Source organism: Balaenoptera musculus, chromosome 13 (genome assembly GCF_009873245.2).
Source record: "Balaenoptera musculus isolate JJ_BM4_2016_0621 chromosome 13, mBalMus1.pri.v3, whole genome shotgun sequence".
NCBI classification, from domain to species: Eukaryota; Metazoa; Chordata; class Mammalia; order Artiodactyla; family Balaenopteridae; genus Balaenoptera; species Balaenoptera musculus.
This window is the reverse complement of record NC_045797.1, coordinates 25,146,756-25,290,934: the sequence shown is the minus strand read 5'-3', so window position 1 is coordinate 25,290,934 and position 144,179 is coordinate 25,146,756. Positions and strand designations below refer to the sequence as shown.

At 39.8% G+C, this 144,179-nt stretch overlaps 1 protein-coding gene and 1 long non-coding RNA gene across 12 annotated transcripts; one reads left to right on the top strand and one right to left on the bottom strand.

Moving 5' to 3' along the window:
- Positions 1-40,773: 40,773 nt before the first annotated feature.
- EVA1A (eva-1 homolog A, regulator of programmed cell death) lies at positions 40,774-123,883 on the bottom strand. 11 transcript variants are annotated; one of them, XM_036873007.1, is made up of 6 exons: positions 116,106-116,545; positions 112,221-112,277; positions 108,974-109,128; positions 62,365-62,483; positions 60,983-61,154; positions 40,774-42,344 (listed from the first exon to the last, which is right to left on the bottom strand). In XM_036873007.1, the coding sequence occupies exons 5-6, from the start codon at positions 61,026-61,028 to the stop codon at positions 41,971-41,973; spliced, it is 420 nt and encodes a 139-aa protein (XP_036728902.1). In that variant the 5' UTR covers positions 61,029-61,154; positions 62,365-62,483; positions 108,974-109,128; positions 112,221-112,277; positions 116,106-116,545; the 3' UTR covers positions 40,774-41,970. The 11 variants fall into 11 exon arrangements, with proteins under 11 accessions (XP_036728902.1, XP_036728909.1, XP_036728903.1 ...); XM_036873014.1 differs by lacking the exons at positions 62,365-62,483; positions 108,974-109,128; positions 112,221-112,277; positions 116,106-116,545 and adding exons at positions 76,573-76,695; positions 78,462-78,494; positions 123,637-123,883; XM_036873008.1 differs by lacking the exons at positions 108,974-109,128; positions 112,221-112,277; positions 116,106-116,545 and adding exons at positions 76,573-76,695; positions 123,637-123,883.
- On the top strand, positions 123,015-133,381 carry LOC118905949. The gene is made up of 3 exons (XR_005022384.1): positions 123,015-123,175; positions 127,848-127,969; positions 132,637-133,381. It is a non-coding gene; the product is annotated as an uncharacterized LOC118905949 (long non-coding RNA).
- Positions 133,382-144,179: the final 10,798 nt, after the last annotated feature.

Here is a 144,179-nt window from a genome sequence, read left to right as displayed (position 1 = left end):
ACAATGCATGTGTACTGAGCACATACTAAGGAATGGCATTGAGTTAGGAATATTGAAAAGACTTTTTTTTTTTTACCTCATAAAACTTAGAATCTAGTGGATGAGACAGACAATAAGATATTATCTGTCAAATATCCTTTAAGTACTCAATGCATAAGAGAGGTTAAACACAATTAACAAATTGCCTGCCTCTCCATTTGCCATATGTCAAGGTTGATCCTAGGGGCTCTGTTTCACATCCAACCAGGAAACACCAGCATTCTTGCATTCTTCACACATTCAATGTTAGGCAAAAGGGAAGAGTTGGGCATCCTGCATGTCAAGGAGATCTTTAGCAACACCTGCTGCCTTCCTGGTCTCCAGAGAAGTATTGCATATGGTCCCCATCACCTAGAAGGAACCAATGATTGAGAGCTCCAGGCATCTTGGGAAAAGGGACATTGTGGGTTATTGCACCCACATGCAAGTTGGTTCAGGAAGTTCAAAAACTACTCACATACCTGGAGAGAACCTCCAAAAGTAGCTTTGGATTTTCATGCTTTTATATTCATACTGTTCATAGATAATTTTGAATTGTAGGGTCTATTCTAGTATGGACCCAAATTTCTGAGAAATCCTCAGGTATTGCATGTACTGGTATTTTTTCCAAGCCCTGGAACACTAGTAAGAACTCACTCCAGGGCTTCCCTGGTGGTGCAGTGGTTGGGAATCTGCCTGCCGGTGCAGGGGACACGGGTTCGAACCCTGGTCTGGGAGGATCCCACGTGCCGTGGAGCAGCTGGGCCCGTGAGCCACAATTACTGAGCCTGCGCGTCTGGAGCCTGTGCTCCGCAACGAGAGAGGCCGCGATAGTGAGAGGCCCGCGCACTGCAATGAAGAGTGGCCCCCACTTGCCGCAACTGGAGAAAGCCCTCGCACAGAAACGAAGACCCAACACAGCCATAAATAAATAAATAAATAAAATTAAAAAAAAAACAAAAAACAACTTAGGTTTAAAAAAAAAAAAAACTCACTCCAAATTGCAGGGATTTTTAAATTAATTTTTATTGGAGTATGGTTGCCTTACAATGTTGTGTTATTTTCTATTGTACAGCAAAATGAATCAGCTACACATATACATATATCCCCTTTTGGATTTCCTTCCCATTTAGGTCACCACAGTACATTAAGTAGAGTTCCCTGTGCTATACAGAATGTTCTCATTAGTTGTCTATTTTATACATAGTATCAATGGCGTATATGTGTCAATCTCAATCTCCCAATTCCCAAATTTCAGTTTTAATCTGTGTTTTACATTCAGTTTTAATGACTTAAAGAGGTGTTTTCCAAACTGTTTTACGGACCCATAGTTCCAAGGTGTAGTAATTGGTGATCTCAAATTGGACATAATTTGAGAAATGGTGTATTAAGAGATATTGGTCTATTTAGTGAATAGTTTCTAGAGTAAGGACGTCATTTTGAACTCTAAGAGCTGTATCTGCAACAAATGACTGGTCGCCAAGGTTACCACTGTGTGCAAATTACAGAAAACATAATAGGGAGATGGATTGTTAGTCGGAGGAAGGAAATTTCATTTGAATTAAGAGGCAGGTGGAGATAAATATTCTGTTTGGCAAGGAAGTCACAGGGCTTATATGGCTGACATAAAACACATCTTTAATAATTTTAAGAACTTTCTTCCCTTTTGTTTTTCTACCAATTGCGGCATCATTAGATTTCAGAGAGACACCTGGATAGAGGCCATTCAAAACCTGAGGTTAGCTAATGCAACTATGTCTCATCTCCCAGGTCCTTCAATCATTTACCTTCCCTTGACTTTCAGCCACATTCCACTCTACAGTTCTTCCTTCCCTGATTACAATTGAGTTCTTCCTTGGGTGCCTTTTCCAATTACTCTCTAAAACCAAAAATGTGCAATCAGCTACACTAAATTTCTCTCACAACTTTACCTCTACCTCTTGCCCAGCTTGCCTATAGGCACTCACTATATTTTGGGAGACTTTATGGTGAAGCCTAAAATTCTACAACCCAAGGAGCACAGGGCTGATAGATGTATTGGCTTCCTATTACAGCTGTGACACATTACTATTAAAAACTTGGTGGCTTAAAACAACAAAAATGTATTATCTTACAGTTCTGGAGTTGAGAAGTCCAAAATGAGTCTTATGGGGCTAAAATCAAAATGTTGACAGGGCTGGCTGTATCTGAAGACTCCAGGGGAGAATCTGTTTCCTTGCCAAGAGGAAGGCTCATTGAAACCTCTACTTCTGTCATCACATATCCTGTCTGACTTTGACCCTTCTGCCTCCCTATTATACTGACCCTTGTGATTACATTGTCCATCCCCAGATAACCTAGAATAATATCCTATCTCAATATCCTTAATTTAATCACATCTGTAAAATCCTTCTTGCCATGTAAAGTAACATAGTCACATATTCCAATGATTTGGATGTTGATACCTTAGGATTAGGGTTAGGGTCAACCTACCACAGTTGGGGAGGAGAAAGAGTTCTGCATTACTCATATTCTCTACTGATATTTCAAGACCATTACTCTACAACAGGTGTAAGCAAAGTTTTTCCATAAAGGGCCAGATAGTAAATATTTTAGGCTTTGTGGGCCAAGGGGCAAAATTGAAGATATTACATAGGTGCTTACATTTAAAATGTAACTATTTTAAGTTGTAAAACCAACCATTCTTAGCTTGCAAGTGGTAGGTATATAAACAGGTGATGGGCTGTATTTGGCCCATGGGTTGTAGTTTGCCAAATCCTGCTCTACAATCTCTTATAAAATACTTTCTTAGATGCTAATGCCATTCAGCTAATCGCCTCTACTTTACTTGATTTTTTACTTACAGATATCCTGGTCACTATTCAATACACATTGATGAACCACCCACTTGGAGAAGTATCCAAATAGGTAGGAACAGTCTCTTGAGTCCTGGATATGCAAAAGTCTAATTCCACAAAGTAACAGCAACATCATAAAGAGAAAATATATTCCTGTTTATGCATCTCCCCTATCAAAAGTTTCTGATTCAGAAATGCATTCTTGGGACTTCCCTTGTGGTCCAGTGGTTAAGACTCCATGCTCCCAATGCAGGGGACCTGGGTTTGATCCCTGGTCAGGGAACTAGATCCTGCATGCCGCAACTAAGACCCAGCACAGCCAAACAAAAAAATAAATATTTTCTAAAAATCCATTTTTCACATTCAAGGAACTCACTTGGAAATACCTGATATTGCACTGAGTGGCAACAGTTTTTCCATTCCAAAGACATATATAAGACTTGGTGTAGTAACACGGTATAAGTTACTGTCCATGAAAAGACCAGAGACTATGGATAAAAACACAAACTTTCTGGCATTCAAACAAAAAATTTTAGCTCATCACCTGGTCTTTTAAAAATATTTTTACTGAAGTATAGTTGATGTACAATATTATATGTTACAGGTGTATAATATAGTGACTCACAATTTTTAAAAGTTATACTCCATTTACAGTTATTATAAAATATTGGCTAAATTACCTGTGTTGTGCAATATATCCTGGTAGCTTATCTTATACATAGTACTTTCTATCTCTGAGTCCCTTATCCCTTATTGCCCTTCCCTCCTTCCCTCTCCCCACTGGTAACCACTAGTTTGTTCTCTATAAATATGTCTGCTTCTCTTTTGTTACATTCACTAGTTTATTGTATTTTTTAGATTCCACATATAAACACCACCTTTTCTTTTTGACTATGTGAGCTAGTTGCACCTTTCTGAGTCTGGATGGACTCCCAAGTATGGGACCTGAACTGCGGTCCAGAGAAATCTTTCTTCTTAGAAACTCAGAGGTTTCTTGTACTCTTGAAATTGGAGCTGGAAGTGTGAATCATTTTTAATTTCATTGTCTCCACTGTTAGGCTCAGATATCTGCCTACTGCCAAAGGACAAAAACAAAAAGGAACACATGGCAAGGAAAAGAGACTTTCATATGACAGTTTTCTCTCTCAGTGACTAAATGATGGTTTTTCCTATAGAACAGAGATTTTATTTTTTTTAAAAAATTTATTTTATTGAAGTATAGTGGATTTACAATGTTGTGTTAATTTCTACTATACAGCAAAGTGATTCAGTTGTACATATATTTATATATACTTTTTTCATATTCTTTTTCATTATGGTTTATCACAGGATACTGAATATAGTTCCTTGTGCTATACAATAGGAACTTGTTGTTTATCCATTCTATGTATAATAGTTTGCAGCTGCTAATCCCAAACTCCCAATCCATCCCTCTGTCACCTTATGCCCCCTTGGCAACCACGAGTCTTTTCTCTATGTCTGTGAGTCTGTTTCTGTTTTGTAGATAAGCTCTTTTGTGTCATATTTTAGATTCCACATATAAATGATATCATATGGTATTTGTCTTTCTCTTTCTGACTTACTTAACTTAGTGTGATAATCTTTAAGTCCATCCATGTTGCTGCAAATGGCATGATTTCATTCTTTTTATGGCTGAGTAGTATTCCATTGTATATATATACCACATCTTTTTTATCCATTCTTCTCTCAGTGGACATTTAGGTCATTTCCATGTCTTGGCTGTTGTAAATAGTGCCACAATGAACACTGGGGTGCCTGCATTTTTTAGAATTATAGTTTTCTAAAATGGAGATTTTAAAATGCATCTAAAGGTCAAATGCCTTAGATCAAGTGAGACCAAGATGATCTTGAGAGCAGGAATAATAAAGGATATCTGATGTGACTATTTTAGAGGCACACTCCCAAAGTAAAATTTCCCTTTACTTTTTCAACTCTGAGGGGCTAGAAAATTGGTAATCAACTTAAGAAAAATCATTGTAATTTCAAGAAGGAACACTCATTCTTTACAAATTTGTAAGAATTTTGTAAGACTCTCAGTGCTGAATTGAACTTAGAAAGTGCAGTGAAAGCCTGACCACTTCTGAGATAATATAGAAGATGGGAGAGATTAAAGTTGAAAGAGAAAAGGAAATGGTTAACTGTAAAGGAAAAAAATAAATGAAGACAGATAAAGCAGACCTTCATAAACTTAAGAAAATCATCTTTGTCACAAACAAGGCTTTGAGGCTCTATAGATCAGCACACTGCAATAAGCCCTATTTCCCATTCCCTGAGACTGTGTATTGCTTTATTAATACAAAACTATTAAAGAAGAAGCTACTATTAGACAGATCTTGCATGCAACACTGAGTATACCAAGGTGGTTAAGGTATGATACAGCTGTCAGTGGCTCAAAGATTAGGCACAGACAACAACAAGTGCAGAAAAATCACATACAGTGTGAGTGCACAGGGAAGAGTGGGGACACCAAGGAATATTTGACTCTCGTTTGAAAAGGGAAGGCATATACTCTTATCCTAGGGTGAAAGAGCAATTTATATCTTTAAAACTTAAAAAAAATCATGAATTTTCAAATCTACAATTGTAGTTTAGTGATAAAATGAGGTCATGATGCAGATTTTCAAGAAGACATTGCAGGCTGATACTTCTGGTACTGTATTTTTCTGTTAAATCCAATATTTAAGGCAAAGAAATAATGTATCCTAATCTATAAAGACCAATTTGGCTGTCAAACAATTAGAATATTGATACCCTTTTTCTGACCACAATTTTCAAGATGAGTCGATTTTGTGTCAATTTGTGCAATCTCAACATAGGTGAGAAGACGAGGAAAGACATAAGGAATGAGGCTAATTTTGCTCTGACCAAAGCTGATTAGAAGAGCAAGTTTAGCTGCTTTTGTCAGCTGCCATATTGCTTAAAATAATGCTGAAGCAGTACTCTGTAATGACCTATATGGAAAAATAATCTTAAAGAAGAATGGATATATGAATATAAATAACTGATTCACTTTTCTGTACAGCAGAAACTAACACAACATTGTAATTCAACTATACTCCAAAAAAATTAAAAAAAAAATAATGCTGAAGCTTTTGCAAAAGCTATGACAATAGGCAGGTATCTTTGCCTGACCCATTACTTCAACAAAGTGAATACAAGAAATGTATAAATATAAATAAAATATTAGGATAAAAGGGAAGAAGTATTATGAGATACATGTAAATAAATTTCAAAATATTTAGCATAAAGAGAGGAAAAACAAGGAACAAGTTAACTTTGAATCTAACAAGAATTATTGTGAAGGGAGCTAGATGGATATTCTTGATGATCAAAAAAGTTACTCCAGTTGAAGCATAAGAACTTTAAAGTATCCTTTCATAATAAAAACTAGCAACAAATACATAATATAGGCCAAATATGACAAGCCCACAGCTAATATCATACTCGAGAGAAAATGGTTGAAAACTTTTCCTCTAAGATCAGGAACAAGATAAGGGTTCCCACTTTCACTTCTATTTAACATAGTACTAGAAGTCCTAGCCAAATAGGGGAATGGCTAAATACACTTTAATGTATCACTTGAAATTATCCTGCCATTAAAAGATTTAGTTCTGTAAATTTTGGTTCACAAAATAATGTTCAAAATTACATGAAGAAAGAATCTGTAGCGTCATAGATGAGACTAAAAGGTAAAGATTATCCCTCGCCATCCCAGGTCACTGAATTTTCACCTCTCCTAACCTCTTCTAGTATTTGTCTGTCTCATCTAGGATTTGATGACATGCTGCTTTATATCTCTAGCTAGCTGTTTTAATGTATATATCTTGCCTCCTTAGTCCCTTAATGTTTTATATTTTCTCTTCACAATATTAAGGCTTACTCTTTGTGCATAGTAGGCAGACAGGAAATCTTTTTTGATTGATAGGTTGTTTCCCTGAATGAAACTTGTTAATAGGTCACAGGACTGAGGCTTTGGTATTTGTCAGTAAAACCGTTTCCTATTCCTGTCCCATTGTCCACTGAGGGGTACAGTTACTCCATTCAATTATTCAAGCATTTTGCTGAAAATTTGGAGAGTCTATTTCTTACAGAATATAGCAACAATGTAAAGTCATTACCACTAATAAATAACAGAACATTTGTGTCTGTTTTCCAGTAGCAAACAGAGTTTAAGTTAGTATTCATGTCATTCAAGATTAGGTAAATCTCCACAGACAAGGAAAATTATTCCATGGCTTATGGGATCAGATCAAAACAACAGTCATTTTCTCCACCAATGATTCCTATTAAATGAATTGCATGCTGAAAATTTCTAGTAATGAGTTGGGTTTAATAAATTATGTACTCTTCATAACTTTTTAATGTACATCCTTCCAAGATTGCCCTGTCCCCAGAAGGGAATTTATCAAATGGCTTCTGCATATCAGAAATAAAAGCAAAATGGAAAAGAAAATAAAAGTCCTAGCCAGAGAAATTAGATAAGAAGTAGAAATAAAAGACATCCAAATATGAAAGGAAGAAAGAAGTAAAATTGTCTGTTTGCAGATCTCATGAGCTTATTTTAAAAAAGAGTCTACCAAAAATTTTTAAAACTAATAAACAAATTCAGTAAATTTGCAAGATCAAAAATCAGTTGTATTTCTATACATTAATAACAAACTATCTGAAGAAGAAAGGAATAAAATTATCCTATTTACATCAAAGGGGAGAAAATATTTAAGAATAACTTTAATCAAGGAGATGAGAGATCTGTACATGGAAAACTATAAGACTTTAATGAAAGAAACTGAAGAAGACACAAATAAATGGAGTGATAGCTCATGTTCATGGATTGGAAGAATTAATATTTTTAAAATGTTCATACTACCTGAAGCCATCTAAAGACTCAATGCAATCCCTATCAAAATTCTGTTAGCATTTTTCACAGAAATAGAAAAAATACTCCTAAAATTCATATGAAACCACAAAAGACTCCAAATAGCTAAAGCAAACTTGAGCAAGAAGAAAAAAACTGGAGGCATAACACCTCCTGGTTTCAAACTAGATTACAAAGCTATACTAATCAAAACTGTATAATACTGGCACAGAAACAGGCACATGGACCAATGGAACAGAATCAAGAGCCCAGAAATAAATACATGCACATACAACAATAATTGACACAGGAGACAAGAATACTCAATAGGGAAAGGATACTCTCTTGAATAAATAGTGTTGGGAAAATTAGTCACATGCAGAAGAATGAAACTGGACCCCAATCTTACATCACACACAAAAATTAACTCAAAATGGATGACTAAAGTCTTAAATATAAGACCTTAAATGGTAAAACTCCTAGAAGAAAACTCAGGGGAAAAGCTCCTTAACATTTGTCTTGGAAATGATTATTTTTTATGTGAAACATAAAGCACAAAAAACAAAAACAAATGTAAACAAGTAGACTACATCAAACTAAAAGGCTACTTCACAGAAAAAAAAATCTACAAAATAAAAAGGCAGCCTATGGAATGGAAGAAAATATGTATATACCATATATCTGTTAATGGGCTAATTTCCAAAACATCTAAGGAACACATACAATTCAACAGCAAAAAAAAAAACAGCAAAAAACAAACAAACAAACCAAAAAAACTGATTTAAAATAGCTAAAAAAAAAACTAAACTAAATGGACATTTTTTTCCAAAGAAGATATACAAATGGCCAACATGAAAAAATGCTCAACATCACTAGTCATCAGGACAATGTAAATCAAAACCACAATGAGATATCACCTCACACATGTTAGGATGGCTAACATCATAAAGATAAGATATACAAAATATTGAGGAGGATATGAAGAAAAAGGAGCCTTTATGCACTGTTAGTAGGAATGTAAATTGATACAGCTACTATGCCTTCTGCCTACCAGATACCAATTTCATCCCACCCAACTATTTGTGAAAACTAAAATGTCTTCCTGATATTGCCAATATCTCTTGTAAGAAAACTGCCTCCTGTGGTTGGGGACCAGTGGGCTACGTGAGTCTGAAAATTATCCAGTACTGGAGAGACACATTGCACATCATCAGCATGTAGGAGGTAATTAGAGACATTGCAATCTGAGATTCCTTGAGGATGTGGAATGAGAAGATCAGTGGGTCAAGGTTAGAAACACAGATCCATGTTGAAGGGGATAAGGAAAAGAGAGAAAGCTAAAAAAGAAAAAGCATAAGAGATAATAGGGAAACCAAGAAAGACAGGAAAGAGTGGTGCACAGTGGTTATTGCTAATCTCTGTCCAGCATTACTTTCACTCACTTCTTAGCCAGACCCACCCCATTGACCACAATGACTGATCTGTGGATGGACCAGTCACAGTCAGGCCAAGCAGTCTTTCCCTGTGATTTTAATTTTGAACCTTGAAGCAAGATGTTTCTTTCCTTTTGTGTCCTTATATTTGAGTGATGTAAATCAAGAAATGCCAAAGAGAGATCAAGATGGCAGAGAGGTAGGAAGCAGAGTTCATCTCCTTCCATAGAAACATTGAAAATACATCTACAGGTGGAACGATTCACACAGAACAGCTACTGAGTGCCAACAAAAGACTTCAGACATCTGAAAAGACAAGAAAACACAGGACCAAAGGAAAAAGAAAAAGAAGGAATCAAGACAGGGCCTGCACCCCAGGGAGGGAGCTGTGAAGGAGGACAGGTTCCCACACCTTGGGAAGTCTCCTCTCCAGCAGGGAGATTAGCCTGCAGAGAGGGGGAGCTTTGGAGCCTAAGAGGAGAGAGCAGCAACAGGTTTGTGGAAAGCAAAATGGAGAGTAACTTGCACAGAGGGTCAGGAGGACCACCCTGTGTTCCCCAACCTGAGACACTCCTCTGTTGGTGGAGATGGGGGTCAGGTGCTGAAGCTCTAACTCCAGAGCTTGGGCCCAGGGAGAGGACCAGGGTTAAGTGTGGAAAGAGCCTGAAGAGGTCAGGCTGTGGCAATTGAGGGTGTACTAGGAAGAAACCTGGGCCCACCAGAGAGGCAAGGCACAACACAAGGAGAGGAGCAGGACCACCATAAGAGCTTCTTTCCCTGTGAGTGCTCCCAGGCAACAGGACACAAATTACAGGAGCTCCGGGGTGGGCACGAGTCACTGCTGCCATCTTGGGCTCCAGAGGGAGGCACTGTCCGCATCTTCCAGACTGATGTGCAGACACCAGCCCGCACCCCCCACTGGCTCTGTGGAAGGTCGTGGACAGCTCCTGTGACTAGGAATTCCACCAGTGGGCCACAGGACCCGCCTCTGCTGACCCAGAAAGGTGCAGACAGCTCCAGCCACTAGGAATTCTGCCAGTGAGCCCTTGAGAATCACCAGGGCCATTTGCTGGTATACCCACAGTTAAGGTGGGACCAAGGGCAGTGCCAAAAACAGTGTACCTTGTGAACCTGCAAAATGGACGAAAGGGGACACAACAGAGCTCATTCACAGGTGAATAGCTCAAGAGGAGGAATACTCAGTGGCTTCTCTCCCAGAAGGAGTGCTCCAATCCCAACTACAGATGAGAATCACAGCTATGAAACAGATCTGTGGGTCTCTACTCCAACAACTAGGGATCAGACCCTGCCCCTAACAGGGCAGTGACAACAACAGAGCAAAGGGAGGCCCCACTCAATATCTAGGGCTGGCTCTGGTCACCACAAAACCAATCAAACCCCCTATCAAGGAGATAAAGGCACAAGCCTCTGGACCAACCTCATCCACCAAGGGGCAGACATCTGAAACAAAAGGAATTACTATCCTGCAGCCCGTGGAAAGGAGACCACAAACACAGTAAGTTTCACAAAATGAGATGACAAAGAAATATGTTGAACACAAAGGAACAAGATAAAAACCTACACGAACAACTAAAGGAAGAGGAGATAGGCAATCTACCTAAAAAAGAATTCAGAGTAATGATAATAAAGATGATCCAAGATCTCAGAAATATAATGGAGGCATGGATCGAGAAGATACAAGAAAAGTCCAACAAAGACTTAGAAGAATTAAAGAACAAACAAACAGAGATGAACAAGACAATAACTGAAATGAAAAATACACTAAAAAGAATAAATAGCAGAATAACTGAGGCAGAAGTACAGATAAGTGACCTGGAAGACAGAATTGTGGAAATCTCTGTGCAAAACAGAATTAAAAAAAAAAAAAAGAATGAAGAGAAATGAGGACAATTTCAGAACCACTGGGACACCATTATAGGCAACAACATTCGAATTATATGAGTCCCAGAAGAGGAAGAAAAAGAGAAAGGGTTTGAGAAAATATGCAAATATATGTCGAAAACTTCCCTAACATGGGAAAGGAAGCAGTCACCCAAGTCCAGGAAGTGCAGAGAGCCCCACACAGGATAAACCCAAGGAGGAACACATGGAGACACATGTTAATCAAACTAACAAACATTAAATGCAAAGAAAAAATATTAAAAGCAACAAGGGAAAAGCAACAAATAACATATAAGTGAATCCCCATAAGGCTATCAGCTGATTTTTTCAGCAGAAACTCTGCAGGCCAAGAGGGAGTGGCATAATATATTTAAAGTAATGAAAGGGAAAAAACTACACTGAAGAATACTCTAACAAGCAAGGCTGTGATTCAGATTTGATGGAGAAATCAAAAACTTTACAGACAAGCAAAAGCTATGAGAATTCAGCACCACCAAACCAGCTTTACAACGACTGCTACAGAAACTTCTCTAGGCAGGAAACACAAGAGAAGAGAAAAAAAAGAGGTAGGGAAGAAGAAAGACATACAAAAGGAAACCCAAAATAATTAAGAAAATGGAAATAGGAACATACATATCAATAATTACCTTAAATGTAAATGGATTAAATGCTCCAACCAAAAGACACAAACTGGCTGAATGGATAAAAAAAAAAATGACCCATATATATGCTGTCTGCAAGAGACCCACTTCAGACTTAGGGACACATACAGACTGAAAGTGAGAGGATGGAAAAAGATATTCCACACAAATGGAAATCAAAAGGAATCTGGAGGAACAATACTCATATCAGACAAAATAGACTTTAAAATAAAGACTGTTACAAGAGACAAGGAAAAACACGACATAATGATCAAGTGTTCAATGCAAGAAGAAGATACAGCAATTGTAAATATATATGCACACAACATAGGAGCACCTCAATATATAAGGCAAATGCTAACAGCCATGAAAGGGGAAATTGACAGTAACACAATAATAGTGGGGGACTTTAACATGCCACATACACCAAAGGACAGATCATCCAGACAGAAAATGAATAAGGAAACACAACACTTAAATGATACATAGACCAGGTAAACTTAATTGATATTTATAGAACATTCCATCTGAAAGCAGCAGAATACACTTTCTTCTCAAGTGCACAAAGAACAGTCTCCAGGATAAATCACATCATGGGCCACAAATCAAACCTCAGTAAATTTAAGAAAATTGAAATCATGTCAAGCATCTTTTCTGACCACAATGTTATGAGATTAGAAATCAATTACAGGAAAAAAAAAACCCTGTAAAAAACACAAACACATCGAAGCTAAACAATATGCTACTAAATAACCAATGGATCACTGAAGAAATCAACGAGGAAAAAAAAATACCTAGAGAAAAATGACAAAGAAAAAAATGATGATCCAAAACCTATGGGATGCAGCAAAAGCAGTTATAAGAGGGAAGTTTATGGCAATACAATCTTACCTAAGAAACAAGAAAAATCTCAAATAAACAACCTAACCTTACACCTAAAGCAGAGAAAGAAGAACAAACAAAACCCAAAGTTAGTTGAAGGAAAGAAGTCATAAAGATCAGAGCAGAAATAAATGAAATAGAGATGAAGAAAACAATAACAAAGATCAATGAAAGTAAAAGCTGTTCTTTGAGAAGATAAAGAAAATTGATAAACCTTTAGCCAGACTCATGAAGAAAAACAGGGAAAGGACTCAAATCAATAAAATTAGAAATGAAAAAGGAAAAGTTACAACTGACACCACAGAAATACAAAGGATCATAAGATACTATTACAAGCAACTATATGCCAATAAAATGGACAACCTAGAAGAAATGGACAAATTCTTAGAAAAGTACAAACTTCCAACACTGAACCAGGAAGAAATAGAAGATATGAACAGAACAATCACAAGTACTGAAATCGAAACTGTTATTAAAAAAATTTCCAACAAACAAAAATCCAGAACCAGATGGCTTCACAGGTGAATTCTATCAAAAATTTAGAGAAGAGCTAACACTTGTCCTTCTCAAACTCTTCCAAAAAATTGCAAAGGAAGGAAGACTCCCAAGCTCATTCTGCGAGGTCACCATCACCCTGATACCAAAACCAGACAAAGATATCACAAAAAAGAAAATTACAGGCCAATATCACTGATGAACATAGATGTAAAATCCTCAACAAAATATTAGCACACTGAATCCAACAACACACTAACAGGATCATACACCATGATCAAGTGGGATTTATCCCAGGGAGGCAAGGATTCTTTAATATACATAAATCAATCAACATGATATGCCACATCAACAAATTGAAGAATAAAAATCATAGGATAAGCTCAATAGATGCAGAAAAATCTTTTGACAAAATTCAACACCCATTGATAATAAAAACTCTCCAGAAAATGGGCACAGAGGGAGCCTATCTCAACATACAAAGGCCACATATGACTAACCCACAGCAAAATCATTATCAATGGTGAAAAACTGAAAGCATTTCTCCTAAGATCAGGAATAAGACAAGGATGTCAACTCTCACCACTTTTATTCAACATAGTTTTGGAAGTCCTAGCCATGGTAATCAGAGAAGAAAAAGAAATAAAAGGAATCCAAACTGGAAAACAAGAAGCAAAACTGTCACTGTTTCCAGATGACATGATACTATACATAGAAAATCCTAAAGATTTTCTGAACTCCAGAAAACTGCTGGAGTTCAGCAAAGATTCTGGTAAAGTTTCAGGATACAAAATTAATACACAGAAAGCTCTCGCATTCCTATATGCTAAAAACAAAAGTTCAGAAAGAGAAATCAAGGAAACAAACTCATTTATCATTGCAACAAAAAGAATAAAACACCTAGGAATAAACCTACATAAGGAGGCAAAAACCTGTACTCAGAAAACTATAAGATACTGATGAACAAAATAAAAGATGACACAAACAGGTGGAGAGATATACCATGTACTTGGATTGCAAGAATCAATATTGTTAAAATGACTATACTACCCAAAGCAATCTACAGATTCAATGCAATCCCTATCAAATTACCAAAGGTATTTTTCACAGAATTAGAACAAAACATTTTACGGTTTGTTTGGAAACACAACAGACACCGAATAGCCAAAGTGATCTTGAGAAAGAAAAACAGAGCTTGAGGAATCAGGCTCCCAGACTTCAGACTATACTACAAAGCTACAGTCATCAAAACAGTATGGTACTAGCACATAAACAGAAATATAGATCAATGGAACAACATAGAAAGCCCAGAAATGAACCCATGCACCTATGATCAATTAATATATGACAACAGAGGCAAGACCATAAAATAGAGGAAAGACAGTCTCTTCAATAAATGGTGCTTGGAAAACTGGACAGTCGCTTGTAAAAAAATGAAATTGGAACACTCTTATCACTACACACAAAAATGAACTCAAAATGGATTAAAGACCTAAATGTAAGACTGAATACTGTAAAACTCATGGAGGAAAACATAGGCAGAACACTCTCTGACATAAATTGCAGCAATATATTTTTTGACCCATCTCCCAGAGTAGTAGAAATAAAAACAAAAAGCAAGGAGTGGGACCTAATTAAACTCAAAAGCTTTTGCACAGCAAAGGAAGCCATAATCAAAATGAAAAGGCAACCAACTGAATGGGAGAAAATATTTGCAAGTGATGCGACCAAGAAAGGATTAGTCTCCAAATTTTACAAGCAGCTCATGTGACTCAATACCATAAAAACAAACAACCCAAGCAAAAAAATGGGCAGAAGACCTAAAAAGATATTTCTCCAAAGAAGACATGCAGATGGCCAAGAGGCACATGAAAATATGTTCAACATCACTCATTATTAGAGAAGTGCAAATCAGAACTACAATATCACCTCACATCAGTCAGAATGGCCATCATAAAAAAGTCTACAAACAATAAATGCTGGAAAGGGTATGAAGAAAAGAGAACCCTCCTACACTGTTGGTGGGAATGTAAATTGGTACAGCCACTGTGGAGAACAGTATGGAGGTTCCTTGAAAAACTAAAAGTAGAGCTACCATACGAGCCAGCTCCCACTCCTGGGCATATATCTGGAGAAAACCAAGGTTCAAAAGGATTCATGCACCCTGATGTTCATTGCAGTGCTGTTTACAGTAGCCAAGACTTGGAAACAACCTAAATGTCCATTGACAGATGAATGGATATACATATATACAATGGAATATTACTCAACCATTAATAAGAATGAAGTAATGTTGAATCTTTTTTTTCTTAGGATCATGTTGGCTATTTGGGGCCTTTTGCAGTTTGATAGATATTTTAGGATTTTTTTGATCTGGTTCTGTGAAAAATGACATTGATATTTTAGTACAGTTTGCATTGAATCAGTAGATTTCTTTGGGTATTATGAACATTTTAACAATAGTATTCTTCCACTCCATGAGCACAATATATCTTTCTATTTATGTCATCTTCAAATTCTTTCATAAATGTCTTATAGTTTTCAGAGTACAGGTGATTCAAGTACTTGGTTTAATTTATTACTAGGTATAGAATTCTTTTTGATGCAATTCATAAATGGGATTTTCTTAATTTCTCTTTTTGATAGTTCATTATTAGTGTATATAAACACAACAGATATATATATATATATATATATTGCTTTAGTATCCTGCAAATTTATACTGAATTCATTTATTAGTTCTAATAGTTTTTGGGTGTGTGTGTGGAGTCCTTAGGGTTTTCTCTATAAAGTATCTTGTCCTCTGCAAGTAGTGACTGTTTTAATTTTCCTTTCCAATTTATCTCTTTTTCTTTTCTAATTACTGTGGCTAGGACTTTGAATAATATGTTGAATAAAAGTGACATCAGTGGGCATCCTTGTCTTATTCATGGTCTTAGAAGAAATACTTTCAGCTTTCCACCATTGAGTATCATGTTAGTTGTGGGTTTCTCATATATGACCTTTATTATGTTGAGGTATGTTCCCTCTTACACCCACTTTCTTGATAGTTTTATCATAAATGAATGTTGTATTTTGTCAAATGCTTTTTCTGCATCTATTGAAATGATCGTGTTTTTATCTTTTGTTTTGTTAATGTGGAGTCATGTTGACTGATTTGCAGATTCTGAGCCAGCCTGCATCCTTGGGATAGATCCCACTTGATCATGGTGTATGATCCTTTTAATGTATTATTGAATTCCTTTTGGTAATATTTTATTGAAGATTTTTGTATCTATGTTCTTTAGGGATATTGGCCTGTAATTTTATTTTATTTTTTTTGTAGTGTGTTTATCTGGTTTTGGTTATCATGGTAATGTTGGCCTCATAGAATAAGTTTGGAAGCTTTTTTCCTCTTCAATATTTAGTAATAGTTTGAGAAGGATAAGTATTAAATAATTTAAAATTTTATAAAATTTACCTGTGAAGTCATCTCTGGTCCTGGACTTTGGTTGGTTGAGAGTTTTTTGATTAATGATTCAATTTTATCACTAGTGATAGGTCTGTACAGATTTTTTTCTATTTCTTAGTGATTCAGTCTTGGAAGATTATACATTTCCAGGAATTTATCTATTTCTTCTAAGTTGTCCAATATTGGTGTAGATTTCTTTGTAGTAATCTCTTGTGATCCTTTGTATTTCAGTGGTGTCAGTTATAACTTATCCTATATCTGATTTTATTTATTTGGACCCTCTCTCTTTTTTCTTTATGAGTCTGGATAAAAATTTATCAATTTTGATTACATTTTCTAAGAACCAGTTCTTAGTTTCATTTATCTTTTTTATTGTTTATTTTAGTCTCTATTTCATTTATTTCTACTCTGATGTTTATTATTTCCTTCCTTCTATTAACTTTGGGATTTGTCTGTTATTTTCTTCTAGTTCCTTTAGGTGTAAGGTTAAATTATTTATTTGATGTTTTTCTTGTTTCCTGAGGTAGGCCTATGTTGCTATAGGCCTATATAAAATTCCCTCATAGAACTGCTTTTGCTGTGTCCTATAGAGTTTGGAACATTGTATTTCCATTTTTTATTTGTCTCCAGGGATTTTTTAATTTCCTTTTTTATCTCTTCAGTGGCCCATTTGTTGTTTAGTAGCATGTAGTTTAGCCTCCATGCATTTGTTTTTTGCAGTTTTTTTTCTTCTAATTGATTTCTAGTCTCATAGTGTTGAGGCTGGAAAAGATGTTCAATAAGATTTCAGTCTTCCTAAATTTACTGAGACTTGTTTTGTGATCTAACATGTGATCTATTCTAGAGAATATACCATGTGCACTTGAAAGAAAATTTGTATTCTGCCATTTTGGGGTAGAATGTTCTGTAGATATCTATTTAGTTCATCTGACCAAATGTGTCATTTAAGGCTAGTGTTTCCTTACTGATTTTCTCTCTGGATGATATATCCTTTGATGTAAGTGGGATGTTAAAAACCCCTACCATCATTGTATTACTGTAAATATATCCCTTTATGTCTGTTAATATTTGCTTTATGTTGATGTGCCCCTATGTGGGTGCAAGGAAGAGGCTCTTAAGGGAAGTTTTTGGGAGCTTCCAAAGGCACCTACACTTCCTAATGTCTTCTCAGATGTTTAACTGTTAGCTACTGCTTGTCTGTGGAACCATGGAAGACCAGGGAAACTGCACCAAAAGTATCCTTTCCTTGCTGTCTTCTGAGCTAGGTAGGCTATGAAACTGTGACACACACACACACACACACACACACACACACACAGCCTGTGAGCTGTATAGGACTTTGATCAGTGGTGCACAATTCAGTGCACTATAATGGTACATGTGTGCTACAGTTTCATCTGGTAGAAGAAAATGAGAACAGCAACAGAGAGAAGCAGAGATGAGAGCTGAGAGAGACAAACCTTCTGATAGCATTTGAGCCTCTGGAGCCAGTTACCTCTGAAGCGAGATCCAAGCCTGCCCTTCTCAGTTGTATGAATCAACAAATGTTCTTAAGTTAGATATCTTTCTGTTGCAAATGAAGGTGTCTTAACACAGAAACTGGAACCAAACTGTGAGTGACAGACCTAATGTGTAGAACTGCTTAAGTCAAGATAGGAAAGTTTTCCCTATATTTGACTAAAAATAGGAACTTCACGAACTTGGTAGAAAGGTGTCAGAATATTGGGGTGTGAACTGGGAAAGCCTGATGCCCCAAAGCCTTTCCACACACTTCCACCACTGCAACCCCTGTAGCCTCTGCCTAACATGTTTGTTCCTATCCCTCCTCATTACCAGCTTACACATCTTGGGGGTAAAGGAAGCTCCCCATTGTTATACTTTTTCTAAGAGATGTAGTTGGAGGAAGGATCAAGATGGTGGAGTAAGAAGACATGGAGCTCACCTCCTCCCACAAATACATCAAAAATACATCTACATGTGGAATAATTCTCACTGAAAACTAACTGGAAGCTCACAAATGTACTCCTGTACAACCTAGGCTGTAAGGAAGATACACACATAATCAGTAAGAAAGGAAGAAAAACACTTGAGTTGGAACCTCTGTCCCTAGGAGGGGACTCAGAGGAAAAGGGAGATTACACAGGTGGACATCTGCCCTGGGGAGTGAGCGTTTCAAGCCACGTATTAGGCATCCCAATCCTGGAGTCCTAGGCAAAGGAGATAAGCCCCATTCCCTGGTTGAAGGACCTCTGGGACAAATAAAAGGGCTGGGGGAAGGCAGGATTTTGCTAGTGAGGAGTATGCATGCACTGGCTAGCCCCTGAGGCACGGAAGAGAGAGATCTGCTCTAGTGCTTGCCAGTTTCATATGACCATCTTGCCATGCACCTCACCCAAGCCAAAGGAACCCTTCAGCCTTGCTCACTCCACGCCACAGTGCAACACTGGATCTGGGGCACCCACTATGAGGGAAAAGACTCAACTACAGGACACAGAGGTGACTTGGTCCCAGGATAAAACCTGGATGGGGCAGCAGCAGCCATTGTTGGTGTTTACTCAAGCAGCACCTCAAAAGAAGGCCAGATCTCTGATGGTGGCCACTCCAACACAGCTCACCTCCTAATACATGCCATGAGTCCACGTGGGCCCCTGCCAGCCCTGTGGAGTGGTTTCACAATAAGCCAGGGACATTGGAAGTAGAAGGCAGTGATTGGCTGTGAGGGACAGAGGGGACTGGCACCCGAGGCTGCATCTGAGCAGAGCCACAGGTCCCTACACAAACAACACATCTGACCTCTGTCTGTACATGGGACCCACTTGCTTCAGCACTTCCTTATTCTGGGACAGAGTTCTCAGTGTGGGGAGGGGAAAAACAAACATTTAAAGGGAACAGGACTAGTTTAGGCCCGGCCCTCAGTGTTTCTGCCAGCAACTTGGGATCAGACTCCAACCCTGACAGGGCAGTGATGGTCACTTAGCAGAAAAAGTCCCACATCATAACCAGCACTTGCTTTAGATCCTCTATCTCCAGCCCCACCCCCTACCAAGGTGATAGATGCCAGCACACCCTGAGAAAAAGGTGACTTATTTCACATCAAATCCAGCCCTCCCACCAATGGCATTAGAAGCACACAGTCTGTATAGGGACACTCCCACATAAGACACCACTTCAAGACTGCATAGTTAACTGTTTTACCTAAACTCTTAGAGGCAAGAAAGTTAAGAAAAATGAAAAGGCAGAGGAACTCCTCTCAATTGAAAGAGCAAGAGAAAAACCCTGAAAAAATAAATAATGAAACAGAAATAAACAATTTACCAAATAAACAATTCAAAACATTGGTAATAAAAATGTTAACTGAATTAAGGAAAAGAATTGATGTAAACAGTGAACATTTTAACAAGGAACTAGAAAATATGATAAAGATCCAATCAGAAATGAATACTTCAGTAGCTGAAATAAAAAACACTCTAGAAGAAATGAATGGCAGACTAAGTGATACAGAAAAACACAGAAGTGATCTGGAAGATAGAATAATGGAAATCACTCAATCAGAACAGCAGAAAGAAAACCAAAATTTTTTAAAATGGAAAGCAACTTAAGAGATCTCTGGGATAATATTAAGCATACTAATATTCACATTATAGGATTCCCAGAAGAAGAGAGAGTAAGGGAATCAAAAAAGTATTTAATGAAATTAAGGCTGAAAACATCCCAAACCTAAAGAAGAAAAGATATTCAGGCACAGGAAGCACAGAGGGTCCCAAACAAGATGAACACAAACAGATCCATACCAAGACACATCATAATTAAATGGCAAGAGTTAAAGATAAAGATTCTAAAGGCAGCAAGAGAAAAACAAAGAATCATATACAAGGGAATCCTCATAAGGCTATCAGCTGGTTTCTGTACAAGTCAGAAGGAAGTGAAATGATATATTCAAAGTCTGAAAGGGAAAACCTTGCAACTTAGGATACTCTACCCAGCAAGATTATCATTTAGAATAGAAGGAGAGATAAAGAACTTTCGACACAAGCAGAAACTAAAAGAGCTCATCAATACTAAACCTACCCTAAAAGAAGTGTTGAAGAGTCTTCCCTAAGTGGAAAAGAAGTAAGAATCTATAGGAAAGGGAAAATCCCACTAGAAAAGGGAAATATATAGTAAGGACTGAGGATCAACCACTGAAATAAGCCAGTTTGTAGATTAAAAGACAAAAAAATTGTAAAAGCAATCATAATTATAATAAACAGTTAAGGATTAAGCATGAAGATATAAATCATGGCATCAAAAACACAAAATGTGGGGAAAGGGGTTAAAAATGTACCTTTTTTAGAGTTTGTTTGAACTTAAGTGACTACCAGTTTAAAGCAAGCAGATATAATTATAGGTGAACATATATGAACCCCATGGTAACCACAAATCAAAAACCTATAATAGATAAACAAAAACTAAAAAGAAAGGAGCACAACATACTACCAAAGAAAATTATCAAACCTCAAAGAAGAAGAAAAAAAAAAGAACTACAAAACAACCAGAGAGCAAGTAATAAAATGACAATATGTACCTACCTATCAATATTACTTTAAAGGTCAATGAACTAAATGCTCTGATCAAAAGACATATGCTGGATGACTGGATTAAAAAAAAAAAAGACCCTTCCATATGTGGCCTATAACAGACATTTTAGGACAAAAGACAGAGACAGACTGAAAGTGAGGGTTTGGAAAAAGATATTTCATGCAAACAGAAACAACAAGAAAGCAAGAGAAGCAGTATTCACACCAGAAAAGATAGACTTTAAAACAAACTCTATAATAAAAGGCAAAGAAGGGCATTATATAATGATAAAAGGATAAATACAAGAAGCGGATATAACAGTCTTTAACATATATGTACCGAATATAGGAACACCTGATTACATAAAGCAAATACTAACAGACATAAAGGGAGAAATTGACAATAATACAATAATAGTAGGGGACTTTAACACCTCACTGACATCAGTGGACAGACTATCCAGAAATCTGGACAGAAAATCAATAAGGAGGTACCGAAGATGGCGGAAGAGTAAGACGTGGAGATCACCTTCCTCTCCACAGATACATCAGAAATACATCCACACGTGGAACTGCTCCTATAGAACACCCACTGAACGCTAGCAGAAGACCTCAGACCTCCCAAAAGGCAAGAAACTCCCCACGTACCTGGGTAGGGCAAAAGAAAAAAGAAAAAACAGAAACAAAAGAATAGGGACGGGACCTGCACCAGTGGGAGGGAGCTGTGAAGGAGGAAAAGTTTCCACACACTAGGAAGCCCCTTCACAGGCGGAGACTGTGGGTGGCGGAGGAGGGAAGCTTCAGAGCCACGGAGCAGAGTGCAGCAACAGGGGTGCGGAGGGCAAAGCAGACAGATTCCCGCACAGAGGACCAGTGCTGACCAGCACTCACCAGCCCGAGAGGCTTGTCTGCTCACCCGCCAGGTAGGCAGGGGCTGGGAGCTGAGGCTCGGGCTTCGGAGGTCGGATCCCAGGGAGAGGACTGGGGTTGGGGTCGTGAACACAGCCTGAAGGGGTTAGTGCATCACAGCTAGCCGGGAGGGAGTCCGGGGAAAAGTCTGGAGCTGCCGAAGAGGCAAGAGACTTTTTCTTGCCTCTTTGTTTCCTGGTGCGCCAGGAGAGGGGATTAAGAGTGCTGCTTAAAGGAGCTCCAGAGACAGGCGTGAGCTGCGGCTATTAGCGCGGACCCCAGAGACCGGCATGAAACGCTAAGGCTGCTGCTGCCGCCACCAAGAATCCTGTGTGCAAGCACAGGTCACTCTCCACACCTCCCCTCCAGGAGCCTGTGTAGCCAGCCACTGCCAGGGTCCCGTGACCCAGGGACAACTTCCCCAGGAGAACACATGGTGCGCCTCAGGCTGTTGCAACGTCACGCTGACCTCTGCCACCGCAGGCTCACCCCACATCCGTACCCCTCCCTCCCCGCGCCTGAGTGAGCTAGAGCCCCCGAGTAAGCTGATCCTTTAACCCCATACTGTCTGAGGAAGAACAGACGCCCTCAGGCGACCTACATGCAGAGGCAGGGCCAAAACCAAAGCTGAACCCTGGGAGCAGTGTGAACAAAGAAGAGAATGGGAAATTTCTCCCAGAAGCCTCAGAAGCAGCGGATTGAAGCTCCACAATCAACTTGATGTACCCTGCCTCTGTGGAATACCTGAATAGACAACAAATCATCCCATATTGAGGAGGTGGATTTTGGGAGCAAGATATATTATTTTTTCCCCTTTTACTCTTTTTGTGAGTGTGTATGTGTATGCTTCTGTGTGAGATTTTGTCTGTATAGCTTTGCTTTCACCATTTGTCCTAGGGTTCTGTCTGTCTGGGGTTTTTTTCTTTTATTTTTTTTCTTTATTTTTTTACTTAAAAAAATTTTTTTCTTAATAATTTTTATTTTAATAACTTTATTTTATTTTATCTTACTTTATTTTATTTTATCCTCTTTCTTTCTTAATTTATATTTTTTTCTCCCTTTTATTCTGAGCCGTGTGGAGGAGAGGCTCTTGGTGCTCCAGCTAGGTGGCAGGGCTGTGCCACTGAGGTGGGAGAGCCAACTCCAGGACACTGGTCCACAAGAGACCTCCCAGCTCCATGTAATATCAAACGGCAAAAATCTCCCAGAGATCTCCATCTCAACACCAAGACCCAGCTTCACTCAATGACCAGCAAGCTACAGTGCTGGACACCGTATGCCAAACAACTAGCAAGACAGGAACACAGCCCCATCCATTAGCAAAGAGGCTGCCTAAAATCATAATAAGGCCACAGACACCACAAAACACACCACCAGACGTGGACCTGCCCACCAGAAGGACAAGATGCAGCCTCATCCACCAGAACACAGGCACTAGTCCACTCCACCAGGAAACCTACACAACACACTGAACCAACCTTGGCCACTGGGGACAGACACCAAAAACGATGGGAACTACGAACCTGCAGCCTGCAAATAGGAGACCCTAAACACAGTAAGATAAGCAAAATTAAAAGACAGAAAAACACACAGCAGATGAAGGAGCAAGGTAAAAACCCACCAGACCTAACAAATGAAGAGGAAATAGGCAGTCTACCTGAAAAAGAATTCAGAAAAATGATAGTAAAGATGATCCAAAATCTAGGAAATAGAATAGAGAAAATGCAAGAAACATTTAACAAGAACCTAGAAGAACTAAAGAGGAAACAAGCACTGATGAACAACACAATAAATGAAATTAAAAATACTCTAGATGGCATCAATAGCAGAATAACTGAGGCAGAAGAACGAATAAGTGACCTGGAAGATAAAATAGTGGAAATAATTATTGCAGAGCAGAATAAAGAAAAAAGAATGAAAAGAACTGAGGACAGTCTCAGAAACCTCTGAGACAACATTAAACGCACCAACATTCGAATTATAGGGGTCCCAGAAGAAGAAGAGAAAAAGAAAGGGACTGAGAAAATATTTGAAGAGATTATAGTTGAAAACTTCCTTAATATGGGAAAGGAAATAATTATTCAAGTCCAGGAAGCACAGAGAGTCCCATACACAATAAATCCAAGGAGAAACTCGCCAAGAAACATATTAATCCAAACTATCAAAAAATAAATACAAAGAAAACATATTACAAGCAGCAAGGGAAAACAACAAATAACACACAAGGGAATACCCGTAAGTTTAACAGCTGATCTTTCAGCAGAAACTCTGCAAGCCAGAAGGGAGTGGCAGGACATATTTAAAGTGATGAAGGAGAAAAACCTACAACCAAGATTACTCTACCCAGCAAGGATCTCATTCAGATTTGATGGAGAAATTAAAACCTTTACAGACAAGCAAAAGCTGAGAGAGTTCAGCACCACCAAACCAGCTTTACAACAAATGCTAAAGGAACTTCTCTAGGGAGGAACAACAAGAGAAGAAAAAGACTTACAATAACAAACCCAAAACAATTAAGAAAATGGGAATAGGAACATACATATCGATAATTACCTTAAATGTAAATGGAATAAATGCTCCCACCAAAAGACGCAGACTGACTGAATGGATATAAAAACAAGACCCTTATATATGCTGTTTGCAAGAGACCCACTTCAGACCTAGGGACACATACAGACTAAAAGTGAGGGGATGGAAAAAGATATTCCATGCAAATGGAAATCAAAAGAAAGCTGGAGTAGCAATTCTCATATCAGACAAAATAGACTTTAAAATAAAAACTATTACAAGAGACAAGGAAGGACACTACATAATGATCAAGGGATCGATCCAGGAAGAAGATATAACAATTGTAAATATTTATGCACCCAACATAGGAGCACCTCAATACATAAGGCAAATACTAACAGCCATAAAAGGGGAAATCGACAGTAACTCAATCATAGTAGGGGACTTTAATATCCCACTTTCACCAATGGACAGATCATCCAAAATGAAAATAAATAAGGAATCACAAGCTTTAAATGATACATTAAACAAGATGGACTTAATTGATATTTATAGGACATTCCATCCAAAAACAACAAAATACACATTTTTCTAAAGTGCTCATGGAACATTCTCCAGCATAGTTCATATCTTGGGTGACAAATCTAGCCTTGGTAAATTTAAGAAAATTGAAATCGTATCAAGTATCTTTTCCGACCACAATGCTATGAGACTAGATATCAATTACAGGAAAAGATCGGTAAAAAATACTAACACATGGAGGCTACACAATACACTACTTAATAACGAAGTGATCACTGAAGAAATCAAAGGGGAAATCAAAAACTACCTAGAAACAAATGACAATGGAGATACGATGACCCAAAACCTATGGGACGCAGCAAAAGCAGTGCTAAGAGGGAAGTTTATAGCAATACAAGCCTACCTCAAGAAACAGGAAACATCTCGAATAAACAACCTAACCTTGCACCTAAAGCAATTAGAGAAAGAAGAACAAAAAAACCCCAAAGCCAGCAGAAGGAAAGAAATTATAAAGATCAGGTCAGAAATAAATGAAAAAGAAATGAAGGAAACAATAGCAAAAATCAATGAAACTAAAAGCTGGTTCTTTGAGAAGATAAACAAAATTAATAAACCATTAGCCAGCCTCATCAAGAGAAAAAGGGAGAAGACTCAAATCAATAGAATTAGAAATGAAAAAGGAGAAGTAACCACTGACACTGCAGAAATACAAAAGATCATGAGAGATTACTGCAAGCAGCTCTACGCCAATAAAATGGACAACCTGGAAGAAATGGACAGATTCTTAGAAATGCACAAACTGCCGAGACTGAACCAGGAATAAATAGAAAATATGAACAGACCAATCACAAGCACTGAAATTCAAACTGTGATTAAAAATCTTCCAACAAACAAAAGCCCAGGACCAGATGGCTTCACAGGTGAATTCTAACAAACATTTAGAGAAGAGCTAACACCTATCCTTCTCAAACTCTTCCAAAATATTGCAGAGGGAGGAACACTCCCAAACTCATTCTAGGAGGCCACCATCACCCTGATACCAAAACCAGACAAAGATGTCACAAAGAAAGAAAACTACAGGCCAATATCACTGATGAACATAGATGCAAAAATCCTCAACAAAATACTAGCAAACAGAATCCAACAGCACATTAAAAGGATCATACACCATGATCAAGTGGGGTTTATCCCAGGAATGCAAGGATTCTTCAATATACGCAAATCAATCAATGTGATACACCATATTAACAAATTGAAGGAGAAAAACCATATGATCATCTCAATAGATGCAGAGAAAGCTTTCGACAAAATTCAACACCCATTTATGATAAAAGCCCTGAAGAAAGTAGGCATAGAGGGAACTTTCCTCAACATAATAAAGGCCATATATGACAAACCCACAGCCAACATTGTCCTCAATGCTGAAAAACTGAAACCATTTCCACTAAGATCAGGAACAAGACAAGGTTGCCCACTCTCACCACTATTATTCAACATAGTTTTGGAAGTGTTAGCCACAGCAATCAGAGAAGGCAAAGAAATAAAAGGAATCCAAATCGGAAAAGAAGAAGTACAGCTATCACTGTTTGCGGATGACATGATAGTATACATAGAGAATCCTAAAGATGCTACCAGAAACCTACTAGAGCTAATCAATGAATTTGGTAAAGTAGCAGGATACAAATTTAATACACAGAAATCTCTGGCATTCTTACAAATAAATGATGAAAAATCCGAAAGTGAAATTAAGAAAACACTCCCATTTACCACTTCAACAAAAAGAATAAAACATCTAGGAATAAACCTACCTAAGGAGACAAAAGACCTGTATGCAGAAAATTATAAGACACTGATGAAAGAAATTAAAGATGATACAAATAGATGGAGAGATATACCATGTTCTTGGATTGGAAGAATCAACATTGTGAATTGACTCTACTACCCAAAGCAATCTACAGATTCAATGCAATGCCTATGTAACTACCACTGACATTTTTCACAGAACTAGAACAAAAAATTTCACAATTTGTATGGAAACACAAAAGACCCCGAATAGCCAAAGCAATCTTGAGAACGAAAAATGGAGCTGGGGGAATCAGGCTCCCTGACTTCAGACTATATTACAAAGCTACAGTAATCAAGACAGTTTGGTACTGGCACAAAAACAGAAATATAGATCAGTGGAACAGGATAGAAAGCCCAGAGATAAACCCACACACATATGGTCACCTTATCTTTGATAAAGGAGGCAAGCATATACAGTGAAGAAAAGACAGCCTCTTCAAGAAGTGGTGCTGGGAAAACTGGACAGGTACATGTAAAAGTATGAAATTAGTACACTCCCTAACACCATACCCAAAAATAAACTCAAAATGGATTAAAGACCTAAGTGTAAGGCCAGACACTATCAAACTCTCAGAGGAAAACATAGGCAGAACACTCTATGACATAAATCACAGCAAGATCCTTTTTTACCCAGCTCCTAGAGAAATGGAAGTAAAATCAAAAATAAACAAATGGGACCTAATGAAACTTAAAAGCTTTTTCACAACAAAGGAAACCATAAACAAGACCGAAAGACAACCCTCAGAATGGGAGAAAATATTTGCAAATGAAGCAGCTGACAAAGGATTAATCTCCAAAATTTACAAGCAGGTCACGCAGCTCAATAACAAAAAAACAAACAACCCAATCCAAAAATGGGCAGAAGACCTAAATAGACATTTCTCCAAAGAAGATATACAGATTGCCATCAAACACATGAAAGAATGCTCAACATCATTCATCATTAGAGGAATGCAAATCAAACCTACAATGTTATATCATCTCACACTGGTCAGAATGGCCATCATCAAAAAATCTAGAAACAATAAATGCTGGAGAGGGTGTGGAGAAAAAGGAACACTCTTGCACTGTTGGTGGGAATGTAAATTGATACAGCCACTGTGGAGAACAGTATGGAGGTTCCTTAAAGAACTAAAAATAGAACTACCATACGACCCAGCAGTCCCACTACTGGCCATACACCCTGAGAAAACCATAATTCAAAAACAGTCATGTACCAAAATATTCATTGCAGCTCTATTTCCAATACCCAGGACATGGAAGCAACCTAAGTGTCCATCAACAGATGAATGGATAAAGAAGATGTGGCACATATATACAATGGAATATTACTCAGCCATAAAAAGAAACAAAATGGAGTTATTTGTAGTGAGGTGGATGGAGTTAGAGTGTGTCATACAGAGTGAAGTAAGTCAGAAAGAGAAAAACAAATAGAGTATGCTAACACATATATATGGAATCTAAGGGAAAAAAAAAAGAGGTCATGAAGAACCTAGTGGCAAGACGGGAATAAAGACATAGATCTACTAGAGAATGGACTTGAGGATATGGGGAGGGGGAAGGGTAAGCTGTGACAAAGTGAGAGAGTGGCATGGACATATATACACTACCAAACATAAAATAGATAGCTAGTGGAAAGCAGCCGCATAGCACAGGGAGATCAGCTAGGTGGTTTGTGACCACCTAGAGGGGTGGGATAGGGAGAGTGGGAGGGAGGGAGACGCAAGAGGGAAGAGATTTGGGAACATATGTATATGTATAACTGATTCACTTTGTTATAAAGCAGAAACTGACACACCATTGTAAAGCAATTATACTCCAATAAAGATGTTAAAAAATAAAGAAAGAAAATCAATAAGGAAACAGTGATCTTAAATGACACAATAGACCAACTGGATTTAATAGATATGTACAGGATATTCAATCGAAAAACAGCATAATACATATTCTTTTCAAATGCACACCTTCTCCAGGTTAGATCACATGCTAGGCCACAAAAAAATTTTCAACAAATTTAAAAGGATAGAAATTATATCAAACATTTTTTTGAACCAAAATGGTATAAAACTGGAAATCAATTACAGAAAGAGAAATGGGTAAAAACAAACATGTGGAGACTAAACATGCTACTAAAAAACCAATGGGTCAATGAAAAAATCAAAGAGGAAATCAGAAAATACCTTGAGACAAATGAAAATGGAAACACGACTACCCAAACCTATGAGATGCAGCAAAAGAAGCCCTAAGAGGGAAGTTTATGGCAAAATCTATGGGATGCCACAAAATCAGTTCTAAGAGGGAAGTGTATGGCAATTCAGGCTTTCCTCTAGAAACAAGAAACATCTCAAGTAAACAACCTAACCTATCACTTAAAGGAATTAGAAAAAGGAAAATAAAAAGCCAAAGGGCAAAGTGAGCAGAAGGAAAGAAATAATAAATATCAGAAAGGAAATAGAGATCAAAAAAGAAAAGACCAACGAAACCAAGAGCTGTTTTTTTGAAAAGATAAACAAAGTTGATAAACCTCTAGCCAGTTTCACCAAGAAGAAAAGAGAAGACTCAAAACAATAAGAAATGAAAGAAAAGAAATAATGACTAATACCACAGAGATATAAAAAAATCATAAGAGAATACTAAGAACAGTTATAGGCCAACAAATTGGACAACCTAGAAGAACTGTACAAATTTCTAGAAATATACAACCAGCCAAGACTGAATCAAGAAGAAACAGACAATTGGAACAGACCAATTGCTACTAGTGAAATTGAATTTGTAGTAATTAAAAAAAAAACCTCCCAGCAAACAAACGTCCAGAACCATATGGCTTCATAGAGCAATTCTACCAAACATATAAGGAAGAACTAGTACCTAACCTTCTCAAACTAGTCTGAAAAATTGAAGAGGCCACCAATACCCTGACACCAAACCAGACAAAGACAGTACAAACAAAAAAGAAAAAAAAATTACAAGCCAATATCTTTGATGAATATAGATGCAAAAACCCTCAATAAAATATTAGCAAAGCAAATCCAATAATATATAAAAAGGATCATATACGATGATCAAGTGGGATTTATTCCAGGGATGGAATATTCACAATCAATCAATGTAATACACCACAGTAACAAAAGGAAAGATAAAATCACAGGATCATCTCAATAGATGCAGAGAAAGCATTTGACAAAATTCAACATCAACTCATGATAAAAACTCTCATCAAAGTTGGTATAGCAGGAACACACCTCAACATAATAAAGTCCATTTATGACAAACTCACAGCTAATATCATACTCAGTGGTAAAATGCTGAAAGCCTTTCTTCTAAATTCATGAACAAGATGCCCAGTCTTGCCACTTCTGTTTAACATAGTATTGGCAGTCCTAGCCATAATAATCAGACAAGAAAAAGAAATAAAAGGCATCCAAATTGGAAGGGAAGAAGTAAAACTGTCACTATTTGCAAATGACATAACACTTTATATAGAGCACCCTAAAGTCTCCACCCCAAAACTATTAGAACTAATAAATGAATTCAGCAATGTCGCAGGATACAAGATTAATATACAAAAATCTGTTGCTTTTCTATGCACTAATAATGAACTATCAGAAAGAGAAAGTAAAAAAAAATCCTGTTTAAAATTGCATCCAAGAGAATAAAATACCTAGGAATAAACTCAAACAAGGAGTTTAAAGGCCTATACTCTGAAAACTATAAAACACTGATGAAGGAAATTGAATATGTTACAAGGAAATGAAAGATATCCCATGTTCTTAGATTGGAAGAATTAATAATGTCAAAATTGCCATACTACCCAAAGCAATCCACAGCTACAATGTGATTCCTATCAAAATATCCATGACATTTTCCACAGTATTAGAACAAATAATCCTAAAATTCATGTGGAACCATAAAGACCCCAAATTACCAAAGCAATCTTGAGAAAAAGAACAGAGTTGGAGGTATTATGCTCACAGACTTCAGACTATACTGCATGGTACTGGCACAAAAACAGACATATAGATAAATGGAACAGAATAGAAGGCCCAAGAATAAACCAACACACCTATGGTAAATTAATCTATGACAAAGGGGGCAAGAATATACAATGGAAAAAAGACAGTGGTCTTCAATAAATTGTGAAGGGAAAACTGGACAGCTACATATAAAAGAATAAAATTAGAACACTTCCACACACCACCTACAAAAATAAACTCAAAATAGATTAAATACCTAAATGAAAGACCAGAAACCATAAAACTCCCAGAAGAGAACATAGGCAGAACACTCTTTGACATAAATCATAGTAATATTTTTTGGCTCTGTCTCCTAAGGCAAAATAAATAAAAGCAAAAATAAACAAATAGGACCTAATTAAATTTAAAAGCTTTGGCACAGCAAAGGAAACCATCAAAAAAAAAATGAAAAGACAACCTATGCAATGGGAGAAAATATTTGCAAATGATATGACTGACAAGCAGTTAATATCCAAAATATACAAACAGTTCATACAACTCAATATCAAAAAAACCCAAACAACCCAATCAAAAAATGGGCAGAAAATCTGAATAGATATTTTTCCAAAGAAGACACACAGATAGCTAAAAGGCATGTGAAAAGATGCTGGACATCACTAATTATTTGAGAAATGCAAATCAAAAAATGAGATATCACCTAACACCTATCAGAATGGCTATCATCAAAAAGTCTACAAATAAATTTTGGAGAGAATGGGGAGAAAAGGGAACACTTTTACACTGTTGGTGGACTGTAAATTGGTGCAGCCACTATGGGAAACAGGATGGTGCTTCCTAAATAAACTAAAAATATGACTACCATATGATCCAGCAATTCCATTCCTGGGTATATATCCAGAAAAAAATGAAAACACTAATTCAAAAAGATACATGCCCCACAATGTTCACAGCAGCACTATTAAAATAGCCAAGATATGGAAGCAACCCAAGAGCCCCTCAACAGATGAATGGATAAAGAAAAGAATAATACTCCATTTTTTATACATATATATGTGTATATATATATACATATATATAAAATGGAGTATTATTCAGCCATAAAGGACAATAAAATTCTGCCACTTGCAGCAATGCAGATGGACCTAGAGAATATTATGTTTAGTGAAATAAGTCAGACAAAGACAAATACATGTGAGATAGAACTTATATGTGAAATCTAAAAATAATACATAAATGTGTATATATATACATATGTATATGTTGGAATTACATATGCAAAACAAAAACAGACTCACAGATATAGAAAACAAACCAGTGGTTACTAGAGGGGAGAGAAAAGGGAAGAGTGGCAAATTAGAGGTATGGGGTTAAGAGATACAAACTACTATTTGTAAAGTAGGTAAGCAACAAGTATATACTGTATAGTAAAGGGAATTGCAGCCACTAACTTGCAATAACTTTTAATGGAGTATAATCAGTAAAAATACTGAATCACTATGTTGTACACCTGAAACTAATGTAATAATGTAAACCAAGTATACTTCAGTTTTAAAAAAGAGGCAGAATTGCAACCCTCTTCCCCATCTGTTGGCCCCTGCCTCCGCAGGAACTGGGAGGGGTACATATCTGAGCAAGCTCGCCCCCCCACACAAGCCAAGGCCTGCTTTTGCTGTGCAGACCTCAGCATGCCTGCATGCCACCCCTGCCAGGGCCTCCTGGGAAGTCAGCCTAGGCGCCCCAGCTTGAGATGGGTGTCTGCCAGTGCTGGCAGGGGCTGGGTGCTAAAGTGTGGAGTTAAGAGAGTGGTCCTGGGGAGAGGACAGCTGTTGGCTGCATGGAGACAGCCTGAAGGGATGGGAATGATGAGATTGGCTGCACGGGGACAGCCTGAGGAGACAGAAGTGAGGACCTCCAGGGCTGGGAATGCTCCTGGAGGAAGCGTGGTCTGCCTTGGAAGAGAGGCACCATTGTTGAGTGGCGTGCAAGGGGCAGGGCTGTCATCACAGACTCTCTCCGCACACACCAGCCCCTGCCTCTGTGGGCACTGGGAAGGACCCCCATCAGAGCGAGTACACCCCAGTCTGCTGTCCTCTGCCGCCATGGGCACTAGAGGGGGATCCCAGAAGAGTGAGTGCATGCACCCCAGTCGTGGCTGCCTTGTCCCTCCCCTGCCTGAGTGAGCACATGCCCCCCAGTCTGTCACTGCTTCTTGCCCCTCCCACCTAAGTGAACAAGCATGCCCCAGTCAGTCCTGCCTTCACCCCCTATCACCTGGGAGGCAAACAGATACATGAGGGTGACCCACATGCAGAGGTGGGGTCAAAACTAAAGCTGAGCCCCAGGGACTGTGTGACTAAGGAAGAGGAACTGAAATTTCTCCATGCAGCTGCACAAGCTACGGACTAAACCCTCACAGTTGACTTGAGAAACCCAGCATCTGTGGAGCATCTGAATGTACAAAGAGTGCTCCCACAACTGCGACCTGTCTAGCTTTAGCAGCTGTGGACTTTGGGGACAAGTACATGTGAGAGTTGGGCCAGGACAGAGTCTGAGCTGCCCCCAAAGTGGGTCCAGAGACCTACCTAAAGGTCTTGTAAGGTCTCCTGGGGAGACAAGGGTTGGCTGTGGCTCACTGTAGGGGCAAGGACACTGATAGCAGAGGCCCCAGGAAAATTGTTTTTATTCATTTTTTATTTTATTAAAAATTTTTTTCTTAATTTTTATTTTTCTATTTTTTATTTTATTTTATTTTATTTTTGTTGTCTTGTTTGGGTTTTTTGCTTGCTTTCTTCTTTCTGCTATTTTTTTTTTGATTATTTTTCTTCTGGTTTTATTTCACTTTTTCTTTTTGGTTTTTATCATTTGTTGTCATTTTTGTGTGTTTTTTGTTTTCTTTGCTTTTCTTTTTAGTTTGCTTTCTGTTTTTGTTTTATTTTTATTGGTTTGGTTTTTGAGTTCTTTTCTTTGGTTGTTTTCTTGTTTTTTGTTTTCTTTGATTTTTTCATTTGTTTTTTGTTGTTTTTGCGTTTGTATTTTTGTTTTTGTTTGGTTTTGTTTTTGTTATTTGTCTTGGGTTTTGTTCGTCTCTTTGTTTTATTTTCCTTTTTTTTTTTTTTTTTTTTTGGCCATGCCACTTGACTTACAGCATCCTGGTTCCCAGGTTGTGCCTGAGCCCCCAGGGTGGGAGCGCCAAATCCCAGCCCCAGGGAATATTAGTCAGTGTGGTCTCTCCCAAAGGTCCCCATCTCAGCACCAAGATCTGGATCCACTGAACTGCCTGCAGGCTCCAGTGATGGACACCTCAGGCCAAACAACCAGTAAGACAGGATACAGCCCCACCCATCAGGAGACAGGCTGCCTAAATTCATACTAAACTCACAGACACCCCAAAACACACCCCCTGTCGTGGCCCTGCCCATCAGAGGGACACGACTCAGCTCCACCCACCAGAGCACAGGCACCAGTTCCCCCCACCAGGGGGTATTACACAAGTCCCTGAACCAACCTCAACCACCAGGAAGCAGACACCAGAAGCAAGAGGAACTATGACCCTCCAGCCTGTGGAAAGGAGACCACAAACACAGTAAGTTAGACAAAATGAGATGACAGTGAAATATATTGCAAACGAAGGAGCAAGGTGAAAACACAAAAAAACAAATAAATGAAGAGGAAGTAGACAATCTACCTGAAAAAGAATTCAGAGTAATGATAATAAAGATGATCCAAGATCTCGGAAATACAATGGAGGTATGGATTGAGATGCTACAAGAAATGTTTAACACCGACATAGAAGAACTAAAAAACAAACAAACAGTGATGAACAACACAATAACTAAATGAAAAATGCACTAGAAGGAATCAATAGCAGAATAACTGAGGCAGAAGAATGGATAAGTGACCTGGAAGACAGGATGGTGGAAATAATTGCCGAGGAGCAGAATAAAGAAAAACTCAATGAAAAGAAATGAAGACGGGGATTTCCCCATCCAGTGGTTAAGAATCTGCCTTCCAATGCAGGGGATGCAGGTTTGACCTCTGGTCGGGGACTAGATCCCATATGCCATGGGGCAACTAAGCCCATGTGCCACAACTGCTGAGCCTGCATGCCACAACTCGAGAGCCAGTGTGCCACAACTACTGAGCCCACGTGCTCTGGAGTCCATGAACCACAACTAGAGACCCCGCATGCCACAACTACTCAGCCTGCACATGCTGGAGCCCATGCGCCACAACTAGAGAAGCCCGCACACCACAATGAAGAGCTCGTGTGCCACAATGAAAGATCCCACATGTCACAACTAAGACCTAATGCAGCCAAGTAAATAAATGAATAAGTAAATAAATATTTTTTAAAAAAGAAATGAGGACAGTCTCAGAGACCTCTGGGACAACATTAAATGCACCAACATTTGAATTATAGGGATCCCAGAAGGATAGAAAGAGAAAGGGTCTGAGAAAATATTTGAAGCGATTATAGTTGAAAACTCTCCTAACATGGGAAAGGAAACAACCACCCACATCCAGGAAGTGCAGAGAATCCAATACATGATAAACCCAAGAAGAAACATGCAGAGACACATATTAATCAAACTAAAGAAAGTTAAATACAAAGAAAAAATATTAAAAGAAGCAAGGGAAAACAAACAAAAAACATAGAAGGGAATCTCCATAACATTATCAGCTGATTTTTCAGCAGAAACATTGCAGGCCAGAAGGGAATGGCAAGATATATTTAAAGCGATGAAAGGGGAAAATTTACAACCAAGACTACTCTACCCAACAAAGACCTCATTCAAAGGAGAAATCAAAAGCTTTACAGACAAGCAAAAGTTAAGAGAATACAGCACCACTAAACCAGCTTTACAACAAATGCTAAAGGAACTTCTCTAGGTTGAAAAGACAAAAGAAGAAGAAGACCTACAAAAGCAAACCCAAAACAATTAAGAAAATGGCAATAGGAGCATTCATATCAATAATTACCTTAAATGTAAGTGGATTAAGTGCTCCAACCAAAAGACACAGACTGGCTGAATGGATACAAAAACAAGACCTGTATATATGTTATCTACAAGAAACCCACTTCAGACCTAGGGACACATGCAGACTGAAAGTTAGGGGATGGGAAAACGTTACTCCATGCAAATTGAAATCAGAAGAAAGCCAGAATAGCAATATCAGACAAAATAGACTTTAAAATAAAGACTGTTAGAAGAGACAAGGAGGACGCTACATAATGATCAAGGAATCAATCCAAGAAGAAGACATAACAATTGTAAACATGTTACTAAATAATCAATGGATCACTGAAGAAATCAAAAAGAAAATCCAGAAACTACCTAGAGACAAATGACAATGAAAACACGACAATCAAAAACCTATGGCATGCAGCAAAAGCAGTTCTAAGAGGGAAGTTATAGCAATACAATTCTACCTCAAGAAACAAGGAAAAAGACTTCCCTGGTGGCACACTGGTTAAGAATCTGCCTGACAATGTAGGGGACATGGGTTTGATCCCCGGTCCAGGAAGATCCCACATGCTGTGGAGCAAGTAAGCCTGGGCACCACAACTACTGAGCCTGAATTCTAGAGCCCACAAGCCACAAATACTGAGCCTGTGCACCACAATGACTGAAGCCTGCATACCCTAGAGCCCATGTGCCACAACTACTGAGCCCATGTGCTGAAACTATTGAAACCCACGTACACTAGGGCCCACTTGCTGCAACTACTGAGCCCAGGTGCTGCAACTACTGAAGCTTGTGCTCTGCAACAAGAGAAGCAACTGCAATGAGAAGCCCACACACCGCAACAAGGAGTAACTCCCACTCACCACAACTAGAGAAAGCCCGCATGCAGCAACAAAGACCCAACACAGCCAAAAACAAACAAACAAGAAACATTTCAAATAAACAACTATCCTTACACCTAAAGCAACTAGAGAAAGAAGAACAAACAAAATCTAAAGTTAGTAGAAGGAAAGAAGTCATAAAGATCAGACCAGAAATAAATGAAATGGAGACAAAGAAAACAATAGCAAAGATCAATGAAACTAAAAGCTGATTCTTTGAGAAGATAAACAAAATTGATAAACCTTTAGCCAGACTCATCAGAAAAAAAGGGAGAGGATTCAAATTAATGAAATTGGAAATGAAAAAGAAGTTACAATGGACACAACAGAAATACAAAGGATCATAAGATATTACTACAAGCAATAATATGCCAATAAAATGGACAACCTAGAAGAGATGGACAAATTCTTAGAAAGATACAACCTTCCAAGACTGAACCAGGAAGAAATAGAAAATATGAACAGACTAATCACAAGTACTGAAATTGAAACTGTGATTAAAAATCTTCCAAAAGGGACTACCCTGGTGGTCCAGTGGTTAAGAATCTGCCTTCCAATACAGGGGACGTGGGTTCAATCCCTGGTCAGGGAACTAAGATCCCACATGCCGTGGGGCAACTAAGCCCACACGCCACAACTACTGAGATCACATGTTTTTCTGCCACAACTAGAAAAGCCCACACACTGCAGCTACTGACCTTGTGCACTCTAGAGCCTGCATACCACAACTAGAGAAGCCCATGTGCCAGAACTAGAGAGAAGCCCGTGTGCCACAACAAAGACCCAGCACAGACAACATTTTTAAAAAAACCTTACAGCAAACAAAAGCCCAGAGCCAGATGGCTTCACAGGAGAGTTCTATCAAACATTTAGAGAAGAGCTAATACCTGTCCTTCTCAAACTCTTCCAAAAAATTGCTGAGGGAGGAAGACTCCCAAGCTCATTCTACGTGGCCACCATAACCCTGATACCAAAACCAGAAAAAGCTATCACAAAAAAGAAAATTATAGGCCAATATCACTGATTAACATAGACACAAAAATCCTCAACAAAATTCTAATAAACCCAATCCAACAACACATTAAAAGGATCATACACCATGATCAAGTGGGATGTATCCCAGGGATGCAAGGATTCTTCAATATATGCAAATCAATCATGTGATACACCACATCAACAAATTGAAGAATAAAAACCATATGCAGAAAAAGCTTTTGACAAAATTCAACACCATTTTTGATAAAAAAAACTCTCCAGAAAGTGGGTATAGAAGAACCTATCTCAACATAAAAAGGCCACATATGACAAACCCACAGGAAACATCATTCTCAATGGTGAAAAACTGAAAGCATTTCCTCTAAGATCAGGAACAAGACAAGGATGTCCACTCTCACTGCTTTTATTCAACATAGTTTTGGAAGTCCTAGCCATGGCAATCAGAAAAGAAAAGGAAATAAAAGGAATCAAAGTTGGAAAAGAAGAAGTAAAACTGTCACTGTTTGCAGATAACATGATACTATACATAGAATATCCTAAAGATGCTACCAGAAATCTACTGGAGTTCAGCAATGAATTTGGTAAAGTTGCAGGATACAAAATTTGTACACAGAAGTCTCTTGCATTCCTATACACTAACAGTGAAAGATCAGAAAGAGAGATTAAGGAAACAATCCCATTTACCATTGCATCAAAAAAATAAAATACCTAGGAATAAACCTACCTAAAGAGGCAAAAGACCTGTCCTCAGAAAACACTGATGAAAGTAATCAAAGATGTCACAAACAGATGGAGAGATGTACCATGTTCTTGGATTGGAAGAATCAATATTGTGAAAATTACTATACTACTCAAAGCATTCTACAGATTCAGTGCAATCCCTATCAAATTACCAATGGCATTTTCCACAGAATTAGAACAGAAAAATTTTACACTTTGTATGGAAACACAAAGACTCCGAATAGCAAAAACAATCTTGAGAAAGAAGAATGCAGCTGGAGGAATCAGGCTCCCTGATTTCAGACTATACTACAAAACTACAGTCATCAAAAGAGTATGGTACTGGAACAAACACAGAATTATAGATCAATGGAACAGGATAGAAAGTCCAGAGATAAACCCATACACCTATGGTCACCTAATCTATGACAAAGGAGGCAAGAACATACAAAGGACAAAAGACAGGATCTTCAGTAAGTTGTGCTGGGAAAACAGGACAACTACATGTAAAAAAGCGAAATTAGAACACTCCCTAGCACCACACACAAAAATAAACTCAAAATGGATTAAAGACCTAAATGTATGGCCAGATACTATAAAACTCGTAGAGGAAATGTAGGCAGAACACTCTCTGACATAAATCACAGCAAGTTCTTTTTCAATCCACCACCTAGAGTAATGGAAATAAAAACAAAAATAAATAAATGGGACCTAATGAAACCTAAAAGCTTTTGCCCAGCAAAGGAAACCATAAACAAAACAAAAAGACAACCCTCAGAATGGGAGAATACATTTGCAAGTGAAGCAACTGACAAGGGATTAATCTCCAAAATATATAAACAGCACATGCATCCCAATATCAAGAAAACAAACAACCCAGTCACAAAATGGGAGGAAGACCTAAATAGATATTTCTCCAAAGAAGACATACAGTGGCCAACAGACACATGAAAAGATGCTCAACATCACTAAGTATTAGAAAAATGCAAATCAAAACTGCAATGCGGTATCACCTCACACTGGTCAGAAAGGCCATCATCAAAAAATCTAGAAACAATAAATGCTGAGAGAGTGTGGAGAAAAGGGAACCCTCCTCACTGTTGGTGGGAATGTAAACTGATACTGCCACTATGAAGAACAGTATGGAAGTTCCTTAAAAAACTAAAAATAGAGCTACTATATGATCCAGCAATCCCTCTCCTGGGCATATATCTGCAGAAAACCATAATTCTAAAGGATACATGCATCCTGTTGTTCATTGCAGCACTATTTACTATAGCCAGGACATGGAAGCAACCTAAATGTTCATCAAGAGAGGAATGGATAAAGATGTAGTACATATATACAATGGAATATTACTCAGCCATAGAAAGGAACAAAATAGTGCCATTTGCAGAGAACTGGATGGACCAGATGATAGACTGTCATACAGAGTGAAGTAAGTCAGAAAGAGAAAAACAAGTATTGTATAATATCATTTATATGTGGAATCTAGAAAAATGGTAGAGATGAATTTATTTGCAAAGCAGAAATAGAGTCACAGATGTAGAGAACAAACTTATGGTTACCAAGCAGGGGAGGAGGGTGGATGAATTGGGAGATTGGGACTGACATATATACACTACTATGTATAAATTAGATAGCTAATGAGAACCTACTATATAGCACAGGGAACTCTACTCAGTGCTCTGTGGTGACCTAAATGGGAAGGAAATAAAAAAAAGAGTGGATATATTTATACGTATAACTTATTCTCTTGGTTGTACAGCAAGAAACTAACACAACAGTGTAAAGAAACTATACTCCAATAAAAATTAATTTTAAAAAATAAAAAAAATTAAAAAGTGGCACAAGCCAATATAGATGGTGTTAATCTAAAGCCCAGGGGAATGGAATGATTCCTGCACTTGTTGCCAAGGGACTGAAACCACAAGGGTAAGAACCCAGATTCAGAGAGGCAGATTTAACAAGATTTTTGGCAGTTGTTACTAGCCAATGAGATCACTCAAAAAGGTATAATCAAGCCAGCCATTGAGGGTTTCAAGCAAACTATTGTCCCCTTGGGAAACAGATATCTGTAACCATTCAGTTCTTAAGACAGACTTCCAAGCCCCTATCACAGAGAGTGAGTTCCCAAAGTAATAGAGTGTCCAGCTGAGGAAGTCTCCCAACCATCTTCTCAGGTATGATGACAAAGCCAATGAACAGGGGAAATACAGTAGGAAGGCTCTGGAGCATCCAGACAGACTGACTAAGCAACCCACTGCATGGCCAGAGAAGGGATCCGACAGACTGATAGAATGCATTATTGCCGTCTATCAGGCTGGAGGATGCTGCTTCCTCCTCTGTAACCCATTTCTAAATGTGGTTCAGCCTTGCCCCTCTTCCTTCCTTACCAACTTCCCCTCTCAGTATGAGGCCACCATATTATTTCTAGCCTTAGGTAAGTCTTCTATTCCCCTATCAGCTTAACAATCACTCAACTATACTGTAATCATAACAGAAACATACAGAAATGAAAAGCCCCTAGGGGCCATTTCTCCATTCTCCAGTTTCTCACAATTCTCCAGCTATTTGAAGGGTCTGGCAAAAGACCATACCCACCTATATAAAAGGGCTGCTGTTTAGGGTAAGTGTAACCACAGAAATAAACATAAAACAAAAAAAGAGCTTATGTAACATTTATTTTTTATCCCAACTTAATTTTGGCTTTATTCCTATTCTTTTATTAGAAATCCAAATGGGTTTTTTTAAAAAAACAAATTGTTTAAAATCATGATTATCTAGAGTCATAACAAAATTTTCTTCTCTCCAAAAGGGGCGAAAACACAGCTTTTATTCTTGTGCTGCATTTTCAAATGCATGTAGCATTAATTGCATGTTAATATATTCTTTATAAGCTATTTAAAATAAAACCCTTCATCCTTTGAGGTTATTGACATTTTTCTAGTTCACTGACACATCTCCTATAATACATTATTCATTTTCATGAGTGAAGTGGGAACTGTAATAAAAAATAGGATTTTAATCCCTGAGGTTGCCATTGCAACACAAGATTGAAAGAATAGACCTTAAACAATAAGCATTGATCATGCTATCTGGATCAAAATCACCTCCATAGCATGGAGTCATTTAGAAAGTTGCATTTACTGGGTTAAGTTAACCCTGCTCTTCCTAGCCCTCAGCCTGTAATAATATTTCCTTTTGTAAAGAAATAACACATAGCAATGAAGTCTGCAGAAACTTCTGAGATCCTCAGAAATCAAGAGAAACCACAAGTTCCATTTCTCTAATCTCCATCCACATTGCTGGAGAGGGTTTTCAGCACTATTCCAAGACCTGGAAAAGTTGATGAACCAACTTGGTTTTTCTACTTCTCCATAAATTTAGTCAAAAGGGAGAAATCAGTCCTCCTGGCTAGAAAATGGGAACGTCCTGCTTATCTCTGCCACCATAACATTAGCAGAGCTGCGTTCAACTCTTTGTGCCCGTCCTCCTTGCAGGACCCTTTTTCTACCAGGCGGCTAACAGCGGGGTGTGGATTCCTGCTCCTGCCCCTAGTAGTAGCGGTACAGGCTCCTGGTGCCAGGAACCTCGGGCTGGCCATTCATCCAAATCTCCCTGATGATGCGTTCCCGCTCCTCTAGCCGCTGGGCGCGCTCCAGCTCCTCCGCTGAGGTGAAAACGTTCTGGTTCAAAGTCCTCTCGAAGCGACCATGTCTCCTGACTGAGATGTCGGATGCCGCGTAGGAGCTGCCATCCTCGCTGTCGCTGCTGTTGCTGCTGCTTTCTTGGTCCTGCAGGAACTTCTTCTGGGGATGCTGCCGGCAGTCTGTGTGGCAAGAGATCCTCATCACCAAGGCAGCTACGGTGAGGACCAGCCCGATGCACACACCAGAGACAAAGTACAGAGCTGCTCGCTCAGTATTTTCTGGAGGAGGAGGAAGAAGAGAACATTTGAGAGATGACAACTATATATGCAGAGAGCAAATATGACTCCAGCACAGGATGCACGCCTCTCACCAGACCTCAAAGCTTTGATGGTTACAAATATTGCCTTTCCATGTGACAAATTGCATAATGTTTTCAAAATATAATTTTCAACAAATGGTGAATGTGGGTAAAGAGTGTATGGAATTCTCTTACTATTCCTGTAACTTAACTTCAAAATTATTTCAAAATGAAAAGTTAAAAAAAAAGAAAAAATATTATTTAGCATTTACTAGAAGCAAGTAACTGTGCCATTTGCTTATACCAGAAAAATCTGTTTCTGAATTTGCTCCTGCAACCCCTTGAATTACCTTTTAACCATAGCTGTAGGTAACTTCTGAGATGATCCCCCCCACCTCTTGGTATTCATACTCTTATGCAAGCCCTTCCCTCCAAGGGCTGGACATTGTGGGCTGGACCTAGTGACTTACTTCTAACAAAAGTGATGGATGACTCAAGATCAGGTAACCTAAGACTGACTTCCAACTTACTCATGCTCTCTCTTTAACTTACTCATTTGCTTGCTCTGATGCAGTCAGTTCCCATGCTATGATCTGTGCTACAGAGAGGCCTGTATAGCGAGGAACTAAGTGTGGCCTCTAACAGCCTTCAAAGCTTGGAAGTGTATGAATATGTTTTGTGTAGTTTAAAGTTTATTTTGCTTAGCTGTATTTTTAAGTATTCTATTCTCATTGGCATTACTTTTGTAGTAAATAATGTTATTTTACTGGAATTTAAAATTTTGAAGTGAATCATACCCTGGTGGAACATTGAGGTGGCCACAACCCTGGCCATGCAGCAGCCTTGTGAGACACCTTGAACCAGAGAACACAGCTATGCCAATCCCAGATTCCTGACTTATAGAAACAGAGAGATAATTAATATGTGTTGTTTTGAGGTACAGATGGTCCCTGAATTGCAATGGCTAGACTTATGATTTTTTTAACTTTACAATGGAGTGAAAGCAATATGCACTCAAGTAGAAATTGTACTTCTAATTTAAAATTTTGATCTTTCCCTGCGCTATCAATATGCAGTACAATACTGTCTCCTGATGCTGGGCAGCAGCAGTGAGCTGTACTCCCAGTCAGCCACATGATCACTTACAGCCATTCTGAATGTGGACAACCATTCAGTTTATCACTTTCAGTATAGTAGTCAATAAATTACATGAGATATTAAACACTTTATTATAAAATAGGCTTTGTGTTAGATGATTTTGACCAACTACAGATTAATGTAAGTGTTCTGAACACATTTGAGGTAGGTTAGGCTAAGCTATGATGTTCCACAGGTTAGGTGTATTAAGTGCATTTTTGTCAATATCAAAAAAAAAAAAAAACCCAATCAAACAATGGGTAGAAGACCTAAATGAGACATTTCTCCAAAGAAGACCTTCAGATGGCCAAGAGGCACATGAAAAGATGCTCAACATCACTAATTATTAGAGATATAATTACATTGAGATATCACCTCACACCAGTCAGAATGGCCATCATCAAAATGTCTGCAAACAATAAATGCTGGAAAGGGTGTGGAGAAAAGGGAACCCTCCTACACTGTTGGTGGGAATGTAAATTGGTACAGCTACTATGGAGAACAGTATGGAAGTTCCTTAAAAAACTAAAAATAGAGCTACCAATGAACCAGCAATCCCACTCTTGGGCATGTATCTGGAGAAAACCATGGTTCGAAATGATACATGTGCCCCAATGTTCATTGCATTGCTGTTTATAATAGCCAAGACTTGGAAGCAACCTACATGTCCATTGACAGATGAATGGAGATACACACACACACACACACACACACACACACACACACACACACAATGGAATATTACTCAATCAATACAGAGAATGAAATAATGCCATTTGCAGCAATATGGATGGACCTGGAGATTATCATACTAAGTAAAGTAAGTCAGACAGAGAAAAGGCAAATATCATATGATATCACTTATATGTAGAAGTAAAAAAATACGATACAAATGAGCTTATTTACCAAACAGAAACAGACTCACAGACTTAGAAAAAAACTTATGGTTACTAAAGGGGAAAGGTGGAGGGGAGGGATAAATTGGAAGTGTGGGAATGACATATACAAACTACTATATTTAAACTAGGACCTCCTGTAGAGCACAGGGAACTCTGGTTAATATTCCACAATAACCTAAATGGGAAAAGAATTTGAAAAAGGATAGATATATGTATACATATAACTGAATCACTTTGCTGTACACCTGAATCTAATACAACATTGTAAATCAACTATAGTCCAATACAAGATAAAATTTTTTTTAAATGCATTTTTGACTTATGATATTTTCAATTTACAATGGGTAAGTTGAGGAAGATCTGTAATTTGCTGTGCAGCAATAGATAACTTATACAATCACAGATTGAAAGCCAGTGTGGGCATTTTTGCATGCCCTCATCAGGTTAATTTTTGGGGGAGTAATTTAAACTCTTTCTTGGTGAGAGAAGAAAATAATCATTCTGCTGATGAGTAATATACTTAGTGGGCCCAGTGATGATCCCTGTACGATGTGTTCAACAGAATGAGAGCCTCTGAGTGAAGAGCTCTCACTTTCTACATGTGAGAGCACTGGGACATGCCTTGCCTTGAGTCAAAGGGCATGGTCAATCTGACCAGACCCAAGACTGACATCAGCAAATTAGATCCATAATCTATATTCACTTGTAAGTATGAATCAAAATGTATATATTGTTTTGTGGTTTTTAAAGAATATAAGTGGAATCATATATGATTTATATTTGCTTTTTAAATTCAAGAATATTCCTTAGAGAGATTTCAACATATGTCAATAGTATTCTTTTTGACTGCTGCGTATTTTTCTGTAGTATAGACATCAAAGTTTAACCTTTTCCTTGTTGATAGCATATAAATTGTTTCCTATTTTTCACTATTACAATCAATGCTAAAGTTAGTATCTTTTTGTCCTTGTATATATCTATGCATTGCAGAATTATTTCTACAGGTTAGTTAATCTAGAAACAGAACAGCTGTATCAAAGGGCTTAGGCATTTTCAGGTTTTATACATTTCAAATTGTACCCAAAAAAGGTTCTATCAGTCTGAACACAGCATACTGAACACATGTGTTTATGATCCCTCCTTCTCTCTGAAACCTCCACTGAAATGAGAGTGATGTGAGTAAAATAGATAAAAAGTATAGGTACAAAGAAAAGAATAGAGAAGAAAATAGAAAACACGAATAGTCCAATGTTTACTGCAAGGGAAGAAATGTATGCATATGACTGAATACAAAAAGGGACGATGTGAAATAAAAACTGTTTAAAGAAGAAAAAAGAAAACATGAATAATCAACATAAGAGTAGTCAACAAACAATGAAACATAGTAAAAAGGGACTGACATTAACATCATGGTAGTGTAAGACATCCTTACTTTTTGTACAACTAATGAGGTATCTATCCATAAACCACAGTGCCTCTGTGGGAATTGTGTGATCTAATATCATATGCCAAGGGACCAGGGAGAACTCTTGCTTACCTGTTCAGCTGGTAATAGACAGACAAACCTTGGTTTGGGCTGCAGAATCAGCAGAGCGAGCAAACCTGCCTCAACAACTACCAGCCATGATTGGGGAAAACCTGGAGAGTGCTGACTTGGGCAAATACCCACAGATGAGAGAGAATTTGTAAAATTCCAGCCCCCTGGAGGTGATTAGAGCACACGACTGGAGGGAAAAACACACACGTACACACACACACACGAGCTTGAATGCAGTGGAGAGGGAAAGAGGAACGTTTTCAGCTTTGCCACTCCCCACAAGTTGACACAATAACAGACTGAACTATCCTGTGGTGACCTCTCCACAGGTGAAAAGGAGAGTACAGTGTGAGTGCCCGGCTACCCCAGCTATGCTGGATGCTGTGAGAGAAACTCATTTTTCTCCAGCAACATTAGGAGTACTGGAAGCAGGACCTCCATGACTGGGGGAAGGGAGAAGATCAGAAAAGCCTAATAAGAACATCAAAAGGCATTAAAGGGGCATGGTTCCTGCTGTCTGTGCTCAGGGCTTCAGCAGGAAGTCCACTCAAGAGCCCCTGGGAGAACCTCAGCCAAGGATATCCCCACCAGCTGGTGGTTACCCCCAATGCCCCAAGTACTAAACCCACACCTCCCCTCACTCTGTGGTGGCTCCTTGTTTGCACTCAGAGATTGGCAGCAGGAGTGAGCAGGGTGAATGGAGTGCTATTAGAAAAACAGACCAGGATCTGTGGGCAAGAGAGAAAACACAAACTTGAGCTGTACTGCTACCTTCTGGAAAACAAGAGAGATATCTAGCAGCCAGCCAGGTGAGTTGTAAGAACCACAGAAGACATAAAAGCTTAAGAATTCTGCCACAAGAGGGAGCAAGAAGTACAGAGCAGGTGTATAAATACAAGGTCAGAGAGAACCCCAGATAGAACAGGATCAACAAACAGTATACCCTATCTGAAAGCAACTAGTAAAGATTTGAGGAGGTGTCTGAACTACAAGAAAGAGGAAGAATCAAGAAAACACATCATCACCAAAAGATAATAATCCTTCAAGAACTGAACTCAAAAGCAAAAAATCTTATAATCTAGCTGGTAAAGAATTCAAAATAGCTGTTTTGAGGAAACAGTGAGCTACAAGAAACACAGAAGACAATTCAATAAAATCAGGAAAATAATACATGTACAAAGTGAGAAATTTATCAAAAAGTTAAAAACCATAAAAAAGAACCAAACAGAAGTTTTGGAGCTGAAGAATTTGATGATTAAAATGAAAAATGAAACAGAGAGAATCTGCAGCAGGGTAGATCAAATGGAAGACAAAATAAGCAACCAAGAAGACAGTAATTTTGAAATAACCCAATCAGAAGTGAACAGAGAAAAAAGAATGAAAAAGAAGGAAGAAAGTGTACATGATCTATGGGATTCAATCAAACTTACAAATATATAGCATAACTGGGGTTCCAGAAGGAGAAGAGAGGGGCAGAAAGCTTATTTGAGGAAATGGTAGCTGAGAACTTCACAAACCTAGGGAGAGTCTTAGACATCCAAGTTTATGAAACTAATATACCATCCTACTATCTCAATGCAAACGACTACCAAGAACATTATAATGAAATTGTCAAAAATCAAGGAAAAGGAGAGAATCCTTAAAACGCCAGAGGAAGAAAGATAATAAACTTACAAAGGAACCCCCATTAGGCTATTAGAGGATTTATCAGCAGAAACGTTACAGGCCAGAAGAGAGTGGAATTACCTATTCAAATTGTTGAAAAAAAAATTGCCAGCCAAGAATACTTTACCTGGCAAAATTATCCTTCAGATATGAGGGAGAAAATATGCTAATTAGTGACATGAAAACATATTAAAGTATACAACACACTGGTAAAAGTAAATATACAGTAAATATACAGTTTCAGATTTAGAAAACTCTAATTCTGTACTATGATGCTGTGTTAACCACTTAACTGCAGTATAAAGGTTAAAGGAAAAGGGTACTAAAAATAACTAAAACCACTATAGTCTGTTAAAGAATACACAATATAAAAAGAGGTAAATTGTGACATCAAAAATGTAAAGGGGTCAGTAAAATGGTGGAGGCTTTGTTGATCAAAAACTTTCATCTTTCACCAATTAGTATGCTGTTAGCTGTGGGCTTGTAATATATTGCCTTTATTATACTGTGATATATTCCTTTTATACCCAATTTGTTGAGGGTTTATCATTAAAGAAAGTTGTATTTTGTCAAATGTTTTTTCTGCATCTATTGGGATGATCAAGGAAACAGGAGATGACATCACCATCTTAAAGAGATAGTTGCATTCCCATGTTTATGGCAGCATTATTCACAATAACCAAATTATGGAAACAACCTAAGTATCTATCAACAGGTGAATGGATAAAGAAAATGTGATATATATTACAGTATTATTCAGCCATAAAAAAGAAGGAGATCCTGCCATTTATAACATGGATGGACCTCAAGGGCATTATGCTAAAATGAAATAAGTCAGACAAAGACAAATAATATATGATATCAGTAACATGAGGAATCTAAAAAAGTTGAACACATAAAAACAGAGTAGAACACTGGTTACCAGGGGCTGTGGGGTGGGGGAACTGGGAATATGTTGTTTAAAGGTACACGTTAGCAACTAGTAGATAAATAAGTCCTGGAGACCTAATGCACAGCATAGTCATTATAGACAACAATATTGTATTATAGACTTCAAAGTTGCTAAGACACTAGATCTTAATTGTTCTCACCACAAAAAAAGAAGATAGTAATTATATGACGTGAAAGAGGTGTTAGCTAACGCTACAATGGTGATCATACTGCAATACAGAAATGTATCAAAGCAAAGCATTCTCACCTTAAATCTATACCATGTTCTATGTCAAATTATATCTTATTTAAAGAAAGAAAGGAAGGGAAGGAGGGAGAGAGAGAGAAGGGAGGGAGGAAGAGAAGGGAAGGGAGAAAGAAAGAAAAAGAAAGAATGAAAGAAAGAGAAAGAAAAAGAAAGGAAGGAAGGGAAGGAAGGAAAGAAGGAAAGAAAGAAAGAAAGAAAGAAAGAAGGAAAGAAAGAAAGAAAGAAAGAAAGAAAGGGAGGAAGGAAGAAAGAAAAAGGAAGAAAGAAGGAAGGAAGGAAAGAAAGAGAAAGAAAGAAGGAAGGAAGGAAGAAGGAAGAAGGAAGGAAGGAAGAAAGAAAGAAAGAAAGAAAGAAAGAAAGAAAAGAAAAGAAAAAAAGAAAGAGAAAGAAAGAGAGAAAGAGAGAAAAAGAAAGAAAGAAAGAAAGAAAGAAAGGAGGGAGGGAAGAAAAGAAAGAAAGGGAGAGAGAAGGAGGCTGAAACTGAACTCTGTCCAGCCAATATCAAGCAAACTGATATTCAGCAAACACTGAGAGGATTGAGTGAACTCTTTGCCTTTAGGAGCTTAACAGCCCAGCAGGGAAGATGGCCTTATCCGTTGCAGTACCAAAGGGAAGTGCAACTATAGAAACATGAAGAAGGATTTCTGGAAATGCAAAGGTGAGTGGAAAAGCTAACTTCAAATATGGGAATCTGAAAAGGCTTTCTAGAAAAGATGTACAAATTCATGCTTTTATCAGGGTGGAAAACCATCAGGCAGACCTGTATTTGAAGCCTTATCTCAGACACTTCTTTTAAACAACGATAACACTACCAACTCTGCTGAATTGTGGTAAAGATATTACAGATGAAAAGCATAAAGGGATTACCCCAGATCCTTGCAATAACTGACAACTTACTCTCACTCTATTTATTTTCTTCCCCTCTTTCCCCTTCCTTCCTTCCTCCCTCCCTCTCTCCCTTCCTTCCTTCCTTCCTTCCCTCCTTTCTCTCTCTCTCTCCCTCTTCCCTTCCCTCCCTCCCTCTCTCTCATTCCTCTACCCATCTATCTGTTTTCCTCCCTCTTTCCTTCTCTCCCTTATTCCCTTCCTTTCTCATCCCATCCTCCCTTCCCTGTGAGTTAATGTCTCTCTTTCACAACCTGCCCTCACCCCACCTATAACATAGGTTAACTTGAAGATGGTTACTGAACTGAATGTTGGAAACCACTATTCTCCCTCTAGTGTAACTAGTCCATCCTGTCCTGTCTTACTTCCCAGGTCAGAAAACATCTTTTTTTGCCTACAATTGTCTCAGACACGGATTTCCAGAGAAACCCAGTAAAAGCAACCAGAGAGGGCAAGGAGTTTTTACTGAGTCTCACTGGATCCTGAGCAGGTGACTCAGGACTGATTTTCACAGCTGATATAATTTGTGTTGTTTCTCTTCATCATTCTTCTACAAAAATCAAACTGTAGTTCTATTGTGGTTGCTTTTTCTCTCTCTGTTCCAGGTCACTTCCTCTTAGGCAATGATCTACCCTCGTCTTGAGGAGATCCAGATAGCTGTTAATTGAACCAAGAAGCAGAATAGAGAGGGCTATTGATGGTAGTTTTCCCTCAATAAATAAAAATAAATGTATTGCTATATCTTGCTTCCTGCAGGGTCATTGTTTTCATTGGCAGGAAGAGACCCTATGGGGAGGTCCTGGGGCTAATTTCATTTGCACCCTTGGAAGTCAGATCATGCCCAACAGACTCAGTAGGAGAGAACAGTAACACCAGTCCAGGCCAGTTCAGCTGAGGTCTGTGCAAATGTAATCTTTTCCCTGCATGGACTTTCTTCTTGGCCCTACAGCTTGCAATCCCTTGAGTGGAAAAGAAAAGGTTTTAAAAAGAGGCTTTAAAGAGAACTGTGTGGCTTGTGTAGAATCAGGGAGTATTCAGCACAAACTCTTCTCTGAATTCTTAAGGCACTGTGAGGATGTCTCTTTATGGGATTCTGCCCCTCCCTATAGAAAAACAAAGACTCCCATTAACACTTCTGCCTTCTCTGAAATGCTGGAGAAAGCTTCCTTCCTTCTCTTTCCAGCTCTGATTTTTTCTTCCCCAGCAAGGAGTATTGGAGAATCACTGTGCCCACTAGGCTGGCTCTGGTGCTGGTTCTTCTTTGCTTTCACTTCTTTCAGCTTCCCCTCTCTTCTCCTACTCCCCCTCTCCTGCCCCCAGGCAACAAACACCCCAGAAGAGGCCTTTCATTATTCCACCTCATCCTAATCCACCCTACTCACTTTTCTTTACCTGCAGTGGGAAAGACCTGCAGTCCTATAGCCCAGGACTCAAGGGCAGCTAGGTAGAAGGCCTTGACACATTATCTGACCTGGCTTATTTATTGGGCAAGTTGATACTGTATTCTGATGCTTTTCTGGCTCTTTGAGTATGGAAGGGAGGAGTGTAATTAGCTCCTCCAATCTAAGCACACTTTATATAGTTGTATTATAATCAGTTATGTAACCACTATATTCCCCATACAACAGCAAGAAATTTGAGAAGAGAATCCATATGATTCACTTTGGATTTCCACAGCATCCAGCCAGTGCTTTGCTCACGGTGCCTATCTCTTAAATATTTATTGAATTAAATCATGAATACACAATTTCTAAAAGTTCAATTATTATATGTGGATAAATAGATATATGCCAGTATGGATATATGCATATATATGTGACAAATGATTTATATATAATAGTACAATATTAAAAGAGTAGGGAATAGAAAAAAGTCTATCAAATCACCATAATCTTACAACCTGAATGTAACTACACACTATGAAGTGCAGTGAAGCGAATTTTCTTCTGTTCTTTCTTTCTCTTATATAAATTTATATTTACTTGGTTATAATCAGTTTATATACAACTTATATTTTTTTCTCTGGCTATACTTTTTGTTTGTTTTTAAGATGATATTTTTAGAGCAGTTTTAGGTTCACAGCAAAATTAAGTGGAAGGTACGGAGATTTCCCATATACCTCCCAACCCCACACATGCAATAGCTTCCGCCATTATCAACATCTCCCAGCAGAGTGGTACATTTGTTACATTTGGTATAATTTGGTACAATTATTATATTTGACACATGAACCTTATAGACATATAATAACCCAAAGCCCAGAGTTTATATTCGGGTTCACTCTTGGTGGTGTACCTTCTATCAGTTTCAAAAAATGTATAATGATATGTATCCATCATACACAGTATTTTCACTGCCCTAAAAATCCTCTGTGCTCCACCTATTCATTCTTTGCCCCAAGGATACACGTTTCATATAATGTAAATGTCTTTCTGTATTGCGCCACAGTCTTCCAGTCAATCATACTTAACAATGGCTACATAGTATTCTACCCAGTGAATGCACCATAGGCTACAAAAACAGTTTCCTAACTTTGGATACTTAGGTTGTTGCAAATTTCTTTTTTATTAAAAATGATGGGGCTTCCCTGGTGGCGCAGTGGTTGAGAGTCTGCCTGCCAGTGCAGGGGACATGGGTTCGAGCCCTGGTCTGGGAGGATCCCACATGCTGTGGAGCAACTGGGCCCGTGAGCCACAATTGCTGAGCCTGCGCGTCTGGAGCCTGTGTTCCGCAACAAGAGAGGCCGCGATAGTGAGAGGCCCGCGCACCGCGATGAAGAGTGGCCCCCACTCGCCGCAACTGGAGAAGGCCCTCGCACAGAAACGAAGACCCAACACAGCCATAAATGGATAAATAAATAAATAAATAAAATTAAAAAAAAAAAAAAATGATGGAAGGAACATTTTTGTGCTTAACACTACTTCCTTTTTTGCTTGTTTGTTTCACTTACTGCTTTTATAATGAATTCTCAGAATAGAAATCTTCATGTCAAAAGGGTATATATTTTTATATCTCTTGATACAAATTGCTAAATGAAAGTTCACACCATAAGCCCACTAACCATCCCTTATCCAACGAGGTACTTTAAGAACTAAGGAAAACAGAAACTCGTGAATTATTTATTTTAAATGTGGCCATTTCAATAGAAGCAGCTCTGTGTCTACTACAGCCCAACCTCAAAAGAGTAATGCATACACACACAAAAAAACATATTTCTCTATGTGAAAGAGAACATAGCTTTAACTGAAAAAATGTCATCTAAAACTGTAATGATTAAACATTATAAATACTAACTTCATGTTAAATAAAATTATAACTATATTGCAACAGCAACAACAACAAAAAAATGGTACATTACTTTATCTTGCCAACAGCTGTGTATAAAAGTACCACTTTCACCAAACTCTCCGAAAGGGGATATTACAACTGTTGGATTTTTATTTTATTTTATAAGTCAATAAATGATTACTTTATTCCACAAAAATTTAATGTGAGTGTACAGTGCCTTTGACCTAGAGACATAAAGGTTCTCAGCCTTCACCAGATTCCCATATAAATAATAGAATAATAATAATATAAAACAGAAATTACAATACTTTCTTAAATCTCCAAATTTGTGACTATTAATTGAGTAATGTTGGTCTACTCTCCCTCATTGCTGAGACCACCTCCCTCATGCCAATCTCATAGGAAAAGTGATTCAAATTCTGGTTAAATACTGCATGGCCTGCACAGCTATAGTGGCAGTTAAACATCCAAAGAATATTGGTTAATAAAAAAATAAATCATCCCCCAAAACTTATTCAATGAAAAAAATTACTGTAAGCAAAGTTAAATGACAAATTGGGAAAAATATTTGAAATATGTAACAGAGACCTAATATATAAAGAGGACCTAGAAAGAGCATTAAGAAAAAAGACACCAATAAAGTAAATGGACAAAAAAAAAAAAACACAAAAATCGGGCTGGCCAAAAAGTTCGCTCGTGTTTTTCCATTGCATTTTACAGAAAAACCTGAACGAACTTTTTTGCCAACCCAATATTAATAGCTCACAGAAAAGTAATGGCTCTTAAACATATGAAAAGATGCTCGCTGAAAGCAGGGATTGGCACACTATGGCTCACAAGCCAAATCTGACCAGCTGTCTGTTTTGTTATTGGCACATAGCCATGCCCATTCATTTATGTTTTGTCTATGTCTGCTTGCATGCTACAACACAGAGTTGAGAGTTAGAATAGAAACTGTATGGCCTACAAAGCTGAAAATATTTACAATCTAGCTCTTTAAAGAAAAAGTTTCCTGACCTATGACCTAGAGAAACAAAAATTAAATGACATCTAGATATTATTTTTTATCTATCAGACTGTCAAAAATCCAACAGTTTGAAAATACTATAACAGGGTTTTCTCATACATCTTATAAGCAGTAAATTTGTGAAACTCTTTAAATGCCAATTTGGTAATACTTATCATAAATAATAATTATTATACACTTGATCCAGCAATTCTACTTTTGAGAATTTATTCTACAAATGCACTTGAAAACGTATGTATGCCACGGTTATTTATTGCAGGTTTGTTGTCCTGTTTGAAAAGATTTGAACCATTCCCACTGGCCATGACTGGTTAAACTATGATTCCTCTGTACAATGGAACAGTGTGTAGTTGTCTAAAAGAATGAGGAAGCTCTCTATACACTGCTATTAAATACAATATTTTCAAAATACATTCTTCAGTGAAAAAAGTGAAGTACAAAACAGTATATAGGATATGCTACCTGTGTATAACAGTGGGGCAGGTGAGACTGTATGCTCATATTTTCTTATATCTGCACAAAGAACTCTGGAAAGATGCAGAGAAGCCTGGTATGGATCAAATTTGGGGACTAGAAGTAGGAGACAGCACTGGAGTAAGACTTCTTACTACATGTCATTTTGTATTGTTTGATGACTGAGCAATATTCATTCACTAACTTGTTGAGCATCTAATAGGTGCCAGGCACTATTCTAGATGCTGAGGATATAGCAGTAAATAAACGAAACACAAATCTCTGTGCTCTTAGGAGTTTACATTCTAGTAAGCTAGTAAGGAGATGGATAATAAACAAGATAAATAAATAAAATAGGTGGTATGTTAGGTGGTGATAAGGAGAAAACAGAAAAAATAGGAAGGAAGATATGATATGTTAAATGTGTGTGGGAGGGAAGGAGGTAGAAAAAGTGACCAAAAGGAATCTCACTGAGAAGGTGATTTTTAAAGAAAAATCTAAAAAGAATGGAAGAGTGAGGCTGGAGAATGTATTATCAATTCAAAACATTAAATTAAAAAGAGCAATCATTCAGCTTAATCTTTCTAACAATCATCCTAGAAGTTATTAATGAGGTTATTATTATTAATGAGATTATTATCCTCATTTTAAATTGTTATATTATGATCCCAAGGGGTTGCTTTCAAGTAGTTAGAACAAGAAGTGTTTACTGCTCCAATCCAAGTGCTGAGATAGAGGAAACCAAACACGTGTAGGGAGAACACATGGATGATTCTTAGGTGGATGGGCACCTAAGCCAGAGTAGGGAATAAGGAGAGAAGATGACTGAGAGAGTTCTAAAGACTGGGAAGGAGTTAGCCAGTCCAAGACTGAATGGAAGAATTCCTGGATAAGGAAATAACTGCAAAAGAGATGAGAAAAGGCTAGGCAGGTGGTTTAGAATAATTGAAGTGAGGCCTTGGTCAGGGAGGACTATAATTAAATAAGAGCATGGAGAAGTCAAGGTTAGACAAGAAAAACCCTGGTAAGCCACATAAAAAACTGCAGATTGGAGTATCTCAAACCATCCCTAAGTTCCTTCCCTCTTGCTTGTCTCTATTCTAGCATGTTTTCTAAACCTTGGCACGACCTACATCTTGAAAAGTTAATTCTTTGTCATAGGGGTTGTCCTATGCATTGTAGTATGTTTCTCCACCCACTGGATGATACTAGCAGCAACCCTCACCTGTTGTTATAGCCAAAAATGTGTCCAGACATTGGCAGAAATCCCCCTACTGTGCAAAATCACCCCTGATTATGAACCATTGGTCTGGAAGTTGAAAAGGCTAGAATTCTCATTTTTCCAGCCTCTCTTACAGCTATAAATGGCCATGTGACACAGGTCTAGCCAATGAAACATGGGACGAGGTCGACTGGAACCTCCTTCCTTTTTCATCTGTCTTTCAATCTTGAATCAAAAGGCAAGAGCAACAGCAGCCATTTTGCAGCCATGAGATGACAAGCATAAAAGAAAGGTCATGAGAATCACAGAGAATCTGGCCCCTACATTTTTGAGCTAATGCTAGCAACCACCTACCTCCAGACTTCTTGTTATGTGGGTAAGATAATTCCTATGTGTTTAGAACACCAAATTGAAGGTTTCTACTATTTGCAGCTGAAAACAACTCTAACTGTTAAACCATAAAAAAGTGTTTGGGTTTTATCCTTGATATAATGAGGATCCACAAAGAGATTCTAAAAAGTAAAAAGGATTGCATCATCACGCTTACATTTTAGAAACATCATTTCACTACAAAACACAGATTGGAGGTTGGTAGACCATAGAAAATGCCATTATGGCAAAGCAGGCAAAAACATGAATGAGCTTAAACCAACTCAGTTATAGTGGGAATAAAGTAGAAGGGAGGCATTTCAGGGACATTGAAAGGTGAAATGGACCAACTGTAAGTGATTGGATATGGGCAGTGAAGAAGATGCATCAAAGGCTAAAAATCATATTTCTAGTATAGGTGATGCCCTAGATGGTACACAAAATAAGGAGTATATTTAATTTGCAAACAATGCTACTGATAAGGGATTAATTTCCAAAATATACAAACAGCTCATACAGCTTAATATTAAAAAAACAAAAACCCAATCAAAAAATGGGCAGAAGACCTAAATAGACATTTCTCCAAAGAAGACATACAGATGGCCAACAAACACATGAAAAGATACTCCACATCACGAATTATTAGAGAAGCGCAAATCAAAACTCTAATGAGGTATTACCTCACACCAGTCAGAAGGGCCATCATTAAAAAGTCTATAAATAATAAATGCTGGAGAGAGTGTGGAGAAAAAAGAACCCTCCTACACTGTTGATGGGAATGTTAGTTGGTACAGCCACTATGGAGAACATTATGGAGGTTCCTTAAAAAAGTAAAAATAGTTACCATGTGATCCTGCAATCTCACTCTTGGGCATATATCTGGAGAAAACTCTAATCAAAAAGATAGATGCACCCCAATGTTCATAGCAGCACTATTTACAATAGCCAAGACATGGAAGCAACCTAAATGTCCACTGACAGATGAATGGATAAAGATGTGGTATATATATATATATATATACATATATATATGTATATATATACACAATGGGATATTACTTCACATAAAGAATGAATGAAATGATGCTATTTGCAGCAACATGGATGGACCTAGAAATCATCATACTAGTGAAGCAAATCAGAAAGAGAAAGACAAATATCATATGATATCACTTATATGTGGAATCTAAAAAAATGATACAAATGAACTTATTTACAAAACAGGAATAGACTCACAGACATAGAAAACAAACTTATTACCAAAGGGGAAAGGTGGGGAGGGATAAATGAAGAGTTTGGGATGAACATATACACACTACTATATACAAAATAGGTAAACAACAAGGTCCTACTGTATAGCACAGGGAACTATACTCAATATCTTGTGATAACCTATAATGGAAATGAATCTGAAAAAGAATATATATATATATTCTTTTTATATATATAAAATATATACATTCTTTTACATGTAAAAGAATATATATATTTAAATATATATTTTTCATATATTACATATATTATACATATAATATATATGTATATCTGAATCACTTTGATGTATACTTGAAACTAACACAACATTGTAAATTAACTATAGTTCAATTTTTAAAAAGGAAACATATTTAAAGGGGACAATATTCCATTCCAGGCCAGGTTCAATTTGAAACACTTATGGCACATCTAAGTGGTAACGTTCAGGTCATTTAGATACTCAGCTAGAGAAGTCAGAAAAGAGTAAGGCAGTGGTAATTATATATATATATATATATATATATATATATATATATATATATATATATATATATATACGTATATATATGTATATATATATATTCATTCATTTATTTATTTATATACACACATATATATATTTCAAATTTTTAAATTTCAATAAAATAACATTACTTATTACAAAACTAATATCAATGACATATAGAACACATAAATACATCTAAGCAAAAGAGAATTAAAAATACACAGACACATACTCATACAATCCCAGCATCCAGATATAGTTTGTAGTAAAATGTGGTTATATATACATATGAATATACACACATAATGGGATTATACTGTATATGCTGTGTGGTAACAGGCTTTGTTTACTTAACAGCACATCATAAATATCTTTCTACTTAAATTAATATTCACCTACATTTTTTTTTTACTATTATAAACAGTTCTGAGATAAACTGTCTTCACAGTAAAATTTTGACCCATATCCCTAATTATTTCATTAGGATAAATTCCTAGTTGTGGAATTGCTGGCTAAATGCTATATGTGGTTTTAAGGCTTTTGACATTTGTTCCCAAATCATTTTCTAGAGAGGCTGTAGCAATTTATAATCCCATCAGCAATATGTGCAAGTACTCATCTCCCTACACTTTCTCCAAAACTGAAATTATAAACGTAATCACTCAAATATTTGAGAATTTTATAAAATTAAAATGTTAACCTCACTGTTGGTTTCATTTTGCATTTGTTTAATTGCTAGACATTGAGCTGCTTATGTTTTACCAGTAATCTGTATTTTTTCTTCGGCAAACTGCTGATTCTTATCCTTTGTCCACTTTTCTTTTGGGACACTTATCCTTTGTTAATTTGTAAGAGCTCTTTATATATTAACTTTAATCCTTCTTCATTAATGCTACCTTTTTTTCTTAGTTTGCATTTGCCAACTACGGGTACATTTTGATAAACAGATATTTAAAATTATACCTTGGTCAAGGTTTGAAATGGGTATTGTGAAGAATGGGAACAAGATGTATCCAAAAGCAAATAGAAAGAATGACACAGTATTACAAAGCCTCAGCTAAGGCCAAATTCCATGAATTTCTTAATGGTTTCAATCTGCAAAGTTGTAACAGTGTTTGGTTACTTGAGTGCAGAGGGAAAAAGGGGAGAAAGAAGGGTTTACTTAAGAGTTGGGATTTTTGCCTGTTGGTTTAATCAGAAACTAGACAAAGGAATAAGGGAGTTATGTGTATTAGCAAGTGTGTTCCTGAAATGATGGACCACGTGGATGAGGCAACTGATAAGCTGGGAGAAAATAGGAGCGGTTAGGGGCTGTTATGTTCACCTTCATATTTTAAATTTTTTAATTCATTTCCTTTATAGTCAGGCAGTATTCTGAATCACACTCAGAATGAATTTTTAGCCACCAAGTCTGTTTACTTGATCTAATGCATTTTATTTTAGCCACTCCACTTTCCATTTCCTTTCCTTTTCTTTTTATCTCAGCCCGTATTCACTTAAAAGAAGCATTATCTTCCTGCATCCTAAGCAATATTTAATTCCAGAATATGGAGTGGGAAGGAAAAAGGTTGAAGGGGAGAGAAAAACAGGGCCATGTACCCTTTCACCTTAACAAGATCATAAGACACATGGTAAACACCAGGGCATTCAATGATCACAACTCAGGGTCATCCTGGACAAAATGAAAAGCCGCCAGGTACTTCTTGTGCTGAGTAGAGTTCCAAAGTCCAGAAGCCTGTTTGCTCTCACCCAAGATATTTTCTTACAACAGCTTATTTGCAAGTGTCATCTGAGGCCTGGAAACTCCAGACCCTCCCTGCCACACCCCACTTCATTTTGGGGCGTCTTCACTATAGAGTTGAGGAGATCATCAATTTAATTGCTTATGAAAACATGATACCAGAGTTTTAAACATCTCTTTTCCAGCTCCAGTGTCCTTTCTCTCCAGAATAGCCTAGAAGAAAAAGCAGAACTGAGATTCCTCTGATGTGTGGGTGCCCAGGCAAGGAGGCCCCAGGCACTGAACTTCCTTTGGGAGGTGAGGAGCTGACTGATGACCTGAGCCTTCGCTGATCTGAAAAGGGAGAACCCTGGACTTGAGGCATGTGAAGACTACATGCTGCATCTTGCCAACCACAAAGGAGCCAGCCAGGCTCCTGAGAAGTCCTCCTTTCTAAAATCAGGTTGCACGTCATCCAAGATGTTCTTTCAACAAAAAGCCATGAACTTCCTTTATCCTCAACCTTAGCTCAGATTTGCCATTGTAAATAGACATGTCAGGTTTTGTACCTGAACTCTGAGGTCACCACATATCAACCCTGACCAGAGAACTAGAAAGTAAAACCAGTCCCCCAGGGGAAATGTAATCAGAACCTCAGTCCCTTCCTTTTATACAACAAACAGCGACATAAGGCCAAATAAAATAAAGAAAAGCAAACTACCAAAACCTTAAAAGCTCACTCAAGCAGCAGAAAATCAATTTGGTCATTCAAACTATTCAGCATTTTCATGTATTTTTTTTTAATTTCAGCTTTATTGAGGTATATTTTCATGTATTTTTAAATGACTCCTTTTATATGAACAGCACCTGTTCTCAAGAAATGATCTTGAGGAGAAAGTCAGCCATCTTTCTAAAAGAAAATAACTTTGAACCAAGGAGGGAGCAAATATCAGACTCTCCCAGACTCACATACTTTCTGTCTCCATGTCTCCCAGAAGGTTATCAAACTTCTCACACAACCCCCCAAACACAGACCACACATAAACACACACACACACACACACACACACACACACACACACACACACCCTGGGTGGAGCTGAGAACAACTGCATAGAAATAATCAGGCTGAGGATACTCCATTCTGGCCTTACATATCAGAGTTAAATACTTAATGACAGAAGCCAACAGTAGCCCCAGGCTACTTCATTCACTCGAGCCCAAAAGGAAACCAAACATTTTTCAGCAAGATAAAGCTCTTAGAACCCCCCATTTGCCAGATTAGAGAAAGCTTAAGTTTCAAACCAGAAAACTTTTCATCTCAAAACTCAGTACCACAGAGCCCCTCTGTTAGGAGGGGCATTTCTCTCCTGAGCATAAGACCAGAGATGGCCACCCAGGAGATGGCTCTACCCAGCCCCAGGCCTCAGACCTGGCCCAGCTGAGACTGAACAACTACCTGAGACAAAGGAATAGGCCTCTAGGATATTGCTGAGCAAAGCCATGTCCACGAACTCGGGGATCACCAGCTCCGTGTTGTAGCAGAAGGGCAGCCTCGATGTGACATCCAGAAAAGGCCTCCTGGAGATGCTTCAGCTGGATCAAGGTGGCCACCCTCCCTCTCTTCTCTTCTGTTTGGGAACACAAAGTGAGTGATGAGAACACATTCTGATTTCCTGAGGCTGTGTGCCAGGTAGCCTGGGCTCAAAAACAAAAACCAGTCCAACCTTCCCAGCCAGGGGGCTGCAAAGATCTGAGATCTTGTACTCTGCTCTAACAGCTTCTTGGCTTTCAAAGAAGCAGCAACTCCTTAAATCTGTTTTTCCTGGCCTTTCTCCTTTCTCTTCCCCATCTCCTCCCAATTTCCCATTTTAACACTTCTCCCTCACCTTTCCTTGATCCTTTTTATTGCATTCTTCCTGGTTTGCCTATGAGGTGCAGTCCATCATCACTTTAATCACTGCATTTTAACCCCAAGCCACAGCCTGCTTTTCACCTGGCTCTGCTTTCCCCTGTACTGATGGCACTTGTGTACTTTGATCAGTTTGCTTCATCCCACGTATCACCAAATGTGCATTCTTGGCAATGGGTCAGAGCTGACAATTTCAGAACTCCCAAAGTGGTTCTAAAATGCCCCCAAGAACTTGGGAGCTCGAGCCTGCTACCTGCCCCTAGCTCCATGACTCCACCTGTGACTGTGATGGGCCAACCAAACACACATGCACTGCCACAAATGGCCCATCAAAGGAACTGATCACCAGGGTTCAGAACAGGAACTTGGGATCTCAGTATTCAGTGGCTCAGCCTCTGGCTGGGGGAGTTCATTCTTTCCCCAGCTGCTGCTGCTGCTCAGAACCAGCATTATCATTACCCAGTACATTCAGGGAAGCCCTGGCAGAGAGCTGAGGATTTCAAGTGGCAGAGATCTTAATGACTCCTATTCAATGCCACTCTATCTGAAGACAGGGAACTGAGTCACAGGGTATGGAAGGATGTCACGTTAGGGAAAGCTAGGGAAGCAGAAGGTTCCAGTCCTTGCAGAAGAAACAAGTTCTTAGGTGGGTCACAGACATTGGTAACATGGATCACATTTAGAGGGCCTGGAGAGCTGCAATTCCATAGGTGGATGGAATGGGTCACAACAGATAAGACAACTCTCACTTTGGTGAATTCCAGTGGGCTCAGGGAAGACCAAAGCAAGAAAAGACAGACCAACCCATAGGTAGGACAGAAATGAACACAAGGTCCTTGGAGCAGCCAGAGGCCCAGAGAGTGGCAGATGAGGAGTGGGAGCCTGGGGGCTCTGAGAAAGGGCTAGCTATTGCTGAGGGACCCCTGTACCTCTGAGTCTTCAGCAGTCATTTGAGTTCCTAAAAGGTGACAGCTGATGATACAGGTGAAGACTTGGAACCACCACCCTGAGTTCAGAAACTGCTCTGCAGGTCTGAGGACTTCAGGACCTAGGAAGAGAGTGAAGCCACTGGAATATTTCTGAGTATATAGTAGAACAAAGCTGTTTCAGGTCCATTACTTCCTTTCTATCCCCACTAATCCTACTATAGTGCAAGTCTTATCATTTTATTTCTGTGAGTTTTCCAACAGTCTCCTATCTGATGCTTCTGCAAATACCTCTTCCTATTCAATCTAGCACCCACTCTTACCAACAGGGTTATCTTTATAAAATACAAATCTGATCACTTCACTCTATAGTCCAACCCTTCATTAATGTTAAGAAGTTTAATCCCCATTAATCTTCTTAACACAAAACACATCCACTTTCACAATATCTGACCTCTATTTTAGCTCTTAATTCATCTCCTACCCAAGTCTACACTCTTACACATATACACAGAGATACAAGTATGCCTAATGCTTCAACAATACCAGATTACTTTCAGTTCCCCAAATACACTAAGCTCTTTTATCTTTTCATGCTTTTAGTTATGCCCTTCCTTTTGCCTAAATGTCCCTCCTCCTTGGCTAATGTTTCCTGTAAGAGAGAATTCAAAAGTTCTACTGTAGTCTCAAAATCCTAAAGACTTCCTTTTTTCAGAAATAGAAAAATCCATACTAAAATTCATATGGAATGTCAAGCAATCCAAATTACTAAAACAATCCTAATAAAAAAAACAAAGCTGGAAGTCTCACACTTCCTCATTTCAAAACATATTACAAAGCTACAGTAATCAAAACAGTGCAGTACTTGCATAAAGACAGGCATATGGATAAATGGAATAAAATAGAGAGCCCAGAAATAAAACCTTACATATATGGTTAAATTATTTTCAACAAGAGACCATTCAATTTGGAAAGAATAGTCTTGTTGAGAAAACTGGATATCCACATGCAAGAAAATGAAGTTCAACCCTTACCTTACACCATATTAAAAAAAATTTAACTAAAAATGGATAAAAGACCTAAGTGGAAGAGCTAAAACTATAAAGCTCTTAGAAGAAAACATGGAAGAAGAGCTTCATGACACTGGATTTGGAAATGATTTCTTGGACTTGACACCAAAAGCACAGGCAACAAAATAAAAATAGATAAGTTGGACTACATCAAAACTTAAAACTTGTGTGCATCAAAGGATACAATCAACAGAGTGAAAAGCAACCCATGGAATGGGAGAAAATATTTGCAAATCATATATCTGATGAGGGATTAATATCTAGATTATAGAGAACTCCTACAACACAACAACAGCAAAAAACAAACAACCTGATTAAAAAATGGACAAAGGATTTGAATAGACCTTTCTTCAAGGAAGATTCATGAATGACCAATAAGCACATGAAAAGATGCTCAACGTCACTAATCATTAGGGAAACACAAATCAAAAACACAATGAGATACGATCCCACATCCATTAGGATGGTTACTATCAAAAAAAAAAAAAACAGAAAATAGTAAGTGTTGGAAAGGATTGGAGAGGAACCCTTGTACTGTTGATGGGAAGGTAAAATTGTGAAAGCACTATGGAAAAGAGTGTGGCAGTTTCTCAAAAAATTAAAAATAGAATTACCATATGATTCAGCAATTCCCCTCTGGATCTACACCTAAAAGAATTGAAAGCAGGGACTTGAACAGATATTTGTACACAAATTATGATGAAGCATTATTATGACAGCCTAAAGATAAATCAATCAAAGTGTCTATTCACAGACAAATGGATAAACAAAATGTGGTATATGCATACAATGGAATATTACTCACAGTCTTAAAAAAGAATGAAATTCGGACACATGCACAACATGGATGAACCTTGAGGACATTATGCTAAGTGAAGTAAGCCAGTCACAAAAGAACAAATATGGTATGATTCCACTTATATGAAGCACCTAGAGTAGTCAAATTCATAGACAGAAGGCAGAATGGTGGTTGTCAGGGGTTGGGAGAAGGGAGAAATAGGAAATTATGTTTAATGGGTACAGAGTACAAACTTTCAGTTTTGCAAGATGAAAAGTGTTCTGGATATGGATAATGATAATGGTTGCACAACAAAGTATATGTACTTGATGCCACTGAGCTGTACACTTAAAAATGGTTAAAATAGCAAATTTTATGTTATACGTATTTTACAATTTTTAAAATTAATAATAATAATAATAAATATAAGATGTTGATGAGATACAACAATGAATTTTTTTTAAAACATCTTTATTGAAGTATAATTGCCTTACAATGGTGTGTTAGCTTCTGCTTTATAACAAAGTGAATCAGTTATACATATACAATATGTTCCCATATCTCTTCCCTCTTGCATCTCCCTCCCTCACACCCTCCCCATCCCACCCCTCTAGGTGGTCACAAAGCACTGAGCTGATCTCCATGTGCTATGCGGCTGCTTCCCACTAGCTATCTATTTTACATATGGTAGTGTATATATGTCCATGACACTCTCTCACCCTGTCACATCTCACCCCACCCACTCCCCATATCCTCAAGTCAATTCTCTAGTAGGTCTGTGTCTTTATTCCCGTCTTGCCACTAGGTTCTTCATGACAGTTTTTTTTCCCCCTTAGATTCCGTATATATGTGTTAGCATACTGTATTTGTTTTTCTCTTTCTGACTTACTTCACTCTGTACGACAGACTCTAACTCCATCCACCTCATTACAAATACCTCCATTTCATTTCCTTTTATGGCTGAGTAATATTCCATTGTATATATGTGCCACATCTTCTTTATCCATTCATCCAATGATGGACATTTAGGTTGCTTCCATGTCCTGGCTATTGTAAATAGAGCTGCAATGAACATTTTAGTACATGACTCTTTTTGAACTATGGTTTTCTCAGGGTATATGCCCAGTAGTGGGATTGCTGGGTCGTATGGTAGTTCTACTTGTAGTTTTTTAAGGAACCTCCATACTGTTCTCCATAGTGGCTGTATCAATTTACATTCCCACCAACAGTGCAAGAGTGTTCCCTTTCCTCCACACCCTCTCCAGCATTTATTGTTTCTGGATTTTTTGATGATGGCCATTCTGACCGGTGTGAGATGATATCTCATTGTAGTTTTGATTTGCATTTCTCTAATGATTAATGATGTTGAGCATTCTTTCATGTGTCTGTAGGCCATCTGTATATCTTCTTTGGAGAAATGTCTATTTAGGTCTTCTGCCCATTTTTGGATTGGGTTGTTCGTTTTTTTGTTATTGAGCTGCATGAGCTGCTTGTAAATCTTGGAGATTAATCCTTTGTCAGTTGCTTCATTTGCAAATATTTTCTCCCATTCTGAGGGTTGTCTTTTGGTCTTGTTTATGGTTTCCTTTGCTGTGCAAAAGCTTTTAAGTTTCATTAGGTCCCATTTGTTTATTTGTGTTCTTATTTCCATTTCTCTGGGAGCTGGGTCAAAAAGAATCTTGCTGTGATGTATGTCATAGAGTGTTCTGCCTATGTTTTCCTCTAAGAGTTTGATAGTGTCTGGTCTTACACTTAGGTCTTTAATCCATTCTGAGTTTATTTTTGTGCATGGTGTCAGGGAGTGTTCTAATTTCATACTTTTACATGTACCTGTCCAATTTTCCCAGCACCACTTATTGAAGAGGCTGTCTTTTCTCCACTGTATATGCTTGCCTCCTTTATCAAAGATAAGGTGACCATATGTGTGTGGGTTTATCTCTGGGCTTTCTATCTTGTTCCACTGATCTATATTTCTGTTTTTGTGCCAGTACCAAACTCTCTTGATTACTGTAGCTTTGTAATATAGTCTGAAGTCAGGGAGCCTGATTCCCCCAGCTCCATTTTTCGTTCTCAAGATTGCTTTGGCTATTCGGGGTCTTTTGTGCTTCCATACAAATTGTGAAATTTTTTGTTCTAGTTCTGTGAAAAATGCCAGTGGTAGTTTGATAGGGATTGCATTGAATCTGTAGATTGCTTTGGGTACTTGAGTCATTTTCACAATGTTGATTCTTCCAATCCAGGAACATGGTATATCTCTCCATCTATTTGTATCATCTTTAATTTCTTTCATCAGTGTCTTATAATTTTCTGCATACAGGTCTTTTGTCTCCTTAGGTAGGTTTATTCCTAGATATTTTATTCTTTTTTTACAATGGTAAACGGGAGTGTTTTCTTAATTTCACTTTCAGATTTTTCATCATTAGTGTATAGAAGGCAAGAGATTTCTGTGCATTAATTTTGTATCCTGCTACTTTACCAAATTCATTGATTAGCTCTAGGAGTTTTCTGGTAGCATCTTTAGGATTCTCTATGTATAGTATCATGTCATCTGCAAACAGTGACAGCTTTACTTCTTCTTCTCTGATTTGGATTCCTTTTATTTCTTTTTCTTCTCTGATTGCTGTGGCTAACACTTCCAAAACTATGTTGAATAATAGTGGTGAGAGTGGGCAACCTTGTCTTGTTCCTGATCTTAGTGGAAATGGTTTCAGTTTTTCAGCATTGAGGACAATGTTGGCTGTGGGTTTGTCATATATGGCCTTTATTATGTTGAGGAAAGTTCCCTCTATGCCTACTTTCTGCAGGGCTTTTATCATAAATGGGTGTTGAATTTTGTTGAAAGCTTTCTCTGCATCTATTGAGATGATCATATGGTTTTTCTCCTTCAATTTGTTAATATGGTGTATCACATTGATTGATTTGCGTATATTGAAGAATCCTTGCATTCCTGGGATAAACCCCACTTGATCATGGTGTATGATCCTTTTAATGTGCTGTTGGATTCTGTTTGCTAGTATTTTGTTGAGAATTTTTGCATCTATGTTCATCAGTGATATTGGCCTGTAGATTTCTTTCTTTGTGACATCTTTGTCTGGTTTTGGTATCAGGGTGATGGTGGCCTCGTAGAATGAGTTTGGGAGTGTTCCTCCCTCTGCAATATTTTGGAAGAGTTTGAGAAGGATAGGTGTTAGCTCTTCTCTAAATGTTTGATAGAATTCACCTGTGAAGCCATCTGGTCCTGGGCTTTTGTTTGTTGGAAGGTTTTTAATCACAGTTTCAATTTCAGTGCTTGTGATTGGTCTGTTCATATTTTCTATTTCTTCCTGGTTCAGTCTCAGCAGTTTGTGCATTTCTAAGAATATGTCCATTTCTTCCAAGTTGTCCATTTTATTGGCATAGAGTTGCTTGTAGTAATCTCTCATGATCTTTTGTATTTCTGCAGTGTCACTGGTTACTTCTCCTTTTTCATTTCTAATTCTATTGATTTGAGTCTTCCCCCTTTTTCTCTTGATGAGTCTGGCTAATGGTTTATCAACTTTGTTTATCTTCTCAAAGAACCAGCTTTTAGTCTCATTGATTTTTGCTATTGTTTCCTTCATTTCTTTTTCATTTATTTCTGACCTGATCTTTATGATTTCTTTCCTTCTGCTGGCTTTGGGGTTTTTTTGTTCTTCTTTCTCTAATTGCTTTAGGTGCAAGGTTAGGTTGTTTATTCGAGATGTTTCCTGTTTCTTGAGGTAGGCTTGTATTGCTATAAACTTCCCTCTTAGCACTGCTTTTGCTGCATCCCATAGGTTTTGGGTCGTTGTATCTCCATTGTCATTTGTTTCTAGGTATTTTGTGATTTCCCCTTTGATTTCTTCAGTGATCACTTCGTTATTAAGTAGTGTATTCTGTAGCCTCCATGTGTTTGTATTTTTTACACATCTTTTCCTGTAATTGATATCTAGTCTCATAGCGTTGTGGTCGGAAAAGATACTTGATACGATTTCAATTTTCTTAAATTTACCAAGGCTTGATTTGTGACCCAAGATATGATCTATCCTGGAGAATGTTCCATGAGCACTTGAGAAAAATGTGTATTCTGTTGTTTTTGGGTGGAATGTCCTATAAATATCAATTAAGTCCATCTTGTTTAATGTATCATTTAAAGCTTGTGTTTCCTTATTTATTTTCATTTTGGATGATCTGTCAATTGGTGAAAGTGGGGTGTTAAAGTCCCCTACTATGATTGTGTTGCTGTCGATTTCCCCTTTTATGGCTGTTAGTATTTGCCTTATGTATTGAGGCGCTCCTATGTTGGGTGCATAAATATTTACAATTGTTATACCTTCCTCTTGGATCGATCCCTTGTTCATTATATAGTGTCCTTCTTTGTCTCTTGTAGTATTCTTTATTTGAAAGTCTATTTTGTCTGAAATGAGAATTGCTACTCCAGCTTTCTGTTGATTTCCATTTGCATGGAATATCTTTTTCCATCCCCTCACTTTCAGTCTGTATGTGTCTCTAGGTCTAAAGTGGGTCTCTTGTAGACAGCATATATATGGGTCTTGTTTTTGTATCCATTCAGCCAGCCTGTGTCTTTTGGTGGGAGCATTTAATCCATTTACATTCAAGGTAATTATCGATATATATGTTCCTATTCCCATTTTCTTAACTGTTTTGGGTTTGTTATTGTAGGTGTTTTCCTTCTCTTGTGTTTCTTGCCTAGAGAAGTTCCTTTAGCATTTGTTGTAAAGCTGGTTTGGTGGTGCTGAACTCTCTCAGCTTTTGCTTGTCTGTAAAGGTTTTAATTTCTCCATCACATCTGAATGAGATCCTTGCTGGGTAGAGTAATCTTGGTTGTAGGTTTTTCTCATTCATCACTTTAAGTATATCCTGCCACTCCATTCTGGCTTCCAGATTTTCTGCTGAAAGATCAGCTGTTAACCTTATGGGGATTCCCTTGTGTGTTATTTGTTGTTTTTCCCTTGCTGCTTTTAATATGTTTATTTTATATTTAATTTTTGACAGTTTGATTAATATGTGTCTTGGCGTGTTTCTCCTTGGATTTATCCTGTATGGGACTCTCTGTGCTTCCAGGACTTGACTAACTATTTCCTTTCCCATATTAGGGAAGTTTTCAACTATAATCTCTTCAAATATTTTATCAGTCCCTTTCTTTTTCTCTTCTTCTTCTGGGGCCCCTATAATTCGAACGTCGTTGCGTTTAATGTTGTCCCAGAGGTCTCTGAGACTGTCCTCAGTTCTTTTCATTCTTTTTTCTTTATCTTGCTCTGCAGTAGTTATTTCCACCATTTTATCTTCCAGGTCACTTATCCTTTCTTCTGCCTCAGTTATTCTGCTATTGATCCCATCTAGAGTATTTTTAATTTCATTTATTGTGTTTTTCATCGTTGCTTGGTTCCTCTTTAGATCTTCTATGTCCTTGTTAAATGTTTCTTGCATTTTGTCTATTCTATTTCCAAGATTTTGGATCATCCTTACTATAATTATTCTGAATTCTTTTTCAGGTAGACTACCTATTTCCTCTTCATTTGTTAGGTCTGGTGTGTTTTGACCCTGCTTCTTCATCTGCTGTGTGTTTTTCTGTCGTCTCATTTTGCTTATCTTACTGTGTTTGGGGTCTCCTTTTCACAGGCTGCAGGTTCCTAGTTCCCGTTGTTTTTGGTATCTGTCCCCAGTGGCTAAGGTTGGTTCAGTGGGTTGTGTAGGCTTCCTGGTGGAGGGAACTAGTGCCTGAGTTCTCGTGGATGAGGCTGGATCTTGTCTTTCTGGTGAGCACGTCCACGTCTGGTGGTTTATTTTGGGGTGTCTGTGGCCTTATTATGATTTTAGGCAGCCTCTCTGCTAATGGATGGGGCTGTGTTCCTGTCTTGCTAGTTGTTTGGCATAGGGTGTCCAGCACTGTAGCTTGCTGGTCGTTGAGTGAAGCTGGGTCTTGATGTTGAGATGGAGATCTCTGAGAGATTTTTGCCGTTTGGTATTATGTGGAGCTGGGAGGTCTCTTGTGGACCAGTGTCCTGAAATTGGCTCTCCCACCTCAGAGGCACGGACCTGATGCCTGGCTGGAGCACCAAGAGCCTTTCATCCACATGGCTCAGAGTAAAGGGAGAAAAAATAGAAAGAAAGAAAGAAAGAGGCTATAACATAGTGAAATAAAATAAAGCTATTATAAAGCAAAGCTATACAGACAAAATCTCACCCAGAAGCATATGCATATACACTCACAAAAAAAGGAAAAGTGGAAAAATTAATATATCCTGCTCCCAAAGTCCACCTCCTGATTTCGGATGATTCGTTGTCTATTCAGGTATTCAACAGATGCAGGCACATCAAGTTGTTTGTGGAGTTTTAATCCGCTGCTTCTGAGGCTGCTGGGAGAGATTTCCCCTTCTCTTCTCTGTTTGCACAGCTCCTGGGGTTCAGCTTTGGATTTGGACCTGCCTCTGCGTGTAGGTCGCCTGAGGGTGTCTGTTCCCCGCCCAGACAGGATGGGGTTAAAGGAGCAGCTGCTTCGGGGGCTCTGGCTCACCAAGGCCGCGGGGAGGGAGGGGTACAGAGGAGGCGGGGTGAGCCTGCGGCGGCAGAGGCCGGCGTGACGTTGCAGCAGCCTGAGGCGCGCCATGCGTTCTCCCATGGAAGTTGTCCCCGGGTCACGGGACCCTGGCAGTGGCGGGCTGCACAGGCTTCCGGGAGGGGCGGTGTGGAGAGTGACCTATGCTCGCACACAGGCTTTTTGGAGGCGGCAGCAGCAGCCCCAGAGTCTCATGCCCGTCTCTGGGGCCCACGCTGATCGCCGCGGCTCGCGCCAGTCTCTGGAGTTCATTTAGGCGGTGCTCTGAGTCCCCTCTCCTTGCGCGCCACGAAACAAAGAGGCAAGAAAAAGTCTCTTGCCTCTTCGGCAGCTGCAGACTTTTTCCCGGTCTCCCTCCCAGCCAGCTGTGGTGCGCTAACCCCTTCAGGCTGTGTTCACGCCGCCAACCCCAGTCCTCTCCCTGCGATCCGACTGAAGCTGAGCCTCAGCTCCCAGCCCCGCCTGCCCTGGCGGGTGAGCAGACAAGCCTCTCGGGCTGCTAAGTGCTGCTCGGCACTGAGCCTCTGTGCGGGAATCTCTCCGTTTTTTCCTCTGCGCCCCTGTTGCTGTGGGGTCCGCGCTGATAGCTGCAGCTCACGCCCGTCTCTTGAGTTCCTTTAGGCAGCGCTCTGAATCCCCTCTCCTCGCGCACCAGGAAACAAAGAGGGAAGAAATAGTCTCTTGCCTCTTCGGCAGCTGCAGACTTTTTCCCGGACTCCCTCCCGGCTAGCTGTGGTGCACTAACCCCTTCAGGCTGTGTTCACGCCGCCAACCCCAGTCCTCTCTCTGGGATCCGACCGAAGCCCGAGCCTCAGCTCCCAGCCACGCCCGCCAGGGCTGGTGAGTGCTGCTCAGCGCCGAGCCTCTGTGCGGGAATCTCTCCGCTTTGCCCTCCGCACCCCTGTGGCTGTGCTCTCCTCTGTGGCTCCGAAGCTTCCCCCGTCTGCCACCTACAGTCTCTGCCCACGAAGGGGCTTCCTAGTGCGTGGAAATCTTTCCTCCTTCATGGCTCCCTCCCACTGGTGCAGGTCCCATCCCTATTCTTTTGTCTCTGTTATTTCTTTTTTCTCTTTTGCCCTACCCAAGTACGGGGGGAGTTTCTTGCCTTTTGGGAGGTCTGACGTTTTCTGCCAGCGTTCAGTGGGTGTTCTGTAGGAGCAGTTCCACGTGTAGATGTATTTCTACTGTATCTGTGGTAAGGAAGGTGATCTCCACGTCTTACTCTTCCGCCATCTTCTCTCCTCCCCCCAGCAATGAATTTTAAAGGTTAAATTTTAAAGATTCTTTAGAGAATCCAGCAATCAAATATTGATTTTCAGTTAATGGGAATGGTAGCAGAATTATGAATATATTAAAATTAAAGTCAAAATACTATATGATATCACTTATATGTGGAATCTAAAAAATACAGCAAACTAGTGAATATAACAAAAAAGAAGAGGACTCGCAGATATAGAGAACAAACTAGTGCATCAGTGGGGAGAGGAAGGGGGGAGGGGCAATATAGAGTAGGGGATTCAGAAGTACAAACTATTATGTATAAAATAAGCTACAAGGACATATTGTACAACACAGGGAATATAGCTGATATTTTATAATAATTAAAAATGGAGTATAACCTTTAAAAACTGTGGGGACTTCCCTGGTGGCAGTGTGGTTAAGAATCCACCTGCCAATTCAGAGGACACAGGTTCAATCCCTGGTCCAGGAAGATCCCACATGCCATGGAGCAACTAAGCCCATGAGCCACAACTACTGAGCCTACACTCTAGAGCCCGCAAGCCACATCTACTGAAGCCCGTGCGCCTAGAGAAATCAAGTCAAAAAAAAAATAAAGAAAGAAAAAAAAGAAAAGACTAACACCTCTTGGCCCTCCATTAAAAAAACAAACAAACTGTGAATCACTGTATTTTACACCTGTAGTTTATAGAATATTGTACATCAACTACACTTTGATTTAAAAAATTGAAGTCAATAAAATTCTAATTTATATCAAATTATGGATATGCTTAATTTTAAGTAAAAGATGTTATTATCTCACTTACAAAAACATTGAATGTAAATAATTGTAATCTATCACATTTATAGATTAAGAGGAAAAACATACCATGTCAATGGATGCAAAAATGGGTTTGTGTAAAAATTAATAAAAATTCATGTTTTATTTAAAAAGAAAGGTCTAATGCAGTAAAGCTCCAAATCCTCCAGACTCTTTTCTTGTCTATCAAAGTATTAGAATATTTTTCTAATATTGCACCTATGATATTGCAATTGGAATTATTGGTTTACTGAAGAGACTTCTTACAAGTCCTTATTACCCTGGTACCTAGCATGGTGCCTGATGAAAGGAGGTTCTCAGTAAATTCTGGCTGGCTGAAAAACAGAAAGAGCAATTAGGCATGAGCTTTGTATGCATGAGTAAGTTCCAGAGAGTATTTCTGAACAGGTCTTAGAGTGAACCACTTTGAAGACTAAAAGGACACCAGGGCTGACTGGTTCTGAGTGGGGTGCCAAGCAGGGTACTTCCTCAGGACTATGAGAGGACCACATGCAAGACAGAAGCTTAACCATGGCACAGAAATTCTTCCTGCAAGTCTCTCCATGCCCCAGGCACTAATGGAGAGGGTTGCAGGAGCCAGAGGTAAAAGAAAGGGGGACAAAGAAGGCAGGCTGAGGTCAGGAAAGACAACTGCTGGTGGGCCATCCTATAGAGTGACCAGGAAAACCCCCTATGGTCCATGTAGCACAAGTCAACGTAGAGCCGGGGTCAGTACACCTTTATAACTTTACTATAAAAGGGCTCTGAGGGCTATATACTCTCTGCCTCAACTACTCAACTTTTGTCATCATGGTGTCAAAACCACCACAAACAACCATAAACGAATGAGTGTGGCTGTGTTACAATAAAACCTTATTTTCAAAAGTAGGTGGTGGACCCAGATTGGTCCATGGACCATACATAGTCTGCAGCCCTCTGGCCTAGATTCTTACTACTCAAATTGTGGTACAAGGACCAGCAGGATTGACATCACTTAGGAGCTTGTTAGATCTGCATAATCTTGGGCACCCAGACCTTTGGAATCAAACTCTCATTTTGTAAGATGCCCAATAGAGTTTGCAAAATGCTCTGCCTGACCTCTGTGATCCCCTTCAGCCTGAGCATTCAGATATTATAACAGCATAGGCTTAGGAGGAGTTTCACTTAATGCATCGTTTATAAATCTGATCTAGGGTAGGAAGACAAGTCCTTCATGAGGACACTGAGACAGAGGGCAGGACTCAGCATATGAGATTCTGTTCAGGGCAGCTGCCAATGAGATAAGGTCTGCAGAAGTAAGATAAGTGATGACTCCCAGAGCCAAACTCTATTACCAAACCCTCTCCCTGAGCCCTCCCTTAATAGTGATGAAACAACTCCAGGTAGTTATAGACACTTTCCACTGGTGATTTGCCCTGTAATTAAAACATTTCTGCATCTCCTACTGTGATGGCTAATTTTGAGTCAACTTGACTGGCCATGGGATGTCCAGATTAAACATTATGTCTGGGTGTGTCTATGAAGGTGTTTCCAGATAAGATTAGCAATAGGTGGACTAACTAAAGTAGATTGCCCTCCCCAGTATGAATGGGCATTATCCAATCCATTGAGAACCTGAATAGAACAAAAGGCAGAGGAAGGAGGAACTTGCCTCTTTTTTCCTGCCTCACTGCTGAATTGGAGCATCACATCTCATCTTGTCTTCTCTGGCCTCAGACTGAGATTTACACAATTCGTTCCCCTGGTTCTCAGGCTTTTGGACTTGGACTGAACTACACCACTGGCTTTCCTGTGTCTCCATGTTGCAAGGTTGTGTATGGCAAATCATGGGACTTCTCAACCTCTATGATTATGTGAGCCAATTCTTCATAATAATAATAATCTATTGTTATATATTTATGTAAAGGTATATATATATATTTGTTTCTGTTTCTGTTTCTCTGGAGAACCCTAATACACTTAACCAATATAAAGGTAAGGAGCATGAAGAACTCATCCACCTACAAGTGAAATTTTGTGCTCTAGTCCTCAAGGAAATTCCTTATCACTGGTTAGTTCCTAAAATAGTGATCCTCAACCTTGGGCAGTGTGCTCCCCAGGGTACAGTTGGTTGTCACAACTGCAGTGGAGGTTGATATTGGCATCTAGTAGGAGGCAAGGATACTGCTAAAATCCTACAATGTATAGAACAGCACCCCCACAACAAAGAACTATCTGGCCCCAAATGTTAATGTATCAAGGTTGAGAAACCCTGTTCTAGAACAAACATCATTACCTCACTGATCAACTTAAGAAACTCTCAGTGTTTGTGAACCTCATGCACATCACCATTACAGCGAGAAAGGTGTCAGAGAGAGGTCTGCTTGGCAGCTCCTAGCGGCCTTGCTCAGGACACCACAGGTCCAAGCTCTGGGCCACCAATTCAATGTTCCATGACCAGAAGTAAATAGACTTGGGGAGAACAAATCACATCAACCAAGCCCTCAAGAAAATACAACATCAGGGGACTTCCCTGGTGGCGCAGTGGTTAAGAATCTGCCTGCCAATGCAGGGCACACGGGTTCAAGCCCTGGTCCAGGAAGATCCCACATGCCGCAGAGCAACTAAGCCCATGCGCCACAACTACTGAAGTCCGCGTGTCAAGAACCCGTGCTCTGCAACAGAGAAGCCACTGCAACAAGAGAAGACACTGCAATGAGAAGCCCATGCACTGCAATGAAGAGTAGCCCCCTCTTGCTGCAACTAGATAAACCCCAAGTGCAGCAATGAAGACCCAATGCAAAAATAAAATAAATAAATTTATTTTTAAAAAAAGAAAGAAAAAAGAAGATACAACATCAACCAATACCAGTTTATTAATTCATAACTGGAGAGCCACCTGGCATAAGATCTAGATCAGATTCTCTTCTAGACAAGTTGACCCTGGGGATTACCTTGGCTAGGGCAGAATTAAAACTAAGCAGCCATATATTTTCAAAACCAGGGTTTTCTCCCTGTGATTATCCATTAGATTAATCCCACACCATTCTAGGGGAAAATTATGTCTAGAGAACACTCTAGGGCCAGTAAACCAGCATTGCAGCACACTTTCTTTGGACAGCACCTACTAATTCTTATATTTCTTACTCTTTGACAGCTTTCTTTCATCTATGACCCAAAGCTCCTTCACCTAATTACTGAAAACCTGTGGCACAATTGAAGAGACAGCTTCTTTCCATCACCTACCTCTCAGAATTTTGTCTTCCTGTACACATGCTGGCCTCCTGATGAAGATGACAAGCTGGCTTATAAGCACCATCTCTTAAACTGAATGACTAATTGCATGCATTGTATGCCATTTTCACTGGTTTCCATATTAGAGATAACTTATTTCCCAGTGCTGCAAATTCATGTTCTCTGGAACCTTGAGTCTACCCACCTATACTGAGTGTAACCACTGGATATACAAAATGAAGTATGCCTGGTGATAGTACATTTCATCTTATATTTCAGTAGCAGCAGTGCGCATCCCTGGTATATAAGCCATCATGCAGATGACTATCTCATCACACGGTGTGCAAAGGTTCGTAAAAAAGTCTTATTATCAGGACTTCCCTGGTAGTCCATTGGTTAATACTCTGCGCTTCCAATGCAAGGGGCGCCGGTTCAATCAATGGTCGGGGAACTAAGATCCCACGTACCACGCAGCACATCCAAAAAAACATAAACGAAAAACAAAACAAAAAAATCTTATTATCCCCTTAGCTACCTGGGGAGAGGTGTACTGTTAAGAGTAGAGGAGTATCTGGTTAGAATGGTTCATCCTTGGAGATGCTAGTATCAGACAGTAGAAGCTCTGAAACTTGGTTGGCCTCAGTTGGCTTCTCAAGCTCTGAAAGAAAAGAAAAATGGCCTAAAAAATATCAGAGAGCCATCACATGGCTGAGAGATCACATCATGCCTTAGACCTGGTGTTGTTATGAACTGCTTAGCAGAGAAACCTTGGTGGTCTTTGTCTGGACCCCTGAAGATATGAAATAGCATTCCCTGAAAAGATAAAGTCCACTGCCAGAGTTTAATCTGGAATTTGAACCAGACAGCCAGAGAAACCAACCTCCCAAGGTCAGAGCAAAAAGGGAAGCTAAGGGTAAAAAATCAAAAGATGTATGCTTCCTCTTCCCTCCTGTCAGCCAAAACCCACAAAATAGCTACAGTGGTTCCTGTGTGGCTCCTCATCAGTGAAGTTTGCAAGCCAGCCTCTCTGGAACAGGAAGCGAGGAATTTTAGTTTCCAGATAGTAATGCCCAGATGGGCCATGAAATGAAGTCTCATGCAGCTCTGTGGGCACAAAAAGCCTGGACATGCTGCCAAGTGGATTCCCACAGCCTGTATCTTCCATCAAGAAATCTCAAGGCCTCTGTTCAACCCAGCTAGAGAAGCCACCAGGGGTCTCTGAAAGACCTAGATTACACACAGCTCCTTTAGGTTGCCAGTTTCATTTAGAATTGTGTAGAAAAAAATGAAATCAGTCACAGAGGTCCCAGAGCCCTAAGCAGTCCCCTTGCTCCATGCATACACACTCATTCGTCATCACTGCTTCCTGACAGCTCCTGCAGCATCCGACTTTTGCTTATTTATTTACATCTTTACTTATCCCAGCTGCCTCTGCCTCACAAAGTATTTGTGGCATCCTCCTATCTCCATTTTACTGGTAAGGGCAAAAAAGCACAAGATCAGTAGTTCTTTAGAGACTCATGCAACAAAGCACGGAATCAGTTCTTTGAGTCCCACTCTCTCTCCACTCTACACTAAAGAAAACCATGCAAGGACTGACCTCAGTGTGGTCACATGGAGTCTGAGATGCAAAAGCTTGAATGGAAAAATAACTCCCAGGGACTTCCCTGGGGACTTCCTTTCCCCAGTGGTTAGGACTTCGTGCTTCCACTGTGGGGGCACGGGTTCGATCCCTGGTCAGGGAACTAAGATCCCACAAGCCACGCAGCATGGCCAAAAAAAGAAAAGAAAAATAGCTCCCACCTCACAGGATGGTAAGAGGATACACATGGCCCTGGAGAAATGACTGAGCAGAGAGAAACCCTGGCTTTCTCTACAGGACTGATAAACACCTATGGATGACACATCCAACATGCTAGCCTACCAGCTGTGTAGCTTCCTTTGCTCCACCAACCCTCCCCTCCAACCCACTGCAGTAAACCATTTCCAAGGACATATCCTGGACTTTGTTTTCGCTTAGAAAGTCACCACCTCTGAAGTCTGGGCTGTGAGCTCCTTAAGGGCAGGGACCACCTGGTCTCCATTCTTCTCTTTGTTCCTAGAGCTTCCCACAGTAAATGGAGAAAGCCGATGTTCAGTGACTGTTGGATGAATGACTCACACTCAGAAATACCACTCTTCAACCAGATCTTTCTGTCTTCCTACTACTTTCACCCCTAGAATCAAAGTAAATGTGCTCTCCAACCTCTCTGGTTCCTCAAGGTTCTTATACTCTCCAGCTCACCCAGTTAAGTCTCATCCTCCATTCACTTTTCTCTACACAGCCTGGCTACTATAACTACACTACACTTGGCTCTTACCAGGACCTTTCTGCCACCCTCCCACCATCCCCAGGCCTAGCCCCAAGACCGCTCGAACCCTCACCTGCCAGCTTTCTTGTCCAAAGGCTAAGTGTTTCTGAAAAAAAAAAATCATTCGTATTAGCACCATTGTAAATGTTTGGTTTACACCCTCAGTGAGGCCCTTATGTTGCTAGGAAAACTTCTAAGTCCCTTGCACTGTCCTTTCTCATTTCCAAGAGAAAATGTACCAAACCACTACCCCTTTCTTTTAGCCCCCTTCTCCATCCTCACCCTTCTTGTGCTTCCCATCTTCCCAGAGGAAACAGCAGCCAACTTACATGAACTGTAACTCCCTTCTCTTCCATCTGATCCTGACTTTCCTCCTACATTTCTCTAAGGGAGTTTTTACCTGTGCTTTTGATCAAATCTTTTCCTCCTTCTTCCTATAAGATTTCTTGTCATCAGTGATTCATCTTTCTTTTACCTTTCTTGTTTGACTGATCTCCATCTCTATCTATACAGAGGTAGGCAGATAGAAAGATATACTTTACTATATACTATTCACACAGAAAGACAGAGAGAGAAGGAGAGAAAGAGAGATTATATATGTGTATAATTCTCTCTCTCAAACTTGCAGTTTCTCTCTTTCTCTCTTTCTCCTTCCCTTCTCTCCCCCACCTCCGTGTGTGTGTGAGGTATGTATATATGTCATATATTTACATATATACACACGAGATGTGTTTATGCAAAAACATGCATATATGTGCACATACATGTATGTATACACACACATGTCTTTCTCTTTCAAACATTTTCTCATTCTTTCCTAATCACTGTCAAAATCTCTCTCTTTCAATTTGCTGGTCTTATCCACAATAAACTTGCTTAATTGCCCTCGCCCTTTTTAAAAAAAAATTTTTTGTTTTGGCTGTGTTGTGTCTTCGTTGCTGTGTGCAAGCTTTCTCTGGTTGTGGCGAGTGGGGGCTACTCTTCGTTGCAGTGCACAGGCTTCTCATTGCAGTGGCTTTTCTTGTTGTGGAGCATGGGCTCTAGGCACGCAGGCTTCAGTAGTTGCAGCATGCGGGCTCAGTAGTTGTGGCTCATGGGCTCTAGAGCACAGGCTCAGTAGTTGTGGCACACAGGCTTAGTTGTGGGATCTTCCTAGACCAGGGATCAAACCCGTGTCCCCTGCGGTGGCAGGTGGATTCTTAACCACTGCACCACCAGGGAAGTCCTGCTCTCACCCTTAAATTACCTTCCCTTTATTCAGCCTCCCTGCTAAACTTATACTTCCTCTCTCCATTTTTTTTTACCACCATTCAATCCTTAGGGATCTCATGTCCCATTCTTCTCCATTTATGCTGCCTAGCACAGTGCCTGAGCACATAAGTTCTTTAAAATAAATTCTGTCATGGATATGAGTCAATGTTTTAGACACCTCTGTGATCTAATGTTTGACTCATAGTGAATGCTTCCATTGACTGAATGAATCTAAAAATGAACAAACATGGTTAGTGAGAGAGATCTGCAACCTAGCTAAGCAAACAGAATGAAGTATAAAAGCAATGTAAGTTAAGTGGCGTGGGTGCAGATGGGAAAGAGTAATTAATTCCAATAATAGGAGAGCAGTGGGCAGAACTCATAAAAACTTCATAGAGAGGTAAGATTTAAATTGAACTACTGAGTATTAATTTAATACAAATTATACTAATAACTCATATTTATGGAGACCTTCCTCTGTAACCAGGCAATGCTTTATGTAGAATATTTAAGAATATTTAATTTAAGAATATTAATTTATAACAATCCTGTGTTATTATTATTCTCATTTTTCAGATGGGAAAATTGAGGCACAGAGAGGTAGTGCTATACAAGATCACTCAGCTAGAAAATATTGGAGATGGAATTTAAACTCAGGCAGCCCATCTCTAGTGCTTTTAACTTCTAAACCATACTTCCCAGAGTAAAGAAATGTGCTAGAGACAAAAGAAATAATGTGAGGTAAGGTATATGGCATGTCTAGAGCAAAAGAGTAGGCAGAAGGATTTACTAGAAATTAAAGATGGAAAGGCAAAGTTGGAATTGGACCTTGGAGGATCTGCAGTGCCTTACAAAGGAGATGGAATTTTATTTTATGAACAATGTAATTAACAGAAGGGTGACATGGTCAGTTCTGCTCCCTAGGAAGAAAACACTGGCAGAAGTGGAGGCTATGTTGGAGAAGTCAGAGATTATAGATTACAGTCTGAAAGACTCACTAGGGGTTAACTCAATAGTCCAGGTAAAGGATGAAAGTACCTGAAACCAAGATGGCTGAAATAAAATGGGGAGGAAGCTGCTGAAGAAGTCAGTAACCCAGAAACCAAACCTAACAGTTGTAGACCAAAACAAAAGAAAACAAAGAAAAAACCACCAAATGCATGTTCTCTAGTCAAAAGACCAGTTAAGGGACGGTCTAGTGAGACAGAAAACTCTTAGACAATAACTACTCTACCCCAGCCAAACACCATAGGAAAAACTGTGGCCCCAGCTTACACCCATAACAGCAAAGGCTGAGTGGGGAGCCTAGACTTCCATCCTCAAGAGACTAAAAGAAGACACCCCAATGTCCCCATCAGAGTGGCATTAGAGAAGACCAAGTAGGGAAGGGAACTTTCATCCCAGACAGCTGGTAATGAGCCATTCTTCCTGGCAATATCAGTGGAGAACACACAGGACGCCTGGACTTCACCCCCACCCAGCTCCTCTCCCTCCCTGCTGGAGTAGTGTAATAGGAGGCCTAGTGAAGAGTCAGGACTTTCACCAACCTCAGTGGTTAGAAGCCCCACCATCACCAACATCATGTCAGTGGAGACCACATGGGATCTGGAACTCTCATTCTCACCCAACAGTAATAAGAAGCCAGTCAATAGATGCCAACACCAAGATGACAGAGATGTTAGAACTATCTGACAAGGATTCTAAAGCAGTCATGATAAAAAACACTTCTAACAGCAATAATGAATATGCTTGAAATGAATTTTAAAAAATGGAATGCCTCAGCAAAGAAATAGAAAGCCTTAACAAAGAAATGGAAGATATAAAGAAAAAAAATGAAAATTTTAGGATTGAAAAATATAACCAAAATTAAAAACTAAGTAAATGAGATCAACAGTAGAGTGGAAAGGACAAAGGAAAGAATCAGTGAACTGGAAGGTAGTACAATAGAACCTACTCAGTTGGGCAATAGGGAGAAAATAGATTTAAAAAAAATTGAACAGAGCCTTAGGGGCCTGTGAGACTATAACAAAAGATCTAACATTCGTGTCATTAGAATCAAAGAAGGAGAGGAAAAAGGCAGAAATGAAAAAGTGTTTTAAAAAATTAAGAAATAATATCTGTAAAATTCCCCTATTTAGGAAGAGATAAAAATCTATAGATATGAGAAGCTGACCAAATCTCAAAAGGATAAACTCAAAGAAATACATGCCAATCCGAAGGATCAAGATGGCAGAGGAGTAGAAGGACGTGGAGTTCATCTCTCCCACAAATGCATTAAGAAAACATCTACAAATGAAACAGTTCTCACAGAACACCTGCTGAACACTAGCAGACCGCCTCAGACACCTAAAAGTGCAAAAAGAATCCCTGTGTAACCAGGTAAGATGAAAGAAAGAAGAAGGGAAAAGGAAGAGGAGAGGAAGCAGGATGGGACCTGCACCCCTAGCAGGGAGCTGAAGATGAGGAGAGCTTCTTGCATCTGGGGAAGCCCCCTCACCAGTGAGGAGATCACCTGGGACACAAGGGGAGCTTCGGGGGCTTGGAGGAGAGCACAGCAACCGGTCTGTGGCAGGAAGGACAGACTGAGACCTACCCAGACGGTCCATGCCACAGCCCTGCATGCCCCAGCCTGAGACATGTGTCCATCAGTGTGGATGGGGGCTGGGTGCTAAAACGTGGGGTTTGGGGAGCAGACCCGGGTAGGGCACTGCTGTTGGCTGTGAGGAGACAGCCTGAGGGGATGGGAGTGAGGAGCTCTGCAACCTGGAATGCTCCTGGAGGAAGCCTGGACCACGATAGAAGAAAAGCACCATTGTTGAGTGACGTGCAAAGGGCAGGGTCGCCATTGTAGCCTCTCTCCTCATGTGCCGGCCCTGCCTCCACAGGCACTAGGGAGGGCTCACGCCGGATCAGGCTCACACATCTCCGGCCATTGCCTCCTCTGCCCCCACTCCGCCTGGGTAATTTGCTTGCCCCAATCGCCTGGGCGGCCCACTCACCTGGATTGCTTCCTCGGGTCCCTCCCACCTGACAGGATCGTGTGCTCTGGCAGCCTCGGGAGCAGAGGCTGGTGGGTGGCCCACACTCAGAGGTGGGGCTGAAACAGCAGCTGAGCCCCAGGGGTTCTGTGACTAAGGAAGAAGAGCTGAAATCTCTCCTTGTGGTTGTGCAAATTGCGGAGTTAGACCTCCACAGACAGCTTCCTAAATTCAGTGTCTGCAGAACATCCAAATGGACAAGTGCTCCTGCAGCTGAGACGGGTCTGGCTTTAGGACCTGTGGGCTTTATGGGCACATACAGGGGATGGGCAAGGCCAGAGTCTGAGCTGCCTCCATAGCAGGTCCAGGTACACAGTTACTGCAGTCCTGAGACCTGACCTCAGTGGATCTGTGATGGTGGCCTGGTGAAAACAACACATGAGAATCACCAGGGCCTATTGACGGCATACCCACAGTTAAGGTAGGACCGAGAGCAGTGCCAACAACAATGTACCTTGTGTGCCCACACAACGAATGAAAGGGGACACAACAGAGCACACTCACAGGTAAACAGCTACAGAGGAGGAATATTCAGTGGATTCTCTCCCACTGGGAGTGCTCCAATCCCACCTACCTCACACCGAAGATCAGAATCACAGCTGAGAAACAGATCTGGGGTCCTCTACTCCAACAAGTAGGGAGCAGACCACACCCCTGACAGGGCAGTGACAATCACAGAGCAAAGGGGAGGCTGCACTCCATATCCAGGGCAGGATCTGGCCATGACAACACCAGTCAAACCTCTTATTCAGGGAGATAACAGCCAGCATACACTGAGGAAAGACATGGCAGTCATCCATACTAAAACCAGACCTTGGACCAAAAAAAATTTATATATATATATATATATATATATATATAACCAACGAAGGCTACATAAGGACCTTCCCATATAAAAACAGCTCTCCAAGACAGTTTGAGGGTCTGGCATCAGGAGGGAGAACCCCCAGAGCATTTAACCTTGAAGGCCAGCAGGGCTTGAGTGCAGGAGCTCCACAGGGCTGAGGGAAACAGAGACTCCACTCTTGGAGGGCACACACAAGGTGTCAACACAAAGCAGTACCTCCATAGGAACCTGGGTTACACCTACCTAGGGGTCTTGGAGGGCCTCCTGGGGAACCAGGCATTGGCAGTAGCTCACTGTGTGGCAAGGGGACTGGTAGCAGAGGCCCCAGGGAATATTAATTGGCATGTGCTCTCCTGGAAGTCCCCAATTTGGCACCAACAACTGGCTCCACCCAACAGCCTGCAGGCTCCAGTGCTGGAACAACTCAGGGCAAACAACCAACAAGAGAGGAACACAGCACCACCCATCAGCAGACAGGCTGCCTAAAGTCATAATAAGCTCACAGACACACCAAAACACACTGCTTGACATGGCCCAGCCCACCAGAGGGACAAGACCCAGCTCCACCCAACAGAGGCAGGAACCTGGCCCTCCCACCAGAAAGCCTGCACAAGTCCCTGAACCAAACTCACCCACCAGGAGGCAGACACCAGAAGCAAGAGGAACTATGATCCTACCACCTGTGGAAAGGAGACCACAACACAATAAGTTAGAGAAAATGAGATGACAGAGGAATATGTTGCAGACGAAGGAGCTAGGTAAAAACCTACAAGAACAACTAAATGAAGAGAAGATAGGCAATCTATCTGAAAAAGAATTCAGAGTAATGATAGTAAAGATGATCCAATATCTCAGAAAAAGAATGGAGGCATGGATCAAGAAGATACAAGAAATGTTTAACAAAGACCTAGAATAACTAAAGAACAAACAGAGAGGAACAATACAATAACTAAAATGAAAAATACACTAGAAGGAATCAATAGCAGAATAACTGAGGCAGAAGAATGGATAAGTGAGCAGGAAGATACAATGGTGGAAATCACTGCCACAGAACAGAATGAAGAAAAAAGAATGAAATGAAGGCTGTCTCAGAGACCTCTGGGACAACATTAAATACATCAACATTCGAATTATAGGGGTCCCAAGGAAGAAGAGAGAAAGAAGGGCCTGAGAAAATATTTGAAGAGATTATAGCCAAAAAATTCCCTAACATGGGAAAGGAAATAATCACCCAAGTCCAGGAAGTGTAGGGAGTCCCATACAGGATAAACCCAAGGATAAACATGCTGAGACACATAGTAATCAAACTAACAAAAATTAAATACAAAGACAAAACATTAAAAGCAACAAGGGAAAAGCAACAAATAACATATAAGGGAATCCCCATAAGGTTATCAGCTGACTTTTCAGCAGAAACTCTGCAGGCCAGAAGGGAGTGCCATAATTTATTTAAAGTGATGAAAGGGAAAAAATATAACCAAGAATACTCTACCCGGCAAGGCTCTCATTCAGATTCAACAGAGAAATCAAAAGCTTTACAGACAAGTAAAAGCTAAGAGACTTCAGGATCACCAAACCAGCTTTATGACGAATGAAACAGTAACTTCTCTAGGCAGAGAAAAAAAAAGAGGACACAAGTAGAAACAAGAAAATCACAAATGGGAAAGCTCACTGGTAAAAGCAAACACACAGTAACAGCAGGAAATCATCGATACACAAATATGATATCAAAACCAGCAACAGTAAGAAGACAAGAGTACAAATGCAGGAAATGGGAATTGCATTTGAAATTAAGAGACCAGCAACTTAAAACAACTTTGTATAAATAAAGACTGTTATATTAAAACCTCATGGGAGGGACTTCCTTTGTGGCACAGTGGTTAAGAATCCGCCTGCCAATGGAGGAGACATGGGTTTGAGTCCTGGTCTAGGAAGATACCACATGCCACAGAGCAACTAAGCCTATGTGCCACAACTACTGAGCCTGTGCTCTACAGCCCATGAACCACAACTACTTAACCTGCATGCCACAACTACTGAAGCCCGTGTGCCTAGAGCCCGTGCTCTGCAATAAGAGAAGCCACCACAATAAGAAGCTCATGTACTGCAATGAAGAGTAGCCCCTGCTCACCGCAACTAGAGAAAGCCTGTGCACAGCAACAAAGACCCAACACAGCCAAAAATAAATTAATTAATTAATTTAAAAAAAAACTCTTGGGAAATGCAAACCAAAAAACTACAATAGATACACACACAAAAAAGAAAAAGCAACCCAAACACAGCACTAAAGATGGTCATCAAACCAAAAGAGAAGAGAGCAAAGAACAAAAGAGGAAGGAAAGAAAAAAGACCTGCAAAAACAAACCCAAAACAATTAAGAAAATGGTGATAGTAATATGCATATCAATAATTATCTTAAATGTAAATGGATTAAATTCTCCAACCAAAAGACACAGACTCGCTGAATGGATACAACAATAAGAACCATATATATGCTGTCTACAAGAGACCCACTTCAGACCTAGGGACACATACAGACTGAAAGTGAGGGGATGGAAAAAGATATTCCATGCAAATGGAAATCAAAAGAAAGCTGGAGTACCAATACTCATTTCAGACAAAATAGACTTTAAAATAAAGACTGTTACAAGAGACAAGGAAGGACATGACATAATGATCAAGGGTTCAATGCAAGAAAAAGACATAGCAATTCTAATATATATGCACCCAACATAGGATCACCTGAATATATAAGACAATTGCTAACAGCCATAAAAGGGTAAGTCAACAGTAACACAGTAACAGTGGGGGACTTTAACTCCCCTCTTACACCAAAGGACAGATCATCCAGACAGAAAATGAAGAAGGAAATACAACCCTTAAATGACACATTAGACCAGATGGACTTAATTGATATTTATAAGACATTCCATCCAAAAGCAGCAGAATACACTTTTTTCTCAAGTGCACATGAAACATTCTCCAGGACAGATCACATCTTGGGTCACAAATCAAGCCTTGGTAAATTTAAGAAAATTGAAATCATATCAAGCATCTTTTCTGACCACAATGCTATGAGATTAGAAATCAATTACAGGAAAAAACTGTAAAAGACAGAAACACATGGAGCCTAAACAGTATGTTACTAAACAACCAATGAATCACTGAAGAAATCAAAGAGAAAATCCAAAATTACCTAGAGAAAAATGACAATGAAAACAATAATTAAAAACCTATGGGACATGGGACTTCCCTGGTGGCACAGTGGTTAAGAATCTGCTTGCCAATGCAGGGGACATGGGCTCGATCCCTGGTCTGGGAAGATCCCACATACCATGGAGCAACTAAACCCATGTGCCACAACTACTGAGCCTGCACACTAGAGTCTGCAAGCCACAACTACTGAGCCCACGTGCTGCAACTACTGAAGCCCATTTGCCTAGAGCCCATGCTCCACAACAAGAGAAGCCACCACAATGAGAAGCTCACACACTGCAATGAAGAATAGCCCCTGCTCACTGCAACCAGAGAGAGCCTGCAACAAAGACCCAACACAGCCAAAAATGAATTAAATAATTTATTTTTAAAAATAAACAGAACCTATGGGACACCATGGCAAAAGCAGTTCTAAGAGAGAAGTTTACAGCAATACAATTTTACCTCAAGAAACAAGAAAAATCTCAAATAAACAACCTAACCTTGCACCTAAAGCAGAGAAAAAGAACAAAACCCAAAGTTGGTAGAAGGAATTAAATCATAAAAATCAGAGCAGAAATAAATGAAACAGAGACAAAGAAAACAAGACAAAAGATCAATGAAAATAAAAGGTGGTTCTTTGAGAAGATAAACAAAATTGTTAACATTTAGCCAGACTTATCAAGAAAAAAAGAGGACTCAAATCAATAAAATTATAAATGAAAAAGGAAAAGTTACAACTGACACCACAGAAATACAAAGGACCATAAGAGACTACTATATACAGGCAACTATATGCCAATAAAATGGACAACCTAGAAGAAATGGACAAATTCTTAGAAAAGTACAACCTTCCAACACCGAACCAGGAAGAAATAGAAGATATGAACAGATCAATCACAAGTACTGAAACTGAAACTGTTATTAAAACAACTTCCAACAAACAAAAATCCAGGACCAGATGGCTTCGCAGGTGAATTCTATCAAACATTTAGAGAAGAGCTAACACCCATCCTTCTGAAACTCTTCCAAAAGAATTGCAGAGGAAGGAACACTCCCAAGCTAATTTATGAGGCCACCATCACCCTGTTACCAAAACCAGACAGAGATATCACAAAAGAAGAAAATTACATGCCAATATCACTGATGAACGTAAATGTAAAAATGCTTAACAAAATACTAGCAAACCAAATCTAACCACACATTAAAATGATAATACACCATGATCAAGTGGGATTTATCCCAGGGATGCAAGGATTCTTCAATATATGCAAATCAATCAATGTGATACCTCACATGAACAAACCAAAGAATAAAAACCATATGATCATCTCAATAGATTCAGAAAAAGCTTTTGACAAAATTCAACATCCATTTATGTTAAAAAAAACTCTCCAGAAAATGGACATAGAGGGAACTTACCTCAAAATAATAAAGGGCATATATGACAAACCCACAGCAACATAATTCTCAATGGTGAAAAACTGAAAGCATTTCCTCTAAGATCAGGAATAAGACAAGGATGTCCACTCTCGCCACTTCTTTTCAACATAGTTTTGGAAGTCCAATCCATGGCAATCAAAGAAGAAAAAGAAATAAAAGGAATACAAACTGGAAAAGAAGAAGTAAAACTGTCACTGTTTGCAGATGACATGATACTATATACAGAAAATCCTAAAGATGCTACCAGAAAACTACCAGAGCTTGTCAGTGAATTCGGTAAAGTCGCAGGATAAAAAATTAATACACAGAAATCTCTTGCATTCCTATACACCACAACAAAAGATCAGAAAGAGAAATTAAGGAAACAATCCCATTTACCATTGCATCAAAAAGAATAAAATACCTAGGAATAAACCTACCTGAGGAGGCAAAATACCTATACTTAGAAAACAATAAGATACTGATGAAAGTAATCAAAGATAATGCAAACAGATGGAGAGATATACCATGTTCTTAGATTGGAAGAATCAACATTGTCAAAATGACTATTCTACCCAATGCAATCTACAGATTCAATGCAATCCCTATCAAATTGCCAATGGTATTTTTCGCAGAATTAGAACAAAAATTTTTACAATTTGTATGGAAACACAAAAGATCCCAAGTAGCAAAGCAATCTTAAGAAAGAAAAACGGAGCTGAGGAATCAGGCTCCCTGACTTCAGACTATACCACAAAGCTACAGTCATCAAAACTGTATGGTCTGGCACAAAACAGAAATACAGATCAACGGAACAGGATAGAAAGTCCAGAGATAAACCCACGCACCTATGGTTACCTAATCTATGACAAAGGAGGCAAGAATATACAATGGAGAAAAGACAGTCTCTTCAATAAGTGGTGGTGGGAAAACAGGACAGCTACATGGAAAAGAATGAAATTAGAATATTCCCTAATACCATACATAAAAATAAGCTCAAAATGGATTAAAGACCTAAATGTAAGGCCAGATACTATGAAACTCTTAGAGGAAAACATAGGCAGAACACTCTCTGATATAAGTTGCATCAAGATTCTTTTTGATCCACCTCCTGGAGTAATGAAAATAAAAACAAAAATAAACCAATGGACCTAATTAAACTTAAAAGCTTTTGCACTGCAAAGGAATCCATAAGCAAAATGAAGACAACCCTCAGAATGGGAGACAATATTTTCAAATGAAGCAACCAACATGGGATTAATCTCCAAAATATACAAACAGGTAATACAGCTCCATATCAAAAACAAACAATCCAATTAAAAAATGGGGAGAAGATCTAAATAGACATTTCTCAGAAGAAGACATACAGATGGCCAAAAAGCACATGAAAAGATGCTCAACATCACTAATTATTAGAGAAATGCAAATCAAAACTACACCTCACACTGGTCAGAATGCCTATCATCAAAAAATCTACAACCAATAAATGCTGGAGAGGGTGTGGAGAAAAGAGAACCCTCCTACACTGTTGGTGGCAATGTAAATTGGTACAGTCACTATGGAGAACAGTATGGAGGTTCCTTAGAAAATGAAAAACAGAGCTACCATATGATCCAGCAATCCCACTCCTGAGCATATATCCAGAGAAAACCATAATTCAAAAAGATACACGCACCCCAATGCTCACTGCGGCACTAGTTACAATAGCCAGGACATGGAAGCAACCTAAATATCCATCAACAGAGGAATGGATAAGGAAGATGTGTACATATATAGCATGGAATATTACTCAGCCATAAAAAGAACAAACTAATGTCACTTGCAGCAACACGGATGGGCATAGAGATTGTCATACTGAGTGAAGTTAGTCAGACAGAGAAAGACAGATATCATTTGATATCACATATATGTGGAATCTAAAAAAACAAAAGGTACAAATGACCTTATTTACAAAACAGAAATAGAGTCACAGATGTAGAAAACAAACTTACCAGGGGGAAAGGGGTGGGAGGGGAAAATTGAGAGATTGGGATTGACATATACACACGACTATATATGAAACAGATAACTAATAAGGACCTACTGTATATTACAGGGAACTCTACTCAATACTGTGTAATGGTCTATATGGGAAAAGAATCTAAAAAAGAGTGGATATATGTATATATATAACTGATTCACATTGCTGTACAACTGAAACTAACACAACATTGTAAATCAACTATACTCTAAAAAAAATTTAAACATCAATAAACAAATAAATAAAAATAGCTGTTATCAAAAAAAAGAGAAAGTCATGCCAAAACGCATTTTAATTAAACTTCTGAAAATTGAAAACAAAGAAAGAAATCTTGAAAGCAGACTGAGCTATAGCTATAGATCCTTAGGTATAGATCAGATACAGATCAGAAAGAAGAAACAGAACTGTCCCTATTTGCAGATGACATGATGGTCTACATAGACCATACCAAGGAATCTAAAAACCCAAAACAAAAAAAAAAAGCAAACAACAGAAACAAACCCCTAAAACTAATAAGTGAGTTCAGCAAGGTCACAGGCAAGATAAACAGAGAAAATATACAAAAATCAAGTTTATTTCTATATGTTAGTAATGAACATGTGGACACTGAAATTAAAAATACAATACCATTTACAATTGCTCAAAAAATGAAACACTTAGATATAAATGTAACATAACATAATCAGAACTTGAATGCTGAAAACTACATAATGCTATTGAGATAAATCAAAGATCTAAATAAATGAAAGGGGACCATGGCTGTGGATTGAAAGGCTCAACATAGTGAAGATACTAATTTTCCCCAAAGTGATATAAAGTATAATGCAATTCTTATTGAAATCCCAGCCAAAACAAAACCAAAACCAACAAAACAAAATGAAAAAACCGGCAAGATTTCTTGTAGATATAAATAAGATTATGCTAAAATTGATATAAAAATGCAATGGAACTAGAATGGATAAAATAAGTTTAAAAAGAATAAAGTGGGAGGGACTAACCAAGATGGCGGAGCAGAAGGACTTGCTCTCACTCCCTCTTGCGAGAGCACCAGAATCACAACTGGCTGCTAGACAATCATCGAGAGGAAGACACTGGACTTCACCAAGGAGGATACCCCACGTCCAAGGACAGAGGAGAAGCCACAGTGAGACGGTAGGAGGGGCGCAATCAGAGTAAAATCAAATCCCATAACTGCTGGGTGGGTGACTCACAGACTGGCGAACACTTATACCACAGAAGTCCACCCACTGGAGTGAAGGTTCTGAGCCCCATGTCAGGCTTCCCAACCTGGGGGTCCAGCAACAGGAGGAGGAATTCATAGAGAATCAGACTTTGAAGCCTAGTGGGAACTGATTGCAGGACTTCGACAGGACTGGGGGAAACAGAGGCCCCACTCTTGGAGGGCACACGTGGAATAGTGTGTGCATCGGGACCCGGGGGAAGGAGCAGTGACCCTGGGGGAGACTGAACCAGACCTACCTGCTAGTGTTGGAGGGTCTCCTGCAGAGGTGGGGGCTGGCTCTGTTTCACTGTGGGGGCAAGGACACTGGCAGCAGAGGTTCTGGGAAGTACTCCTTGGCCTGAGCCCTCCCAGAGTCTGCCATTAGCCCCACCAAAGAGCCCAGGTAGGCTCCAGTGTTGGGTTGCCTCAGGCAAAACAACCAACAGGGAGGGAACCCAGCCCCACCCATCAACAGTCAAGTGGATTAAAGTTTTACAGAGCTCTGACCACCACAGCAACAGTCAGCTCTACCCACCACCAGAGCCTCCCATCAAGCCTCTTAGATAGCCTCAACCACCAGAGGGCAGAGAGCAGAAGCAAGAAAAACTACAATCCTGCAGCCTCTGGAACAAAAACCACATTTACAGAAAGATAGACAAGATGAAAAGGCAGAGGGCTATATACCAGATGAAGGAACAAGAAAAAACCCCAGAAAAACAACTAAATGAAGTGGAGATAGGCAACCTTCCAGAAAAAGAATTCAGAATAATGATAGCGAAGATGATCCAGGACCTCGGAATAAGAATGGAGGCAAAGATCCAGAAGATGCAAGAAATGATTAACAAAGACCTAGAAGAATTAAAGAACAAACAAACAGAGATGATCAATACAATAACTGAAATGAAAACTACACTAGAAGGAATCAATAGCAGAATAACTGAGGGAGAAGAATGGATAAGTGACCTGGAAGACAGAATGGTGGAATTCACTGCTGTGGAACAGACTAAAGAAAAAAGAATGAAAAGAAATGAAGACAGCCTAAGAGACCTCTGGGACAACATTAAATGCAACAACATTCGCATTATAGGGGTCCCAGAAGGAGAAGAGAGAGAGAAAGGACCCAAGAAAATATTTGAAGAGATTATAGTCAAAAACTTCCCTAACATGGGAAAGGAAATAGCCACCCAAGTCCAGGAAGTGCAGAGAGTCCCATACAGGATAAACCCAAGGAGAAACACGCCGAGACACATAGTAATCAAAGTGGCAAAAATTAAAGACAAAGAAAAATTATTGAAATCAGCAAGGGAAAAATGACAAATAACATACAAGGGAACTCCCATAAAGTTAACAGCTGATTTCTCAGCAGAAACTCTACAAGCCAGAAGGGAGTGGCATGAGATACTTAAAGTGATGAAAGGGAAGAACCTACAACTAAGATTACTCCACCCGGCAAGGATCTCATTTAGATTTGATGGAGAAATCAAAAGCTTTACAGACAAGCAAAAGCTAAGAGAATTCAGCACCACCAAACCAGCTCTACAACAAATGCTAAAGGAACTTCCCTAAGTGGGAAACACAAGAGAAGAAAAGGACCCACAAAAGCAAACCCAAAACAATTAAGAAAATGGTCATAGGAACATACATTTTGATAATTACCTTAAACGTGAATGGATTAAATGCTCCAACCAAAAGACACAGGCTTGCTGAATGGATACAAAAACAAGACCCATATATATGCTGTCTACAAGAGACCCACTTCAGACCTAGGGACACATTCAGACTGAAAGTGAGGGGATGGAAAAAGATATTCCATGCAAATGGAAATCAAAATAAAGCTGGAGTAGCTATACTCATATCAGATAAAATAGACTTTAAAATAAAGAATGTTACAAGAGACAAGGAAGGACACTACATAATGATCAAGGGATCAATCCAAGAAGAAGATATAACAATTATAAATATATATGCACCCAATATAGGAGCACCTCAATACATAAGGCAACTGCTAACAGCTATAAAAGAGGAAATTGACAGTAACACAATAATAGTGGGGGCCTTTAACACCTCACTTACACCAATGGACAGATCATCCAAAATGAAAATAAATAAGAAAACAGAAGCTTTAAATGACACAATAGACCAGATAGATTTAATTGATATTTATAGGACATTCCATCCAAAAACAGCAGATTACACTTTCTTCTCAAGTGCACATGGAACATTCTCCAGGATAGATCACATCTTGGGTCACAAATCAAGCCTCAGTAAATTTAAGAAAAGTGAAATCATATCAAGCATCTTTTCTGACCACAACACTATGAGATTAGAAATGAATTACAGGGATAAAAACGTAAAAAGCACAAACATATGGAGACTAAACAATACGTTACTAAATAACCAAGAGATCACTAAAGAAATCAAAGAGGAAATCAAAAAATACCTAGAGCCAAATGATAATGAACACACGATGACCCAAAACCTATGGGATGCAGCAAAAGCAGTTCTAAGAGGGAAGTTTATAGCTATACAAGCCTACCTCAAGAAACAAGAAAAATCTCAAGTAAACAATCTAACCTTACACCTAAAGGAACTAGAGAAAGAAGAACAAACAAAACCCAAAGTTAGCAGAAGGAAAGAAATCATAAAGATCAGAACGGAAATAAATGAAATAGAAACAAAGAAAACAATAGCAAAGATCAATAAAACTGAAAGCTGGTTCTTTGAGAAGATAAACAAAATTGATAAGCCATTAGCCAGACTCATCAAAAAAAGAGGGAGAGGACTCAAATCAATAAAATCAGAAATGAAAAAGGAGAAGTTACAACAGACACCACAGAAATACAAAGCATCCTAAGAGACTACTACAAGCAACTCTATGCCAATAAAATGGACAACACGGAAGAAATGGACACATTCTTAGAAAGGTATAACCTTCCAAGACTGAACCAGGAAGAAACAGAAAATATCAACAGACCAATCACAAGTAATGAAATTGAAACTGTGATTAAAAATCTTCCAACAAACAAAAGTCCAGGACCAGATGGCTTCACAGGTGAATTCTATCAAACATTTAGAGAAGAGCTAACACCTATCATTCTCAAAGTCTTCCAAAAAATTGCAGAGGAAGGAACACTCCCAAACTCATTCTATGAGGCCACCATCACCCTAATACCAAAACCAGACAAAGATACTACAAAAAAAGAAAATTACAGACCAATATCACTGATGAATATAGATGCAAAAATCCTCAACAAAATACTAGCAAACAGAATCCAACAACACATTAAAAGGATCATACACCACGATCAAGTGGGATTTATCCCAGGGATGCAAGGATTCTTCAATATATGCAAATCAATCAATGTGATACACTATATTAACAAATTGAAGAATGAAAACCATATGATCATCTCAATAGATGCAGAAAAAGCTTTTGACAAAATTCAACACCAATTTATGATAAAAGCTCTTCAGAGAGTGGGCATAGAGGGAACCTACCTCAACATAATAAAGGCCATATATGACAAACCCACAGCAAACATCATTCTCAATGGTGAAAAACTGAAAGCATTTCCTCTAAGATCAGGAACAAGACAAGGATGTCCACTCTCACCACTATTATTCAACATAGTTCTGGAAGTCCTAGCCACGGCAATCAGAGAAGAAAAAGCAATAAAAGGAATACAAATTGGAAAAGAAGAAGTAAAACTGTCACTGTTTGCAGATGACATGATACTATACATAGAGAATCCTAAAACTGCCACCAGAAAACTGCTAGAGCTAATTAATGAATATGGTAAAGTTGCAGGATACAAAATTAATGCACAGAAATCTCTTGCATTCCTATACACTAATGATGAAAAATCTGAAAGAGAAATTATGGAAACACTCCCATTTACCATTGCAACAAAAAGAATAAAATACCTAGGAATAAACCTACCTGGGGAGACAAAAGACCTGTATGCAGAAAACTATAAGACACTGATGAAAGAAATTAAAGACGATACCAATAGATGGAGAGATATACCATGTTCTTGGATTGGAAGAATCAGCATTGTGAAAATGACTCTACTACCCAAAGCAATCTACAGATTCAATGCAATCCCTATCAAATTACCAATGGCATTTTTTATGGAGCTAGAACAAATCATCTTAAAATTTGTATGGAGACACAAAAGACCCCGAATAGCCAAAGCAGCCTTGAGGGGAAAAAAAGGAGCTGGAGGAATCAGACTCCCTGACTTCAGACTATACCACAAAGCTACAGTCATCAAAACTGTATGGTCTGGCACAAAACAGAAATACAGATCAACGGAACAGGATAGAAAGTCCAGAGATAAACCCACGCACCTATGGTCAACTAATCTATGACAAAGGAGGCAAAGATATACAATGGAGAAAAGACAGTCTCTTCAATAAGTGGTGCTGGGAAAACTGGACAGCTACATGTAAAAGAATGAAATTAGAATACTCCCTAACACCATACACAAAAATAAACTCAAAATGGATTAGAGACCTAAATATAAGACTGGACACTATAAAACTCTTAGAGGAAAACATAGGAAGAACACTCTTTGACATAAATCACAGCAAGATCTTTTTTGATCCACCTCCTAGAGTAATGGAAATAAAAACAAAAATAAACCAATGGGACCTAATGAAACTTCAAAGCTTTTGCACAGCAAAGGAAACCATAAGCAAGACGAAAAGACAACCCTCAGAATGGGAGAAAATATTTGCAAACGAATCAACGGACAAAGGATTAATCTCCAAAATATATAAACAGCTCATTCAGCTCAATATTAAGGAAACAAACACCCCAATCCAAAAATGGGCAGAAGACCTAAATAGACATTTCTCCAAAGAAGACATACAGACGGCCACGAAGCACATGAAAAGATGCTCAACATCACTAATTATTAGAGAAATGCAAATCAAAACTACAATGAGGTATCACCTCACACCAGTTAGAATGGGCATCATCAGAAAATCTACAAACAACAAATGCTGAAGAGGGTGTGGAGAAAAGGGAACCCTCTTGCACTGTTGGTGGAAATGTAAATTGATACAGCCACTATGGAGAACAATATGGAGGTTCCTTAAAAAACTAAAAATAGAATTACCATATGACCCAGCAATCCCACTTCTGGACATATACCCAGAGAAAACCATAATTCAAAAAGACACATGCAGGGCTTCCCTGGTGCGCAGTGGTTGAGAATCTGCCTGCCAATGCAGGGGACATGGGTTCGAGCCCTGGTCTGGGAAGATCCCACATGCCGCGGAGCAACTAGGCCCATGAGCCACAATTACTGAGCCTGTGCATCTTGAGCCTGTGCTCCGCAACAGAAGAATCCGCGATAATGAGAGGCCCGTGCACCGCGATGAAGAGTGGCCCCCACTTGCCGCAAATAGAGAAAGCACTCACACAGAAAGAAACGAAGACCCAACACAGCCATAAATAAATAAATAAACCCAACGTTTAAAAAGAAAAAAAAAAAAAAAAAAGACACATGCACCCGAATGTTCATTGCAGCACTATTCACAATAGCCAGGTCATGGAAGCAACCTAAATGCCCATCAACAGACGAATGGATAAAGAAGTTGTGGTACATATATACAATGGAATATTACTCAGCCATAAAAAGGAAAGAAATTGAGTCATTTGTTGAGATGTGGATGGATCTAGAGACTGTCATACAGAGTGAAGTAAGTCAGAAAGAGAAAAACAAATATCATATATTGACGCATATATGTGGAACCTAGAAAAATGGTACAGATGAGCCAGTTTGCAGGGCAGAAGTTGAGACACAGATGTAGAGAATGGACATATGGACACCAAGGGGGGAAAACTGCGGTGGGGTGGGGATGGTGGTGTGCTGAATTGGGCGATTGGGATTGACATGTATACACTGATGTGTATAAAATTGATGCCTAATAAGAACCTGCAGTATAAAAACACAAACAAACAAAACAACTAATACTAAACTTTCATTGGGTTATTTGTATGGAAATATGTTAATATAAATGTTTCAGACATTACATGAAATTTCTAAAAATCTTATATGTTCTGGTATAATGTTATAAGTCATAATCCTAGTTATTACTTTAAAATGTATATCTCAGAAATAACTAATTTTCTTGTCAACTGTATTATTATGAACTTTCATCAAATCTTTAACCGTGGTCATTTTTAAGTCTTTTGTCATTTACAGACAGTTCTGGGTGTACTCTGATGCTTTTGCAAATATGTTCCTATAAAAGGGTTTCATCTTCAAGAAATTAATGGAAAAGACTCTGACAAGTACAGGTTTCTGGTAACTGACTGTACTGCTGAAATGAATGAATAAGCATTTTCAGAACTCTAATGAAAAACTGATGAACTCATAAAAGTGCTAACAAAAGATCAAGATAAAAAAAAATTAATTACATGGGACTGAGTGAACTGATGAGGATGAGTATAATTTTTGTGACTTTCTGTTTGAATTAAAAAAAAATCCCACAAGGACTCAGAGGCAAAGAATATACAAATCAATTTTCACTGCAAAGTAAAGGAGCTGTTACAGTGGAGGATTACTGGACTGAATGTCAATATTATGATATAGTATGAGTGTGTTTCATGTTAGGTAATTGCAATCATTGTTGCTTTTGTTGTGGTCATCCATGTACAATGCTTGGTGTCAGTCTATTTATCTCTTGTAAAAATAAAATACAGTGTGTGTGTGTGAAAAGAAAAAAAAAGAATAAAGTGGGAGGAATAAGTCCTCCCAATTTCAAAACTTACTAGTGTACAGCTACATCAGTCAAGACTGTATGTTACTTCTGAAAGATAGAAACATAGATCTATGGAGCAGAATAGATAACCCAGAAATAGACCCATGCAAATATGCCCAACTGATTTTTGACAAAGGTGCTTTGCAATTCATTGGAGGAAAATGCCTTTTCAACAAATGGTGCTGGAGAAACTGGACAGCCATAGGAAAGAAAGTGAACTTTGACCTAAGCCTTACATCTTACATAAAAATTTACTCAGAGTAGATCAGAGACCACATGTAAAACATAAAACTACAAAACTTTTAGAAAAAAAATAGGAGAAAATCTTTGGGATCTAGCACTAGGCAAAGAATTCTTAGACTTGACACCAAAATCACAATGCATAACAAGGAAAATTGATAACCTGGACTTCATCAAAATTAAAAACATTTTTTCTGGGTTAAGAGGATGAAAAGACAAGCTAGAGAGTGGGGAAAAAATGTGCAAATCATATATCTGCCAAAGGGACTAGTATCTAGAATATATAAAGAATCCTCAAAACTCAACAGTAAAAAAAAGCAAAGAATCCATTTAGAACAGGGATAAAGTCATGAAGAGACATTTCACCAAAGAAGATACTGAAGTAGCAAATAAGCACATGAAAAGATATTCAACATCATTAGTCACTAGGAAAATGCAAATTTAAAACAATGAGATACCACTACTCATCTACCAGAATGGGTAAACTGAAAAATAGAGACAACACCAATTGTTGACAAAGATATGGAGAAACTGGATCACTCATACACTGCTAATGGGAATGTAAAATGAAGCAGCTACTCTGGAAAACAGTTTGGTAGTTTCTCAAAAAAACTGGATGTTGCAACTATCACAAAACCCAGCAACTGCACTAATCCTGGGCACTTATTTCCAAATAAGTGAAGACTTATATTCACACAAAAACTCACACAAATATTTAAAGCAGTTTTATTTGTAATATCTAAAAACTGTTAACAACCCAAATTTCCTTCAAGGGGTGAAGGTTCAAACAACTGTGGTATTTTCATGCCATAGAACACTACTCAGAAAGGAAAAAAGAACAGACTTTTAATGTACACAACAACCGGTATAAATCTCCAGAAAATTATACTGAGTGAAAAACTCAATCCAAAAATGTTGCATATTTTATGACTTTATTTATATAACATTCTTAAAATGCCAAAATTATAGAAATGGTGAATAAATTAAATAAATGGTTTCAGGGATTAAGGAGGGATTAGAGTCAGAAAGGAAGTGAGTATAGCAATAACAGGGCAACAGTGGCATTCTTCTGATGATGGAAATGTTCTGTATTTTGAGTGTATCATGTCAACATCCTGGTGGTGATATTGTACTATAGTTTTGCAAGAATTTATCATTGGAGAAACTGGGTAAATGGAACATGCGATTGCTGCATTATTTCTTGCAAATGCATCTAAATATAAAATTATATCCAAAAAAAGTCTAATTTAAAAAAATTTTAATGCATGATCTCCAGAGTTGTCCTGAATAATAATCTTCACATTAAAGTTTAAAAAGCACTAATCCAGAGGACTCAACCAAAATGTTAGGGAAATTCAAAATTCTTTTTCATGAGGAACAGTTGAAGAAACATAGAACATTTCATCTGGGAAAATCTTGGAGAAGGTGGTTATGAGAGTTTTCTTTTTCCAGAATATGAAGGGATTATACAGGAGAAATTAGACTCCATTCATGTGGCAGCAGGAAACAGAACACAGGAGTATGTAGGGGGAAGGACACAAGCTTCAGGACTGATCAGGCCTGAGTTTAAACCAAAGCTCTACTATTTCCTGTCTTTAAGACTGAGCAAGTTAGTTTACCTCTCTGATCCTCTGTTTCCTCATCCTTAAAATGAGGCTAATGATTCCAGCCTCAATCCATCAACCAGCTTCTAACCAGAGAAATAGAAACTGCTTCAAGTATTTACAACTAAAGAAATTTAATGCAGGGAACTGGTTGCATGTGATAAAGATAGAAATACAGGTTGAAAGTGATAGAGAAGCTGAGATTTGAAGACTGCTACAATAGATGACAAAGTCAAGAATTTAAAGATCTTTTCAAATTGGTATGAACTTTAAAAAGAGGAAATTAGTTGGAGTAAGATTGTATGAGATGGGACCATGAGGTAAACCAGAGATTAGCAACAACAAGCAGAAGGCAACTGAAGGGGCAAAGGGAGGAGCCAGGGTCACCAGAAAGAATCTGGAACCATGGAGGACTCAAATAGTGGAATCTGGAACCATGGAGATGCAGCCACTACTGGAGGAGATGCTTGAGGATAAGAGAGAGGAAGGAAATAATCCACCTTCCTCCTTTCCTCACCCTCCAACCTCTCACTGGTGACTCTATTTGGCCAAATCTAGCAGGAAGCCAGAGCACCCTTAAGCCTGAGAAAGGCAGCCTCCAGTTTAGTCCCTCCTACCCAGGGCAGAGTATGGATCAGAAGACCAACAGGCCCGGGTTTGGCACACTCACTGGGTGTTTTTGAGGATGCAGAGCATAGTAAGATGTCTGGCACATAGTAGGTACTCAGTAAATGGTAATCCTAACTTTTATATGCCAATGCTATACAATGGGCATTTAGAACTGCATTTTCTCATCGCTTTATATCTGAGTATACAGAAACACAAGCTGGGATATTTGGCTCATGCCACATGGATTCTGCCAAGAATGCTTATTTTTTTCCAAATGAGCTACATATCTGAGAAATGTGAAAAAAAAATCCTGTCCTAAAGTTTCACTGTACAAAGCAAATGTTGAATTTCCACAGCTGCTGGTGTCAGCCTATCCAGAGGAATAGTTTCAGTGAAATATTAATTTGTGAGAAAGTCACACTGGGGTAAATACATAGTAATTCAAGCAGCATGTGCAAAATTTATTTGGTGTTAGCCGGGAATGGTTTTACTTATGTGAAGTCTTCAGAATAAGAAGAAAGTAACTGAAGATGTTTGACTAAGTCAGTCACAGAGGCTCTGGATACTCCCATATCCCTCCCCAGTTTCAGTTCATTTCTGAAGTCCCCAAACCATAAACACGAAGGAAGTGCTCATGGAATTGGATGATGACACTGTCAGAACCAAGGGGCAACCAGTAGCAAAAACAATCAATATAGGAAATATCAGCACCAGCAATCCAAAGACCCAGTGTACCATGAAGGTCAGGTGTCCAGTTGTGTGGGAGGACAACCAGGGTAGAAGAGAGAGAGGAGTGATAATCTAAAGGAATGTTCAAAACTTGGGAGGCAGGATGCAAGATGCTTGCATAAAATGTCCCAGATAGGTACAAGATTCAGACTGTGCCATGCACATGTTGGACACCTCACATTTCCTAGAAGTCACTGGTGAGATGTGGTGCTGGATTCGAAGTAGCACCTGAGAGTGGGGAGAGAACCAGGGCCCATCCCTAAGGATGATACAGGCACTGAAGATTTGACCTTGCCGACAGAAGAATTGAGTCAACCCTATGGGCCTTAAAAATGGTCAAAATCCAGGAAGTTACCTTTAAAAACTAGCTTTCAGCCTCTGGGTTCTGTCCCTGGATATCAGAACTCTGGCAATAGCCTGGGAGCAGGAGTTTCTGTCCCAGGAGGGCCTGCATGAATGAGAACATAAGAAAGGGGACAAGAATTTGAAAAGGAGACAAACAAAAACTGGTCCTGTGAAGCAGAGCACATGGGTTGAAGATGGGCTGCAAAGTTCTCATGATCAGCCCTAGGTTGGCCTATTAGGATTGATGCCCCAATATATATGCCCAGGGGGTCAGAGGACCCTCTTAAGTATTTACTGCCTCAAGTCAGATAGGTCTGGGCATACCAAGGCGGGGCTGATCCTAGCTGGGAGGAGTGGGGCAGGAAGCCAAACCATTTTAACCTGAAAAGGAGTCTAGAGTACTGAGGATGGATGAGGTGGGATGGGAGTCTCCACTTGGTTTTCCCAGAGATCTCTCCAGCCCAATGTGTCCTAAGTTCATTACCCCACCTAACTACTTCTAATTTTCTCTACAGTGTTCACAATATCCTAAGCCTCCCAATCACTCACAGTTAAACTTGGGAGTCATCTTAGGCCCTTCCTCTCCCTTGCCCTGAAGATTCTACCTCATATCCCTTCTAACTATTTTGTCCCCATTGTCACTCACCTAACTTAAGAGTTCTTCCCTTTTCTTCTTCCCCTACCCCAAGATCATATATTGGTGCCAGACTGAGCATTCAGAAACAATGTTCTAATAATGCCACTCCTCTGTTCTAAAATCATCACCTACAGACTAAAATTCAAGTGTGAGCCTGTAAATAAAGGCCCTTCATATGTTCTTCCCAACCTACCTTTCCAACACAGCCAAAGTCCAAGCAAATAGAATCATGTTCTTCTTCATATACTTCCCACCCAGTTCTACCTCTGTGTTTTGCTCTGCTGAATGCACTTCTCTATATTAATGCATTTCTGAGTCTTACCCACCCTTCAAGATCCATGTCACATCACCTCCTGTAAGAACGTTCTATGATTCTCCCCTCCATATATAATTGCTCCCTCTTTTGCAGCCCTGTAACCCTGTGTGCCAATCTTTTGCATATGGTAAAAGTATGTGTTTTCTATATTTTTGCATTACACTATGATTTCTTCAAAATTAGGGGCTTTACATCAGATTCTCCTTCATGAAGGAAGTATAGGGAGACCCAAGAACATTGAATTTGGCCAGCTTGTAAGAAATGTAAAGAGGTTTGGGGGAATAACATCCTAAAGGAAGTCTGGAGTCATATTGTGATCCTGGAGTGATAATTAGAGGCATTTGAGAGTCATCAGCTGAAGTATGAAAATAGATGAGGTAACCCTGACAAAGAATACCGAAGGTAGAGGAAAAAGCTCATGGCTGAACCCTAGCCTGCCAGTGTCAGATGGAGAAAGAAGAAACTGTCATGGAGACTGGCAGGAAGTAGTCAAACAGAATCACAGCATTCATACCACACTGGGCATGAAAAGAATTTCAGCCCTAATGGTCAACAACCAACATGTGCTTGAATAATTCTGAACAAATCCTGTGTGATTTTCTCTCTAGAATTGCAAGTAGGGCAGGACATGATGGCAAATTTGTGGAGCCTTAATCCAAGACATTAAAAAAGGTGACCCACTTGCCATTTTATTCTTAACCAGTATTCCTCAAGCAAATGCTTCAGTCTGCCACTAATGGGGCCTCCCATGACCAGTATATCTGAGGCATCTGCAAATGTGGAGAACTCACAAAAATAATGCCCTACCGAGGAACACGCAAATGGGAACAAGAAGCATTCCTGGTCATCTGATTCTTTCCCATTTTGGCCTCCCAGTCCCAAGCTGAATTCTAAGTCCATTATAATTATTAAAACCAGAGCATAAGCACAGGGACACTGAGGAAATCAGAAGAGTAGATCAAAAACAAGGCAGTCTGGAAACCCAGGGATGTCCCTCAGGGAGCCAGAGAAAATGGAAATTCTAGGTAGGGGTGTGCCAGCCTTCCTTGGCAGGAGCTGTGTAGATTCTTAAGAAGGTGGATAGCTTCCACCTGAGACCTTCCTGATGGTTCCTCACCAGGGGGAGCTAGTCCATAGCCACACAGGACCTGCTTTGTGCCAATTCAATTCAATGCAAAGCAGATAAACTGCTGAGCACCTGGGAGATGAAAAGCCATGAGCTGGGCAGACATTTATCTGATGCTAACAGGGAGGCCCTCTCAAGTCAGTTCTGTAGCTTCCTTGAAACCACCATTGTCTTACACCATACTCCAATACACTGGAGTTAAATCTATTTGTTTCAAGGGTTCTACAAATGTTTGATTCAAATTACGTTTTTTAAAATATTTTTTTAAACCATAAACAGATATATTCAGTGTGTGATATGCCAAACATGAACAATCATAGAATAAAGGTTCTCTTGCCAAAACCATGAATATGTTTGAACACATTAGATATGTCATTAATTAGGAAAGCTGTAGTTCTGAAGATGTCATTAAATGATTCAGATCCATGCAAGTCTTATGCTATAAAACTCTGGCTCAAGCGTGCTGTGTTCAATTAAATGTCAGGCAAGACTCAGGGATATCCATTGAGTGCATGCTCACATAAAGATATAATAGTAAACTGTACCATAATAAGTGACCACATTACCTGTTGCTCTGTGGTATTATTGGTATTATTACTGTTTGTTTTATTCTTAGAGTGCTTGGAAGGTTTTTATAAATCCAAATAAGGCCAACTCAGCAATGCAGGACCAGAGTGTCAGTGATGAAAATGACAATTGAAGTTTGGACTCAACATGCCAAATTAAATATTTTTTGCTGTGTTAAAGGCTTTAAGTGATTACTAAAGAGAAACAGGCACTGGAGTTTCTCACAATAGTTTTAATAACATAATTAACATCTCATAATGACACTATATGTTTCACGGAAGAATTTTCTATCAAAGGAAGACAAAAATTCGTTGAAGAACTTATTCATCTATTCCTTTCAATTAGATTCCTTATAATTAAAGAATGCCAACAGCTGTTACATAGTATTAATGAGTCAACATTAAAACCAAATTTTCCTATATTCTTCTTTCCAGTTTCTGGATCATTTTAATCAGAATAATCCGAATCTGCAAGGTATCCTGTTTAAAAGTGCTATCACTTTGAATGTCTGGCTGCCATAATTTTCTCAAGGCTGTACAGCCAATACAAAATATGTATAACTATATGTTATAAACTAGAATTATCAAATAAAATAATTACATATATACAATAAAATTTTAGCTTCTTCTTTTACTCACTGATATTCCATATAAGATTTCATTTGAAGAGTATTAATGCTAAAAACAAAATTGAAAATCACTGTGTTATTCAATACATAGGAGAAACCCAATATACTAAGCAGGAAGGAGTAAAAGAAGCAGGTCTTTTTTATCAGAAAGGCAGAAACTAGATAAGAGTTAATGTGCTTCAAGCATAACTCAGGTATAAACTTGGGGCTCAAAAAAATACTTGTTGAAATAATCATTGTAGCAGAAATGCTATGTCCCTTGCTTCTAGAATTGAGAGAGGGGGAAACTTTGGAAATGAAGAAACAGAGAAGACCATGGAAGAAGTTTTGCTTTTCCTATGAGAACCATCTTCCTGCAGGAAAGTAAGTAGGACTTTCTTTGTGTGAAGCAGGACAGACCAAAGAGATTGTGGTCAGTGGGTAGCCAAATGTATCCACTGACCATAAAGGCCAGCATAGCTGAGGTGTCAGCATATTGGAAAGAATGCCATGAGCTACTGCTCTGGACATGTGGTAGAAAAAAAGTGGTGACTAGACATGATTTTGAGGGAAGGCTGCCAAAGGAAAAGTACAGCCTAGAAAGCAGAAGCAAAGTCCAGTCTAGGAATCATTCATTCATTCACTTGTTTATCAGTAAAGCACCTATTAACAGAGGCATGATACTAGTACTGGGGGATATGAAGACAAACAAACTTTGGTCAGTGTCTCTTTGGGGGAAAGGAGTACTGTTTCCGAAGGTAAGCACAGGGAGTGAAGAGAGGATGGTAGGGGGGCATAGTCGGCTCCCTGGAAGAGGAAGCCCCAGAGATGAGTCTCAAAGAAGAAACATGAGTTAATCAACTGGATAATGGCTGAGGATGGGACAGGGGAACACATTAAACAGAGACAGCATTCACGTAGAAAGACAAGATTTGAGATGGAAAACTATATAGTTGGAGAAAAGCATGTGGATCAAAATGGGTGAAGGACAAAGTGAAAGGAAAGGAACGGCAAGCAGATGAAGCTGTTGAAGTGACCTGGGGTGCTCTTGTCAGCACTAACGAGACAAGGCAGACGCTATGCTGGGGATAGCACAGTATTCAGAATCTGCACACACACTTCCCTCTTCAACTGTTTCACACTATTTGCTTGTGTAGCTTCCCATGAGAACTCCGAGAGCAGAAACTGTCTTTTTCATCCTTACATCCTTGGAGCTTAGCATAGTACCTGGAATGCAACAGGAACTTGACACTTACTGTTATATGAACACTTACTGCTAAATGAACAAAGTTCAAAGTAAGGAAAGGAGAGGCTGGAAGGACAAATGCAGTGAGTGTGGCCTAAAGAACACTGACAAGTGCAAAGGCTGAGAAACCATCTGAAATATAATAAACTAGGAATAAACAGAAACAGAATCCTTATGTCCTAAGCAGCATATAGAGGAAGTGAACAGCAAAATGACCACAGATGAAGATAACTTAGAGTAGATGCACTCAATCACCTTGGTAAGAGGAAGGAGTCCTGAACTCTCCCTGAGAAAGGGCTGTGTTAAAGGTTGAATTGTGTCCCTCAAAAAAGATATGGTGAAGTCTCAGAATGTGACCTTATTTGGAAGTAGGATCTTTACATATGTAACCAAGTTAAAATGAGGTCATTATGGTGGGCCCTTCCAGATGACTAGTGTCCTTATAAAAAGGGGAAATTTAAATGCAGACATACACAGAGGGAGGACAATGTGAAGAGACACAGGGAGAAAACAAAAATGCCTAAGGCTACCAGATGCCAGGGGAGAAACCTGGCACAGACACTTCCCTAGTACCTTCAGAGGGAGCATGACCCTGCTGATATCTTTTCTAGCCACCCCAACTGTGAGACAATAAATTTCTGTTGTTATAAGACAGCCAGTTTGTAATACTTTGTTATGGCAGCCCTATGAAACTAATACAGGCTGGTGGTCAAAACAGATCAACTACTGTGGCAGGCACTGGTGTTTAACTCCAACATGCATTCCTCCTTACCCCTTGCTGAAAGAGCCCCACCATGTTTGTGTGTCCGTCCTCCCTGGCCCAAGGTATGGGTCATGAAATTGATTCACTTCAATCACAGAGGTCTCTTTGCCATTCCGTGTACCACGTGACCCAATGCTGTCCAATAGGTATCACTAAAAGGACTGCTGTATCCATGATATAATTCAGTTGTTCTAGGGTATTTCTCTGTCCTGTTTGAAATATTCGATGCAGAGACTGTCTCTTACTGAACCTGGACAAGGCACTAAAGTAATGATCAGTGGTGTTACTAGACAACCTGAGGGAGAATGGTAACTGAATTGATTTCCTTGACCATAATTGTCAAGTTTGCCCTTTCAGAAGCTAATCTTGACCTCCAGGGTTTAAATCAACAAGTTTTCCCTTATCAGATATTATTACCTGAATTTGACAGTTATCTCCTGGGTGATTAGGCAGGGAATAGGACAATGTTCTAATCTAGACACTTAAATTCAGGGATTCCCTAATCCACAACCTAATACCACACTGTCTTCTCCAAATTGTAACATGCAAAAATCATCAGGTTAGAACCCCAAGATGGGATCTGAGTTTTGCTGCATGCCCTTGGTCAAACACAGAATAATAATCTCATACCTAACAGTTTTTTTCCGCTAAAACACAGCTCTAGTCCTTGCTATGCCAGAAGCTGATTGAGAAACTTAAAGGGCTGGGTGGGTCTTAGCAGGGGCTGAGAGAAGAGAGAGGAGGGAGTTGCATAGGCTTATGGAGTGGGGCTTCATGACATACCCTGAGAGGTGGGGAGAAGACTCTATATTTTAGGAATGGCACAGGCTTTGATGCCAGATCCAGGTTCAATCTCAGCTCCACCATTTACCAGCTACATGACTTTGGACAAACAACTTAGCATTTCCAAACCTTAGTTTGAAAAATAGGAAATGAAATTTAATATTCTTAAGAATTCATAAGAATTATGCTTAATAATCTATATAATGCACCCAGCATAGTGTCTTGTGACAAACAGGTGACCTCCCAGGATGTGCACATGATTCTGAGTCCCAAATACAGAATGTCTACAATTTTTTTCTTCGCTGGAAGAATCACTCCACTGAGCAATAAAGAAACAACTAGACATGTTCCCATCAAATTGGTTATGTAGTCCTGTCATTTTTACCTTGGAGCATGTCACAAGTCATTTCTCTCATGATCCCTCCTTCTTAGTTCCCCTGAATTAAAGCAATGGCTCCTAAGTGGCCTCCCTGCCTCCATTCTCTCCCCATGCTCCAGTCCAATCTCCAGTGAGCCCCTAGAATTATCATTCTAGAACAGGGATTGGTAAGCTCACAGGTAAATCAAGCCCACTACCTGTTTGTGTCAATAAAAGTTTATTGGAACAGAGCCATGCTCATTTGTTTATGTATCATCTATAACTGCTTTCACACTATAGTGGCAGAGGTGAGTAGTTGCAACAGAAACTGTATGGCCTGCAAAGCTTAAAATATTTACTATCTGATCCTTCACCGAAAAAGTTTGCTGCGCCCTTGGTAACTTGTTCTAGAACACTCCCCTTGGTAACTCATCGCTCCCTCCATTGACTTGCCTCCAAGATAAAGTCGAATCTGTGTTAGTTGGCCCTTACCAATCTTTCCTGATGCATCTCTCACTATTCCCCTACTTGAAGCCCAAACTCCTTGCTGAATGAGGGTCCTATAAACACACCAGATTTTCTTCACGTAGAACAACACTACTCCCTTTCCACATTAAAAAAAACAAAAAACAAAAAACTTCCACCTATTCTTCAAGATTCTTCTTAAATATCCCTTCCTTTATGAAGCTTCCTAGAACTGCTCCCTCAGACCTATACAAGGGTCAGGCACTCCTTCCTTGGAAACAGTATCCCACCAATAAATGGCATGTCATATACAGTAGATATGGGTCTACATATCTGTCTTCCTCACTAGACACCCCCAAGCTAGACTGTCTCCTCTCTTTCCCTCCTGGAGCACCCTGCTCTTTTCCAACATAGCACTTACCATAGTTTGTAATCATGTATTTCTTTGTGTAATTATTTCTTTAATGTCTGTCCCCTAATAAAGTGAGCTCCAAGAAGACAGGAACTAAGACTGTTGGATTCACCACCACATTACCATCACATATCCTGGAGCCAGCCACATAGTAGTTGTTCAGTCTGTTGAATGAACGAATGATTGGATGAATGAAAAGAAAAAGACAGAGAGAGAGATTTTACTAATGAATCAAATATCAATGAAATAACCTAAGGAATCAAAGCTGTTACTTTCTGAGCACACCAGATACTGCCCCTCAGACGCTTTTGGTACTCCCATGGTCCAGAAGGTTGGGCATAAGCACCATTAATAGCTTTGATATGGATGTTTGGAGCATGTATACAACCCTATTCACTCATTCTTGGAATATATGTGGAATATTTACATAGCCCTTTCCATGAGATCAAATTCAGACCCCATGAAACTAGAATAAAGCCACATGTACATTTATATCATTGAGTCCAAGTCCACATTTTCACAGAAGCATACAGTATCCTGACCATGCCCTCCTGGAGAAGGACATCCTCTACTCCTTGTCTACTATGAAAAGGTGGGCAAGACTACTACAATTTCTTCCCTCTGGCCCTAAGGAGAGTGTCCTGTCTGTGCATCACACCCATACCCAGCCAAAGGCACTCCACACCATGCCTACATCCAGATGAAAGACCTGCATGGGAAAGTTTGAGGAGGGAGTTAGGCTGGAATGATTCTTCCTTGACTCATACAGAGGGAATCTTCAAGCTCAAAATGTGACTCTTGAAAGTGGTACTGTTCATTTTTCCTAATACCTGAAGCTCAAGATCAAGCAAATAATTCAGCTGAGTTGCTGCTTCATGTGGAAAAAAATATCCCAAGGCCATTTCCTGTGTGGTCTTTCTGATTTTGGACAGTGTCTCTTTGAGAGAGAGCCCCATCCATAAAGGCCTTCTGTGGAGGTGTGTGTGCATTTCACTGAGATGTTTCCAAGAAGATTCCAACCATTCCAACCAAGGCAAATTTATGAAGTTGGCAGCCAAACCCTATTTCCAGCCTGCAGCCTCAGGGATGTCAGTTCCATGAACGAAGACAAAGCTGAATTTCATGTTTAAGTCAAACTTTTAACCCACTGTGGCATCTACCTCTGGTCTGAACGACAAAAGAATCTTATGTATTAAAACACAAAAATTGTCTTTGGATCTAGATAAACACTTCTCAGAGCTTGTTGGACTTGTCCTTTAAGCCTGGTAACAAACCATTCATAAGGAAATGTCAGTCTTTCCCATTATTAAGAACTTAAATTGCAGCAGCCAAATTATCTAGATTCATTTTAAGCATAGGGTTGTCGCCCTAGCACACCTCCTTACAAAATATGCTGTTCCCTATAAAATCCAAGCAAATCTCTGTTTCCTTCTATAGATTTCTCTTAATCTCCAATCACCTTTCCCTCTGCTCACAGGATCATATGTCTCATGTCCAGTTCAAAATCAGTGTCCCCCTCTCCCGGGCTGCAGTCCTCATTTTGCCCCAAATAAAACTTAACTCACACACACACACACAAATCAGTGTCCCCTCCCTTCCACCCACTGTGCTCTGAGTCACTTTCCTTCCTCTCAAGTCTTTCTGCCACCCATCATTCTTACTACTCTTGTATCTATAGAGCAGACACCCCAATTCCACATGCATGACAGGGAGCTCCAGCACATTGTACTCTCTTGGAATATTTCAAAGATAAATTCAGTAGATGATGTACTGTACATAAATTTGATATGGTCTGGATTTAACAACATGCGATAATGATTCACCATTGGGTACTATGAAAGAAATTTTCTCTACTCCACCTAATAAAAGCTGAAGATCTGAAACACATTTCAAGGGCTTATTTAGTGAGTCCTAACCATCTACATGGAAGCTGTCCAGAACATGGGGAGAGATATTAAAAATCTGTATGAAAAAGAAAAGTGAACATAGAGATACTTTGCCCAGTGTGCATAGTGCATTTGTGGCCACTCTGTGAGGCCTCCTCTGGTTCTGTCCCTCCCCATAGATATTGACAGGTCTTTTCCATCTCTAAAATGTTCCCTCTACCTAATACCTTTAGTTATCATCTTCCCTCTCTTGTTGCTTCCACAGCCAAGCATCTGGAAAGAATTGCCTATGTTTGGTATCTCTATGTACTCACCTCACATTTGTTCCTCAACCCACCTCATCTTTCAAACTCCCCTCACCAAGTCATCAATAACTTCCTTATTCCCAAATCCATGGATATTTCATTTCTTTTCTTAATGGATTTCCAGATAATTTGATGCTACTGATCCCTCCTTCCTGGAAACTCTCCTGTATTCCAGTCTCCCATTTCCTCCTACTTTTCTGCCCAGCTCCTACTCCTGTTGCCTTCACTAGAGCCTCTCCTTCCCCTTCCTCAGAGGTCACTGTTGCGCCCTAGTCCCGCCACTCTCAGAGGCAGTCTGGCAAAGACATTAATAGCACAGGCTCCGAATCCTGACTGCCTTGCCTAAAATCCTAGGTCCATTACTATAGTTGTATGACCTTGGGCAAGTTACTTACTACCCCTGTGCCTCGGTTTATTCATTTGTAAAGTAAGTATAATAGTCTTCTCTGGCAATGGTTATTCAGAGCATTAATACACATAAAATATTTAGAACAAACACATAGTACACACTCAATAAGCACTGGCCATTATAATTCCTCTTCCCACGCTCTATACTCTCCTTGAACACCATGAATTCATTACCTCTTGTTAAAAGTTTGCCCTTGAATCTTCTTTAAGACTTCTCTCCTGGATGCCAAATCTGCTAAACCATTTACCCACTAGACATGTCTCTCTGGCTGCCCCTAAAATTCTTCAAATGCAGTTTGTCTGAAACTGAGCTCATCATCTTTTCCTGCAAATGCTTCTCATCCTCCATAACCTCTCCTAATGAATAGCTCCACTATCCTTACTCTTGGTTGCCCAGGCCAAAATCCCAGTCAGTCCTAGACTCCTGCCCCTGCCCCCAAACTCCACTGAACAATCAGTCACCAAATTGTGTCAACTTTATTGCCAAAATATTTCTTGAGTCTGTGCCCAATTCTCCACTCCTATTACCAGTGTCTTAGATAGAGCCTCATTTTTTTTTCACCTAAATGATAAGTAACAATAATATTAAAAATAATATTCACCACTATTTTCACATGCCAATTATAGATCAATTACTGCAGTAGACACTTCACATACTTCATCATCCATAGTCTCGACAGTCATCTCTCCATGAGGGAGGGGGATCATCCATCCCTGTTTTCAGATTGAGAAAGACAGAAGCTCAGAGGCACTTAATAAATAGCCTAAGTTACACAAAGATGTTATGGGACTGCTATGTAGACTGAGGTCGGTCTGACTCCAAACCCCAGGTCTTTTCTACTCTCTAAACTGCAGTGGTGTCCTGACATGGTCTTCCTGGCACCTGTCTTATTCCTCTCCAACATCTACTGCCAGAGGGGTTTATTTTTACAATGAAACTCTGACTTAGTCTCTCCTCTGTGTAAAATCCTGTAGTAGCTTCCCTGTGCCTTCAGAGTAAAATTTAAACCCTTTAGCAAGGCTTTTCCTGGTGTGCCACTTTGCCCATTTAGAGATCCGCTTCCCTCCTCTCCAACCATACCTACGTCTCTTCCCTTCCTGGAGCACACCATGCCTGCTCACCTGGCCATGCTGTATTTCTCTCCAGTCCCTCTGCCTGTGAGTCTCTTCTCATCAGCCTACATGCCTCCATCTCAGCCTCCTAGATGCTCTTGGACCCACCTTCTGTCCAAGCTGAGTTTAGCTGTGCCTCCTCTGGACAGCCAAGGTACTCTGTCTTGCCTCTAGTGCTGAATTTTAGAGTGATGCAACAGTCATTGATTGAACATCTACAATATGCAAGAATTCATGGTGGATTCTAGTGATTTAGGAATCAATAAGACATGTCTTGCTTTCAGAGAACTTACTTTAATGAGAGAGATGGATAGTAAAATGCTTCATTACTATCTTTGATTCCCCTGTCTGCACACTGGATTTCAGAGATTCTTGGGCAGGAAGAGTACTTGTTCATCTCTGTGTCCCCAGGGCCTAGAACTATGCCTGGCACACAAGGGAGTCGGTAAACACTAACAGCTTGAGCTAAAGAGACAAACCAAGGCCACCAAGCTATCTCTGTGAGCATACAATGCCATCTACAAGCACCATCTTCACTTTCATGTGTATCTTTTCCAGACTCTAATATGTCCAAGTCATTGTTTTCTGATTTTCATGAGGTCCTCAAAGTTCAATCCAGCAAGGAAGGAAACTAATGTCAGAGATTGTTCAGCCAAGTGGAACACAGGATAGGCACTTCAGTAAAGTATTGTATGTGTCTTCCAATAAGGAGGCCCTTCCAGCTCCTTCTCCTGGGCTGCTGTGGCCTGTCTTGCCAAGATAAGTGAGTAAAAGGACAAGTCAGCCATATTTGTGTAGGTCCTTAGGGTAAGACAGGTTTGGGCAGCCCTTCTGAAGGGGGTCCCTGTGTAGAAACAAGACCCCCTGAAGTCAGTTCCTTCCCGCTACTGACCATCTGAGTGACACAGGCAGGAGGGCACAGGGCAAAGAGAAAAGGCTTAAATTACAGCAGGTTTTTTGTAAAAAAGACTTCTTTCCTTCAAAAGCTTATGGTTACTTCTCTGCTGAGCAGCATTTCTGCCTCCTTTCACCTTGGAGGACAAAGTACAAGCTGCCTAGGAGATCAAAGAGGGAGCAAGAGGAGGAAGAGAGAGTTGTTGACCCTCAGAGCAGACAGCTTTTAACTGCTTCTAAGTTCTAACAAGGCAAGACCTCAGACATCAGGCAGAGGAGAGGGAAAGGAGGAAAAACATGGAGGAAAAGGCCACTCCCACCTGAACCACAGCAACCCACACACCTGTACTTTCCTTTTTGAAAACTAGATTCTCTAAAAGTGTCTCTGATGATAATATGACCATCCCGACACTGTCTGAAGCAATGGCGAAGGGCTTAGAGTCCGGTGGCCTGGATCTGATCCCAGTTCTGTCTTTTAGCTGAGGGTGGGATCCTGATTCCTCCTCTGATACTGACCTCAGAGGATGGTTGTGAGGATCAATGCAATAAAGGCATACAAAACCCTTACCATGGGTTCTGGCACCCACCCCAGGTGCTCCTATTGTAACTGACCACTGGGAACCACCTATGGGACCACTTTCTGTGGAGGAAGGATGTTCCTCAAAAGAGACTTCCCTTCTCACTGCCTCTATTCCCTGACCCCTGACTGGACTGAGTCTTCCTCTGCATCTGTATCTTCTCTGTCACAGAACTACTCCTCTGTGTTGTGCTGGTTTTCTTGTCTATCTCCCCATTCAGGCCATGAGCATCTTGAGGGTCAAGATGTGACTTTCATGCTAGGGCATTCATTCACTCATTTATCACTTACTAAGTGTTTCCTATATGCCAGGAGGGGTCACTAAGTGGTAAATAAATTACTGAAGTCTGGGAATGACCTATAGAAGCACCTATATAAACTGTCCAATCAACAAGCATATGTACCTGTCACCTGTGGTGAGCTTTGGCAAAAGGCTTTGGGATCAAAGAAAATGACTGCAACTGTGAACATGATTCCCAGGAAATGTATCAGTCATGACAGTTGATCTGCTAGGTCACATGCTGGATTTTATGTAAAACAGACCCAGTTGATCAAGTACACTCTCACTGTCTCTGTCTCTGTCTCTGTCTGTCTCTCTGCCCCTGCTTTCTTCCTCCCTCTCTAAGTCCAGAGAAACTTAGCAATTACTTACCAATTCATACAGACTTTTGGCTGCTCTAAAGGTAATGTTCAAAAGCCCAGACTCGGGAGGAGCCATCCGTACAGTTCATCAGCCAGGGCATTATCTTCCTCATGTTTGTCTCTCTGGCATCCAGCACAGAGCTACTTACCCCACGTGTATTCCAAACTCACCCTAATTCCTCAAGATACCATCACCAGTCTAGTCTAGTCTAGTCTAGACTAAGTGACCCTTACAGAACCAAACAGGATTTCACAGAGTCAAATAATCGAGGTACATTTCACAGAACACAGCCCAAGACCTGAACAGGATGAGGTGTCTCTCCTTAGAACCAGATACACAAGCAGAACCAGCTTCATTAGGAATCTGCCTGCTGGTTAGTTAAAAGGCAGCCAAACCATGACATCAAAGGCCTGAAAACCTAGTGCTGGGTCTGACATTCCTCTCCTGGGCTAGTTTATCTTCTAGATCAGGCTTTAAATACCTCAGTGAAAATGCAAGTGATGCCCCAAAAATCTTGAGTCAGACTTTTACTCCAGTCATTAATACCCCAGGGGAATCTGTTTCTCAGATCAACCATCTGGTGACCCAGGAGAGAGGATAATGCCAGAGGCAGTAAGAGTCTGGTATCTGAAGGGGGAAGGCAGTGTTACAGGGGATCTGAGTGGTCTCTGATGTGTTGATGGACAGGGAAGTTCTCACTCTGCTCCATCCTCAAAAGCAGGCTTACTAGAGTATTTCTGTGACCCCCTAACAAAACCTCAAGGCCTTGCACACCCAGCTAACCTCATTCCACTAAAGTTTGGGAGACAACCTGCCAAAACAAGCAAACTCAGGGGGACTACAACTGTGTGAGTCAGCTGTGGAAGAAGCCAGAGTACACAAATGTGCAGATATTTGTGCAAGGTAGTCTGGCCTATACAGCAAGTGGCCAATGGACCAGCAAGGAAGGGGTTCAGCTTTCAAAGGCAGGGCTGCATTCAGGGAAAAAGATTCCAAGTTAGTGAAGTGATCACCTGTAACCTAGTATCCAGTGTCATGCATAACTCAGATAGGGGGTCAGTGACAGGTTCCAAACCTGGTTCTCCAAAACTCCATATGAGTCATTAAATTCTCTTAACAAGTTTTACCTTTAATATATAACAGCATTCCCCAAATTTTTGGCACCAGGGACTGGTTTCGTGGAAGACAATTCTTCCACAGACCAGGGAGGGGGGATGACCAGTTTCTGGATGATTCAAGTACATTACATTTATTGTGCACTTTATTTCTATTATTATTACATTTTAATATATAATGAAATAATTATACAACTCACCATAATGCAGAATCAGTGGAGCACTGAAGTTGTTTTCCTGCAACTAGATGGTTCCATCTGGGGGTGATGGGAGACAGTGACACCCAAAGTGTGTTGCTTATGTCCAGTCTACTCCATAATCTCGTTTTGGTTTCTGTCACTACAGAAAAGCCTGCTTCACAAGGATAGGATGTTGGAAATGAAAACAGGTTTTTCAGTGCTTTTGTGGCAATCTCAGGATATTCTGCCTTGACTTTAATCCAGAACGTATGGAGATTTGAAGTTGTCTCAAACATACTTTTAAGGTCACCGTCATTTGCGATCTCAAGAAGTTGCTCCTCTTCTAGCACGGACAAAGTCGATTCACCTGGTTTATTCACAAGTGGGTCACGGATCCATTCCTTCCCAGGTCAGGGGTCTTTTGTGGTTGGGAAGTAATGCTCAAACTCTTTTGAAAGATGAGATAGGTGATCATGTACCAGCTGGGAGAAAGAAGGTCTTGGCTCAGTCTCTTTCAAAATCTCTGCTAATGTTTGAAACATGTCAAAAATCCCAACGTTCAATCATTGCCCCCATAATTCCAGTTTGGCTTTGAATGCAGCCGGTTTATCTGCCAACTTGAACACAGTTGTCGTCCTCCCTTGAAATGACAGATTGAGTTCACTGTGCAGGTTGAATACGTCACACAGGTAAGCAAGTTTTGCAACCCATTCTGTGTCACTGAAATGTGCTGTCAGTGGTGACTCTTTTTCTAAAAGAAATCTCTGGAGCAGCTCTTATAACTCAATAACTCTGGCTAGTGATCTACCTTTAGAAAGCCATCTGACTTCTGTGTATAAGAGAAGACGTGTGTGCTCTGCGTCCATCTCCTCACAAAGCTGTGCGAACAGACATGAGTTAAGGGCATGTACTTTACTTATTTGTTTATTTTTTTTTTGAGAATGAGGTCTATTTTATTTAGTTTTTAAAAATTTTTTTATTTTATTTTTTTATACAGCAGGTTCTTATTAGTTATCTATTTTATACATATTAGTGTATATATGTCAATCCCAGTCTCCCAATTCATCCCACCCCCCACCACCCCACTTTCCCCCTGTGGTGTCCATGCATTTGTTCTCTATATCTGTGTCACTGTTTCTGCCTTGCAAACCGGTTCATCTGTACCATTTTTCTGGATTCCACATATATGCATTAATATACGACATTTGTTTTTCTCTTTCTGACTTACCTCGCTCTGTATGACAGTCTCTAGGTCCATCCACGTCTCTACCAATGACCCAGTTTCGTTCCTTTTTATGGCTGAGTAATATTGCATCATATGTATGTACCACATCTTCTTTATCCATTTGTCTCTCGATGGGCATTTAGGTTGCTTCCATGACCTGGCTATTGTAAACAATGCTGCAATGAACATTGGGGTGCATGTGTCTTTTTGAATTATGGTTTTCTCTGGGTATATGTCCAGTAGTGGGATTGCTGGATCATAAGGTAATTCATTTTTAATTTTTTAAGGAACCTCCACACTGTTCTCCAGAGTGGCTGTATCAATTTACATTCCCACCAACAGTGCAAGAGGGTTCCCTTTTTGCCACACCCTCTCAACAACAGCATTTGTTGTCTGTACACTTTCCAATGATGCCCATTCTAACTGGTGTGAGGTGATACCTCATAGTAGTTTTGATTTGCATTTCTCTAATAATTAGTGATGTTGAGCAGCTTTTCATGTGCTTCTTGGCCATCTGTATGTCTTCTTTGGAGGAATGTCTATTTAGGTCTTCTGCCCATTTTTGGATTGGGTTGTTTTTATTTTAGTATTGAGTTGCATGAGCTGTTTATATATTTTGGAGATTAATCCTTTGTCCATTGATTCGTTTGCAAATATTTTCTCCCATTCTGAGGGTTGTCTTTTCGTCTTGTTTATGGTTTCCTTTGCTGTGCAAAAGATTCGAAGTTTCATTAGGTCCCATTGGTTTATTTTTGTTTTTATTTCCAGTACTCTAGAAGGTGGATCAAAAAAGATCTTGCTGTGATTTATGTCAAAGAGTGTTCTTCCTATGTTTTCCTCTAAGAGTTTTACAGTGTTCGGTCTTACATTTAGGTCTCTAATCCATTTTGAGTTTAGTTTTGTGTATGCTGTCAGGGAGTGTTCTAATTTCATTCTTTTACATGTAGCTGTCCAGTTTTCCCAGCACCACTTATTGAAGAAACTGTCATTTCTCCATTATATATCCTTGCCTCCTTTGTCATAGATTAGTTGGCCATAGGTGCGTGGGTTTATCTCTGGGCTTTCTATCCTGTTCCATTGATCTATATTTCTGTTTTTGCGCCAGTACCATATTGTCTTGATTACTGTAGCTTTGTAGTATAATCTGAAGTCAGCGAGTCTGATTCTTCCAGCTCCATTTTTTTCCCTCAAGATTGCTTTGGCTACTCGAGGTCTTTTGTGTCTCCATACAAATTTTAAGATTTTTTGTTCTAGTTCTGTAAAAAATGCCAGTGGTAATTTAATAGGGATTGCATTGAATCTGTAGATTGCTTTGGGTAGTAGAGTCATTTTCACAATATTGATTCTTCCAATCCAAGAACATGGTACGTCTCTCCATCTGTTTGTGACATCTTTGATTTCTTTCATCAGTGTCTTATAGTTTTTTGAGTTCTGGTCTTTTACCTCCTTATGTAGGTTTATTCCTAGGTATTTTATTCTTTTTGTTGCAATGGTAAATGGGATTGTTTCCTTAATTTCTCTTTCTGATCTTTTGTTGTTATTGTATAGGAATGAAAGAGAATTCTGTGCATTAATTTTGTATCCTGCAACTTTACCAAATTCATTGATTAACTCTAGTAGTTTTCTGGTGACAACTTTAGGATTCTGTATGTATAGTATCATGTCATCTGCAAACAGTGACAGTTTTACTTCTTTTCCAATTTGTATTCCCTTTATTTCTTTTTCTTCTGATTGCCGTGGCTAAGACTTCCAAAACTATGTTGAATAACAGTGGCGAGAGTGGACATCCTTGTCTTGTTCCTGATCTTAGAGGAAATGCTTTCAGTTTTTCACCATTGAGAATGATGTTTGCTGTGGGTTTGTCATATATGGCCTTTATTATGTTGAGGTAGGTTCCAGCTATGCCCACTTTCTGGAGAGCTTTTATCATAAATGGTGTTGAATTTTGTCAAAAGCTTTTTCTGCATCTATTGAGATGATCATAAGGGGCATGTACTTTAATGTGGTTGATCATTTTAATCACATCCTGCAAAACGTTGTTAAATTCAGGTGACATTTTTTGGCTAGCCAGCATTTCTCTATGGATGACACAGTGCATAGATTCACATTCAGAGGCAACCTCTTTGACCTGAGTAGTGAAACAAGAAAGCTCTCCAGACATGGCAGCCACTCCGTCTATGCATATAACAACACAAAATGACCAATTCAGTTTTCCTGATTTGCAATCATTCAAAGACTTGAATAATTCTGCAGCTGTGGTGTTGGTTGGCAACAAAAGTGCACATAACATATCCTCATGCACATCCTCCTGAAAAATATATCGCACAAAAACAAGCAATTGTTGCCTTGTTGTTAACATCGGTAGACTCGTCAACCTGGATTACACACCATGGTGACTCATTAATTCTCTCTAACAGTTGTGCCTCAATATCCTCTGCTATTTCATCAATTTGTCTAGTTATGGTGCTAGCCGAAAGAGGAACACATGCCACCTTTTGAACTGCAGCCTCTCCTAAAAGTTCACAACAAATGTCCTTAGCAGCAGGCAGTATTAACTTTTCACCAATAGTAAAGGGCTTCTTAGCTTTAGCAATGCAGTTAGTCACTAAGAATGATGCTCTCAGTGCCGACACATTTGATGAAGTGGTGGCTTTCAATAATCGCTTCTGTTCTTTGTGTTCACGTTTGTTTCTTTTGAAAGACTCCAAAGGCTTGTCTTTTAATGCATGGTGCTTGAACTCCACGTTTGGCTAGGGTTAGCTTGTGGGCTTACCAAAACTGTGACTGAGACAAGTGTGCAGTGTGGGAAAGAGGTGTGGATGGAAGTGGTAAATAAAATAATGGGCAAGCCACACGCAGACTAAAATAAGTGTTGGATTCTGACTTAAAACCTGCCACCAGATGCAGTTGTACTATTGAAGGACATCACCTCACTTGCCCCTATAAAGCCTGCCACCAGATGCAGCTTAATTGTCACTTGCCACTCAGTGATAGGGCTTTGATATGAGTCTGCAAGCAATTGATCTATTATGGTCTCTGTGCAGTCAAACCTCTCTGCTAATGATAATCTGTATTTGCAGCCACTCTCCAGCACTAGCATCACCACCTCAGCTCCACCTCAGATCATCAGGCATTAGATTCTTATAAGAAGCGTGCAACCTAGATCCCTCACATGCGCAGTTCACAGTAGGGTTTGCACTCATATGAGAATCTAATGCCACTGCTGATCTGACATGAGGCGGCGCTCAGGCGGTAATACAAGTGATGGGGAGAGGCTGTAAATACAGATGAAGCTTAGCTTGCTCGCCCACTGTCCACCTCCTGCTATGTGGCCCTGTTCCTAACAGGCCATGGACCAGTACCATTCTATGGCCCAGGGGTTGGGGACCCCTGATATATAACACTTGGAGAGAAAACATACTCTGCATCATCAAGTATAAGGCAAGAGACCCACCTGGTGCCATTCATCCATCCATCCCACATTCGTTGATTGATTTAACCCAATATTTCTGTGCTAGGTGCACACTGCAAAGGGCACATGCTTAGAAAGGACAAAGCTGGAGTCAGGTAGCTCCTGACCCCTCGTCTGCACCTCTAACCTCAAGCACGTGTGTTGATTCCATAGGACCATCCCCAAAGAGTTAATGCCATTTTGACTCTGACCTGGCACACATAAAGCTCCATTTAGCATCAAGTTCATTGGTGCTGACCTAGAACTGTGACAGGAGACTGATCCCAATGTCCTGTTTCTCTGAGACTGGGTTAGGGGCAAGAAGGAGAGGGAAGGAACAGGATTGTAAAAATAATGGCACAGTCTTAGATCACAAGTGTGGCGCAGTTGAAAAACCCAATGGACTTTGGCTTTTATCAATGTACACAGCAAACTCCAGCTCATATTTATGGAGCACTTACTATATGTGGGGCACTGGTTTAAGCCCTTTACCTGCATAGTGTGAAGAGTGTGTGTTTTGCAGTTCAGATGTCTGTGTGAATATTGGCTTACCACTCATTAGCTGTGTGACTTTGGGCAAACTGCTTAGCCTCTCTGTGCCTCCATTTCTTTGCCTGGAAAATAGGGTAATACCAGTACTAACTTAATAAGGTCCTCATAAAAGTTAAACGACTACAATATAAAATGCTAAAATTGAGCCATGTCCTGGCACAGAATAGCCACTCAGTACTAAGATGAACAATCATTATCCTATTAGTTAATCACACTTCTCTGCAGAGAAGGCAGACTATTTCTTCCTATTTTGTTAACAAGGCTTTGAGAGACTGAGTCAATGTGCTCAAGGTCACAGAGTTAAGTGGCAGAACTAGGATTTGAATGCAGGCAGCCTGACTCCAAAGTCCGCAAGCTTAACCACCAGCATGAGGACAGCACTGTGCTAGGTCCAGGTACAAAGAAACAAGTCAGGGGATGAACAAGAGATCCCTATACAGAACAGTAAACACTGTAAGAGAGATGCACTGAAAGAAAAAATAGGGGAGGATGGCTGGGGCTAGGGTATCAGGGAGGGACAGAACCGAACCATCTGCAGGAACTGAATAATGCTTCACCCAGCAGGGGACTTGAGCTCTAGTCTCAAAGAATAATGAGCAATTTGTCAGCCAGGGAGGAAGAAGGGCATTCCAAAAAGTCAACACCTAGAATACCAGAAGAATAGTGAGTTGGGTGGAATGGAAAGTGCATACAGGAAGTGTCATAAGGTGAGGCTGGGAAGGTAAGTTGAGGCCAGTGTGAACAGGCATGTAGGCCAATGTCTGTGGTTAGATTTTATTTTGTAAGGCAGTGATTCTCAAACTTTAATATGCACAGTATCTACCTCTGGTGCTTGTAAAACATGTGCACATGTGCAGATTCCCATCCCTTCTGTTGGGGGGTGGGGGCAACACTTACATGTTACAGTCTTAACTTACATGTTAACAGTCAAAAATGTTTCCAGACATTGCCAGATGTCATTTGGGGGGCAAAATCAAAACCCCAGTTGAGAGCCACTTCTCCCATCCCTACTTTACAGATGAGGAAATCCAGCCACAGAAAACTACAGAAAGGCCTCATCCAGGATTCAAATGCTGGGGGTCCCACTCCAGGGTCTGGGTTAGCCAACAAGCCTAATAGCCTTTTGGGGAGAGAGATTCAAGCCAGCCTTCTGGGGAAGAATTACATATTTGTTGACAGACTGAATGATGGGTAGAGGATGAAAGAGTAAGGTTCCAAGGTGAAACTTCAGTGCTTGTCACTGAATTGTGAGGATAGTAGGTACTAAATAAATCATTTGGATTTGAGTAGAACCAAGATGTATTTGCTCAAAATGGAAAAAGCCTGGTTCCTCATGGTATGACCCAGCGGTAGGTGTTGGGATTCTGCTCAGACTGCATAGAGGAACTCTCTGTAGGGCTGGGTGTGGGTTGTGCGGTACAAACCAGTTGACTCACAAATCCTGGCTGGGCCCCTTCCCAGGTATGTGGCCCCGGTAGCATTATTTAACCTCTGTGCGTCTCATTTTGCCCCTTTGTAAAATAGGGATAGGAGTCCCTACTCAGAGCCTTGATGTGAGCACTCAGGCAGTTAATAAGAGCAAAATGGCAAGCTAGCACGAAGTGGTTTCCTCGCCTATCCTTCCAAGCCAGCCTCATTACCTCCACGCCCCGAGTCCCATATCCATTGCTCCTCCCCACCCCCACACCCCAATCCTTGGGAAGCCCAGTCAGAGCTGCAAGAAGCTGACCGCGCCCCTCTCCACAAGCAGAGCGTCCCCCTGAGGATTTAAGGGGCGCCAACGACCTTGTCACTCCCCAATCCGCTTTGATTTCGGGGTCCTGGGGGTCGCCAAAAGCACGCGGCCAGCTGAGTGCCTCAAAGGTAAATGAGATCAATGAGAGCCCTGGAAATTTCGGAAGATCCGCCTCCGGCAGGCCCAGGGTCAAAGCCAGTCACTGTCGCGGACCCGCACGCTCAGCCCCTGGTCGCAGGGGCGGAGGAGGAGAGAGGCGCTGAGATTAGGGAAGGACTCGCTCTCGGAAGCCAGGCTTCATAAGCAAGGAGCAGAGAGTTGTTGGGTCCAGAAAAAGAAGCGGGGGGGAGGGGGCGGGGGAAGCAACAGGAAAGTAAGAGGAAGAGAAAGAGTAAAAACAAGCGCTGGGAAGCAAAGTTCCCTGGGGGACCCAGGCTACAACACCTGGCAGGGGGTCAGGAACAAAGCAGAGACTTCAGGTCTGAAGTGCTCTGGGTGCTTCCGAAGAAGGGGTATTCCGGGCAGACCAGGGCCCGCTTGGGATGCCAGGCGCCCCTATGCCCTTAGCGCTCTCACCGGCGCCGCTTACCTTCGCCAGAGCCACCGACGCGCACTTCCGGGGTCCTTGCTCGGGGACCAGGAGCCGATCACTAAGGGGAGGACGCAACAAAGCTGTGGCCAGGGTTTGGGCCGGCACTGGCGCCTCGGAAAAAATCCCAGGGGAGACACGCCGAGGCGGGCGCGGGGCGCTGGGTCTCAGCCTGGGCGCTCACGGGCAGCGGTAGTGAGCCCCGCAGACGCTGGAGAAGCGCGAGTCAGTGGGAGGAAAAGGTTGTCTCATTTCCTTCGGTCTTTCCCCTCCACTCCACCCACTCCGCTCCGGACCTGCCCTCCCTCCCCCCTCCCCCCTCCCCATGTGGGCTCTGGAAAGACACGGAACTTCAATGGCTGCCGCAAGCGGCGCCCCACTCCGCGTCAAGTTAGTTCTAGCTCCAGAACTCCAGCCTGACCCGCGCACTTCTGTGGAAGTTTCTCCATCGGCTGTCCCCGGGATCTTCCCTTTCCCCCTGCGGGGACGAGCCCAGATTTGAAAGCAGACCTCCAAGCTGCTTCCAGCATCCATCCTCTCCTTCCTGTCCCATCACCTGCTCTGAGCCCTTTTTTTGTTGTTTGGTTTTTTGTTTGTTTGTTTTTTTGGTTTTTGTTTTGTTTTGTTTTGCCGTGCTGCAGAGCATGCGGTATCTTAGTTCCTCCCAGGAGGGATGGAAACCAGTGCCCCCTGCAGTGGAAGCTCTGAGTCTTAACCACTGGACCACCGGGAAGTCCCTGAGCACATATTAAATTACAGGAAATAATATTTACTTTGTTGAATCTGATCGATTTTTTTTTCTCCAACTGGAGAGTTTAAAACCTAATACATAATTTCGAAGGAACGTTCATTTTGATCCAAAGGAGAGCAGCTGATTTGGCCTTGCTCATTCAGAGTTGGGGTTTTCTTTCTTAAATTGAACACCTACTTTATTTAAGAGCCTGATAGGTGCTGAGCTGGGCTCTGGGAACTTAGAAAAGAACAAGTAGGGCATGTTGTTCCTAGACAATCGTCATATGTAACTAGTTCAGGCAGAGAAGAGGTCCAGGGATTCTGTGGTCTCTTAAGAGATAGGTCAAGAACTGGAAGAGCTTTCCACAGAGTAAAAACGGCATGCACAGAGCCAAGGAGGAATGGGAAAGCCCAATCAGGAGGTGGTCTAGCAGAGAACACAGCCAGGATGGGGAGTGATGGTGGGTGAACATGGAAGAGAATGTTGACCAGTCTACCAAGAAAGGATAGGAGCTGCAGAGAACAGTGGGGTGGAGTTGACAAGAAATAGTGACCAAGAGCTGACAGGGTGCAGATGAGTGGATGAAGGAAAGAGGTAATTTCCAGGCCTCTGGCTGGAGTACCTAGTGAGTGACCAGTGCATAACCAGAATCCAGAGCACCTTCTGGAGATGCTATTCCAAGTGTGGTCTGGGGACTGACAGTATTAACATGAACTGGGAGCTTGTTAGAAGTGGGAACCTTCCAGCCCCACTTGACCTACTGAATCAGAATCTGAATTTTAACAAGATTCCCAGATAATTCAAATGTGCATTAGAGTTTTGGAAGCACTGATCTCTAGACCACTGACTGTGTATTAGAATGACTGGATATTAGACTGTGGTGCCCTGACCATACTTTAGAAACACCTGGAGAGCTTTGACAACCAATATGAGGCCCCTGGTCCCACAAATGCATATTTAATTGGTCTGGGGTAGGGCTCCAAAATCAGTATTCTCAAAATGATGTTCAGATGATCTAATGCAATCAGAGTTTAGAACCACTGTTCTAGGCTTATTCAAATGCTATTTCATTTAACCTTGAAATGCACCTCTTTAGAAAGAAAAAGAACACCTATGTGTAAGTGAAAATGTAAAGACTAGTTATCTCCCTCTCATACAGAGGCAAGTGGTCTGCTGGAAAGGGCCCTTTTTTCCTAAACTAATCAGAACCAGATACTAGCCTCAGATGGCCACTAGAGTACTGTCTGAACTTGGGGCAAGTACTCCCCTCTCAGGCCTCAGATTTCTTATCTGTAAAATACACACATGACTAACTCCAGATTTCACCCACAAGGTGCCATGATCAGAGCTCCTCCTAACTCTCTAGCTTTATCAGAAGGTAGATGGAAAAGTGATATTGAGAAGTGGGTTTTCCTGGTGTAACACTATTCGTACCACCCTGGTGTAACTGCCATGCATAAACACCAGAGATCAGAGAATTGTGTGCTGAGCAAGGGCAACACACATAAGTGATGCTCCATAAATGTGTACTAAGTATATAAATAAATACATGAATGAATAAATAACAGTCAGTGGCATAGACTTTCCATGGATTGGCCCTAACCCAGAACATATTCACTTGCTTCCTAATCTAGAGGAAGGACTCTGGAATTTGGAAGCACTCTGACCCATGAACCTAGCTTTGGATTTAAAACTACTAACATTTGTTGAATGCCTAGTACACACCAGGCATTGGGCTAAATGCTCTGCTTAGGATAACCTCATTTCATTATAATGAAGAAGATACTGTTGAACCTCTGCTGTCCAACTGGTTTCAGGAATCATAGGTATAACAGGATGAGAGCTGCCACCTAGGACAGCCCCTGCCTCTGGTTCTGCAACTGGGCATAAGTGGCCAGAAAGCCCTCTTGGGGGTCTTTGGGGTCATTCTCCAGAGAGAGCAACCTGAGGGAAGGGCTTTGGAGTGACGGCTCCAGGGTCCTATAGAAACCGAAGCTCCCAGAAGCTATCTCAGGAGACCTGTGGACTATGGTTAAGCCTTGGACAGGAACTCTTCAAAGCTACCCACTTCATGGTTGCATGTGTGTGCACTTACTACCTTACTTACTTATAAGAGCCAAACCCAGCACCAGTCCTTTTCACATATATTTCTCTTAACCCTCACAGCATCCTGACATGTTAAGTACTCTTGTTTTCATATTTTATAAATGAGAAAACTGAGATGTCAAGAAGTGAAAATCTGTTTGTCCCTGCAATCCAAGTTTCTCAAGTGGTACACTTTGCTACCACCACTGTCGGCATTTACCACAACCATTTTGCCGCCCTGCCCCTTTGATAGAAAGGAGAGTCCTCATTTCAGGTCCCATTCACTTATTACAGTTACACATCATCAAAACTCTCTGTGACCCATTTTCCCACCTGTAAAATAAGTTGTCCTTGATTGCCCTTTTACTAAGACACTATGTGTGGCTTGATCCTCCATAGCCTGAGATGAGATGACGAGAGATAAACCATAGACTGTTATGAGAAACCAAATGTATGGGGGAGATTTATCCCAAAATGAGAGGGGCCAGTACTTCACTAATAACACAACTATCATAAAAGAGGGAATCCTCTATTTTCCATCTCTAGGGGGATATAACTAAAGCATAGTATTACATAGCATTTCAGACTTTAGATCAGATGTGAGGAGGGAGCATTAAGTCCCTCTGCTAGACCGTGGCAGATGCTCAGGGGCTATCTTGTGAAGTTTCCCCTGGTTATGGGATAGCTGGCTGGCCTTAAGGCTGAAGTGGAAAGGAACACAATCTGGGATTGAGATCCACAGGATGAGCCAGGCAGGAACAGAGGCAGGAGGGAGTCCGTGTGCACAGGAACAGCCTCAGCTCCAGTTATAGGCAGGGGTGGGGAATTAGAAGTGGAAGAGTGTTCATCCCAGGAAACCAGGATCTGAAGTAACTACTTCATGCCTGGGTCCAGGCCCAGGGCTGTGAACTAAGCTCTCAGTGTAAGCATTCTTGCTGATGTGTCAGCAGGCTTCGGCCTCCCTGCAGAGTGTGCAGGGCTCCCCGGGTGCTGGTGGTAAGAGCAGGGCTCCACCATCCTGCACACTGGTGTCCTGGCCAGCAGCAGGACCTCTGACTCATGGAAGAGGTCTAGTCCCCAGAGCCCCTTCATTTAACACAAAAGAGAAGTGGTAGTTTTAACCCTCAGTGGCATTTCTTCAACAGCACTGTCATGATGCTGGGATTTGGTAGGAGAATCCTTAAGTCCACATCATTGCTGAGCCCTATCGATCAACTTTGACAAGTACCCCAGACACATTTCTGCTGCTTCCACTTCCTAAACTCCCATTTGTGTTTGCATGACAGCGATTTGATGATTTTACATGAAGCTCATTGCAGCGAATTTTTACTGGTACTGGTTTTTGCCTCAAACAAAAATATGACCTCAAACTTTGGTTATTTCCATTTTACAGATGAGGAAACTAAGGCACAGCACCCAAAAGGCGGACAACAAAACAAAACTGATCTACCAACTCAACTAAGATAAGACCTTCAGGTCCCTGCGGTTTTACCCTAAAATTATGAGCCACTTAAGGTACTACACTGCAGTGGAATATGTCCAGATATGTCCTCACCCAAAATCATCTGGCCCTGTGTAGCCTGTTTATCAATGCAGTTCAGTTTAACTGCCATTTCCTGGAGACCACCTGCCCTTCACAAGGAATTGTCCTAGACACTGTAGGTGACCTTGCTGCATGTTACACTCAATCCTAACCTGGGGAATATTTTGAAATTACAAGCTGGGCTCTAGACCAGATCAATTGAATCAGAATCTCTAGGTGTGGAACCCATTTTTTTAACCTCTGCAGGTGATTAAAATGTACAGTCAGGATTAAGAACCACTTCTGTAGGAAATGCAGAGACAAAGCCTAGGTCCTAATAGATAAGGAGTTTGCAAAGTAAGTAAGGCGCTCAGTTTAGTAATGGATGATTGCCAAAAGTCATCAGGAAAAGGGAAATATCAAAATCTCTCTCTTGACCAAAGCATGTTAAGATAATACCAAACTAACAAAAATCCCTGGATTTATCTGAGCCTTGAGCGGGTAATGTCATCATCACATGGTCAAGAGTAGGAAATCTGGCTCTGTCCCAAGAAAGTACAAATGATTGAAGCCAGAATTCTTGTCCCTTCTCTTATAGCACTGCTATTTACAAGAAGCATTCAAACATCAAGCACTTATGAATTCCAGAAGTAGTAAATGATCTCTAGGAGCGTCAGAGCAAGGCAGTCATGTAAACCAAATAATGAAATACAAAGGAAATTGCCACATGGCCTGATGAGAGGTTAATGGATGTGCAGACAGAGACATCAATGTGTCACCATTAATGATGTCACTTTAGGAAAATCAGGAGGCTGAGTTTTTTTTTTAAATGTTCTATCTTACAGTCATTTCATATTTATTCATCTTAACAAAAGTGAGCCTGAAAATATTGTTTAAAATATTGGGGGAAGCAGGACAATTTATCTCTCTCTTTGTTTCTTTGTTTCTTCCTTCCTTTCATTAACCAGGTGGCATTTAAATTCATTCACCTCACAACTACCTGCTGAAATGACACTAGTCATATGATAGTATTAGCTACTAACACCTCCTAGACACCAAAGGTTGAAGAATGCAGCACCATATACTTACAGCCAGACCTTTCTCCAACTTTTTACAAGGTCTAATGGATGCCTTTAATCACCAAATAAATCAGTATTGACGGTTATGCTCTCCTTAGTTTCCAGAGGTAGATAATGAAATTAATGTTCCCAGGCCTTCTCTTCCTTTTCAAAAAGCGAAGTTTTGTCTGTACAGAGGAATATAAGGGGGTGCTGGACACACTAGTCAAAAAATTTTTTAATAAAACCAGAAAGCACAGGGAACTTGAGCCACACAGCTGAGCACCACCCCTCCAAATGGCCTCCCTGTGTTCTAATCACCTCCCCCACCTTTTTTAAAATGTTATGTGTCCAAAAGGGATGAAATAATGAGGAACAAGCATCAACTAAGCATGTCTTTATTCTGTTGTGAAGTGGAAGCTTATCTCTCATTGAATTAATTCCTCATGGGCCCAGTCAGAAGAGTAGAAATCTAAATCCTTTTGGCTCAACCACTTTGTCTTGCTTGAGGCAACAGAGTAGAAATCAGAATATTTCTCTCACCAGTTTCTGCTGCCCAGTACAACATTACCTGTGATTAGTGATAGTTTTTTTTTTAATTGAGGTATAGTTGTTTTGTGATGTTTTGTTGGTTTCTACTGTACAGCAAAGTGGAGTCCCCTGTGCTATCCAGCAGGTTCTCATTAGTTATCTATTTTATACATATTAGTGTATATATGTCAATCCTAGAGTGAAGTAAGTCAGAAAGAGAAAAACAAATATCATATATTAATACATATACATGGAGTCTAGAAAAATGGTACAGATGAACCGGTTTGCCAGGCAGAAATAGTGATAGGTTTTGAATCAAAACATATTCACCAGTTAAACCATAAACATAGCTGAGTGTAAATTTTGCTTCTTTTATTTCCTCTATTTTCCATAGGGAGATTCTCATCCTTTTGCTGAGACCTCCTTTACTTTTTTCATCTTGGTTAACAAGGTTAAATAAGCATGAATATAACTTTACTAAATCGTTCATAAAAAACACTCTCTTTCTAACCAACAGGAAGTCACTGTAAAACTGAGAGATTTTAATTATAAGAAATGAGACAATGGGATCATGAAACATGCCTAGTAAAGTTGCTAATAGTTGTGCTTTAAGAAAAAGCAAGTTATGTCTCTATCCACAACGTATATGACCCTAAACAGTTGTCTATAATATAAATGTCTTTTTTATATTGAAAATACCATTGACTCAATATAAAATTAAGACATTCTGCTATAAGTAATTTTAGTCCCACCTATTAAAAAATACACTTCATATGTAGCAAACTACTGAAAGTCATTTTTAGAGGAATAAGAAACAGTAGAGCTCAAACTAAAGTATAAAATTTGTGTTACAGTAACTCAATCTAACAGCATAACTGAACTAAATTCTGAGCCTTTTTCAGTACTCCTTTACAAGACTGCCTACAACTCTTCCAAATTCCTCAAAGACTTGTCTCCTGTAACTCTGTGAAAAGCGTGAGCTTGAGAAATTAGTAGAGTGATTTGGTCTGAAAGATAAATAGGCAAACACAGGACAGATGACAAAACATACCAAACTATACATTTCTTTGAAGATTGTGCACTAACCAGAGCAGATGGTTGAGGTAACCCTGAACTTCTTAAAACCCTACAGTACATTCATTTAATCAGTTCTCTGATTCATAAATTTCATAGTAGCAAGTTCTGGAACATGGTGTCCTTATGCACAGGTGTGCTAGATCTAATCAAACCAAATGGATGGCACTCTGTTCATTACCCCAGTGCCCAAACTGGAGTGATTTCCATTCTTAAACTGATGCTGGTATCCAGCAACCAGTCAGCCTCCTGTGTCTGGACACAGCTAATGGAGTTGAGGGATCTACTTTGGATGTGAACAAGGAGTCTAAGATTATGGTCCTAACAGAAGAAGAGATAATAAATGAAAAGCTGATTCATTTGTTTCAACAGAAGGTCCATACTAGGAATCCTTTAAATTAGCAAGTTTGATTAATGCATTTAAAATATGACCCATTTGATTTATGTTTAAATGGTTTACTATACTTCTCAGAAACATAGAGTTTAGTTGTACTGAGATGTGCAGAGTAACAGCTTCCACACAGAAGTATGACCTCAACCCCTTGGGAACATGGGAGATTTGGTCAGTCAGGGGGTTTTTCTCTGTGCTTCAAGCCTCTGCTTGCCAGACTTCCTTCCTTGCTCTAATTTCTCTTCCCTCATCTCTGATCTTCCCATTGCCTCCTTCCCCTAAATCTTGAAGACGCTTAAGCCCTCCTCATCATTTGAAATACATAAATAAATTACCCATTTATAGGTATTTTCTGTATCTTTATTTCTTTTCCAAATTTCTCAAACAAATGGGTGTATTTATTATCACTTTCTCAACCTCCATTCAATTATCAACTCACTGTAGTCTGGTTTCTGACCCCCAACACACCACTGAAATTGCCCTCATTGGAGTCAAAAATAGCCTCCGAATTTCAAAATCCAGTGGCTGTCCCTGAGCTTGTGTTGGTACCTCTCTGCAGTATTGTCCACTGTTGGCTACTTTCTTCTTCACAAACTCTTCTCCCTTCACTTCAGCACTTTCCCATCTCTGAGATTCCTTCCTACCTTTGTGGTCATTCCTCCTTTGTGACCTTCCTTAACTAGTTTTGATTCATAATAAATGCACATATTCATGTTACTAGCATCTTTTGGGGGTTGCCCACCTCTTACAGGATAAAGTCTAGACTTCTTAGCATGGGATTCAAAGCCCTTCAAGGTCAGCCTCCACCCATTCTATAACAATCTATCATGCTTCAGCTGTATCAAACTCTTTACCGTCTCCCAAACATGTCATGCTATTTCACACTTCTGTACCTTTGTACAGAATGTTCTCAACTCCACCACCATCCTCCGCTGAGGAATTCCAGCTCATCTTTTAAGACTCAGAATAAAGGTGAGCAATTCTGGAAAGACTTCCTTGCCTCCAAATAGAGGCAGTGCTCCCTCCTGAGTCCCTGGCATCTGTGACATGTCTTCATTGTGAACTCTGCAATGAGTTTCCTCACCCGTGAGGGCAACAGGTGCTTGTTCATCTCTTTGTCTCCAGGGTTTGCACAGTGCCTAGCACCTAGTAGGTGCTAACTACATGATTAGGATGCAAGAACTATCACACTACTCTTATTTTTCTAAACTGAATTTAATTTTCCCTGAGCTTTTTACTCCTTCCATAGGGAAATTTAATCTGTCATTATTAGGTACTTCCCAGGGTCAGGGGTAGGTCCCTGGTGACTTGTACCATACAGAACATGCAAAGAGGGGCCTCTCCCTTCTATACTGATTACCACATCCAGGCTTATTTTCCAAGGCTGCATGGAACCAGGAGACAGGTACTTCTGAGGCCTGGGACTTGAGATTTTTTTCACAGGGGTTCTCAAGGCCACAGCCTCTAATGTTTGGTTGTTTCTACTCTACCCCTCTCCCCTCCTGCCCTTCAGCAGCCCTCGTTGTGAGTGCTGTGGGAAAGCAGGGTCCAGGCATTCATACTTGATGAACACTCTCTGTAATCTTGTTCTTTCTTTCCTTTACAGGGACTTCCTTAGCCTCCAGTCAGGATGTGTACCCTCAGAAACCCGAAGCTCCCACTCCAGCCCCAGCGCAATTCCCCTCAATCAGCATAGGTGACCAAAACAAAACCAAGAAAAAGGGCTTCTTCTACTAGAAAGTCTGTTTTCAACCAGCAACAAAAAAGCCCCCAAAGACAAGGGTCTTCCTACCTTCTTGAGGCAGAGGAGAGAAGAGCACTGACAACAAAGAGAAGAAGATATGAAAAAATTTCTCAGTAAATTATCGTGCCACATAACACTCAATGAATTTGTTCAATTAATTAAAAGCAGAAATATCCATGAAAAAAACATGAGTGAAATTGCTCTCCCAAAGAAAGACACCTCCACTTAGCAGGCCTCCTCACTTAGCCTAAGCCTCTTCATTCCTTCCCTGGGGATGGAGGCCTAAAATCTCTGGATCCCCCCATTTATGGCACAGGGACACCACTCACATGGCTGAGTTAATTTAAGCTGCTGACTTGGATTGCTGACATGGGCATTTGTAACAGCTGTATTAACCCACTTTCTCTCATGGTTGATTTTAATCTCTTTAAATTTTGCCCAGCCAGTGAGAAAACTGAAAGCATAGTTGAGAGGGTGTGGGAGACAGAAGTTGCAGGTCATAAGCTGAGTGGTGGTTAAATCCTATGGAAGGAAGCAAACACGTGTATAATCCTTTCAGGAAAACAAGTATTACTGGAGAGGAGAAAGCTGCCAATGTAACTTTGTTCTAAGAATAAATAGCACATTTTTCTTCAGTGTTTGCTTTTCTCTCTTTGATCCCCTTGAAGCCCTCTGGAACTGCTGAGCCAGCAATTTTTCTCCCCTCTGAGGCTGGAGAGAAGGAGCCACAAACCCTCTCTTGAGATTCCTCAAATGGAGACATAAATAGGGGGTCCCAGGCAATGCTGGAGCCAAGAGGTCTATGGAAGTCTAGGATCCAGACATTTTAGTGAAGTTTAATCACCACAAATATGCCACTGTGTTTCCAAACATGCTGTCATGATACCGAGAAGCTGTTTAAAAGGGAATAATAATGGAAAGGGTCTATGACCAAGGCCACTGAGAGTCATGGGAGTTTGAAAAACAAAAAGAAAAAGCAGATCTCAACTGGGTTAATGTTTAGCTTTAGTCCTAGGCAGTAGTAAATGTCTGCAGGCAGATAAGCTGACTAGAGCATAGCCTCCCCATGGGAGTTTATGATTCAAATACTCTAGAAACCACAGTCCCTAGTAACATAGTTTTCCCCTTTTTTCCCAGACAGCTTCATTTCAAGGGAGTTGTAGGCAGGATGATACCAGTGAAAGATAAGGGCCTTGGCCTCAAATAGATCTGCATTAAGTTCTGGTTTTTCTACTTACTGGTTGTAAAATAAAGCAAATTAAGTACTTGGTTTCCTTGTCAGTTGGGAATAATAATACTTATAGAATGGTCATCAAAAATATATGAAATGATATATGTAAACTTAGCATTGTGCTTGGCTCTAAGTGTTCAATAAATACCAATTCCCTTCCATCACTCCTCCCTACAATATAGCATTCAAATCAGAAAATACTTACTAAGCACTGATCAACGCTGAAAGCCAAGACATATAAATCCCACTCAGTGGGAAACTACATACAAAATGAGTATTCAGATCTGGAAAGTGTCAAGTAACAGGTACACTCAGCCTTCCACATCCACAAGTTCCATATCTGTGGATTCAACCAACTGCAGATTGAAAATACTAAAAAAAAAAAAAAAATCCACAATGTTCCAAAAAGCAAAACCTGAATTTGCTGCACACTCCAGCAACTATCTACATAGCATTTACATTGTATTAGGTATTATAAGTAATCTAGAGATTACACAGGAGACTATGTAATGGTCATATGTAAATACTATGCCATTTTATATAAAGGACTTGAGCCTCCAAAGATTTTGCTAACTGTGAGGGGAACCAGTCCCCTGCAGATACCAATGGATGGTTGTATGGTCATAAAACTTCACAGCAGACACTGATCATTGGCCAATCCTGACAGTCAGTCCTAGGATCCCCCAGAGGGTAGAGGTATCTGAGGGAAAACTTTATGAAGAGGGATAGGCTTGCTCTAGACAGAGAGGTAAGAAAGAATCCGACATATTTTGGAAAGCTCATAGACTTACCTTGCTTCATAGGATCTTCTTGAGTGATTTTGGGAGGTATTTGGAATGGAAATTGGGGAATGTGGTAGCTTAAATATGAGGACAAATTCTGTCTCTATCCCTATCTAAGGGAGACTTTGCTACTCCTAATTTTGAGTCTGGGCTGGTTCTGTGACTGATTAACAAACAGAATGTAGCAGAAATAATGCCATACCAATTCTGGGCCTAGCCTTTAAGAGAATAAGTAGTTTTCACTTCCTGCTTCTTGGAACTTTTGCTTTTGAGACGCTGACTCTTTGAATCCAGCCACCATGCTGTGAGAAGTTCAAGTCATATGGAAAAGCCATTTGTAGGCTTTTTGATCAAAGCCCCAACTGAGCTCCCAGCCAACAGACAATATTAAGAACAGCCAAGTGAATGAGCCATCTTGCATATTCCAACCCAAAAATGCTCCCAGATGACTGCAGTCAATACCACATGGAACAGGTCTACTCAATTGATCCCAGTCAACTCACAGAATTGCAAGAGATAATAAAATGGTCTTGTTAGATACAAATTTTGGAAGTGGTATGTTATACAATAATAGATATTTGAAACAGGAAGGGACTTGAGGGAGGCATTGAATGACAAACACCAAAGCTCACACTTTATCATTATCCTCATGATTATCACCATCATCATCATAGAAACCATTAGTAAATGATCACTATGTGCCAGACAATACGTTGTAAATTTTTAATATACTTTTAAAATTTAACCTGTTTATAAACTTGTGTGGTAGGTACTATTATTCTTACTTAATAGTCAGAAAACTAAAATTTAGAAATCTTTAGAAATTTACTCAAGATTATACAGCCAGAAAATAGTAGAGATGGGATTCAACCAGTTACATTCTGACAGCTCTCAAACCTGCCATCTTCTTTCTGCAGGAAGAATAAGCAGTGGACATGCTAATAATCTTGGGAGATGCAAACAACTCTTTCAGCTGGGAATTGGCAACCAGTTTGAAAAACACAAGATGGCTTGACTTAAATAATTCCAGACAAGAAAATGACAATGGACCTGACTCACACTGCACAGGGACTGTATAGGTACATAAGACAAATTGAGAAGAATTAAAATGAAAAGTTTTTTTCATAAGCTTTTGTTCAGGAAAATGGAAGCCACTTGTATTAGTTATCTATTTCTGCATAATCACCTTCCCCCAAAAAACTTAGTTGCTTATAATAACAATAATCAATTATTATCTGTATCTATGGGCCAGGAATTTGTACGTGGCTCAAATGGGAAATACTAGCTTGCTGTCTCTCATGAGACTGACTGGGGTTTAAGTCATCTTAAGACTTGCTTGGAACTAGAGGGTCCATTCAAAGCAACTCACTCGCGTGGCTGACAGGTTGGTGTTGGTTTTTAGTAGAAGACCTCAGTTCCTCATCAAGTGGGCCTCTCCACAGGGCTGTTTGAGTCTCCTTATGAATTGAAAACTGGCTTCTCCCAGAGCAAACTTTCCAAAGGCCAAGATGTAAGCCACAACACCTTTTCTGACCTAGCTTCAGAAGTCACACACCATCCCTTCCACTTAATTCTATGGGTTACACAGAGCCATTCCTGATTCAGTCTGGGAAGGGGGTTCACAAGCAATCTTTGGGGGCCATCTTGGAGGCTGACTACCACACTCCTTGATCCACTCCAAGTACTAAAGCTTTAAAATGGGATATTTGAGGGTTTCGTATCTGTTTGCAGGACTAGGGAGCAAAGGTCAAGCAGGCTATTTGTGACAATCTCAGCCTGCATCACCATCATAAGAGGTTCTAAAGAGCTTACTTGGACACTGCTTCAAATATCAGAAAACTTTGGGAAATTCCTACCATGCATCTTAGCCAGAAACTATGCAGTGAGAAATTCTCTAGAGGCTACTGCTGGCTGTCTCAACTGCCTACAGTATCCAAGATGTTCATTCAGAAGAATACCCTGAAGTTGCTGAGAGCCTCACATCTGCTTCCAGAGAGTATGGCCCCTCCTACTCCTCTGCCTTCCAATCTTATGCAAATGCCTCGCATTGACTGATGCTACCCTGGAATCATAGAGAAAAGGGAATTCTGGGGAATGTCATTTCTAGCTTCTCCTTCTTAATGCAGGGAAGCAGATGGTAGTACTGCTGAGCTGACCACAGATAATCCAGCTGAGACTTTGGGAAGTTTTCAGTCAACGAAACATGCATAGTTCTGTTTCAAGCATTTTGGCTTGAAATTCTCCCATATTCCCCAAAGATAGTAAAAAACAGTTAAAAAAAATTTTTAAGTAACATAAAGCATGCTCACAAACAAGATAAACATTTCTGTGAACAAGATAGTAATGAACAGGAGCTGAAGCCATGAATCTATGGATCCAGAAACTGGCAAAGAGGGTTAGAATTCTACTCCTTTAGACATGTTATGGACTGAATGTTTATGTCCCCCAAAACTTATATGTTGAAGCCCTAATCACCAATGTGAGGTAATTTGTGAGGTAATTAGGTTTAGATAAGACCATGAGGGTGGAGTCCTCATAATGAGATTAGTGTCCTTACAAGAAGAGAAAGAAAGACCAGAATTCACTCACCAAGAGCACACAAAGAGGTCAAGATGTAGCCAAGATAATTCTGAAACAAAGAACCTACTCCACAAGCTATATAGGATTACTGAAAAGTAAGACAGCAAACAAATCACTAAGATAATAACAGCCTATAAATGGACAAATAGACCAATGGAATAGAATAAAGAGCCCAGAAATAGACCCAAGTATAAATGAGTCCTTGGTATAAAGTAGAGGGGGCATTATGAATCATTGGGGGAAAGATGGGCTATTTAATAAGTGGAACTGAGACAACTTGATTTCCATACGGAAATTTCCAAATCTGGAAAATACCATTGAATATCCACCTAACACCATTAAAAAAATAAATTCCAGATTGATTGAAAAAATAACAGTATCTAAAGTGGCAATGAAAGTAGGGCATTTAGCATCAAACCTGCACATACCACTTGCTCAGTGAAAAGTAGTGATGATGATAATGATAATGATTATGATGATGATGGTGATGGTGGTGATTTTTAAGAATTGAGGGAGAATGCAATGATCATTAGGGACTGTGAAATATTTATTAATAGTTGCTCCAGACTAATTTCATGTACTATTTAATTTGGGTTATTAAGCTGATAAACCAAGGAAATACCATTAACCCTAATCTGTCTTCAGTTTCTTAAGCAGAGTCTTTCATTATATCATAATGTTTGTATTCAAAATAATATCATGTTATCTATGAGGAGGAATCTTTTGTCTGTGAACAATCATACCAAGCCCCTAAATTTGGGTCAGTCTTGAGGGTAGCCAGAGTGTTTATGATCAAAGTGCTGCCTTGTTTATTGATGTTTTGTATCAATTCATAATAAAGACATTTATATGTTTAACCCTCCAAAGAATTGAGATCATCTTGACAGATTGGGAAATCTGTATTTTGTTGAAGATAACAACTGTATGACTTTTATTATCATCCCTCCTAAGGAGAATATTTTACTTTGACTTAATCTCTCCCTGAGAGAAATTAAATACCAAGGAATAAGATTTTATTAGGTAAGGCTCAACTTTGGAGAACCACAACCATTGTAACATAGAGATTTTTTTCACTGCTTACTCCCATTGAGAATGCATGGGTTAAGACTAAGGTAAATAATCCATGCATTTTATTTCATTTGAATAGGGAATATTCAAATTCTATTATTTATGTCATAAGCATTTCCTCATATTAAAACCAACTTTTTATTTGGTATTAACAATTTATTTGAATAGACATTAAGTCAAGAAAGATACAGTTGCCAAAGGATGTATGAGAATCATGGGTCATGTCAAAAGCCAAGTGTTGGGCTTCCCTGGTGGTGCGGTGGTTGAGAGTCTGCCTGCCAATGCAGGGGACACGGGTTCGAACCCTGGTCTGGGAAGATCCCACATGCCACGGAGCAACTGGGCCCGTGAGCCACAATTACTGAGCCTGCGCGTCTGGAGCCTGTGCTCCGCAACAAGAGAGGCCACGATGGTGAGAGGCCCGCACACCGCGATGAAGAGTGGTCCCCACTTGCCGCAACTAGAGAAAGCCCTCGCACAGAAACGAAGACCCAACACAGCCATAAATAAATAAATAAATAAAAAGAAAATAGTCACTTAAAGGACAAAATTTTAAAAAAATTAAAAAAAAAAAAAAGCCAAGTGTTGAAGATGGAATGTACTTTGTGTTGGTGAGACTTTTTTTTTTTAATTTATTAATTTATTATTTATTTTTGGCTGCATTGGGTCTTTGTTTCTTTGCCCCTTGGAGGGAGGGGGTGCTGGGGGAGGCTACTTTTACATTGCGGTTGCGCGGGCTTCTCATTGCGGTGGCTTCTCTTGTTGCGGAGCATGGGCTCTAGGCGCACGAGCTTCAGTAGTTGTGGCTCCCAGGCTCTAGAGCACAGGCTCAGTAGTTGTGGTGCACAGGCTTAGTTGCTCTGCCGCATGTGGGATCTTCCCAGACCAGGGCTTGAACTCATGTCCCCTGCACTGGCAGGCGGATTCTTAACTACTGTGCCACCAGGGAAGCCCTTGGTGAGACTTCTTGAGTGTTGATCCAGTTCTAGACCGCAAATGACCAGTGAAGTTCTGACAAACTACGAGCAGTCAGAGCTATGAAACCTTGCCAAATATCATATAAGGAACCAGATCATATGAGGAACCAGATCATAGAAGGAAAACTCAAGGGGCTCATAATGACTAGACTGAAGAAAAAAAAATGTGTAAGGAACATGATAATATATTCAAATATTTGAAGGAGGAAAACTAAGACTCAAGAATCCCACCCACAACAAGGTTGTCATTTATGACTCAGTAAGAGGAAGACATTGTGAGCTAAGCAAGGACCCAGAAAACACATAATTCAGCTCCCTTTCTGAATAAGCTACTGTCACCATTTTCTAAAATTTGAACCCTAAAAACAATATGGTATCCTGGATTGCATCCTAAAACAGAAAAAAAGACATGAGTGAAAAATGGGGAAATACTGAAAAAGTCTATACTTTAGTTAATGTATGGCACCTATGTCAATTTCTTAGTTTTGTTAAATGTACCATGGTTATGTAAGAGATTTATTCAGATTTCCCTGTTTTTCTCCTTTAAACATTTGAAATTTATGTTGGAGATACTTCCGGAATTTTGAGTCTAGTTCTAGGCAGCAAACTACCAGCCTAAGAAAATAATTTTAAAAATCCATATGCACAAAGATGTTCATTACATCATTATGTGCACTCATGTACATTTGGAAACAAAATGTTCAACAATATAGGAGTTGTTAAATTATGGTACATCTCTATGATTAAATATCTTGAAGCCATTACAAATGTTTATGAAGTTTGTATTAACATGAGGAGATGTTTATATTGTAATATGAAATTTGAAAGGTGGATACAAATCTAAGTTGTACCCTTAACTACTACACAATATAAGTGAATAGAAAAAATTAGGAAAAAAGAACTCTCAAAATTAATGCACATTTTCTCTGGATATTGTGTTTTTTTCTCTATTTTCTAGCTTTGTCTAATAGACGTATAATACTTTTGTAATAAAAAATTCATAAAAAGATTTGAACTAGTTCCATTATATATAACAGTTTAGAGGTCAAATTCTCTTCTCTCTCCTCCAGGCTTTGCCTGACTATAGAATGTTAAAGGACTGAGAATGAAAGTCTGAAAATTGCCCAGCATAAAATAAGTTATAAGGATTTTTTTAAGAACATGAACTATGGCTTAATCCATTAGAGCTGGAAAAAAATTGTCTACATGCTTCTAAGCAGTCACAAATGGCTTAGAGGCAGGAGGGCCAGCAAGATAGAAATGTGTGCCAAAGATAACTCAACTGGAGATGAGTGTTCCATATATAAAGACAGAAAACAAAGCTAGAGAGAGAGGAGTTAGAATCTGTCACAGACCCTGGACAAAATAAAAACCCAAAAATTATATCTTAGTGTACACAATGTTCGTAAAATAAATAAGGCAATAATCCAAGCTAAAAAGCATATACTTACAGATGACATTTATCCAGAACAAAGATTTAAGTCTCATTATCAAAAATGCTTTATGCAACCGTCAAATACAGAGCACAGAAAATCCAAGTTAGGTAGCTGAAATGCCACAGACAAAACTCTGAACACAAAGTATACAGGGATTGCATTGTGTCGTGGAGAGCTTTTGCTTGGATGAGCCAGTCAATCCCTCTCCATGAGGGTCCCTCACAGAATGCCGATGAAAACAATCTCATGCAGAAAGGTGAAAGAGAGCATCATCCCTTTTACATGGGAAAAAACGTAGTCTGGTCAGATGATACCAGTGCCTGTGACCATCTAGCACAACTATCCTTGGGTATTTAGGAATCCAGAAACTGTTGCAGACACTAGTCATAAGTCAGTAACCCTCCAAAGGCACCCCGTCCAGCTGGGCATTTCATTTTTCCAATGATGGGCCACTTATATGTGTGAACTGTTTATAAATTTCACTCATTGTCTGTTTGCTGTCTGTTGCTAGCCCAAAATTTGGGCTTTTTAGCTTTAATACCAAAGCAAATCAAAACACATTTTGATAAATGTTGTTTCTATAAAACATTTATAGGCCTGTTACTGGTCTCAGTTCAATTTTGTCCCTGTTAATTATAGAACTGGTACCAAGAGCCTAAGTTGTTATCAAGCCTTTGGAATATATTCATAGTTTAGTCTAGTATGCATATCCTTTTCTCCACAACTCCAGGATTATGACTTCTTCCCAGTGGATACAATGTACTTTTAACAGTCAAAATGTTAGAGCTAATCTTCATCATTTCTGAAGATCCTGATACTCCATTCTAAGAACAGCTACAGAAACTTAAAGAATGACTTGTATGCACTAAAAAAATCTGGGGCTGGGACTTCCCTGGTGGTCCGGTGGTAAAGAATCTGCCTTCCAATACAGGGTACGCAGGTTAGATCCCTGGTTGGGGAACTAAGATCCCACATGCCACAGGGCAACTAAGCCAGCGTGCCACAAATTCTGAGCTTGCTCACCTCAATGAGAGAGCCTGCGTGCCACAAACTACAGAGCCCACGTGCCCTGGAGCCTGCACACCACAACTAGAGAGAGAAAACCCGCACACCACAACTAGAGAGAAGCACACATCTGCAATGAAAGATCCTGCATGCCTCAACAAAGATCCCAACTAAGACCAGATGCAGCCAAAAGAAAGAAAGAAGAAAGAAACAAAATAAAGAAATTTTTAAAAAAGAATACAGAATATTAAAAAAATAAAATAAACTCCTGTGAGGATGAAATGAGAGAATGCATAAAAAAAAAAAAATCCGGGACTAACACAGTGAATTCATTTCCATCAAATATTTTTAATTTCCATGCATCCATATTCTTACTGAACTCAGGGCAGTTTGATAAAAGAAAATATATCTAGTTTGAATCTAAATACCTTCACTTCCTTCAACAAATGAGAGGTCCTCTTGACTTTTTCCCCTTGCAGTTTAAAGGTTAATGTGTTTGAATGTCATGTCATTTCACCAAGGATGAAAAATTCTCCCAGCCATTGAAAGATGGATAAATAGGGTCTCTTAGGGGTAATATTCTTTTTTCAAAATTCTGGATCCAAGAACAAAGTCCAGTAAAACTCCTCTGACTATACTAAATAACACAAACTTCTATTCTCTGTTTCGACTTATTTAAGTATCTCTCAATGTTTAGTCTTAAAGAAAATTCAGCCTTGCTCACTTTTTCTTATCATGTAAGAAAACTGATACAAACATTCATAAGAGAAAATTTCCTGATGGAAGATTAATGAAAGCTGGGGACAACCACCTTCTCTGTTAACATAAATGTAGATGCCAGTTCTACTTTTCATTGTAATGGCCCATGAGAACTAAATTTTCACAAGGTATTGTGTATATTGGTAAAGAGCAAAATGCAGTAGTTGTCACACCAGGATCAAATAACACACTGACTGAAACTCACTGAGATGATTAATCTTTCTGATCCTTTCCCATTCTTACAGGTCCCTTGGCTCTCATAGAGAGCCTGGGTTCCTGAAAGTGAGAGAGACAGAAAGGAAAAATTAAGAGCTGTTTGCCAAGGCCTGCAATCCTGCTCAGTGGACCAGAAATCAGGAAAAAATTACTAAAACCTGGGATACAGATAGGATTGGATTGAAGAAGAAAACCACAACCAAAATGCACACAGGCAGCTACAAAAGGTGAAGCAAAGACAAGGTACAGCCTACCAGGAGGAGTAGGTAGAGAAGGAAGGGTCCAGGAATCACTAACTGGGTTAGTATCTAAGGTTCACAGTAAGAGCCATCAGGTTTGTGGAATCCTTCCTCTCCTTCCACCTTCCCGTCTTCCCACCCATTCGTCTTACTTGGACTGATCTACTTGGATCAGGCAGCAGATGACAGAGCTGTCTGCACTTAGAGATGAACAATGAGCATGCTGCTTGGACAGAAAAACAGACTTGCCTTGGGCAACTCACAACCCCTTGCAAGTATGAGGAGCTCTCCTGCCTAAAAGTCTATCAGAGTAACATACCTGGCAGCAATTTGATTCTGCCTAAGCTCACTTTATGCACACTAGACTACAAGCACAGCAGCATTCAATGCCCCTCTCTCCTTCCTCTCACCTGTCCTATACAGCCTTGCAAACAAGAATGTATGCATAGCAGTTAAAAGAGAAAAAAACACAAAGAAACGCTCACAATCACAAATCATTAAACATTTGAGGAAAGCTAACACCATTAAAAAGAGGTGACAAACTCAAGGAATAGAAGAACTTGACTAATGGAAAACAGAGGTAATGGGGCAAGCAGAAAAACAGCCACAAACAAAGTTAAAAGAGACATACTCAGAGAAAATAATTGCAATGAATATGACAGACAAAGGAGAGTATGCAGAATATATAAAGAACTGCAATAAATCAATGAGAAAAGATAATCCAATAGGAAAGTGAGAAAAGATTGTAAAGAAGTAATTTACAGTCGGGCTTCGGTCGGATGGCAGGGAGAGGACTGGGGCTGGCGACGTGAACACAGCCTGAAGGGGTTAGTGCACCACAGCTAGCTGGGAGGGAGTCAGGGAAAAGTCTGCAGCTGCCAAAGAGGCAAGAGACTTTTTCTTCCCTCTTTGTTTCCTGGTACGCGAGGAGAGGGGATTCAGAGAGCCGCCTAAACAAGCTCCAGAGACGGGCACGAGCCGCGGCTATCAGCGCGGACCCCACAGCAACAGGGGTGCAGAGGAAAAAATGGAGAGACTCCCTCACAGAGGCTCGGCGCCGAGCAGCACTCAGCAGCCTGAGAGGCTTGTCTGCTCACCCGCCGGGGCGGGCG

Coding starts and splice junctions, on each gene's coding strand:
- EVA1A (XM_036873014.1), bottom strand. CDS start 61,028: ATGGCTTTGCTCAGCAATATCCTAGAGGCCTATTCCTTTGTCTCAG. Junction 42,345..60,982: donor GGCCTATTCCTTTGTCTCAG/GTAGTTGTTCAG, acceptor CTCCTCCTCCAG/AAAATACTGAGCGAGCAGCT.